Genomic DNA, 117,094 nt, shown 5'->3' on the forward strand with positions numbered 1-117,094 from the left:
TGGCTGACCCAGCTCGCTGGATACCTGGTATCGACAGATATACCCACCCTGGGGGAGCAGCAGGTAGACAGGGAGGCTGGTGGACCACCTGTGTGGAAAATGCAGCAGTCCAACAGATATGCTAAGAGCACTCCTAGCCCAGAGGAAAGGGTCATTTCCTGCCAAACTGGACTGAACAGAGGTGCTGTACTTCCATTCCTTAGTCTTTTCCTGCTGCCTGACATATCTTCCCGACCTTCCCCTATTCTGCCTATTTGATGACACACTTCCCATCCTTCAGGGCCCAGCTTGAATAACACCTCCTCCTTATCAGATCACCATAGTTAAACACCATTTCTCACTCTCCCGAACTCCTATGGCACTTGGCTTGAAGGTCTCTTACAGAAATTTTGATTTATATTCTAGTTGTTCGTGTGCATGCCATATCTACTCTACTAGGTTGCAATCCTCTTGAATACAGAAATGATAACTTGTGATCTATGCTACGGCTAGCCTGTATGGTTCCTAGTATGTTACTTAGCGCTTAGTGTGTGTTTTATGTAAATTTATTGTAGAAATTATTGAGTGATTCAGTCCACGCTGATTCCTGTCTCTGAGCTTTTGCTAATGCTGTTCTCCCTTTCTGGAAAATCTTTCCCACTTCAAGTGTTATTTCTCCCAAGGAGCATTCTCAAATCCCCAAGCTATTGGGCTCCTATAGCACTCGAGGCAATCTCCATCTTATCACTTACAACCACCACTGAATATTGAAACGAAATATTTATTACCTGTTTCACCTACTTAATCATAAGCTTCAAGAAGCCAAAGATTCCATCCTAGCCACCCTTATCTTAACACCACCTAGCACAGTGTTCCGTGCAGTATGCATTTCATAGATGTTTTTCAAACAGAATGATCTCTTTAAGAAGCTTCTGGAAACTCTTTAGTCCATGACACAGAGGGTCCGGTTTATTTAGTTCATGTTCCTATTAGAATGGCTAAAACTGTCCTGAAGTCTCATTCCCAGAGGAAATCAAGCATAAACAAACAGCCTTCCCAGCCTAAGTTTCCCCTTGGCTGAAGAAGTAGGACCAGATGTTGTCTGGGGTCTCTCAGAGTCCCATGACCCTCCTGTTCCAGGGGATTCCCCCAGCAGAATACAGGATTGCCGAGTACGCAAGAGGCAAGTGTGGCCTCTGCTCGAAAGGTCTTTAAGATGGACCCTCACCCCCTGGGATGACTGGACACAGGAAAAAGAACGCGTGACTTGTCAGACTTCCTCTTTTTCGTACATTTCTGTCTCCTTTCGCCATCCTATCCTGTTCTGCTTCCTCTTTCCTTATGTGCTTCTATTCTCCTCCCGGTCCCACCTCACTTCCACCTCGCCGGCTATCCCTTCTTGCCAGATTCATGTCATCCATCCCGGGCCCCCTCCGTTTATCCTGAGCCTCTACCCGCTCTCTCATTCGCCTCTCTCCGCCCCTGCCAGCCCTGCAGGAAGCCGAGACTCCTCACGAAGCCTGGAGGGCGTGGGAGGGGGAGGATGGGAGGGGGAAGGTGGGCCCGGGCGTCGCGGTCCCGCCCCCCGTGCGTGTGTGAATGTCGGTGTGGCGGTGACGCGGCGCCGGCGGCGGGAGGGAGGCGAGCGGACCGCCGGGGCTGCTGGGCTCGTGCGCGCCCTCGCGCTCCCCGCCGCCCGCCGAGGCGCAGGCAGGGCGCAGGCGGCGGCGGGCGGCATGGAGAGCCTGCTGGAGAACCCGGTGCGCGCCGTGCTCTACCTCAAAGAGCTCACGGCCATCGTGCAGAACCAGCAGAGCCTCATCCACACCCAGCGCCAGCGCATCGACGAGCTGGAGCGGCGGCTGGACGAGCTGAGCGCCGAGAACCGCAGCCTGTGGGAGCACCAGCAGCTGCTGCAAGCCCAGCCTCCGCCCGGGCTCGTGCCCCCGTCGCTGGCCACCGCCGGGGCCCAGGAGCCGCTCCAGGACCACGGACAGCTGCCGACCGCCGCGCCACAGCCCGCTCCCGAGCAGCCCCCGCTTCAGCACCACGGACAGCTCCTGGCTCAGCCCCAGCCGGGCCCCAGCGGCAGGGCTCACGCACCCCAGTCGCCCCACCAGCACCCGGTGGCGCCCGGGGCCGTGGCTGACAAGGAGAAGGAGCGTCCCCCGAGTTGTTGCGCTGCTGCTGGAACCCTCCTTCAGCACAAATCCCCCGCCGCCCTCGGCAAGGGCGTCCTGAGCAGGAGACCCGAGTGAGTGGGGAAGAAGGCATGGGAACCGTTGTGGGAGGGAGAGAAGCTAACGGACGTGAGTGGGGGACGAGGGGGTAATCAGGTGCACCCGAGTCTGGAGGACTAGGGCAGTGTGAAGTGGAGGGGTGAGAAGATGCTTAGGGGCAGAAGTATGTCAAGGAGATTTGGGGGGAACGAGGGAACGACACCAGTGTTCGAGGGGTCTGGGGGATGTTGGAGCAAAAGAGGTCAGAGCAGGAAAGACATGGGGTGATTAGGGTTATTGAAAACTGGCAGATTTCAAAGGGGACAAGACTGGAGGCGAAGTTAGGGGAGAAGATTAAACTGAAGAAAAGAGAACAGTTGAAGAATCTTTTTAAGTTAGGGAAAATCTGGATGGGAGTTTGCGTACTAAAATTATTTGAATGGAGAGGAAGATATGAAAAAAAGATATGTTAAGAGCTTTAAAAAGGGCAGGGTCCAGGAAGAGTAGAACTGGGGTCTGAGGGGATTTGGGAGGCAGAACATAAGCCTGAGAGGCAAGATGATGTGAGAAGGAAAGGGGGCTGGATACAGAGGAAGAGGAGGGTGGGAGAAAGCATCTCCCAGGGGAACAAGCTAGCTCTTTAACCGATGCAGTGGGAGTCAAAGCCAGGAGTGGCTCATTTGGGGAAGCTTACTCTGCTCTGACCTGATTGGGCCCCTTTCTTCTGAATCCCCACAAATCTAGAGGGGTGCCAGGTAGCAGCCCACCAAGTCCATGGAGAATCCCTTTATAGTGTCAGGTCTGCCTGGTTACAGCTCTACCCTCTGACTCAAGGAGGATTTCTATGCAGGGTGTTAGCAATCGTGGAAAGGGAATAATGATGAGACAGTTGGCAAACAGAGTTGGCATTTGGATGTAATTCCTGTTATGGCTGGTGACCGCAAATCTTGTTTCCCCTTGGTTATTTGGTGATAAGTGGAATCTCATGTTAGGTCCAGAGAGAAATATGCTTATTAGCCCCTAACGAGAAACTCTAGAACTTCAAGCTCTTTTTCTTTACATCCAATATCCATGAACTAGGGATATGGGAAGAAGAGAAGAAGACTGGAATATTCTCTCCTCTGTGTTGGGAAGGCTGTGACCATGTCAGCTTCCTTTCTCTGAGGAGACAGGTGATGGAAGAACAGCTAAGGGGAAATCAGAAGCTAGTCAGCACCTGACCGTGACAATGGGGATGCCAAGGAAGTTGGGGCTCGGAAAGGAGGAGAACCAAGAGTCATCTTCAGCAGCCTTGGCATGCTTTAACCTACAGATACTTGTGAAGATTTGACATAGGCTCATTTTCTCCTCATATCTACTGCAGAGTTAGACAAGTTGGGTCAGGACACAGGGTAGATGTGACCAAAATCTTGGGTTCTTAAGAGAGGAAGATCCAGGATGACGCCACAGCGTTTGATTCAAACCCCAAGAAGATGCGGCTTTCTTTCCAAGCTCCTTCAATGGTCCATTGCTCTTCCTTCAGTGTCACGGTTTTCTTTCCTTATTTGGCAGAAAAAGCAGAAAGTCAGTTTTCCCTCACTGCCCATGGCTCAGCAAAAGGTGAAAAAAAATCTAAAACAAAAAAACCTACAAAATACCATGTGTTTCCCCCCACCCTAAATAGGGGGCAGAATTGTTCCATTCCATTTCCTAGGGCAGCCACAGCTCCCAGGGAATCGTGGTTCCTCTCCTCATGCTCCTCAGTGTCCTCCTACTTTTCCACCACATTCTCACTTTCTTTGCATCCCTTCGGGGACTGTGTGGGCAAGAAGGGTGGAGGAAAGCTCATTTCTCCTGAATAACGACTTTGCTGTGGTCCCCAAAGCAGCTTAAAGAGCCCAAACTCTCCTGCCCAGGGGCTCTTGTTGGGAACCCAGGGGTTTTAGGCATCATCTGGATTCCTATCCAGCCTCACATGTCACAACTGGAGAGAAACCATCATGTCCTCATCTTCCCCTCTCCCTTGTCCTGCTTTTCCTTCCCAAGGGAGTAGGACAAAAATAAGTAAATAAAATGGTGGAAGAGAGTGGAAGTTGTTGGAAATCTTTCAGGAAGTTTTGCCAGGTACCAAGAGGTTAACACTGCCAGCAACCCCTTCCTCTCTTCAGATCTGCCAGCTCACCCCTCCTGCTCCTCAAGCCTAGACACCCAGAGACTTAGAGAGCTCAGAAACAAATGCCTCACCTCCTCCCTTAGCTCCCTCCCCGCTTGGATGGGAAATCTTGGGCATCCAGGCGGACCAAATGCCTTTTGGACCACCCATGTCTCCCCACTTTTCTGCTTAACTTCAGCCGAAGTTTCCCCCCGCAGAACCTCAGGAAGGAATCATCTTTGCTGACTACACGTTTGGCCCCATCCTGCTCTCCACCCACGACCCCCATTTTGCATGTCTGTCCTTTTCTACCCAACCTCTCAGTACTGTTGGGTTAGATATGGGCAGCACTCCATGGACCAGATAAGACTGGGGGAGAGAGAGCCGAGCCAGCAGCCCTTTTCCTGGGGCCTCTCCTGGGAATCTCCCTGCTGAATCAGTTCCCTACTGGGCATGCTGACGTAGGAGGAAGAGCTGGCAGAGGGGTCTCTCCATCATAATTTTGCTGAAATCCTTTTTTGTTTCTTCCTTCCCCTTTTCTGGCCTCAGTAGGGTGAGAATGCGGCCCTGGTGAGGTTGCTGAGGCAGGGGTGAGGGTTACCAGGCACTGTGAGACTTGTGATCGCACCGCACAGCTTATCTCTTATCCCCAGAACTCATCTTCTTCCCTGAATCCAGGAGAGGCCAGAGCCCTGGGGACCCTGGGGCTGGGAAATAATCGATTGTTTAATCATCATCAGATCTCCATTAATATGCTGCCCAGCCTCTCCCTCCTCCAGCTAAGGGAGCTACGAAGCTGGTGGCCTTGGAGGTCAGGTCAAGGAAGCAACAATGTGGGACTGGGTGAGTGTAAAGACATCGGGAAGAATGACACCCAAGGGGTTAACATTCTTTCTCTGCTGCTTCCTGGCTCTTGCTAAGCTCCAGCCCCCACTGCTTTTGCCTCTTAATGAAAGCAGCAATCTAGCTTCCTCCTCTTTATTTTTTCAATCAAGGCTCACAGCCTCTACAGAATTGATTATCCCTTTCCTGGCTGGAGCCAGAGCTTCAGCCTGACCCAGCAAAGTCCCCTCCTCGCCATGGAAGCATATGACCCAGCCTGAAGCTCCAGGCTTCAGTGTGGCCACAGCTTCTCTGCTTGAGCACGTGTCCATCTGTCCACCCAGCCATGTGTTTAGAGCCAGTGGATCCCAGGGCTTGCCCAAGTCCCCATGTCCATGGGCAGAGGATTACTGGAGGCAGGCTAAGATTTTCTCATTACAATTCAAATTCAGCTCCTACCCTGGAGCTCCCCATCTCCATGGGGCTGTGAACTCCGAATGTGTCTCGGGAGCGCCTGTCCTCTCTGCTTCCTCCTTTGTCTTTTTAATATGTTCTCTCTTCCCCCTTTCATTCCTCCCCTCAAACACACCCTCTCCCCACATTTTCTTCCTTCCATCCTTTGCTTCCATGTAAGCTGTATAGAGAAGTCTCCCCCTCTCTGCTCCCATCCTAAGCATAAACTAAATCTTGGGTTCCCCAGAGTCGGGGGATGGCAGGAAGACTACTGGAAGTGACTTCTAGCCTGTTGTCTCAGACCCTGATTGGAGCAGGCATCTGTGCTCCTACTGAATCAAGGCTGCCTGCCTGGAGGTGGCAGATCTCCAAGACGAGCCCCTCATGGGAGCTCTTAAGAGTGTGTGAAAGTCAGCTCTACTGTATCTGTTCAAAATCCTGCACTCTCTGCTGCAAAAAGGCAGAAAAGACACAGCTAGTCCGTGCTCAATGCACTCTAGACAGGGGTCTAGAAACATCTTGGTAAGTGTTAAGCGGATTGCAGGTGGCCAGAGCCTGCCTCTATCAGAACAGAATGGGGTAAAAAAGAGAGCATACACAGCATATCCAGAGCCCGGAGAGAAGGTTTCTGAGGTTGGCGCCAAGGGTTTACGTGAGGAATAGTGAGAGGCAGGGACAGCTGGAGGGGGACAGAGCTGGGAGGAGTCGATCCAAGGAAATGTCCATGATGCACCTCGATTACCATTCCCCACTCTGACCTACAGCCCCTCCCCCATCACCCCCCCCCCCCCCCGCCCCAAGGCTAAACTCATCAACATAGGAAGAGCTCAGTACTGGTCCTTTCTTCCCAGTGGCCAAAACCTCTGCTAGCTGAGGAAGTCACACTACGCTCTTATTCCCCAGCCTCCCTGTCCTCCTCTTGCCCATCTCAATAAGGAGGGGACGACACCAGGCTGGCCAGCTGGCAAAGGGGCCTGAGTGAAGGCTCGCTGAGAAGGGGGCTTGGGCGTCTTCTGCTCACCCAGAAGCTGGCACGGGCAGACACTCGTGGCGCTCTGCCGTCCCCTGCCTCTCTGAGGGCCTGGGCCACTGCTCCTTCCTCACTCTCAGCCCAAAACAACAGGACTCCAGAGAAAAGCCACCTGCGTGCCTGCTCCACTGCCACCTCCTTCCTTCCCCAGCCCTTCTCGGAACCACATGGCCAACAGCAGAGGCCCTCGCAAGGCCATCCTGGCACATCTTCCTCTTGGCCCGAAATCCAGTGAGAGGAGCAGCAGTCGGTCCTGCTGATTCAGCAAATAACTATGCGGCCCGAGTTTCAGAGGTCACCTGTGAAAAAAGGCAGATAGGTCAGGTCTTGGGAGAGGGTGACATGAAAAATCGGGGAGAGCCAGACAACCAGCTGGACCTGGAAAGAGGCCTGAATCTTGGATTTAAACCCCACATAAGGAATTTTAGACACAGACGGCTCTGTTGTAGACCCTAAACGTTTTCTACTGGGGCCTGCAAGAACTCTCAGAGGGCCCAGGGTGGCAGTGGCTTAGCAAGGGGTATCTTAGGAACAGGTCCTGGGGACGCGCTCCTTGCACCTGGCAGACCCCCAAACGCAAGGCCATTTGGTGGGACCTCTGAGGCTGGGGCCGCCGTTGCACCTTCCTGCTCTGCTTCGTGAGAAGCGTGAAGTGTGGGTTCCCACACAAGTTGCAAAGGGCTTCTCATGTTCACACAGGAATGGAGGGTCCTGTCCACTTCAGGCAGCAAGGGCATTAACACACGAGTAGGAGGAGGAGGAGCGGGAGGGAGGAACTAGGTTGTTCAGGCTGAAAGGAACTTCAGGAAACCATGTTGCTGTTGTTCAATCACTCAGTGGTGTCTCTTTGCGACCCTGTGGACTGTAGCCTGCCAGGCTCCTCTGTCCAGGGGATTCTCCAGGCAAGAGTACTGGACTGGGTTGCCATTTCCTCCTCCAGGGGATCTTCCCAACCCAGGGATCGAACCTGCATCTCCTGCGTTGGCAGGTGGATTTTTTTACCGCTGAGCCACCTGGGAGTTTTCAAGATCCAGATGGTTCAGAACCTGGGCTTTGCAGGCAGGCATACCCGGGTATGAATCCTGCTCCACCAGCTACCAGCTGGAATGCCTTGCATTCATTTTTTCAGCTGTTACTGGAGTATAATTGTTCTACAATGTGTTAGTTTCTGCTGTACAGCAGAGTGAATCAGCTATGTGTATGCATATATTCCCTCTTTTCCGGGTTCCCATTTAGGTCACCACAGAGCACTGCGTTCCCTTATACCTTCTTTGAGCCTTGTTTTTTGTTTTCTCATTTATGAAATAAGGAATAATATCTACTTTAAAGGGTTGTTGTAAAACATTTTAAAATTAAATTATATATATTCTAAGCTGTTCTGGGCACGTAGTAAGTGCTCAATACGCTGTAATATTTCTACAGATAAAGAAGCCAGGGCCCAAGTTTCATCCAGAGTGAGACCATAGCTATCGAGGAGAATCCAGGTTCAGGACTCCTTCAGGAAGTCTTCCAGGCCACATTTCTATGTGTGACCTTTCTTCAACCACCACTCAACCTCTGGACAGTGTGTACCAGATATATGAATGGGAGCCTGCCTTGAAATGCAGCTGGGCAGGACAAACCCGTCATCCCTTAGTGACCTGTGGTGAGGTCTCACAACTGAATAGCTGGGAACTGCTTCCTTAAGCCCAAGCTGAATTTCTTCAGCTGCATTTTCAGATTGTTTGCACTTTTCTTATGGACACTGAGGGGACCTGAGTCGCCGCCACTCAACACCCCACAGTGGTAACAATGACCTCGTCCATCTTCTAAATGGGGAAACCACAGTGTCATCTCATATGTGACCTTGTCAAGGACAACAGGGGAGGGTGGGGGATGGAGTCTGAACCAGGAGAATGCCTCCCGTTCACTGGAATGAAAGCTAAATCCATTTCTCCAAATTCTCCCATTCTGGGAATGGAAGGCAGACCCACTCTTCGCAGGACTCTGCAGTCAGAAAGGGAGACAGAGCAGGGAGGGGCTGAGAAAAGTGGGAGGCCTGACCCGACCTGGCGTTTTGGTGGAAGCTGGGCGGTCAGGGTGGCTGGGGGAGGACTCTGTTTCATTCTGGTCAAGCCCAGAGGGTAAAGGAGTTTCATCTTGTAAGGACTCTCTTAGCATAAATACCTTCTAGAAAAAAACAAGGGAAGACTGGTGTGCTGCAGTCCACGGGGTCACAAAGAGTCAGATACGGCTTAGCAACTGAACAGCAGCAGCAAGAAAACAAATTGAAAAGAGAAGATGGAAAGGTGGTTGTGGCTGTGAGGCATCACAGGCAAAGACCTGTGTGTGTGTGTGTGTGTGTGTGTGTGTGTGTGTGTGTGTGTGTGTGTGTGTGTCTGTGTGTCTGTGTGTGTTTAGGGGCACCGGGTGGGCCAGGGCAAAGGCTGCTGTGCTGTTGCTGTTTAGAACATCCCATTGGGAGGGTTATGTAACTGCCAGGCGGGGGCTGTGCTGAGCACTACCTTCCCTCCCCAGCAGGGGGCGGGCTGCTGTGGACAGGAGGCCTGCAGGCCAGTGAAAGTCCTGCCCAGAGAAGCACCCCACCCCTGCCCCTACCAGAAAGGTGTCTACAGCCCCAGGGGCTGGTCGGCCTTGGGAGCTGTACCAGGGTCCCCCAGACCCTCCGAATGTCAGGCAAATGTCAGAGCTGAAAAGGTTCTGGAAGGTCATTTGCACCGAACTTCTCATTTGGCAAATGAGAAAACTATGGCCTGAGAGAGAAAGGGCTGGTGTTTCCAAACTGATTAGAGGCCTAACTAGGTACAACTCAGCTTCTCCACACTCTTCATCCCGTGCTCTTGTCAGTATGCAGTGAGGGACTGAGAGAACCAGTCCGGGCTGCCCTGTGGGTGTGCAGGGCCAAACTTACCTCCAGTTACAGGGGATGAGGGCACCCAGGGAGGTCTCTCTGCCTTCCAGAACATCTTGCCAAGGCCAGCAATTCCACAGTTAGAGACTCCTTTGGGGACTTCAGGTTATCCCCCTTGTTAAAATGCAAATTCTCCTAGGACAGGAGAAAAACAACACGTTTGGCTCTAAAAGCATGGGAATTTGTCTGAGCAGTGTCTGAGGACGAGCTTGACAAGGGAAGAGGATGTCTAACAGCTGGGGCAGGAGGTTCAGAAGGTGTTGAAGGGCTCACGAGGGAGGCTGATGAAGCCTCAGTGGTCTTCACGTCCACTGTATTTTGCAAGGAATTAGCACTGCCTGGCAAGCAAAGGGGAGGGACCCAGGGCACTCACTCCCACACTGGCTAGTCTTGAAATTATCTGCGCTGGAGAAGGAATACTTCCCCAATGAGCCCCATGTGTAAAATTCACAAGGCAGGAATCTAAGGAGCATCCTGGTGCTTGGATAAGCAATTTTGATCCTTTCTAGCCCCTTAAAATAATATGTTAGATGGCAAAAATCTCACACAACTCTAATGGGGTCTGTCGTGGTGGGGGGAGATGTTGGCAGGCAGTAGGTGGATGTTACATGAGCTTGAGAAGGGTGGGGGATGGAGGCGAACCCAACACCCAGCAGTGTGTGATGAACAACATGAGAAGGAATAAGCTCTCAGTGTGTAGGGCACAGGCAGTCTCATCCATCCTTAAGTGGAGGGAGGGGGTACGGCGTCAGGGCTGAAGAAAGTCTCAGCTGGAGGGAGGTCCGTGAGGGGGTGGGCGGTGCCCACACTCATGGGCACAGTTTCCGCAGCTGAGCATCTGGGAAACACTGGATCAGAGGCTCAGGTCTGAAGGCCAACAGGGGAGCGTAGATCCCACCCCAATTCTACCCATGAGGATGGAGAGCTCCCTCCTCCTTTGACCCAAGCCTCTGAGCAGTCCAGTCCTCAGCCTGGGAAGCTTTAGGAAGAATGAAGCATAAGAAAGCCCTGGAGTGTTCCAACAGACACACACACACACACACACACACACACACACACACACACATACAGACAGACACACTCTTTCTCTCTCTCTTTGCACATGCACACACTCGCACACAGCCCATCAGCAGGCTCAACTAGAAATGGAAAACAGGTCTAAGAGGACGGGAGGGAAGGGGAACCTGAGTTGCTGCCATGTCACCAGGCAGAAAAGAGACAAAGGAGAAAGGGTTGGATTCTGGGGTCACCGCCTGGCCTGGGAGCAGCCATGGGAAGCAGCAGCCAGGCTCCAGGCCTCTCCCATTTCTCCACCAGGCGGTGGTGTGAGCTCTGGTCAGGGAGCCGCTAGGACGCTGCTGGGAGGGAGAGTGGGTGTGAGTCTGGTGTGGCTGCGTCTGGGGGACGGAGAAGGTGCGTCTGTGCTAGGGTGGGCCTGTTCCTGACTCCGGGCTGGAGGAGGGGGTGATGACCCCACCCCACAGCACAGGCCTCCTCGCTGCCTTCTCACCGCCCAGACTGCGCACGCTGTCCCAACTCTGGCTTCCTTCTTTCTCTGTGTGCTTGCTTCTCTCTGCTGCCCAGCCAGCTCCTCCTGGTCCCCCAATGGGGCAAGTCTACAGCACCTCCACTTTCTCCCCCTCACTTTGCCTGGAGCGTGGAGGAGATTCGGCCTCTGGAGGCTGTGAGCTCCAGGAAGAAGCAGGTGGGCGGTACAGGGGCGAGGTATTTGGGACTCTGCAGAGGTGCTGTGTTTGGACACTCAGGTGCTGGCAGCAGCAAGATGCTGGCCAAACCGCAGTGATCTGCTCTGAACTGGCCCGGTGTGGCCAGGGCCTGGCGCCCATGACCTCTCCAAGTTTGGGTGCAGCAGGTCAAACCAGCTGCCTCCCTGTTTCCAATCAGGAACGCACTCCCCATCCCAGCGGAGAGGCAAGGGAATTCCACAATTTCCTCCATGATAAATGATTCCAATCTACCACGATTTTCATTCAACACATCACTTCAACACAATGATTATTTAAAACAGCAACAAAAACTCAGCAGAGCAATTGGGAATCTCCTGGCTGTGTCTAACGTTTCCGGTGCACAGACTGGTCTTTAGGAACAGAGATGCCCTGGTGCTTCCAAACCGGTTTGCTGGGCATCCTGGATATTCTTGGAGCTACGCAACTCCTAAGGACCCGTGGGAGAGGGCCAAAGGGAATTCCAGAGGCACGCGAAGGCACCCTGAGGCAGCAGTGGAAGGGGTGGGTAGAGGACAGTTTCTTGGAGCAGCTTGACTGAACCCAGAAGCCAGGACTCCGGGGTCCTGTTCGCTGTGCCCACCCTCACTGACCCCAAGTGTGAACTGCTGCAAATCCACTCCCCTCTCTTCAGTGGGCCTTGGTGTCCCCTCTGCCCAGTGGGGACAATCGGTCTTTGCCCACCTCTGGGCCCCTCTCTGCCTACCGGTCACCGAGGCTGGGGCAAAGCTAAGCCGTTCAGAGGTCGCTGCAACAGGACCAACTTGCCTTGGATGAGAAAACTGACTTCCAAATGCTGAGAGCCTCAAGAAGGGAGCTCTGAATCCGCTGGGGTGTGTTTTTTTTTTTTTTTTGCGAGAAACCAAGGAGACAGACCTTGGGCCCCGTGCAGGGCGGCCAGGGCCCGCAGGTCGGGGAGGGCGGGGTGCCTTCCACGGGGTCTTCCCGCTCCAGATTCTCAGGATTTGCAGGTTCCCGCCCCTCGGACACTGGAGCGTAAACCCCGGAGCAACCGGAGGGGAGCGCTCGGAGCTTGGGGAAGCCCTTCCGCGGGCGGCGCGTCCCGGGGGCTCCGCGGGGGCGGGCGCGCCGGGCCGGGCTCGGGGCTGCGTGGGCGGCTTGGCGAGCGGCCGCTGCGGAACATCCCGGCCCACGCGCCCCTCGGCGCTTCCCGCGGGGGCGGCGGGGCGGCCCCCTCCTACCCAACCCCCGCCCCCGCGTCGGGAAGCTGTGTGCCCCGCGCCCCTCCTGGCGAGGCGGCTGCTGAGTCACGCGCCCGGGGAGCGTGGCCGCTACCCTAACCTGCGCGCCCGGCGCCGCAGGGTGGGGAGGGGCGCATCTCGCGGGTCGGCTGCTCCCCCGCAGCGCTCCTCCTCCCCCCGACCCCGACCGCGCGCCGCCCGCCCACGGTGTCTGGGAGCATCCCAGCCGCGGCTTCCGGGCAGCGGGCCCTCCCCAGACCCGACCCGCTGCCCTCCTCCGGGGGCTGGAGGCTGGGGTTCTGGTGGGGGGCGGGGGAAGTGGCGCTGCCCTAGGGTGCGGATGATCCAAGCTGGATGTCTCAGCCGGGACCGTGGAAAAGGCCATTGCCTTTCTGGGAGAAGCCGCAGGGGCAGCGAAGAGGATCGGGGATCAGGGAGGTGTCAGGGAGGTCGAGTTCTACTCAGCATCCACCTCTCTAGCCTTCCTTGTACCCGAGTCACTTTGGCAGAGGATCCCAGCCCTGCCTTAGCTTGCCATAGCTAGATCAACCTAAAGGAAATCAACCCTGAATATTCACTGGAAGAGCTGAAGCTGAAGCTCCAATATTTTAGCCACCTGATGTGAAGAGCCAACTCATTGGAAAAGACCCTGATGCTGGGAAAGATGGAGGGCAGGAGGAGAAGGGGGCGCCAGAGGGTGAGATGGTTGGATGGCATCACCAACTCAATGGACATGACTTCAAGCAAACTCTTAGAGATAGTGAAGGACAGGGGAGCCTGGGCTGCTGCAGTCCTTGGGGTTGGGAAGAGTTGGACATGACTGAGCAACTGAACAGCAACAGAATCACATGGCCTTCGAGTTCTGGCCCAACCTGTGATGACTGTAGTAGTTCAGAGTGTGGCCTCCGGTTTGAGCCCTGACTCCATCACGTACTGATGTGACCCTCAGCAGTGACAGCCTCGATTTTCTTGTCTCTAAAATGAGAGTGGGAACAGTGAACTCCCCGAGGACCACCGTGATAATTTAGAGTCGGTGCCAATAAAGTACCCAGCAACCTGGGCGCCTGGCCCAGTGGGGCCTCAAGGACAGCTGTTATCTGGGGCCCCCTCTGGCAAGAACTGGGTGGAAAAGTGTTTTTGGAAGAGAGAGTCTTCCAGAGGGCTCAGAACAGGTCTCCTCATTCTCTGGCAGCCCCTCAAGTATTTGGAGACAGTCAGTTCTCCTTGGCCTTCCTGACCACTCTCTCTAGTTGCCTCCTTTGCTTTTAGAGGAGCACACCGAGGCCTGTAATTTCTGCTCCAGGTGGGTCTGTGGGTGGCTCGGTCCCCTCAATCTGGCTTCTAGCTCCTAGAACATTGGAGCTGCAATGAACCCTGTGGCTCAGGAGTCAGATGTGGCCCGGCCAGCTGGGGAAGTGGAGTCCTTCCCTCAGCCCTGCCCCATCCGTGCAGGTTCTGGTTGCTGCCTGGCTCTGCGTGGCACCTAGGAACTCACTGGCTTTCTCAGCCCCGGGCCATAGATGGAGAAGCCACTGTTAGAGAAGCTCATTCTCTGGTCTGCTGGAAGCAGTCTGTCCTTCTGCTCTGGCCCCCTGTCCTTCTGCAGGTGGCTTTCATTTTAAAACCCTACGTGCTGAACTTTTCACGTTTGGCTTTCATTTTGTCAGTCTGGTTGTGTTCTTTTTAAAGTTGAATTTGCTCTTTTCAAATAGGTAGTATCAAAACAGGAAAAGTGTTTCCTCACCTCTATTTTGCACCCACTCACCCCCAGCCCCTGTTCCCAGCAGCTACTGTTAGCAATTTCTTGTATATCCTTCCAGGGATAGTCTGTGTGTGTGTGTGTGTGTGTGTATAGGCTTCCCAGATGGCGTTAGTGGTAAAGAATCCAACTTCTAATGCAGGAGACACAGAAGATGTGGATTTGATCCCTGGGTTGGAAAGATCCCTTGGAGGAGGAAATGGCAACCCACTCCAGTATCCTTGCCTGGGAAATTCCATGGGCAGAGGAGCCTGGGGGGCTGTTGTCCATGGGGCCTGCAAAGAGTCGGACACAACTGAGCATGCATACATTTGTATGTATATATATTTGTTTAGATATGTATATATTTCATTTTGTACAAATGGTAGTATACTATACACTTCACATCTTGCATTCTTCCCCCCTAATAATGTCTCTGGGTGATGCTTCCATATTCAGTATAAAAAGAGCTGTCTCATTCTTTTCAATAGCAATAAAGTATTCCATTGTGTGAGTGTGAATCTAGGTCCTTTCTTTTCGTTCACTGAGTGCGCGGAAGGCAAGCTCTGGGCAGCTGCCTCTGTGTAATCATTTGGGTGGGCTTTTCTGAGGGTGGGGATGGGTCGTGTGCAGGTAGGCAGGCATTATCCAGGGGCTCTGTTTGAACTTGGCCTTCCAGCGGGGGAACCTGCTGATGGAGCTTTCTACAGACACTGGTAAATTGTGATAGAAATAGATTCAGGAAGTGGCTTCCCTACCTAAAAACACTCCACTGCTCTTCCAGCTGGGCTCACTGTGTCGGCTGCACTCATCAGTATTGGAGAAGCTGCCAGGATGTTATAACCTGGTTCAAAATGAGCTGAGAGTGAGTTCTGCAGCCCACCTTCTCCAGGAAGTCTTCCTGAACTGATCCGAGAAATAAACTGAGCTTTTTATCATCTCTTCCCCTACTTGCCACTCCAGGCTGAACACACTCCAGTCCTTGCTGAGGGTGAAATTAATTCTTTATTCCTGTGGCTTAAAAGTGCTTATTTTCTTCTCTCTGTAAGTAAACATCTACGGCATCTGCATTCGTTCTTTCACTTAACAAATATTTATCGATTGTCTGCTGTGTGCCAGGTACTCGGATGTAGCAGCGAGCAAAATACCCCACATCACTTCATGAAGCTTAGAGGCAAAAAATAAATAAATAAACAATGTTAAGAATTAAAACATATGTTTAATGGGATAAGTGCTCTGGGGAGAAAGAGAGCAAGGAGGCCTGGGAATAAAGAGGTTTGCAATTTCAGAAGGGGTGCCCTGGGAAGGCTGGGAGCTAAGATGGTGCCTGAGTGTGCCCTGGAGAAAGCGTTCTGTGTGGTCTGGGGGAGGAGGGCTCCTGGCAGGGTCCGCAGCAGCAAGGGAGCGAGGGAGGTGGGGGGCTGATGGAGCACAAGGAGAGTGGTCTGAGGGGAGTCAGCGACCTTGGAGGGGTGGCAGTTGCGGGGCTGGGGGGGCGTGCAAGGCTGCAGCAAACCTTGTAAGAGTCTAGCCTGGGATTTCCAGACCCACCAGGCAGTGTTTGGAAGTGCATGGGGACATTTTAGTTGTCACAGTGGCTGGCAAGGGTGGGAAGGGATCCTTTGCCGGCATTTAATGAGGAAGGGCTATGGCTAACATCCTCTACTGCTCAGGACCATCCCCACCAGGAAGAGTTTCCCTGCCCACAATGCCAGCGTTGCTTGATGAGAAACACTGATGGAGCCTTGGAACCTGTTGTGAAGAGTCTGGCTTTTACTTTGAGAAAAACTGGGAGCTGGTGAATGGTTTTGAGCAGAGAATGCTTCAAAGGGACCTCAGCTGCTGGGTTGAGCCTGGGTTGAAGATAGACTGAGGAGGAAGAAAGCTGGTGGCAGGGAAAGAAGGTGGGATGTTGTTGCAAGGTCCAGTTAAGAGACGGAAGTAGCTTGGACCAGGGGTTGTGGCAGTCAGTGGTGATAAGCAGGCAAACCCACAGGGCTCCCTGAGGGATTAACGTGGGTATGAGAGAAAGAGGAGGTGAGGATGAGTCCAAGTGTTAGGGCCAAAGTTACTGCAAGGATGAGATGAGGATGTCTGTAGGGGTTGAGTTTTAGCCATGCTAAGTTGGAGATGCTTGTTAGACATTCAGGTGGAGATGGCCTTTGGATGGGCTAGAGATAAAATCTGGGGAGGGTGACACCAGCAAGGAATAAGAAAAGAAAACCAAAGAGGGCCAGTATGGCGCCTCGGAGCACACTGGTATCAAGAGGTGGGGAAGGGAGTGGAGAAGGAGCAGCCAAAGAGGGACAGAAGAGCTGGAGACCCACGTGGTGCCCCAGCAGAGAGGGGTCTCAGTGTGGAGGATGGGAGCAGAGCCACCCCCGTGACAGGGTGAGCAGGGAAGGCAGCCCACTGAGCAGCGTGCAGGTCACTGGTGACCCCAAAAAGCCCAACTTGGGTAGAGCAAGGGGTAGGGCAGAAGCTTGATGGGTGTGTAGAAGGGAAAAGAGACACACTGACCCAGTGTGAAGTCTGGGCCTTACCTAGGTCCTGATTCAGATGAAAGTGAAGTGAAAGTGAAAGTTGCTCAGTCGTGTCCGACTCTTTGCGACCCCATGGACTAAACAGTCCATGGAATTCTCCAGGCCAGAATCCTGGGGCGGGTAGCCTTTCCCTTCTCCAGGGGATCTTCCCAACCTAGGGATCGAACCCAGGTCTCTCGTGTTGTAGGCGGATTCTTTATCAGCTGAGCCACAAGGAAAGCCCTGATGAAGCAACTGTAAAAAGACTTTTTTTTTTTTTTAAATGTTTTTAGCTGTCCCACGAGGCACTTGGGAGCTTCCCTGACCAGGGATCAAACCCACACACCTTGCATTGGAAGCAGGGAGTTTTAACCACTGGACTGCCAGGGAAGTCGTAAAACAGCATTTTTAAGGCAATCAGGGACATTTGAACACAATATTAGGGCTTCCTAGGTGACACAGTGGTAAAGAACCTGCCTGCCAATGCAGGAGACTCAAGAGATGCGGGTTCAATCCCTGGGTTGGGAAGATTCCCTGGAGTAGGAAATGGCAACCCACTCCAGTATTCTTGCCTGGGAAATCCCGTGGGCAGGGAGCCTGGTGGGCTATAGTCCATGGAATCGAAAAGGGTTGGACACGGCTGAGCAACTAAGCACACAGCACAAACGTCGGGGATAGCAGACTGGCAAAGTTCATGTTTGAAATTACCCTAAAAGGAAGTTTAGAAGATGACAGAATGCAAGGATCTATAGAAAGTGAGTATAGAAAACTCTTTGATGAATTTTTCTAGAAGGAAGAATAAAGAAATGGGGTGATACCTGCAGGGGATGAGGGTTCAGGACAGAAAGTTGTTCTTGAAGGTGGGAGTGACGGGGGCGTGCTTGTCTCAGCCAGCTGCAGGGACAGCCATCCACAGGAGCAGCCCTTCAGTGAGCACTGCAGGAGATTGAGGACACGGCCTCATTGCCTGGAGGAAAGTAATAAAAATTTAATAGAGGCTAATATTTTATCCTGCACTCACTGTGGCCTGGGCATTCTCTTAAGTGCCTTACAACCTAACTTTATCTCAATATATGTCTCAGTAACTTCTATAGTTGGTGGGGGGTGAGGCACAACAGGGTCAGGAACCCCTCCTCGGTCAAGCAACCATGAGGCCAACCCAGGGGGGATGTGACTCTGAAGTCAGTGCTCTCAGTCTCTGTGCTCTGAAGCCTTCCTGCAGACGATTGCAGGAACCAGGAATGGGCATGCACGTGGCCTTCACCCTGGAGACTGTCGTTGAGGGGGAGGTTGTGAGGAAAGGGGAGTACCTGCATGTACTTTATTTGTTTATTTAGTTTTTTAAAAAGCAGCTTTATTGAGAGATACGATTCATATCCCATCCAATTCACCCATTTAAAGAATACAATTCCTGGGACTTCCTTGGTAGTCCAGTGGCTAAGACTCAGAGTCCCCAGTGCAGGGGACATGGGTGCAGTCCCTGGTCCCATGTGTGTGTGTATATATATATATATATATATATATATATATATATAACCTCTTTATTCATTCATCTGTTGATTTACACTTTAGTTTGCTTCCATATCTCGGCAACTGTACATAGTGTTGCTATAAACACTGAGGTTCGCGTATCTTTTTGACCTAACCTTTTCATTTTTTCTAGTACTATTTCTTGGAGTAGTTTGTATCCCAAGATCCCTCATGCCATGGCAAGGACTGAGGATCCCACGAGCCCCAGCTAAGACTCAGAACAGCCAAATAAATAAATGTTAAGAAAAAGTGAAGTATGCAATCGATGGTTTTTTAGCATCACCTTAATTTTAGTGCATTTTCATCACCTCAGAAAAGAAATCCTGTACCCCTTGTCACTAGTCTAATCTTCCAACCCTTCTCAATCTCAAGCAAACACTCACCTCTTCTCTGACTCGAGAGAGATCCCCGGGCTGGATGTGCCGTGGGAACAGAGTCGTGGAAGAAGTGGTCCTGTGTGCCTGGCATCTTCATAATGTCTTCAAGGTTCATACACACACACTGTAGCTTGTATCAACACTTGGTTCTTTTTCTTGGTAGAATATTATTCCATGGCACGGACAGACCACACTTTGTTCATCCCTTTGTCAGTGGATGGGCATCTAGGTTGCTCCCACATTTCGGCCAAGTCTACTTTAAAGGAAGTTTTCAGGATTCCCATGCAGCTCCCTTCCCAAGAACTATTAGAGGGACTTCCTTGGTGGTCCTGTGGTTAGGAATCTGCCTTGTAATTCAGAGGATGCAGGTTCGATCCCACAAAAGGCAATGAAGATACTGCATGCTGCAACTAAGACCCAACGCAGCCAATTTAAAAAAAAGAGAGAGAGCCGTTAGAATAGATCAGCTGAATCAGCTAGCTGGGGGCTGGGAAAAAATTAAAATATATTGAACTAATGAGCTGAGCTGTGCAGGAGAGGGAGTGTGGAGAGAGGGGAACTGAGCATATTATTGTTGCTTAGGGATGGAAGTTTTATTTGGGCTCCTCAAGAGCAGAGTTCTAGCTGTCCATCCATTTAACAAGTGAACATCTACTGCTTGTCTAGCGCCCTGCTGTAGGTGCAGGGGACTCAAAGTGAACAAGCCAGACAAAGACTCAGCCACCAGGGAACTCACATTTGAGAGGAGAAGACAGGTGTTCAACAAGAAAAGTAACTCATGTTTATACACACTCATTGTCCCTGGAGGCTCAGAGGTTAAAGCGTCTGCCTGCAATGTGGGAGACCTGGGTTCGATCCCTGGGTTGGGAAGATCCCCTGGAGAAGGAAATGGCAACCCACTCCAGTATTCTTGCCTGGAGAATCCCATGGACGGAAGAGCCTGGTGGGTTACTGTCCACGGGGTCGCAAAGAGTTGGACACAACTGAGCGACTTCACTTCACTATTGTGACTGTGAAGAAAAATCAGGGAGAGATGGGAGGAGGGCAGTTTACAGGCAAAAGCTCATGTAGGAGGTGACATTGACCAGGGTTTAAATAAAGTGAGGGATGGAACCACAGCAAGACCTGAGGGGAAAATATTCTGTGCAAAGGCCCTGGGGCTGGAAGAAACACATGTGTTCAGGGAATAGAAGGGCAAGGTGGAGAGAGACAGAGACGTTGTGGCGCTGCAGGGCCCCTCCAGAGGAGTGTGTAGGGTGGATGCTGGGGCAATTTGAGCAGGGAGCAAAGTCTCCACTCAGACAGGAAATACTCAGGGGGCTCAAGGGGCACAGGAAGGAGAGCAGCTTGCAGTGAGAGCCCTGCAATGCAACTGAGAACCATCTGATCTCCATCTCATTCATTCAATCTTTCAGCATCCACATACTAATTTCTACTATGCACACAGCGTTTATGTGTGTCTTTAAATCTCATTTTATCTATACAGTCCTAATGGGAAGGTATGATTATCCCCATTTCACAGATGTGGTAACTGTGGCCCAGAGAGGTTAAGTTGACCCACTAAGGTCACACAGCAACAGTGGTGTCTTCAGGATTCACACGCAAGCTTTAGCCTCGTGCTCCCTAATGTAGTTATCCCCACTCTAGAGGAATATAGGGGACTTTCCTGTTGCGGGGAAGTGCTTATTGAGTCAAGGTCTGATCAGGAACTTTGCCCAGGGTTCACGGTCAAAAAGCCTGGTGGTCCCACGTGCCCTGCATGTGACACACTCTTATGCTGCTGAACTTGGCCTTTGGCCCACTCATCTCCGTTGTGCCCTGAGGACTGGGCTTGAGGACGGGCAGAGTGTCACGTGCAGTCATGGATGGATGATTTACAAGGTCCCCATGGGACACTGTGGGCTTCCCAGGCGGTTCAGACAATAAAGAATCCACCTGTAATGCAGGAGACCTAGGTTCGATCCCTGGGTCGGGAAGATCTCCTGGAGAAGGAAATGGCAATCCACTCCAGTATTCTTGCCTGGAGAATCCTCTGGACAGAGGAGCCTGGCGAGCTACAGTGGGTCGCAGAGGAGTCAGACACAACTGAAGTGATTTAGCCTGCATGGGACATTGTAGCCTTCCATGGCCACGTGGTCAGCAGGGTTCATGTAAGGGATGAAACATCCTTGGTCTCAGGCCCTTGTGTGCCCATCTGCACATGCAGGGTTGCACGTGAAAATATGTGTGTGCATATGTGTGTCTACACAGCCAAGTGCATGTGCATCCATGACATGTGCAGGATTGCGTGTGCGTAGGTTTGGGGTGTCCATAGCCTCACCGGGGCGGGAGGCAAGGACTGAACAAAGCTCCTCCCAAATCTGCAGCTCGTAGGGTCTCCAGGAACTAAGCGGCCTCCTGCAGTTGGAGAAGGGGTCCCAATGGAATTCCTCCCTAGGGCATGTGTGGCTCCCTGGCTGCTCCATGGGGCGCTCGCCTAGGATGAGAGGAACTCAGCCCAGTGCTGGCTCCACCCGTTACCAGCTGTGCAACCTCGGGAAAACCAGGTCACCTCTCTGTTCCTCACCTGCCAGCGGGAATAACTAGATCTAACCCAAAGATGAAAAGGTGTGTGAGAAGATGCTGTAGAAGCTGCGAGGGGCTGGAGTGAAGCGAAGAGACAGCAACCTGGGTGCCCAGCAAGGTGCTGGTACCGAATGTGACAAGCGCCACATTGGCAACAAAAGCAGAAAGAAGCAAGTGTGATGGCATCAGACTGAAAAGCTTTCTCACAGCACGGAAACCATCAACAAAACAAAAAGGCAGCATACCGAACGGGAGGAAATATTTCCAAATCATGCTGTGATAAGCGGTGAATATTCAAAATGTATAAAGAACTCATACAACTAAGTAGCAAAAAACAAACCAGTTAAAAAATGGGCAGAGGGGACTCCCCAGGTGGCTCAATGGTAAAGGGGACTTCCCAGGTGGCTCAGTGGTAAAGAATCCGCCTGCCAAAGTAGGAGACATGGGTTGAATTCCCAGTCCGGGAAGATCCCACCAAGGGATCTAGGTGGGAGGAAAAGCCAAGGAAAAGCTAGGCCCATGCACCACAACTACTGAGCCTGTGCTCTAGGACCTGGGAAATAACAACTGCTGAAGCCCTCGTTCCCAGAGCCCAAGCTCTGCAACAGGAGAGGACACCACAATAAGAAGCCCATGTACTGCAACTATAGAGTAGCCCTCATTTGAGACAACTGGAGAAAGCCTGTGTGAAGCAACAAAGACCCAGTGCAGCGCAAAATAAAAATAAAAAACAAAAAACCACCATGAGACACCATATCACCCCTGTTATTAAGCTGGTTGTAATCAAAAGGACAAGAAATAACAAATGTCGGAGAGGGTGTGGAGGAAAGGGAGCCCTCGTGCACTGTTGTGGGAATGTAAATTCATGCAGCTGCTATGGAAGACAGTATGGTTCTTCAAAAAAATTAAAAATACAGCTACCATATGATCCAGTAATTCCACTTCTGGGTATTGATCCGAAGGAAATTAAAACAGGATCTGGAAGAGATAGCTACACTCCCATTTATTGCAGCATTATTTACAATCGCCTAGAGATGGGAACAACCTGCATGTCCATCAATGGACGAATGGGTAAAGAAGATGGATCCACATATGTACATATACACACACATATATAATGGAATATTATCTTCCAGCCATGAGAGAAGGAAATCTTGCCTTTGTGACACCATGGATAGACCTTGAGGGTGTGATCCTAAAGCCAGACAGAGAAAAACAAATACTGCATGATATTACTTACATGTGGAATCTTAAAAAGAAAAAAAAATGTCAAATTCATAGAAACAGAATGGAGAAAACTGGTTGCCAGGGGCTGGGTGTGTGGTGGAGGAAATAGGGAGAAGCTAGTAACGGGGTGTACAAACCTCACCTGTGAGATGAATAGTCTGAGGAGTGAGTATAAAACAGAACTGATAGCACCGTGTTGCATAACTGAAAAGAAAACACGAGAACACCTAGGCGGACCCCCCGGCCAGCAAACATCGAGCAGCTAGTGGGTGGCCAGCAAGGGATGGGGGTATGGAGCCACAAGACGTGGTGTTTGCTGTTTGGGAAATAGAGCAGCTCATTCAAGAATGAAGCCTGACCCCAAAGGCTCACGTTCAGGATGGTCACAAGCGCTGGCCAGGCCAGTTGGTGGTATTGGACGTTGGCTCCCTCCTTTTCCATGGACTTCTCCCCCGACGGGGATGGGTTCCTCCCATCACCATGGAAACAACCCAGCAGACCACTTCTCAGGAAGCCAGGGCCAGGGTGTTTCAAGAAGGAGGGTTTGGCCAATGAATCTGTGGAAGAGTCAAGTCAATGAATCTCACTGGGGGCTCCCTAGGGGAAGCTCTGTTAGGGCCCCAGGGAGGAGCTACATTCCAGTGAGTTCCAAGAGATCAAGGTGAGAGGAAGCGCCTGTAGCAGCCGGCTCTTTCTGGGGGGCTGTAGAGGAGAGGGGAGGGTGTAGCCTGTGAAATGGGACAGCGTTGAAGACCATCGAGGAGGAGAAAGCCTTAAGAGGGGGCTTGGAGAGAAGGGATCACCCTCCCTGAGATGGAAGGGTGGCAGAAGCAGGGGCTTTAATAACAGCTGACAGTTATTAAGCAGCTGAATATGAAGTGTTAGTCGCTCAGTTGTGTCCGATTCTTTGTGACCCCATGGACTGTAGCCCACCAGGCTCCTCTGTCCATAGGATTCTCCAGGCAAGAATACTGGAGTGGGTTGCCATTCCCTTCTCAAGGGATCTTCTTAACCCAGGGATTGAACTCAGGTTTCCTGCATTGCAGGCAGAGTCTTTACCATCTGAGCCACCAGGCAAGCATCTATTGTGCACCAATTTCTATTGTAAGTGCGTGTGTTTTAACTCATCTCACCCTCAGAACAATGCTGTAGAGAAGTTCTATCATTAACCTCATATGCAGATGAGGAGACCAAGACAAGGCGGGTACCGAGGAGTGAGGCAGAAGTAAGGAAGGAGGCTTCCTCCAGGCAGTGAGACCAGGAGGGTGGGGGTGAGCTCCTCTCCAACACCAAGGAGACTGGAAAGATTGGAGATTGGAACAGGCTTAATCACCTCAGGAGGAGAGCATCCAGTTAGAATAGTTTCCCAGTTGTTTTTTAAAACAAGGAAACTTTTCCCCCTACCCTCCACATCAGATCTGATGGCATCCTAACATAGAATTAGACCAGATCAGAGCTCCATTTGGAGTGTAAATTCCATGCCCAGCCTTCTCCACTTGCCTCCTGACTCCAGGGTGGCCCTAGGGGTGCCTGATGGGGCCCTGAGGCTCCTCAGAACCCAGGAGAGAAACACAGGGTTTCTGCAGGACCAGACTTCTTCACATGAGCATCTAAGCCAGCAGCCTGTTTTCAGGGGAATCCTCTCTGAGAGGGAGACACAGGTAGCTCTTCCCCCAGGCTCTGTAACCCCTATTCCTTGGCAGCAGGGGGGACACGAGGTATCGAGGGTCCTCAGCCTCCGGGGTCTAATGCCTGATAATCTGAATGGAGCTGATGTAATAAGAACAGAAAAGTGCACAATAAATGTAATGCACTTGAATCATCCCAAAACCATCCCCCCACCCCAGTCCATGGAAAAGTTGTCTTCCACGAAGCTGGTCCCTGGTGCCACAAAGGTTGGGGACCGCTGGACTAGATGACCTTTAAAGCTCCTCCAAAGGAGACTGGGCAGAGAGTGAGAGGGAAACAGAGGCTGGAGAGAGGGAGGCCCACCTGATCGTGCAGCCCTGGTCTGACTTGGGGTGGAACACAGAGCTACGGGCCCCCTAGACCAGGGTGACATTTCTGTAGCTTTCTGCCCCTGGCTGCTGAGACATCTGTCATCACTTGCCTTGTTATTAAGACCTTTTCAAAGCTTTCTGAGGAGGAGGTACAGTTGGCAGACTGCACTGAGGAGCAAAGGAAGTCCACCCTTTCCTTCTTGCCCTTGGCCTGCAGGAGGGGCGGGGGCTGGGAGGAGGAAGTAGGGAAGGCACCTGGCAGTCTCTGCTGGCCATGACCTGGGGCCGCTGAGTCCCTCAGTTTCCCAGACCAATAGCAGTAATAGACTTCCAAGGCGGCGCGAGTGGTAAAGAACCTGCCTGCCAAGCAGGAGACGTAAGAGACGCTGGTTCAATCCTTAGGTCAGGAAGATCCCCTGGAGGAGGGCACAGCAACCCATTCCAGAGTTCTTGCCTGGAGAACCCCATGGACAGAGGAGCCTGGTGAGCTACAGTCCATGGGGTCCCAAAGGGTTGACAGGACTGAGCGTCTTAGCACAGCACAGTCATGTTTGTGCGTCTATGCTGGGTTTATTAGGTTTCTTCCAGTGCAGTTTTGCATTTAAGTCTTATTGAATCCCCACAAGTCAGTGAGATGCGCAGGGCAGGGATAAGAGCCTGGTTTACAGTGCTCTGACAGGTTTACAAGGTGAGCCTGGCTTACAGTGCTGGCCCAGGGCCAGCGTGTGGAAAGGGGCCTGGGTCTCCATCACCAGATCCTGCGCTGTTGCAGCTGCACTTCTTGGAACATCCCCCCAACCCCCACTGCAGGGCCCCGGGCAGCATTTTCCCAGCTCAATCACCCCCACCCCCAACTTTCTCATTGTCCTGCTTTCTGGCCCCCTGGCCTCCTTTGGCTCAGTTGCAAGCCATCTGGTCTCTGAAAATCCAATCTAACAGTTGAAGAGAATGAAAAAGTTGGTGTTTTTTCCTGCTGCGTGAGGGCAGGGGGATGGTTAATAATTAGGTGACCCGGGGGCAATGGGAGGAGTGAACTTAGAAATTATTCTCAAGACCCCTGATGAAGTATCAGGAACTGAGAAGGGGAAGAAAATATTTTGGTCTTGAAAAAATCAGCCATATTAAGATAGTTACATAAAATAAAATCCTCCCATATTTAAACGTGTAGGTTGTGATTTTTGACAAATGTCTACTGCTATGTAGCTACTTCTCAAGTGATGGAATAGCTCCACCACCCCATGACCTCTTGTTCCCTTCAGCTTGAATCTCCCGGCTTTCGTGTCACTGAAACTGGTCTGCTTCCTGTCATGATGGATTTGCATTTTCTAGAACCTCATTCGCATGGAATCATGCAGTGTGTGGACTTTTGTGTCTGCTGTCCTTCACTTACTGTAAGGCTTTTTTGAAATTCATCCACTTGTTGTCTACATGAGTAAGCTTATTCCTTTTTACTGCTGAATAGTATTCCTTTGTATAGATATGCTACAATCTGCTTATCCATTTACCAATTCATGGACGTTTAGGGTTGCAGGGTTTTCTTTTCTTTAACACGAGTCTCTCTCCCTTTTTTCTAAAAATACTGCCTCTACATACATTTAGAACACATGGTCCATATGTGTGCAGGGTACATCATTTACTCAACTTACTAAGGCTTGGTGTGCACATGTGTTTACTCTCCTTGGATTAACTCTGAGCCAACTCCATCCCACTCCTACTCCTCTGACCAGGGCACAGGGGCTCACAAAGCAGAAATCACTTTTTTATTTTATTTGGTTGCACAGCATTTGGGATGTTAGTTCCCCGACCAGGGATCAGACCTGTGCCCCCTACATTGAGATCTCCAAGTCTTAACCACCAGAGTGCCAGGGAAGTCCCTGGAAACCCTCCTATTAGTCACACAACTCAAAAAATGAATATTTGAACCCAAACACTTATGTAGATATTTAACCTTTTTACGTATTTTATTTGATTGTAGTACAAACACACAATGCAAGATCCACTTGCTTAACAGATTCCTGGCTGTACATTGTAGCTACTGGCGCAATGCTGCACAGCAGCCCTCTAGGAAAAATTCATCTTGCATGAGTAAAACTTTATGTCTGTTGATCAGCAATTTCCCTTTTGTCCCCTCCCCTCCCCCATCCCTGGCAACCACTCTTCTAGTCTCTAATTCTGTGAGTTTGACTATTTTAGGATCCTCATTCATAGAAGTGGGATCATGCAGTATTTGTCTTTCTGTGACTGGCTTATTTTGCTTAGCATGTCTTTAAGGTTCATCCACGTTGTCAGATACGGCAGCGTTTCCTTCTTTTTTGTTGTTCCCATTTTTTTAAATTTATTTTTCTTTCAGCCGCAGCACATTTGTGGGCTCTTAGTTTCCCAACCAAAGATTGACCCTGAATCCGCGGCAGTGAGAGTGTGGAGTCCTAACGAATGGATCGCCAGGGAATTCCCAGAATTTCCTTCTTTCTAAAGGCTGAATAGATTCCACTCGTATAGAAGGCATTGTCTCTATTTGTTCGTCCATCTTTCGGGCTGTTTGTGAATCTTGGCTTTTGTGACTAGCGCTGCACTGAATGACGTGCTGTGCTGTGCTCCGTCCTGTCTGACTCTTTGCGACCCCATGGACTGTAGCCCACCAGGCCCCTCTGTCCATGGAACTCTCCAGGCAAGAGTACTGGAGTGGGTTGCCGTTTCCTCCTCCAGGGCTGCGCTGAATATTGGAGGGCTAATATCTCTTCGAGATCCTGATTTCAATTCTTTTGGATAAATACCCAGAAGGGAGATTTCTGGATCATGTGGTAGTTCTATTTTTAATATTTTGAGAAACCTCCATACTGTTTTTCATAGCACCATTTTTTTCATTCCTACCAACTGTGTATAAGGATTTTAATTTCTCCACATTTTCCCCAATGTTTGTAGTCTTTGTCGTTATTTTTTTTTTTTTTAAGAATAAATATCCTACCATGTGTGAGGCAACAGCCCTTTGTGGTTTTGATTTGCATTTTCCTGATAGTTACCTCGAGCATCTTTTGATATACCTGTGGGCCATTTGCATGTCTTCTCTGGAAAAATGTTTGTTCAAGTTTTTAGCCCACTTTTAATTGAGTTACTAGGTTTTGTTGCTATTGAGTTGTAGGAGTTCTTTCTGTATTTTGGAAATTAACTGCTTATCAGACATATGGTTTGCAACTATTTTCTCCTGTTCTGTAGGCTGCCTTTTCACTCTGTTGATTTTTTTTTTTTTTTTTTTTTTGCAGTGCGGGAGTTTTTTTGGTTTAATGTAGTCCCACTTGCCTATTTTTACTTTTGTTGCCTGTGGTTTTGGTGTCATATCCATGAAGTCATTGCCAAGACCAATGTCATAAAGCTTTCCCCCTAGGTCTTATGCTTAAGTCTCTCATCCATTTTGAGCTGATTTTGTGTACAGTGTAAGATATGGGTCCAAATTAATTATTCTGCATGAGGGTGTTAAACTTTCCTGATACCGTTTGTTGAAGAGATGATCTTTTCCCTGTTGTGCCTTCTTGGTAACCTGGTCCAAGGTCAACTGGCAGTGTCTGTGTAGAGTCGACAGCTGCTTGCTTCTGGGAATATTTGCAGCTGTGAACAGTTTCATGTCAATATGTGTTTTTATTTATTTGGGGTGAATACCTAAGCATGCAATTAGTGTTAGTCATTCAGTTGTGTCCGACCCCTTTGCGGCTCTTCACTCTGTAACCCGCCAGGCTCCTCTGTCCGTGGAGTTTTCCAGACAAGAATACTGGAGTGGGTACCCATTCCCTTCTCTAGGGGATATTCCTGACCCAGGGATCAAACCGGGGTCTCCTGCAATTGCAGAAACGTCCTTTACTGTCTGAGTCACCAGGGAAGCCCCAGGCATGCAGTTACAGGAGCAAACGGTGTGTGTTTTAACTTTATGAGGAACGGCCAGAGTCCTTTCCCAAGAGCTGTGCCGTTTTACGTCTCCACCAGGAGTGTGAGAGTCCCAGGGGCTCCACACTCTCCTCAACTCTTGGTGTTGTCAGACTTTTGAACTTAGTCCTCGCGGGCGTGCAGTAGTGTCTCATTTTGATTTTCTTTTGCATCTCCCTGATGACTAGTGAGGAGAAGGCAATGGCACCCCACTCCAGTACTCTTGCCTGGAAAATCCCATGGGCAGAGGAGCCTGGCGGGTTGCAGTCCATGGGGTCGCGAAGAGTTGGACACGACTAAGCGACTTCACTTTCACTTCTCACTTTCATACATTGGAGAAGGAAATGGCAACCCACTCCAGTGTTCTTGCCTGGAGAATCCCAGGGACGGGGGAGCCTGGTGGGCTGCCGTCTATGGGGTCGCACAGAATTGGACATGACTGAAGCGACTTAGCAGCAGCAGCAGCAGCAGCAATGACTAGTGATGTCAGTATATTTTCTTTGGAGAAGTATCTATTCAAATCTTTAGTACAGTTTTCTATAAAGTTGTTTGTCTTATTTTTTAAATTAATTAATTAATTAATTTCTGGCTACGCTGGGTCTTCATTTCTTGTCTCCAGTTGTGATGAGCAGGGCTACTTTCCAATTGCAGTGAGTGGGTTTCTCCTGCTGCGGTTTCTGGGCTCCAGAGCACAGGCTCAGTTGCTGCGGTGCACGGGCTTAGTTGCCCCGAGGCGTATAGAATCATCTCGGACTAGGAACCAACCCCTTGTCTCCTGCATCGACAGGCAGATTCTTTACCACTGAACCACCAGGGAAGCCCCTAATTACTGAGTTATAAGAATTCACTTTTCTTAACAGTGTCTTTCAAAACAGAAAATTTCTTTTTATTTCAATGAAGTCTAATTTATCAACTTATTTCCTCCATGGTTTGTGCTTTTTGTATCCTATATAGGAGATCTCTGTGTCCTCTAAGTCACAGATTTTTTCCTATGTTTTCTTTGAAACATTTTATAATTTTATTTATAAAATCATTCAGTTCAGTTCAATTCAGTCGCTCAGTCGTGTCCCACTCTTCGTGACCCCAAGGACTGCAGCACGCCAGGTCTCCCTGTCCATCACCAACTCCCAGAGTTTACTCAAACTCATGTCCATCGAGTCAGTGATGCCATCCAACCATCTCATCCTCTGTCGTCCCCTTCTCCTCCTGCCTTCAATCTTTCCCAGCATCAGGGTACTTTTCAATGAGTCAGTTCTTCGCATCAGGTGGCCAAAGTATTGGAGTTTCAGCATCAGTCCTTCCAATAATCTCCTGTAGGATAGACTGGTTGGATCTCCTTGCAGTCCAAGGGACTCTCAAGAGTCTTCTCCAACACCACAGTTCAAAAGCATCAATTCTTCAGTGCTTAGCTTTCTTTATGGTCCAACTCTCTCATCCATACATGACTACTGGAAAAATAAAATCACTAGGTCTGTTTATAAAATTATTACATCTGTTACTTTAGGTCTGTGATCCAGTTAGTATTAATTCATGTATCTATGATGTAAGATATGGATTGAAGTCCATTTTCCTGCATATTGATGTTCAACTGTTTCAGCACCATCTGTTAGAAAAGTTATTATCCCTTACTGAATTATCTTGGTACTTTTACTACAAATCAATGTACCAAGAATCAGTTGAAGTTTGAATCTATTTCTAGCCTCTGCATTTGGTACAACCAATCTGTATGTCTGTCCTTATGCCAACACCAAATTCTCTTAATTTGAGCAGCTTTAAGTCTAGAAAACACGCAGTGGAAGTCCTATAACTCGTCTATTTACTTATTTATTTGTGGCTTCACTGGGTCTCCGTTGCTCTGCGGGCTTTTCTCTAGTTGCAGTGAGCAGGGGCTGCCCTCCAGTTGCGGTTCGCGGGCTTCCCATTGTGGTGGCTTCTCTTGGTGTGGAGCCTCGGGCATGGTCTCTAGGGCTCTCGGGATTCTGTAGTTGTGGCACGTGGGCTCAGTAATGATGGTTTGCAGGCTCTAGAACACAGTCCCAGTAGTTCTGGTTCACGGGCTTAGTTGCTTCACGGGCTTAGTTGCTCCATGGCATGCAGAATCTTCCCGGACCAGGGATTGAACCCGTGTTCCCTGCACTGGCAGGCGGATACTCAATCACTGGACCACCAGGAAGTCCCTATAACTTGCTCTTATTTCTCAAAGTTGTTGGCTTTTCTTTCTCGGTTCTCCTGCTGGGTGTCCCCTCGTCTGTCCGTCTGCTGCCGCTTCACCCGCTGCAGGACCACACGTCTCATCAGTCCCCTCAGTGACTCAGCTGTGTTTATGGCCGAGCCGTGGAGTCCTGAGTCTGAATACAGATGTGGGAGGTCGTGGCTGGGCAGCCTCTCCTGGTTCGGGGCCTGGCCGGGCGACGGCCTCATTAGCTCTTGGCATTTGGGGCTTCCTCTCCCTCCGGCCAGCTGGCCTCTCTGGTCTCTGACTTTCCCCTGGCAGTACTGCCTCTCTCTTCTCCACTTCCCAGCTCTTTTGAAATAAGAAATGGGGTCCTCTTCCAGATGAATCCCAGCTTCCCCTCTTCTTTCAGGCCACGCTGCCTCCTTTTTAAATTTTTCTGAATTTCCTCTGTGCTGAGAGACACACACAAAACAGCCTCAGTAAATCAAGACAGCGTCTGCGTGCTCAGTTGCTCAGTCGTGTCCGCCTCTGTGCGACCCCGTGGACTGTAGCCTACCAGGCTCCTGTGGCCGTGGGATTCTCCAGGCAAGGACACTGGAGTGGGTTTCCACTTCCTCCTCCAGGGGATCTTCCTGACCCCGGAATCAAACCCAGGCCTCCCACATTGCAGGTAGATTCTTTACCATCTGAGCCTCTATGAGCACTTTGCATCTTTGCATATGATTAGCCAGAAATGTTCACTGCATGCAATTCTGTGCATCTTGGATGAATGGAGCTAGTTCTGCCTTGCTAGCCAGACCTCAGTGGGCGGCAGGGCCGTGGAGGACTAACTGTGATCGTGACAAAAGTCAGAGCTGAAGAGATGGTACATCCACGTGGAGGCTTCTGCTGCGGGGACCGGGGTGCCGAGGCAGAAGAGGTGGGAGGGCTGCGAGCAGGAGATGGTGTCTGTAGCGGCGCACGTCCTCTCCGGGCAGCGTCTGGGACCTCGGCGTTCCCCGGGGGCAGGACGCCGCGCGGAGGCGCCTTGCGGCCGAGGGCGCTGACCTTCTCCCTCTGCTCTGCCCTCAGGAATGAGACCGTGCTGCACCAGTTCTGCTGCCCAGCCGCTGACGCCGAGCAGAAGCCCGCCTGCTCCGACCTGGGCCCCCACAGGTGGGAAGAGCCGCTGCGCGTCCTCCCCTCCCCCCTCACCGTCCTCCACCCCCAGCAGAGCACACACCAGGGCCCCGCTCTGCTTCCTCCTCCCTAGTCTCGCGTCTTGTTTATTTGTTTTTACCTCCTTCCTCATGTTTCCATCTCTCCTTCCTTCTTCCAGACGCCAGATGAGCCATTGCTGACGTTTAGATCGTTATAACACTCCTGTTCAAATCCCAGATCTGTACTCGCCCCTACTAAACAGCCTATGAAAGGTTTACCTGCTTAAACATCAGGGGAAATTAACTTGATTCTGTCTACATGTCTTAGTGGTGGGTTGTCCTGCACCAAAATGTCCCCAACCAATAAAAGGACCCATACTGCCTTTCTTACTCAAGACTTGCATTTTTCTTCATAATTTTTCTCCTTCCACGAAGGAGCCAAGATAGCTTTTGATTTTTAGGCTTGTCCACCTCCGCTGGGTTGGCCGACCACCTGGGAAGGGGGGGAGGCACTGAGAAGTCAGGGTCCTGTCCAGACTCTCCTCCTCGCCTGTCCTGGGTCCTTCAGGACTCGCCCTCTCTCCCCCCATCCTGCCCTGCTCTCCAGCATCCTCCCCTCACTGTCCTCCCCCAAGCCCTCCGTCTCTCCTCCTCCCCCCATCAATATTCTCTCCCTCCCTCTCCACCTGGAGCCGCCCCCTCTGTGCTGCTCACACTTTGTCCTCTTCTCTTTCCCCCAAGATTTCTGTCTCAGTTCAGGACCTTTCTCTTTCCTTTGCTCAGCCTTTACTTCCCTGGGGGTCAGGACACTCAGACTCTGGCGTGGAGTTGACCCCATCTGCTGTCTCCTCTTGTTGGAGTGGACTTGGGCCAGTTCCTTAACTCCTCTGGGCCCCAGTTGCCCCATCTGTATGAAGAAGGGCTGTTCTATGTAGAGAACAGCATGATGTACCATCTCTCTGAGCCTCTGGGCTGCTCACAGCCCAGATGGGCTTTAGGTCTGTGTGGGAGGGCAGCAGAAGGTTCTGGGCTGTGAGCACCCAGGCCTAGACCTGCACTAAGGGCCACTTCCCGGTTTAAGCCTCAGTGACCCCATGATCCTTCCGCCTTTATTCCTAGGAAAATAATGGGTAGCCATCAGAGGTGGTAGCTGGTGAGCTTGGCGATGGAAAACCTTCCCTGAAAGGTGTTATTGCTTGTTTTCCCTTTGTAGGAGTTGGGGGGTTTGGGAAAGGCAGGACTCTGGAGGGGGTGCAGGAATGGAAGTGGCGGGGGGTTGGGTTGGGTTAAATCAGGGGCCCACCTTGGGGTGCTCACCTCCAGGGCTGTAGGAGGCACGGTTCTTCCCGGAGGTGACCGCACTGGGGATGGAAGCAAGGGGAGGACGAGGTGCTGTGCTGATGCCCAGGGGACTGGGGGCCGGGCTCTGCGCCCAGGACCGCGGGAGAGGGCGGCCCCCTGGATCCCCAGGGGCTCCCTGTCCAGGGGGACGTGTGAGCCCCCACATTGGAAATGACCCTCCTGGAAACTGGAAGGAAGATGAGAAACGAGAGAATGAGACAGTGGGAGAGGACAGGAAAGAGGGCAGAGAGTTAGTGACCTGGAGGAAGGACGGGCAGGACCGTGCCCTGCCCCATGAGCGACCACTGCTCAGACACACGGCCGAGGGGTCCTCCTTGGCGGGGAGAAGAGAGGAGCTGTCTGGTCTGCCCGCCCTGCCTGTCGGTCCCTATCAGTCCAGTCCGCGTCTCTTATTGCCCCTCGAGCCCTGGCGCCAGTGAGGGTAGATGACCCAGAGCCCCCATGACGCTGGCGCCTGGGAGGTACCCAAGGATAGAAGTCATTTCTTGGGTCTTCCACGCCCCTTCCCTCAGCCCTGACTCCTGGTGGGAGCGGGTGGGAGACTGGGTCAGGGGGCGGGGCGGGAGAGGGCAGGGGGAAAGGCTTCTTTTCCAAGATGGTAGGAAATCTCTTATCTCAGAATCCCTGGGAGGGAGGTGGGAGGTTCTCTAAGTCCCCCAGGGCCTGTAAGCTCTGCCCGCTGCTGCCTCCCTGCCTGCCACTCGGCGCAGGGCCCGGGGAGGGGCCCCCAGGTGTGTCCCGATTGTCAACCACCGTCACTTCCTGCTCCCAGTTGTTCCAGTTGTCCTGTCTGTCTGGTTTGTAGTTTCCTGGAGTGTGTTTCTGTTTGTCTGTCCGTCAGTCTGTCTGATGTCAGTGCCTCGGCTTCTCTGGGAGGAGCCCCCGGATGTTCAGTAGTTATGTGTCAGTCTGTCTGTCTGTTCTTGGCTTCCTGGGGAAGTCCAGCCCAGATAAGTTTCCTCCCATCAGACACCCAACATGCCTGTTCCCAGCTCTGCCCGGGACCTTCCCGACCCTTCCCTTCCGTTTAGCCTCCAGAGGGGGTAGCCGACCACCACCCCTGAGCCTCCCTAAGGAGGTGCTGAGGTCAGAGACGGGGCTGAGGCGAGGATACAGGTCACAAGGCCCCTTGAGCCACCCTCAGGAGACCCCAGTTTGGGCTCCAAGACAGGCCAGGCTGCCCCCACCGCTCAGCCTGGGTTTTCACCGGCTCAGCAAGATTCCAGTACTTTGGCTGCCTGATGTGAAGAGCCGACTCATTGGAAAAGAGCCTGATGCTGGGACAGACTGAGGGAAAAAGGAGCAGAGGGAGACAGAGGATGAGATGCTTGCAAGGTATCACCGACTTAACAGACACGAACTTGAGCAAACTCAGGGGGGTAGTGGAGGACAGGGAAGCCTGCTGTGTTGCAGTCCACGGGGTTGCTAAGTACTGGACTTGACTGAGCGACTGGACTTCGATGGAACAGCAGCAAGGCTTCGGCCGGTGGGCCTCCTCTGGGGTCTCCAGGGAGAAGCTGGATGGGCCTTATAGGAGGCCCAATGAAGACTTCACACCATCAGTCACAGCTCAGGGTCAGGGTCTCCGGTATGTGAGTGCAGGGCTGGCCACGAGGCCCCTTACCTCCCTCCTCCAAATATGGCTCAAGCCAGCAGTGATCCGGGTCAGCAGAGTGAGGTGCTGTTCCCCCCACCACCAACCATCCCCCCAGCAACCATCCCTACCCAAGCTGTAGGACTGAGCAGGAGTCCTTTTCTGGAGCTGATGGGCGCATCCTGGGGACGGGGGTGGTGGTAGGGCAGATGATGGCCCATAGCCCCTTTGATCAGATGTACAGAAAAGAGCTGCTGGAGCCTGAGGTAAACCCTTGGTCCAGGGGAGACCCTTGCCCCCTCCCAAAGCCCCAGTCCTGGGGGTGCAGGGGTGCGAGCTCAGCCTTGTCCAGCTACCCCGGGGGCAGCTTTGGGGTTGAAATCAGGGAACCTCTCTCTTGGAACCCAGAGCCTGCCCGAGAGTGATGCTCCCAGAAGTGGGAAGATTGGGAGGCTGTGGGTGGGGTGCCCTGGGGTGGTTACGGGGGCCACAAGGCCTCTGAGGCTGGACCACCCATCCCCATGCCTAGGTTCATGCAGCCTCGAGCGTGCATCCCACGCTTCCCAGGTGGGAAGCAGGGCGATCAGCCTCCAGGGCAGCGAGTGGCGTGCGAGCTGGCTCTGCCCCTCTTCCTCATGTCCCCCCACTGCCAGTAATGACAGGGCTTTATTCTGGGCGACTGAACGGGACAGTGATTGCGGGCCCTGCCCTTCTTCCCACAGGCTCCCCTCCCTTTGGGGTGCTCAGTAACCTGGGGAACAGGCAGCCTCCGCCATCTAGAGAGAGAAATAGCAGCCCATTTGTCTCTGTGGGTGGCAGGGAGTGCCCCCCCCCAAGAGGAGGAAGACTGACTTCTGTTAGAGTGATGACAGGAGGTGGGGGCGCTCAGGAGGGGGTCCCTGGGCAGGAAGCAGAACCACCCCCTGCCCTGGGGGAGGGGCCGGGGTACTCTGGGCTTTGGTTCTCCAGCCAGGATGGAAGAGGCACTTAGTGTTACCTAATGAGCCAGGCCCCGGCACTAAGCAGCCCTGGTATTTTGTCTCCGTTCCCTGTGGCCACCTGCAGATGACAGCTTGGGGTGGAGAGAAGTTCCGGGTCTCAGCAGAGGGACCCCTGCCCACCAGTTCTGAGGCTGGAAGGTCAGCCCAGGCTGAGCTCCCGCAGGCGGCCGCGTTGCTCAGAACTGCCACTGGGGTTTTCTTCAGGAGTATGGGAGGGATCCTTCCAGCCACTGCATTCGACCCTGAATAACATCTATTTTCTCTGATTATAAGTTATACTTGCTAGTTGTTGGAAATGTGGAAAAAACAGAAATATAAAGAAGAAAATAATGGAACCTGGTCGTATAGAATTAACTGCTGTTAATGTATTAGCGTGCAACCTGCCAGGGTTTATTTTTCTAGGCTGGAATTTATATCTCCCTCCACGAAAGAAAAAACGATTCTGTAGTCTACCTTTTCTGCTCAGGGCACCATGGCCACAAGAGAGCCTGCCCTCCCCCAGCCAGTCCCTCCCTGTACCCCTCACTCCCATCACCTGCCAATCAGCCAGGCTGGGGGCCCTGCTGGGGACCCCTGAGGAGGAGACACCGGCCAGCAGTGGTGTTGCAGGGGGAGCCCCATGTTAGCATCCGCCACAGTGGCCAGAGGCCTGATCAGTGGACCAGCCAGAGTTTACTCAGCGATTACGGAGTGATTGAATTCTCAGTCGATACAGTTTAGGCTTCAAACAGGTGGGCTCAGGGGCCCCGGGTCCTATGCCTGCTCCACCCATCACACATCAGGCTCCCAGGCTGCCAGGAACACTGCCCCCAACCCCTCCGCATTCTGGGACTTCAGAATTGCTTGCTCTTCCCCAAAGAAGCACAGAAAGGCTTCAGCTTCTGTCACTGCACGGGTGGGGGTGGGCCCACCCGGGGTGGGCCCACCCCACCCAGCTCCCAAGCTCCAAGGTCTCCACATCTTTAGGCCAGGGTGGCAGTGGGCAGCGGCAAGGCCAAGGGGAGATTGTCTGATGTCCTCAGAGTCCAGAGATTCGATTCCAGAGGCCTTTGCAGGGGTTGGGGTCTGGCACCCTGAGCCAGGGCTGTGAAGACTGCCCCCTGCAATGTGCTATCCTGGAGCGGAGCCTGGGTGGGAGTCCTGGGGGTCGAAGACCACTGTCTGCTGTGGGTGCAGCAAACTGCACATGGTGCAGAGCAGCGGGCGTGGGGAGGGGCTGCTCATCCTTATTTGAGCTCCTGTCTTCTGAGGGTTCCCAGCTTGTCACAGGAGAGCCCATCTTGGCTGACTCCATCCCCGAAGGTGGCCTCAATGGAGAGGGCAGAGAATTTGGTCCCAGAGCCAGAGACGGTGGTCTTCCACCCCCAGACCCCCTGTCATTTTACCCCTCTGTGCGCTCAGTGCCCCTGAGTCTTCCCTGCCGGAATCCGGGGGCACAAGAGACGGAACAGATGCCGTCTGGGGGGGAGTGGTTCGCTGGGTGGGGGCGGTGCCCCTAACTCCAGTGGGCATCAGGAAAGTTCTGTCCTATGCTGGTGTCTGCCTTCTGCACGGACTTGTGTCTGGAGCAATCTCCCGTGTGCTTCCCGCTCAGGCCTGGCTGTCCTCTAAGATGGTCTCTCCTGCGACCTGGGTAGTCACGACGGATGCTCAGCCCCGGGGCTGCTTCCCTGGGAACCAGGCCAGGCTGGGCCACCTCCAGACAGGCTGCTGGATGTTGGAGCTGGTTAGAGAGCCCCTGCTCCCTCTGTGACTCTGTTTTGTGTTCCCCACTCACTAGAGGGAAGGAGAATGCTAGCTGTCCTGTGCTGAGAGCCTGCTGTGTGCAATAGATACAGGTATGATTTAATTCTCATGGAAAGCTTATAAAATATTGTTGTTCCATGTTACTTATACACGAGGCTCAGAGATGATGAGTGACTGGTCCCTGGACCGGTCGATAGCACAGTTGGGATTTGAACCACGTCCGTTGTGGCTTCTACCACTGGCGTCAGAAGACAAAGGAAGGAAGAGATTCGTTGGTGCAGGAAGTGAAGTGTGGTCCCCTGAAACTTTGTCCACCTGAGCGCCTGGCCTATGGTCCAGGGAGTGAGAAGGTAGGGCCCTTCCCAGCCTCCTGCTTCCCCTGACCCTTGAGCAGGAGGTTCGTGCAACCAGACTGAAGAGGGAAACGTCCAAGGGATACTTTTAGAGGATAAAAGCTCTAAGCTTTATTATTTTTTTTCTTTTTTTAATTTTATATTTTTACAATACTGTATTGGTTTTGCCATACATTGACATGAATCCACCACAGGTGTACATGAGTTCCCAACCCTGAACCCCCCTCCCACCACCCTCCCCATATCATCTCTCTGGGTCATCCCAGTGCACCAGCCCCAAGCATCCTGTATCCTGTATCAAACCTAGACTAGCGATTCGTTTCTTACATGATAGTATACATGTTTCAATGCCATTCTCCCAAATCATGATTTAAGCTTTATTATTTAAAGAAATGAACATGGGAGTTCCCTGGTGGTTAGGGTTCTGAACTTTCACACCATGGCCCAGGGTTTAATCCCTGGTCAAGGAACTGAGATCCCACAAGCCATATGGCATGGCCGAAAAAAAAAAAAAGAAAAGAAATAAACATAGCTAAGATAATACTTTCAGAACAACAAAATGAAAGCTACCACGAGGACCAGCTTTTATTCATGCAGAGCTTTGTCCAGTTTTAGAGGAAGAAACAAATTGTTGCTCCATTTGCTGAAAACTTCTTTTTTGAATATTATAGAGGTTCTCTTTTCACTTCCAGGAAGGGAAGGCCTAGAGATTTCTCTAACTTCACCACTTCCCATGCTATTGTTTTCTCCTCTGAAAGGTCATCTTTACCTATTCATATATCTTTTAACCCATAACGTGACCATGAAAATGACTTATCATTCCAGTAAGTGTTTCTGATGGATAACAAAAAGGGTTTCAAATCCATTTAATCGGACTCCAAACGAGGAAACGATCTTAATCTATGTAGTGAGAGGAACTGCATCCGATCAGGCGTTCTTAAAGAATTTACTGCCTTTGAGAGGCCGTAAGACAGATTTTTACAGATTACATTTGCGGTGATTAAGAAGCAAAGCAAGGGACTTCCCTGGTGGTCCAGCTGCTGAGACTCTGTGCTCCCAAAGCAGGGGGCCCAAGTTCCATCCCTGGTCAGGGGACTAGATCCCACATGCTGCAACTAAGACCCAGCACAGCCAAATAAGTAAATGTATATATATATTTAAAAAACAAGGAAGCCAGCTGTCTGTGAAGGACGATGTTTTTCGGTCTGGAACCGAGAGAAGGAGGGGAAGACAGAGAAAGGGGTCTGTGGACGTCAAGGTGGTGGACACACAGGGTGTAGGCTTCTACTGTCTGCAGACGGGAGATGGAGGAGACCAAAGTGCCTTGTCCTCTGGACTCAAGCCGCCTGATGGTGCTGGTGCTGACCTCCCCCAGAATAAGACAAGCCACCCCCTTCTCCAGGCCTCAATGTCCTTAGCTATCACACACGGGGGTGGGAGCGGGCAGTATGAACACTCTAGTCCCCAAGGCTCCTCCCCTAGAGAGATTCTACCTGAAGGTAAGGCGCTGCCTTGGCTGGAGGAGGCATCCATATGGAGGGACCAGGAGCATTTACAAAGCAGAACAGATCAGGGTGGTGTGACCCAAACAGGAGACCCCGGGTCAGGGTTGGGAGGTGGAGGGAGCACTTATATCAGAGGAGCCTCAGCAGGCTGACGGTGGGATTTCTCTCTCCATCTCACTTATTGAAATTGTTAGTCACTCAGTTGTGTCCCACTCTTTGCAACGCCATGGACTGCAGCCCACCAGGCTACTGGAGTGGGTGAAGTGAAGTGAAGTCACTCAGTCGTATCCGACTCTTTGAGACCCCATGGACTGTAGCCTACCAGTCTCCTCCGTCCATGGGATTTTCCGGGCCAGAGTGCTGGAGTGGATTGCCATTTCCTTCTCCAGGGGATCTTCCTGATCCAGGAATCAAACCCAGGTCTCCGACACTGCAGGCAGACGCTTTACCGTCTGAGCCACCAGGGAAGCTGGGTAGCCATTCCCTTCTCCAGATGGTCTTCCCAGTGCAGGGATCGAACCCGGGTGTCCCGCACTACAGGTAGACTCTTTACCGTCTGAGTCACCAGGGAAGCCTCATCTCATTTATTGTGAAAATACAAAGGGAGGTTTTAAAGGAGACCTACTGAGAGCACACACAGTTCAGTTCAGTTCAGTTCAGTCACTCAGTCGTGTCCGACTCTGCGACCCCATGAATCGCAGCACGCCAGGCCTCCCTGTCCATCACCAACTCGGTGATGCCATCCAGCCATCTCATCCTCTGTCATCCCCTTTTCCTTCTGCCCCCAATTCCTCCCAGCATCAGAGTTTTTCCAGTGAGTGAACTCTTCGCATGAGGTGGCCAAAGCATTGGAGTGTCAGCTTTAGCATCAGTCCTTCCAATGAACACCCAGGACTGATCTCCTTTAGGATGGACTGGTTGGATCTCCTTGCAGTCCAAGGGACTCTCAAGAATCTTCTCCAACACCACAGTTCAAAAGCATCAATTCTTCGGTGCTCAGCTTTCTTCACAGTCTGACTCTCACATCCATACGTGACCACTGGAAAAACCGTAGCCTTGACTAGATGGACCTTTGTTGGCAAAGCAATATCTCTGCTTTTCAATATACTATCTAGGTTGGTCATAACTTTCCTTCCAAGGAATAAACCTCTTTTAATTTCATGGCTGCAGTCACCATCTGCAGTGATTTGGGAGCCCCAAAAAATAAAGTCTGACACTGTTTCCACTGTTTCCCCATCTATTTCCTTTCATGGGACCAAATGCCATGATCTTCGTTTTCTGAATGTTGAGCTTTAAGCCAACTTTTTCACTCTCCTGTTTCACTTTCATCAAGAGGCTTTTTAGTTCCTCTTCACTTTCTGCCATAAGGGTGGTGTCATCTGCATATCTGAGGTTATTGATATTTCTCCTGGCAATCTTGATTCCAGCTTGTGCTTCTTCCAGCCCAGTGTTTCTCATGATGTACTCTGCATATAAGTTAAATAAGCAGGGTGACAATATACAGCCTTGCCGTACTCCTTTTCCTATTTGGAACCAGTCTGTTGTTCCATGTCCAGTTCTAACTGTGGCTTCCTGACCTGCATACAGGTTTCTCAAGAGGCAGGTCAGGTGGTCTGGTATTCCCATCTCTTTCAGAGTTTTCCACAGTTTATTGTGATCCACACAGTCAAAGGCTTTGGCATAGAGAGCACACACAGAGCTGAGCCACAAGGGAAGTCCCTTAGGGTGGTTGGGAGGATTCAATGACGTCATGTGTGCAAAGGTATCTGGTTTATAGTAGGCACTCAATAAATGCTAGCTTTTTTTTTTTTTTTAGCATGAGGTATGTGCCATAGAGGGCTTCCTTAGTGGCTCAGATGGTAAAGAATCCACCTGCAATGCAGGAGACTCTGGTTTGATTCCTGGATTGGGAAGATACCCTGGAGAAGGGAATGGCTACCCACTCCAGTATTCTGGCCTGGAGAATTCCATGGACAGAGGACTCTGGTGAGCTGTAGTCCATCCATGGTGTCACGAAGAGTCAGACACAACTGAGCAACTAACACACACACACACACGTGCCATGGCCCAGAGCTGTCTTTCTTTTAAAAAAAAAAAAAATTAAAAAAAAATTAAAATTTTATTTGGCCATGCCACAAAGCACGTGGTATCTTAGTTCCCCAAGCAGGGAACAAACCTGTGTCCCCTGTACTGGGAGCTCAGAGTCATGTTCATTGGGAATTCCTGATGCTAGCTGTTATAAAACTGGATTTTTTAAGAGCAGAAAGGGAGAAATCAGCTGAGATCTAGGAGTTCCACGAGAAGGCTCAGGCATGACTGGGAAGTACTTAGAATGGGCCAACGCTTTCAGCAGATGAGGTCCCTGCAGCAGAGACTCTAGTACAGCAAGAGGAGACACACAACTCTGGGTCTTGCTCTCGGGTGCTGAGCTGTTCCCTCCAGGGAGGGGGCCCAGCTCCTCCTCTGGACGGCAGGCAACTGGCAGGGAGGAGGGGGCCATGTTCAGATGTTTCTACTCCAGCCTGGCCCATGATACATGGAGACTGGAGAGAGAGAGCAAGGGTGAGGGACTCAGAACTGAGAGACCAGCTGGGGGAAGAGATCAAAGGAGCTAAAAGCCCTGATGAATGCCGATCAAGCAGGACCAGCGGGCCCTGAGAGCGGAGTTTCTAGATGTCAGGGCAGGAGAGGAAATGATTTAACCGAGCACCGGGCTGTCACAGTGCAGTGAGGCTGTGATTAAGCGTACAGGCATTTTATCAGGGAAATCACACCAGCTGACAGTCTGGCCTCCTTCTGTCCTAAGAGCAGGAGACACTTTAGCCCCCGCAAGGACAGGTTTGTGGCCTGGGGCTGACCCCTGCCCTGCTTGGAGTGCGGGGCTGGCTTCCCACAGTGGGAGCTCTGGGGCTTCCTCCCAAAGCTTTTGTGTCCTGCTTCCCTTTTCACCCAAACAGCTTTGGAGATGACCCAGGAAATCCACGGGCTTCCCTATAGCTCAGATGGTAAAGAACCTGCCTGCAATACAGGAGACCGGGGTTCCATCCCTGGGTCAGGAAGATCCCCTGGAGAAGGAAATGGCTACCCACTCCAGTGTTCTTGCCTAGAGAATCCCATGGACAGAGGAGCCTGGCGGGCTACAGTCCATGGGGCCACAAAGAGTCGGACACAAATGAGAGACTAAACAGAACTACTCAGTGCAGCCGTCAGGTGACGGTGGGGTATGTCAGGACAGACTGCAGGCCATGTTTCTGGAGCATCATCCTCGGGGCAGGGAACTAGCTTCTGGGAGGGGGTTGGGCAGACACAGGAGAAAGCCCAAGGTGTGTCCTCGGGCTCAGAGAAGGCCAGGCTTGTGACTGTGTGCAGTGTGTCAGGCAGTGAGCTTGGAGGGTGTCCTGAGAGCTTGATTTTGCTACCGGATCCACACCTACTGGGGAGGAAATAAAACACTCAAAAATATTAGGCTTCCAGTGGCAATAAGATCGCATCACTGGTGTGGCCCAGCCTGTGAGTCTGTGTGGAAGATCCTGAGGAAACTTCTAGATGTAGACCTCCTCCCCAGTGGGCACCAGGTGCTGGCATCTCACCGTGAGGGGCTATGTTGCAGAGACAGTTTCCACACTGGACTCAGGGGCCCACCCTGAGTGGCACCCTGGGCTTGGTTCTGTGGAGGACATAGGCCCAGAGGACTGTGATGCCTTCAACAAGAAACCCCTCCAGACAAACCAGCCCTTCCAGACCCTTCTGGAACAGTCGTGCAGCCAAATCCTGGAGTCTCCACTGAGCAGACAGGAGAGGGAGTAACTTACTCTCTCGGGGGTCCGTTGGAGGAAGGGCGGCCTCTGCAAGTGGACAGCAGGGAAGACCCAGCCGCCCTCCTCCAGGGCCTCCTCCTGCAGGCCCCGGCTTCCAGCGTGGATGACGGTGGTCAGGGCAGAGAGGAAGGCAGGGAGGCCTTCACCATGTCCCTGGGTATGGAGGCCAGGGGGGTGTGGACGTGAACAGGAAGGTGCAGGGTGTGGGCCCGGGCCCTGTGGAGGGAAAGGGAGAGGGAGGAAGCTGGCCTCTCCTTCCTTCCTGTTGTCAGAGCCTTTTGCTCAAACTGTCCATCTTATGATGAGCAGTCCAAGGTGCAGGGAAGCCATGTGCCTACGGTTACAGCTAGCGCGGCTGGCAGAAGCAGTCAGACCCTGCCTGGGGCCCAGGGCTCTCCATCACCACGGGCGGCATTTTCCAGCCTGTGCTTGGAATCAGCACAGGGTGAATTTGTTTCAGACGCTGGCCCTCTATTCACTGCAACCCCTCCCCAGCACCATCTGGGACCCTCCCCCACCAAGGACACTTGACTTTGGTCAGACTTGCTCAGCCTTTATTCTAACCATCGAAGATCACTTTATCGATTCAGGCAAGAGAGAGAAAGGAGTGTTTTAGTAAAGGCTGAAAAATCTTGAGATGTGAGGCGTTTTGTTAGCTTTTGTCTGGAAAATGCCTGGTTTCTTTGTCCCAGAAGGGCTTTCAGAAAGGCTGGCGGAGCCAGGATAATCTAGTGCAATTGGCCAGGTCCTCTGGGGGAACCTTGCCACCCAAGGAGTCCTCCAGCCTTCAAAACACTTCTGCCTGGGTCTCAGGAACTGCTGCTCTGGCCACTGCTTGGAGGGGAAAGTGGCCCTCCGTCCCTCCCTCCCCGCCCTGTCCCCAAACCCCCCATCAACATGCCTCAGGCTTCCCCTCATCCCTTTCTCTGTCTTTGTGCCAGGACCACATCCCAAGCCAATCTCTAGCAGACCAGACAAGCATGGGCCTGGTGCTCCCTCCCCTGAAGTCCTCCCTGGCCCCCTCACAGGGCTCTTTTATTAATGCGGGGGCTTCGCTTGTGGAGCGCAGGCTCTAGGGCTCAGGGGCTTCAGTAGCTGTGATGCATGGGCTTAGCTGCTCCAGGGCACGTGGGATCTTCCTGGACTAGGGATCAAACCCATGTCCCCTGCATTGGCAGGTGGATTCAGGGAAGCCTTCACACGGCTCTTCGGCAGCTCCCGGGCCCTGAGCTTCTGGTGGCGGGCAGGGTCTGCCTGGGAGCCCAGGGGGGACACCACCGCCGGGACTAGCTCCTGGCAGGGGCTGCACGGCCGCCCTCTCTACCCCCTCATCCTTCTCAGGGATGCATTTTCCCAGCACACCAATATAGGAGGTCAACCTCATCTTCATCACTCTCCTGGAAAGGAGATATTCATACCCCCATTTTGCAAATGAGAAAACTGAGGTGCAGAATAAATATATTTTGCTTGAAATCAGTGAGTCAGAGGAACAGGGGCTCCCTCCACTCAAGCCTGCTGACCCGTGAGCAAGGACCCATCAGTGTTGAGGGAACAGTGGCCGGCGTCTGAAAGCCCGGTGGCGTGTGAACCCTGACATTTTCTTTCTGTATGACCAGAGCTGAGCTGCCTACAGCTCTTGGCACCAGCCCTCAGTGCTTGGCGCAGTCCTCAGCACATGGATGAAACCCATGACCATCCCCCCCAGAATAGTGCTTTCAGCTTGATCCACGGAGTCTGTAAAGCCTATGAGTGTGGAGGTAGGACTCGGCACGTATGAAAGCATGCCCGTTTTCTGGGAAGAGAGCCCAGAGTCTTTATCAAAGGTGTCTGGAGCCCGGAAAAGTTTTACAGACCTGGGAGCGGGGAGACCAGGGTAATTGTGGCTGACAAGAAAAAGGAAGGAAAAAGAGAAGCTGGGTGCCCATTGCTGGTTGGGTGCTCATCGTTCATTGGTGTCTCTGGGAAACAGACTCTGAGTCTAGTGTGCTGGATGTTGACTAGAGGATGCTTATGGTCAACACACCTGGGGGGAGGGCAGGAGCATAGCGCGGGGCAGGGAGAGGTTAACCTGTAACAGATGTCCACTAGGAGCCTGGGCTAATCCCATAGCGAGCTCTGCAGGGAGCATGACCTTTCAGATCCAGACTGGATCACATGGCTGAACCTTTATAACCACTGTCGGCCACTGGATGTAAACTGCCCTGGGGAAAACATGACTTTGGGCCCAGGAGCTCACTGCAGCTCAGATAGTCCCAGAAGGAGCTGGGGGAGCTGACAGCTGAAGGCAAGCTTCAATAGCAGCCCCAGGGCTGGACAGGAAATCAGTCCTTGAAGAAGGGTCTGGGGCTGTGTCACCAACCTCACCACAGTATCTCTGCTCTTGGGAAAGGGTGAGAGATTAAATGCTATCCATTCACCCATCCATTTACCTCCATCCATCCATCCATCCACCCATCCACCCCTCCATCCCTCTATCCATTTAACATTTCCTAAACATGTCTTATAAGCCAGCCTAGGTGATAAGCACCTATGATAAAAAGCTGTACATGGCACTGTCTGGTGGAGGAGAGAGACACATCAGTGAATCAGGCACAGAGTGGTCAGTTATGAAATAGAGGCAAGTGCCAAGAACCACTGGAGCACATTGGAGGGTGGACTCTTCCTGGAACAATGAATGAGTTCTGAAAGAGTTGTCAAGGCAGAGAAAGGATAAGGCATTTTAGGCAGGAGGAAATGATGGTACAGGCATGGTGGTCTGAGGGGGTGCAGCAGATTTGAGGAAAGTTTCCAGGTGGCTTAGATGGTAAAGAATCTGCCTGCAATGCAGGAGACTTGGGTTATCCCTGGGTTGGGAAGATCCGCTGGAGAAGGGAATGGCTACCCACTCTAGTATTCTTGCCTGGAGAATCTCATAGACAGAGGAGCCTGGCAGGCTATAGTTCACAGGGTTGCGAAGAGTCAGACTAACACTGAGCGACTAACACTCAGCAGATAGAGTGGTCAGGTCACTCCCGGAGATGAGTCTGGGCAAGGAGATTCGGGTGAAATCATGAACGCCCTTGAACTATATCTGGCAGTACCAGGAAGTCACTGCTGGGTTTTGAGCATCTGCACTTTAGGAAGTCAACTCTGGTAGCTGAGATGATGGACAGCTGGGTGGTTGCTGGAACCTCGAAGAATCCAAGATGTGCCAGGACCTGGCATGCGCAGTGGGCACCTAGAAGCCCTCTAAGCACAAGCCAGTGCCCCACATGAGTGACCTTTCCCTGATGCAATGCAGAGCTTCAACACATAGATCATTCTGGTCCTCTGGGCATGGAGTGTTCCTCCAAGCAGCTGCTTGGTCCCCCAAGTTCTCAAAGACTTTCACATCCCATACTCAAATCTTATGATCTCCTGTGTGGAAAAACCTCCATGGGTGGCCTTGGCCCCTGGATGCGTATAGGCCTAATGTCATGCGTCTTGAAAACCTGGGGTGAAGAAGCCTTGGGCATCATCACCAAGGACAGTCCAGAGTCCAGGGTGAGAGCGCATTCTGCCCCCTGGAGGCAGGTTGTGCTAGGGAGGAAAGTGACCCTGGGGCTTTTCCATGTGACCCTGGGGCTTCCCTAGTAGCTCAGTTGGTAAAGAATCCGCCTGCAATGCAGGAGACCCTGGTTTGATTCCTGGGTGGGGAAGATCCCCTGGAGGAGAGCATGGCAACTCACTCCGGTATTCTTGCCTGGAGAATCCCATGGAGAGAGGAGCCTGGCGGGCTACAGTCCTTGGGGTCGCAAAGAGTCTGACACGACTGAGCGACAGAGCACAGCAGAGCACATGTGACCATTCGGGAAGAACGGGTGTGTTCTATCTCAAGAAAAGTTAGACCTTACAGAGAACTTCCTGGTGATACCAGTGAAAAAACCCAGTACTTAGCGCTCATCCAGCTATACAGCTTGATTGGTGGCCACAGGAAAAATGACGAAGCAAAGAATTATGCAGAGGCAGGGAGTCAGGCTCCTGGTTGCTAGGGCGGCCAGTGAACTTTTCTTTATCTGTGTTTGAGGGCGGGGATGGGGTGCAGGGGAGTGCTGGGAGGACTTGAACGAAGACAGACTTTTCACCCTTGGTTATTTTAGCACTAGGAGGCTTCAAAGTTAGGCAGACGCAAAAGGAAGCAGTCCCTCTGGCACGATTTGGGGCATCTTATGTGGGAAAAAGCCTTGGAAGAAATAAATCCCAAGGTTGCCTGGCCCTCCAACCAGAGCCAGCCTACCTCCCTGGGCCCCCACTCCTCATCTGTGAAAAAAGGAGATGAGAAAGATGGGCTAGATAACCTTAGGGTACCTGTCTATTGCAGAGGTTGTGTCAGGGGTCTTGGGTTCTCTTCAATTCATCCTTCAAGTTTCTGCAGAGCCCTCATTGTTTGCTCAGCACCAACTGGGGGGAAGGGGATCAAACAGAATACAAGCCTCAGGCTTGTGGGAAATGGGGGGTGGGGTGGAGAGATGGGGAAAGAGAAGTTAACGTTTCTGGAGCACTCAGTCTGTGCCAGGTACTGCACGAACCCCTCAACGTGCTGACTCCTTCCCACCTCCCAGGGACCCTGTAGGGCAGGTACCAGTGCCTCCCATGTACTGATGGGGAAACCAAGGCTCAGAGAAAAAAGCAACTTGACCAAAGCCACAAGGGAGGGGGCTGCACTGGAGCCCTCACCGTGAGCTGAGATGCTCCTCTGTGAGGCAGGTGGTGACCCTCTGGGGTTCTCGCAGATGGAGCCTGGAAGCTGGAACCACCAGGAAGGCTTCATGCTGGAGAGGGCTCTCCATGCACGGGGCCTGGGGGAGGGGCAGAACTCGGAGTCTGGCCAGGGAGAGGAGCAGCCTGAGTGTCGTCTCAGACGGTGGCATGTGGGCAGCAGCTGTGGCTCCTGTCCATGGTTCCACCAGAGAGAGAGGGGCTGGGGAGGGGCAGCGAATTCATCTAGAAGCATCACTCCTCCCCCAGCCTCATGTCTGCCATCTAAAAGATGGAGCTGGTTCAGCGGGGGTCAGCTTCTTCTCAGCTACTTAAGCCACTGGCCAGAAAGCAGACCACTGATAACTATGGTAGTTAACACACACTTAGCAGGCAGCAGGAGCCAGACCCTGCCTTAAGAACTCTCTAACTCACTTAAGCCTTCCAACATCCCAGTGAGGTAGGTTCCATTATTATTCCCATTTTATACCTGATGCGAAGAGCAGACTCATTGGAAAAGACCTCGATGCTGGGAAAGATGGAAGGCAAGAGAAGGGGACGACAGAGGGTGAGATGGTTGGATGGCATCACCGACTCAATGGACTTGTGTTTGAGTAAGCTCCGGGAGATAGTGGAGAACAGGGAAGCCGGGCGGGCTGCAGTCCATGGGGTCGCAAAGAGTGGGACACGACTGGGTGACTAAACAACATTTTATAGATGGGGAAACAGGAAGTGAGGTTAAGTAACCCGCTTAGCTGTTAAGTAACAGCTAATAAGAGACAGGACCCAGATTGGAACCGGGTAGCCTACCCTTGGGCTTCCCTGGTGGCTCAGACAGTAAAGAATCTGCCTGCAATGTGGGAGACCTGGGTTCAATCCCTGGGTTGGGAAGATCCCCTGGAGGAGGGCATGGCAACCCACTCCAGTCTTCTTGCCTGGAGAATCCCCAAGGACAGAGGAGCCTGGCCAGTACGTCTGTGGGTCACAAAGAGTCGGACATGACTGAGCAACTAAGCACAACACAGCACACATATTACGTCTAAGCAAGTTCCCGAGCCCCTCTCTCTGCCCCTCGGGGACCCTCCCCAAGCCCAGGCTCTCCTCCTGGCCTGGAGTTCTTGCACACCCAGAGAGCCCCACCCTAATGAAGACTGCCGGAGGCCCCCACCAGCCGCTCCACAGGCCCACAGCTGCCCGAGGGCCCCAGCCCCCCTCCCCTTACCCACATGCACTCCGCCCCCTCCCCCCAACCGAGCACCGTTGCCTTTCGTTCACAGTGACGGCGCCTGCGCCCAGGCCGGTGGGGGCACGGAGGACTCCGTGGCGGCGGCGGCGGTGGCCGGCAGACCCAGTGCCCATGCCCCGAAGGCTCAAGCCCAGCAGCTGCAGGAGGAGGAGGAGCGGCCGGGGGCGGGGGGCGCCTCCCCGCGGGCTGGCCCCCACCGCGCGGCCTCCCCTGGCCGGCAGCAGCCTGCCCTGGCGACGGCGCTCTGCTCCCGCGCCCCTGCCGCCTCCGATTACGAAATCTCCCTTGACCTAAAGAATAAACAGGTACCCAGGGCCTCCGAGGCGGGGCGGGAAGGGTGGTGAAGGGCCCTGACTTGGGCGCTGTCCAGGGTCCCAGGGATGTCCCTGTCTGGGCCGCCTGTGCTGCAGGCCCACCTCTTGGCCGCTAGTTCTCCCAGCTGAAAGGGGTAACTGCCCCTCCCTACAGCCAGCTCTTCTTGCAACCAGCCTTGCCAGCGGCAGGGGTCACCCGTGCAGTGCCTAGCCCACAGGCAGTGTGTCCAGGGCTCTGCCCCTCTTACCACTGCAGGAAGCCCAGTGGCCCACACACTTCCAGGCAGGTGAAGCCCCCACCCCCAACCCTGCTCCAAAGAGATGCCCAGCCTACCTGCCCACTCAAGGGGCGAGCTCCTTGCTCAGGCACACACAGGCTCAAATGAGGTTTGAAGACAGTGGTGTCCTCCAGGTAGACTAAAGATTCCCGGGATTAGCCCAGATTGGGAGAGTCCAAGTGAAGGACCAGGGAGCCCTGGAACGCTGCAGTTTGTGGGGTCGCAGAGTCGGACAAGACTTAGCAACTAAACAACGAAAGCCTCCCTGTTGGAAAACAAACTTCACTGAGGGGTTCTGGGTCTCCATCTTCCATTCTGTGAAGCAGTAAGAAAAATAGTCAGTCATGGGGTCCCCGTTGACACCCCCCAAATGACAATGGCACAGTTGTTTTGGTGGAAAATTAAGAGAACTGAAAGGAAATGTGTGTGTGTGTGTGTGTGTGTGTGTGTGTGTGTGTGTGAACACGCTTAGACACAGACTTTATGACAGCATTTTTGAGGAAGAGTGTTGAGCTTGGAGCCACACGTGTGGGATTCACTGTGTGTTCTTGTTCCAATTCCTCTGTGACTTTGGGAGACACCAGTTAAGCACTCTGGGTGTTGGTTTCCTCATCAGCAAAACTGGGAATTATACCTTGAATCATCACTGACGTCCCTTCTAGCTCTAAAATGTGTAGGTTCTAAAGAACCATTCCTTAACCTGATGGACAGTTTTGGAAGCGAAGCTAGTAGAGAAGTCACTAAGACTGGGTTGAGCCCAGTTGAGCCCAGCCAGACACATCCCTTCCTTTGAGCATGGATGCCAAGCTGTTACCCTGGGTCAGGGACCAGCTGCCCATAGGGCTTTTAGTAAGGTATTTACAAAATCTCCTGTGATATCTATGTGGATGGGACAGGAAGTGGGTTAGTTGACAATATAGTCAGGTGGGTGTTCTCAAATGGAATTATAAAAAACAATGTGTTTTTTTTTTTTTTTATCAGCACCAATTCCAAGGTGATTGAGTAGGGACTGTCCTTGTTCCTGCCCTATTCAACCATTCTGAAAAGGGACTGATGCAGAGCCTAATGGGGACAGCTAATACCTTGATAACAGAATCCCAGATTTTAAAAAAATCTAATTAGGACAGAAATGTGGTTAAACGGAAAATGTAAAGTGAAAGAGGGAAAAATCTCAAGTTCTGTTCTTAGCTTAGAAAATTCCACAGCACTATTACAAAACGAGCAAGCTTGGTCCTGGGCAAGAGGCCTTAGGGCTTGAGTTGACTTCAAGCTCAAGATAAATCAACAGCCAGTGAAGCCGCTGCCAGAGAAGTGGGCCCAGAGGCCTTCACAGACATGTAGATAAAACCCCCAGTGAGAGGAGCCTGGCGTGCTGCAGTCCATGTGGCCGCTGAGAGTCAGACACGACCGAGCAACTGAACAGCAACAGAAAGGAGGCAGCTGCCTGGAGCTGCACTGGGTACCGGCCAGGCTGTCTGGTTCTAGGGGCTTCTTTTAAGAGGCAACGAGAGAACCCTGAGGTGCTGAGGTTCTTCCAAAACAGAAAACAAATTGGCTGGGGTCATATGATGGAGAAAGACATGGCAACTCACTCTAGTATTCTTGCCTGGAGAATCCGAAGGACAGAGGACCTGGGGGCTACAGTCCATGGGGCTACAGTCGCAAAGAGTCGGACACGACTGAAGTGACTTAGCACACACCCATCCACAGGGTTACATGGGGAAATTGTAGACATGAAGACTAGTTTTAAACATGGAAGAGCTGAATGTGAATTAGCTGGATCAGATTATTTTCTATCATTCCAGGTAAAAATAGTGATACTTGTCTGGCAGTCCAGCCTTTAAGTCTCCCTGCGTCCAATGTAGGGGGCATGGGTTTGATCCCTGGGGAACAGTGATCCCACATGCCGGGACCAAAAAATAAAATATTTTCTAAAAAACAAAATAAAAATAGTGGTACTAGTGCATTAAACTTAAAGGAGAGGAAGGTTTTATTTTCTTTTTTTATTGCCTTTTTTTTTTTAGCTTAACTAATAATAAGAGCCGCTAAAAATGTAGCAGGTCCTGCTTCGGGGGTAGGGAATGCCCAAGCAGGGGCCGGGAGGCAGCCTGTCTGGAGAGGCACGGTGTGATGGGGTGGTCAGCTGGCCAGATGAGAGTGTCCTCTCCGTTCCCTGAGGACAGAGACCATCTCCTGTTCATCTGTGCACCCATCGCCCAGCATCCAGCAGAGGGTCTTGGACAGAGTAAGAGCTCATCGAGTGAATATATTTTAAATAACTCTGATGAGCAAAGCAATGAGGAAGTGGGATACCCAAAAGAAAAAAACATGGTCCCTCCCTGCTCCCCGAAAAGATTACCATTCAATTGAAGGAGTGGCCTGTTAGTAACACCAAAAGAAACGTGCCTTGGCCTGGGCAGGGAATTAGTTTACTTCTCACTGACTAGGGGCTGTGGAGAGTCGTGTGGGGTTCTAGCAGGCACCGTGGACCTTTTCACGTGGGTGCAGTTCTAGTAGATGGGCTTGCATGTCAGGAGGGCAGAAGTGGGGCAGGAAAGATGAGGGCTGGTAGGGGTGCAGCCGGGTCCTCCTGTCCTGGGGAATGGCCCCCCTCCTCTGGCCCAGGGAACCCTCCAGGCCAAGCACAGGCTAGGGGTGGGAGTGTTAGTTGCTCAGTTGCGTCTGGCTATTTGCAACCCCATGGACTGTAGCCTGCCAGGCTCCTCTGTCCATGGGATTCTCCAGGCAAGAATACTGGCAAAAAGTGATCGAGGAGTTGGGGCAGAGTGACTGAAAACACGGCATATGTTTACAAAAGATGGAACTCCACAGCTCTCTCTTGTGCAGATGAACTGCGTGACCTTAGACAGGTTCCTTCCCTTCCCCGGGCCTTGGTTGCCGCCTATAGCCCTTTGCCTCAGTTGCTAGCATTTCTATGCCCTGCCCCCCGCTCCTGCACTGGTCCACACGCACTCCTTCTCTTGCTTCAGGACTTGCCTGTGCCTTCCTTCTCCACCGCAGCTCTCCCAAGGCTATGGTGGAGGCCCCTTCTCAGTGTCCCCAAGGCACTCCGGTGCTCCCTGACATGGCCCTCCAGCCCTGGATCACCAGTCCTGTTTGCTTGGCTTCTCCCTGAAGGCAGGGCCAAGATGTCCGTCACTATATCCCTGATGCCCACACAGCACCTGGCGTGAGAAGATGCTCAAAAGGTGAAGAGAGGGAGGTAACAGCTCAGTGACCTGAAGGGGATGGAGAGGGGCATGAAGCCTGGGTCAGGGCCTGACTCCATCTCAGGTTTTTTTGAGATCTGGGATTTAGTATTCTGCTCCTGTGGTCCTCACGAGTCACTCACATCCTGTAGTTTTGGGGCTGGAAGGGATCCTGGACAGTGCTTATTCTCCCAGTTCACCAACCTGCCTGGCCTGCTCCATCAGCCAGTCCAGAATTCCAGGCGAGAGGGCCTGGCTGGGGCACTGCTGCTGACAACGGGCACTGTAGTGTCCCCCAGGCCTGTGGGTATGGGGAAGGGGAACACACATGGGGCGGGGGCTGGAGTGGTGCAGACTTTGGCTCCAAGCCCAGATCTAGAAGACAGCCTGCACAGCACTCCCCTGGTTGAGTTTAGTTCAGGGTGCAAACGTTGATGAAGCCCTAGTCACAGGGCAGGATGGCGGTGGCCACAGAGAATGATGTCCTGCCTGTGGGGCCGGGGGGCCGGGGGCGGGTAGCAGGCATGAGGCTGGCATGAGGGGAAGCCAGCTATATGACATGATGGGAACAAAAGGTGATGATTTCAGGACTGAATTCAGAGGCCATCAGGAGCAGTGGCTCCGGGCCAGGCTCTGGGCTGAGGCCACCAGTGGAGGGGACAGTGAGGACACATCAGGGCCTCCAGGAGTTTCTGCTCTAGGAGGGGTCTGGGGGAGGGAGGGAGGAGCCTGAGTTAGACGGGCACCACCAAGATTAGCGGGGAAACTGAGTGTCAGAGAAGCAGGAGGCAGCCTTCTCCAGGGACTCAGGGCGGGGAGACCCGTTCTGGTTGGGGGACTGGGAGGCTTCCTGGGGGAGGGACACTGAAAGAAAGGGAGAAAGTTTTTGCCTGGAGGAGAGGGTGAGGTGGGAGCTGAGGGTGGAGAGGGGGTGACAGTGTGGGAAGGGGTGTGGGGGGTTGGGGGTTGTAGGGAGCTGTGGAGGTGGGGAGGCTGAGCAAGTGCTGGGGCAGGAAAGCCCAGTATATGGGGGTGCGGGCAAGGGCAGGAGGTGGGGCTGGCATGTGAGCAGTGGACCTCCTGTAGTAGGAGGGGCCGGGGTGGGCAGGGCCAGGCTGCTGAGCCCCAGACCTGCTAGGACAGGGTGTTTATATTTATTTAGGGCAAGGATCTCCAGCGACTGAAAGACCTGTGTTTACCCTGCTCTCTGGGTACACTGCTCAGGGGGATGTAACGCAAGGTGGATGGTGCTGGAGGAGGAAGCAGGGAAGCAACCGGGCGCCGCCAGAGTGTCCAAGGGGGGCGTCCGGGGCGCCCCACGTGGTGACAGTCTGGTGGAAAGTTCAGAGTGATGGCAGAAGGTATGGAGGGGCTGCGCTATAGGACTTTGCGCTTGACAGATGCACAGAATAAGGCAAAGGAGGACCCAGGGACAAGTGCCAGGTCCCCAGACTGGACAGCCTTGGAGCTGGGGTGCTGTGACGTGACTAAGGGTATCACTGAGAGCCGGTTCCTTTCGGGGAAAGGGAGCAATGGACGGTTGGAAATGTAGGTCTTGAGTTGAGTCTAGGCATGGAGATTTGAAAGTCACAGAATCAACACTTCACCATCAGATTGCCACCACTTATTGAGCTTTGACCTACTGTGTGTCAGGTACCATATGAAATAAGAATTCTCACCACAGAATGAAATCACAGAGTCAGCAGGATTATCTCCATTTAACAGACAAGAAAACAGATTCAGAGATGTTAAGAAACATGTCCAAGGTCAGCCAGCAGGGAAGAGGTGGGTCTGGGCTGGGTGTTTCCCCATGGGCTTGCTGTTCACCTATCACAGTGCAGTGAAGTTACGATGGAAGAAGACAAGGTTCTCAAACAAGAGGTGAGAGGATATTAGCCCCAGAGACATCTATATAGAGTTGCCATGGGGGCTCTGCCCAAGACAGTTCCCTTTTCATTAGCTGCTAATTATCAGCTACCAGGGCTGCTCTAAAGACTTCCCACATGGAAGTCAGGAAGATGTCCAGCATAGGAAAATCATGAAGATGTGCCTGGAGAATGGAAGAGGGCACGCATATGACTCATCACTAGCATGGTTAGGGACCCTGTGGTCAGAATACAGGATCTGGGAGCTATAGGGAGATAGGAAAATCAAGATAGACTGGGTCAGGAAGGCTGAGGACAGAGTTTAAGGGATAAAGTATCAAAGCTGCAGAAAAATTGGGGAGCGAGGGAGTTGAGGATGGGACTTAGTGATTAAAGTTCACTTTGAGGTGATCCTTTGGAGAGTCAGAAATCTGGTGGGAGCAAAAGGCAGTTGCAAGGAGCTGGGGCACACGGGGCTGGCCAGTGGTTCGGCATTCGCTTGCATGTTGAGGCACAGGAGGTAGGGGAGTCTGCCTGTAGGTTTAGTAGAAAATAGAGAGTGGGCTAGTGCCCCAGAACGAGGGAGTCAAGCAGGGTCATGATCCAGTCTGGGTGACTTAGGAGGGTCTGTAGGCTGGTGGAAAGGGCCCAAAGCTAGGCTGGAGGCTGGAAATGCAAGTAGAAGGGACTAGCGGATGAAGAAAGCTTACAAAGAAGGCAAGAGATGGTGAGATCATCAGACTGAGGAACGCTATGGTGAGATTAGGAAGCAGGTCGAAGGGTTCCATGTACTGGGGGATGGAATTTGGCCTTGCTGTCTGTACCCTACCTCTCTGTGATCCTGGGGGAAGTTGGAGGGCTAATGGTCTTGCCTTGAGCTGTCGATCCCAGCCACCAGTCCTGATTGTTAGTTCAGGAATGTCACTCTGTAAGTGGAGTGTAGGGCGCGTGACTAGCAACAGGACACAGTTTCAGAGCCCAGGAATACTTTCTCACTTTCTAAGCTTCCCTAAGGACTGATGGAACCCACCACAGTGCTACCATTTTGTCCATCCCCTTCATCCAGTCTTTGTCTGTTGTTTAAATGCAAAAAAAATGTCCAGGAAGAACCACTGCTAACCCCTCTTGGTCATTCACACCTCAAAGAGAATGTTCTTCTAGTCCTTTCCCCAGAGAGATTTTTGGTAAGGGAGAAAAAGTGAGTGCTTAGGCACCCAAGGAGAGACAAGACCACGGAGTGGGGAGAGAGCTGAGGTGAGAGGAGGAAGGCAGACTGGCCGGTGCCTGAAGTTTTCCTGGGTTCAGACCCACCAGATGAGGCAGCATCCCCTACCTCACCTCCCCATCAGCCCCACCAAGCCCTGCCCCGATCGGAACAGCTCCCATTGTTGGGAACCGAGGTGAGTTGAATTGAAGAACATGGTAGCTGGAGGATCTCCCACTGTTGAAATATCCCTCCATCACCCATCTGTCTTTTTACTAAATTCACATTTACTGAGCTCTATCATGTGCCAGCCCTTGGGCTCAGTACTGGGAACACAGAGATACTCAAACCCCAATCCCAACTCTTATGCGGCTCCCAGAAACAGGGAACGACCCCAATTTGTGACATGAATACTGAGAAAGAAAGCAGGTGAACAGGAGTAGCAGCAATGTTTTTTTACCCTTTCTATTTAATCTTCATTTTTCTATTATTTAAAATATACACAAAAGTAGAAAGAATAGTATAATAAACTCCCATTTAACCATCACCCAGTTTCAATTAATATTGTTTCATCTAACCCTTCTGCTTCTTTTTGATGAAATATTTTAATACAAATTCAAGATACCACGCATTTCAGAGATAAATACTTCCATATATGAATATATGGAAATAATCACCTACTACCATTGCCCCACCCTTGCATGGATGGGTATCCCCAACCCCAGAATCCAATCCTACACCCCACACCTTTAGGAGTCTTGGCAGCATTTGAGACCACCGCACAGAGTATCCAGACTCTGGCCCCTCAGTGCCGGCCTAGTTGTGCCCTCCCAGACCCCCGCCAAGGGTCAGCCAGGTCACGCCCTGCCCTGGTCTCCGAAAGCGCTGTCCCATCCTTTCCCTAACCGCGCTCCCACGCCTCTCCTCACTGCAGATTGAAATGCTAGAACACAAGTACGGGGGCCACCTGGTGTCCCGGCGCGCCGCTTGCACCATCCAAACCGCCTTCCGCCAGTACCAGCTCAGCAAGAACTTTGAGAAGATCCGCAACTCTCTGCTGGAGAGCCGCCTGCCACGGCGCATCTCCCTGCGCAAGGCGCGCGTGCCCACGGCGGAGAGCCTGGCGGCCGAGAGGGCGCTCCTGGAGGGCTGCGGCCTCGCGGGGCTGCCGCTTGTGCGCTCGCCCTCCCTGCCGCCCACCTTTGCGGGCACGCTCACCGAGCTGGAGGACTCCTTCACCGAGCAGGTGCAATCCCTGGCCAAGTCCATCGACGACGCCCTCAGCACCTGGAGCCTCAAGACCATGTGCTCCCTGCAGGAGAGCGGCGCTTACCAGATCCACCGGGCCCTGCACGCGGGCGCGGGACCGCCAAGCCTGGAGGGCGAGGCGCAGGAGTCCGAGGGCGCCTCCCTGGGGGCCGGGGCCGAGCCCACTGAGCCCCCCAGTCCGCCCCAGGGCCACGGCAGCACCCTCATGATGGCCTTCCGGGACGTCACAGTGCAGATCGCCAGCCAGAACATCTCTGTCTCCTCCTCCACGGCCCTGTCGGTGGCCAACTGCCTGGGCGCGCAGACGGCCCCGGTCCCCACAGATTCCACGGTGGTTAAGGCCGAGGAGGGCGAGGCTGGAGCACAGGAGGCCCCGGAGGGCCCCGAGGCCCCCAGTGCCAGCCAGGGGGCCGCGCCCGCTGAGGACCCGAGCGCAGAGGGGGAGGCCGGCGGGGCCCTGCGCGCCAGCTCGCCTGTGGCTGCGGGGCCTGTGATGGAGGAGGAGGAGGAAGAGGAGACCGAGGAGGCGGCGAAAGGGACCGAGGCCGAACTCGAGGCCGGGGACAACTCAGAGCAGCTGAGCAGCAGCAGCACGTCCACCAAATCAGCCAAGTCGGGCTCCGAAGCGTCGGCCTCTGCCTCCAAGGAAGCCCTGCAGGCCATGATCCTGAGCTTGCCACGCTACCACTGCGAGAACCCGGCGAGCTGCAAGTCACCCACGCTGTCCACCGACACCCTGCGTAAGCGGCTGTACCGCATTGGCCTCAACCTCTTCAACATGTAAGTCGGGGTGGGGGGTGGAGGGAAGGGGGCACCTGCACTTACCGATGAGCGAGGTTCCTGGGAATGGACCGCATGGACCCAGGGGCCTCCCCTGGGGCCTGGGGGCCACACCTGCTCCTTGAGATACTGTGGGGGACACACACTTTATTTTTAATTGGTATGAATTTACTTTAAGGACTAGGGCTAAAACACCTCAAACCTATGCTTTAACCACTAGTACTGCTGGAAGAAGCAAGGCTTTGAAAAGTGAGATATTTACAAGAAAATGCAGCATTAGGTAAATATGTAAGGATGGAGCAGGAATCCCTCAGGTGGGACATGAAGTTGGGGAAACGGGGAACATGAGCCCCATGGGGTTGATGATGGGAGAAGAAAAACAGTGATGAAAAGAGGAAAGGTCAGGGGAGCAGAGACCTAGTGCAAGGAACAGGAGAGGGGTCGGGGGGTGGGAGACAGGTGGGGAGGATGATGCAAGTGGAAGTGGAGCAGAAGAGAGCAGGGGTATCTACACAGAGATATGAATGGCCGCTGTAGCTCAGAGCCTCCAGCCAGACTTTCCTCGCTACCAAGAGATATACAGCTGGTGGCAAGCAGAGGAAACACACATACCCTTCCTAGGGAGATTTCAAGTACACCTACTCATCTCCACCCTCCACTCACCCCTTCCTTCATAGACCTGAACCAGAAAACACAGCATCTCTCCCACCTATCAGTGAAGACTAAGCAGAAACCATTCACCTGTGTGTTCGTTTGCTCATTCCGCAACAATTTTTGGAGTGCTCAGTCCAGAAACCACATAGATGAGCAACACACATCCTCTGGCCTCAAGCTTATATTCAGTAGCTTGCCTGAGATAAAATGTTTGCAAACTTCAAATTTTTAGAGAGAGCATTATTATTGCCATTTTATAGAACAGGAATCGGGCTCACACAGTGAGGTGAGCTGAGCACTGTGAAGCAGCTAGTAAGCAGCATAGCTGGGTGAAGTCATAGCTGCCTGCCTCCCAGCCCAGTGCTCTTTCTTCTATATCAGGCAGCCACTGGGACGAGTGTAGCCTAAGCCCTGCTTCCCCAGGCCCACACAGATGCCTGGACCCCACAAGGCAGTGCTTCTCAAATGATGTGTACTGAAGGATCAGCTTGGGTTTTTACTCAGTGTATCGTGGGCTGATACTTTTGTGAAATTCAATAAACGTGAGTTGCTAGAAAAACAGTCACATGCTTGGTTGTCCTGAAAATGTCAGCCTGCTATAAACGGGTCTAAAGGCTTACCCTCTATTTCTGTCCTTATCTTCTCCTGGACCAGTAAGACCCAGCTCAGGGAGCAGCAGGGATTTGCAGACCAGGCTGGGAACACATTTACCTTAAATCCCAGCACCCACACCCACACCCACACCCACGCACAGAGACTCCAGCCTGGGAAAGTAATCCCTGGGGAGCAGGGCCTTTCTTGTGTCTACAATGCACAGGGAAGAGGGATGTGGTAAGAGATCCCACCTCTGTGTCCCAATCCACCCTCCTCCTGGTTTCAGCGTGGATCCTGAGTAGAGAAAGCAGGATACAGGTGGGAGGAGGGCTTGGGGGCCTGAAGATCAGATCCAGTGGGACTGAGGCTTGAAGACAGAAAGGATGCCCCTCTACCTGCTCTGGAACCCACTCTGACCAGCTCTCCCCAGCCCGGCACCATCCTCTGTCCTGGGTGGGGAGGTTCAGAAGCATGCTCGGAGAGAGCCTTCAGAAAGGGAGGCCCTCTGCAGCAGAAGGAATAGTGGCATTTCCTGGGAATTCCACCTGGTTACCTCCGGGCACTTCTGGGTTCCCTGGGCTGGAAGAAAGGGAGGAAAGGAGTCATGGACTGTCTTGCCTCACTCTCTACTTCTTTTCCCCACCCCACCCCAGAAACCCAGACAAGGGCATCCAGTTCTTGATCTCTCGAGGCTTCATCCCCGACACCCCCATTGGAGTGGCCCATTTCCTGCTCCAGCGTAAGGGCCTGAGCCGCCAGATGATCGGCGAGTTCCTGGGCAACAGCAAGAAGCAGTTCAACCGCGATGTGCTCGAGTGAGTGCCCGCCTCCGGGCTCCGCCCCGCCCTCCTAGCCCACTCTACACTCCAGGATCTCCTAGATGGCCTGGGACCTCAGCTAGGGAAGAACACAGAGCAAGACAGGACCTCTTTAGTCTGGGTGGATTCCCAGAAGTCCTGGCGCCAGTCCTAGGGGCTTCCTGATTGGTCAAAGGAGCCAGGAGCCGCATGATCCTTAGCCAATCACTTGCTTCATCTCCAGTTATCCTGCAGCTTACTGAGCCAGGGTGCTCCTCCCACAGGCTCTGGGGATGAGGATGGGGCTGGGGGTGGGGCTAGCACAGAAATAGTCCAGGGAGACCAAAAGGCAAGAGAGTGAAACTGGAAGAGGGCTGTGTCAGTGCCGGAGCCATCTCCTCCTGGGGGACTGACCCCTCAGCATCGCCTGCTGCCTGTCCAGCCCCCAGCCCCTAAGCGTCCGCTTCATATCGTGGAGGAACCATGGGGCAGAAAAGGAAGGGGTTAGGGTTTTTAGAGCCAGAAAGTACGTTTGATGTTGTGTAAGTCATGTCACTAAGTCATGTCCGACTCCTTTGAGATCCTACAGACTGTAGCCTGCCAGACTCCTCTGCCCATGGGATTTTCCAGGCAAGAATAGTGGAGTGGGTTGCCATTTCCTTCTCCAGGGGATCTTCCCAACCCAGGAATCGAACCCCCATCTTCTGCTTGGCAGGCAGATTCTTTACCACTGAGCCACCAGAAACTAACATTGCGTAAAGATAGATTGACCACCAAGATCACACAATCAAAAAATTGTTTTAAAGTCCAATAGATGAGGTATTTGGTGGGGAGCGAGGGGGCTGACTTGGTTCAAGCTCAACTTCGTGTGTATGATGCTGTGGGTAAGTAGGTGAGCCTCACAGCAGGGGCAGATTTCCTGGGGCTCAGGAGCAGGGCCTTGGAGCCACCTCGCCTCTCCAAAGAGGGGGTGAGGCCCTGTGAAGTCTGCCCTGGACCCCTACCTCCCCTCCTGACTCTCTCCATGCTCCTCCTCTCTTCTGCTGGCTCCCTGAACTCACTTTCTCTCCAAAGTCACCCCTCTGTAGTCACCCACTTCTCTCCCACCCCCTTGTCCTTGGGCACACTCAGCAGAAGTGTTTCCCCAGGGGTCCTGGGAGAACCCCCTCCTCCTATACTTGTTCTTGGAGCAGCAAAGGCTCACCACAGAGGGCTAGGGCTCCTGCTCCAAGTTTAGAAGCAAGAGGGTCACTGTCAGTATCCCTGGGGTGGGAGCTAGAGACCTGGCTTCTTTTTTTTTTTTAAAGAAACATTTATTTATTTGGCTGTGCTGGATCTTAGTCATGACATGCAAGATCTTTAGTTTTGGCATGCGAACTCTTGGGCTTCCCTGGTGGCTCAGCTGGTAAAGAATCCGCCTGCAATGCAGTAGGCCTGGGTTCAGTCCTTGGCTTGGGAAGATCCCCTGGAGAAGGGAAAAGCTATCCACTCCAGTATTCTGGCCTGGAGAATTCTATGGACTGTATGTATAGTCCATGGGGTTGCAAAGAGTTGGACATGACTGAGCGAATTTCACTTCACTTCATTTCCTGTGAACTCTTAGTTGCAGCATATGGAATCTAGTTCCCTGACTAGGGATCGAACCCTGGCTCTCTGCACTGGGGGCTCCGAGTCAGCCACTGGACCCCCAGGGAAGTCCCGACTTGGCTTCTGTTTGTGGAGCAGCCTTGGTGCTGTGTCTTGGGACAGCCCCTGCCCTCCGGCCATGGCCTGTGTTTCCATACCCAGAGAGTGGAGGCGTTGGGCTACGAGGGGAGGTCAGCTGGCCTTAGGAATGCCGTTCACCTTCCTAAATCCACGATGGGGTAGATGTGACCTGAGTGCAGTCAGAAGAGAGGGAGGGGGGACCCATCCGAGGGACGCTGAGATCCCTGATGGCCCTCTCCTCTCTCTGACTCGGTGGCTCTGGACCGTTGGTTGTCCCTCCTGGTGCCCAAACCCACAGATGCACTTGCTTCCCTTCCCCCTCAGGGGACGCTTTGAGGAACTGCGCAAGAGGAGAAAGAGCCAGTTTCCTGTCTCTTTCCTCTCCTGTTTTCCTTCTGGTTCATCTCTCCGGCCTTTTCATTTGCCTTTGTCCCCTTTCCACTGACGAGCAAGTGGAGCTGCTACATCCGATGGCTTCATTCTTTCCAGCTGCCCCACGACCTGGGGGGAAACCCGGTTTTGTGCCTCTACTCTGGGGCAGCGCTGGCAGCTTCACTTCCAGGCCCTGACTGCCTCGTCTGTTCTCTTCCACCGTTCCAGTTCTCGTGTGGCCTGGCCCCAGAATTCTAACCTGCTTCCCATCCCCCTACCCACCCCCTCTCAGCTCCCCCCAACCCCCAGCCTGCACTTCAGGGAACACATGGTTTTTCTCCAGCCCAGGTTGTGCTGAGCAGCACATGGAAGACTTAATTGCCCATCCTCCCCGGGAGACTGAGCGTGTGGGCTGGAGACTCAGACCAGCTGCTATGCGGGAGGGGCACAGGGATGGGGACTGCGCTGGCTGCTGGATGGGCTCAGGCTTAGATGATGGGGCAGTGGGGAGAGAGGAGAAATGGCTGGACCTGAGAGGCCAGCTCTGACTCCTGCTCTGCTTCTAACAGGCTCTAGAGCTTTTGCACGTCACTTATGCTCCAGGCCTCAGCTTCCTCACCTGCAAAGAGAGTGGGCTGGGCTGTGTGAGCTTGGATCCCTCCAAGGACCGCCGGTGAATCTATCATCTTTCCCAATCCTTAGTGCGCTTTTAACACCTTGGCATCATGCAAAATCTTCTGCCCTAAAGTGTGCTTTGTCACCATGCCAGAGCCACCCAGAGGGGCACTCAGGGGAACAGGATGGCCATTCACCACTCATTCACCAAATATTGAGTGCCTACTGTATGTAGGGAACCAAGGCTGAGCTGGGTATCCAGTGTGTGTGTATGTGTGTGTGTGTGTGTGTGTATAGAAAGGGGAAGAACAGGAATGGCTTCAGGGAAGATACAGACCCAGGTGTCAACAGGAAGAGACGAGAGGAGGAATGTGGAAAGAGAGGCGAAGGGCCCAGGAGCCTCCAGTGGGCACTGTGGGCTTGGGGAGGGTGGAGAGCAGAGCCGAGCCCAGATTCTGCCCCAGTGAATGGCCCCCGCCCCAGTGAATGCCCCCCACCCCACGTGCTTCGTTCTGCAGCCATGCAGACCCTGGGCTCCGAGGCCCTGGCACACTCAGCCAGCACGTGGCAGCTCCTCCCCCAAGTCTGCATCACCCGGATGCCTGGTTTGTCCCCTGCAAGGTGCCCGGAGAGGACAAGAGGATGGAGAGGCAGGAAGAGGCAGGCACTGGCGGGGCAGCCAGGCACGGGGAGTTCTGGCATCTCCCTGCTGCTCAAGCCAGCATCCCCTGCCCCTTCCCCCCACAAGAGGAAACACATAAGCGACAGTCACCCAGTGCCGTTTTGGTTTTGTCCTGGCTGGGAAGGCTTCATTGGGATTCTGCACTGCTCCCTGCCCCAACCCGTGACATTCAGCCCATTGCATCCATTCCGTACAAAGCTGTTTGCTGAATAAAAGACATAAATCACCCCTCCCCTTGGAGACTGAGACAGCCCAAGCCACCGCACTCTCCAAGATACAGCCAGACAGGAAGGGGAGAGGCGGGGAGGGAGAGGGCCTGGGGGGAGGGCGGACAGGGTGAGAGGAGGGGCCCCGCACCAGATAGAATCTGCCCCTGATGCTGATCTGCATTTGAGCATCACAGAGGTGCTGATATTTGCCTCCAGAATCAGGCCCTCGGTGCTATTAAAAGCTGACCTCTCTTTACATCCCTTTCTGTGCTAGTCCATGGAAGCCCCATTCCAAGAAGGGATGTGTCCAACCAGGCTTTACTGAATAATAATAGAAGACATTCTGAGCTCAAAGGGCCATGTCCATTCCCGTGTTTACCTGGGAAGGTTTTGGGTTTTGGCTCTCTCTTTTTTTTTAGGAGAAACCAGCCTCAAGTTTGTCGTTTGTCAAATGGGGATAATAGAACCAGTCATATGAATTAAATTTTAAAATGGATATGAAGTGCTTAACTCGGTGCCTGATGCTTAGTAAATTCTTTTAAAATGTCAGCTATTTCTGTTACTGTATTTTCTATTTAAAACCACAGGGCATAAAAAGAACCCCAGGGCATTAGACCTCCTCTCTCCTCACTCCCCCATGGCCCCTCCCCTAACACAGGGAAACCTCAGACTCCTCAGGGCAGGTCTCAGTCCCACTGCTGGGGAAGGGAGGAGCCACCCTGAGCCTGGAGGAAGCCCCCAGCTGGTCTTGAGAAGGAAGGGCAGTGGGAGCCGGAGGGCAGTGGGGGTCGGAATTCTTGGGGGGCTGAAAGTGCTTCCCTCTCTGTTTTCACATGGCTGGGAAATTTGGCTCTGCTCTATTTCCTTCCTGAAGTGTTCGCTTCAGCAGGTTTGAAGGCCAGTGGATGGGGGGGGCTGTTGCATGTGGGTTTTCAGCGGCCACCCTCCTGGCTGGTGTGATCGCCGCGCACGTGGATGGCATCTGTCCGTTCCATGGAGATGCAGAGGGGGCGGTTTGGGGGTTGAGCGGTCCCGGGGGGCAGGGTGGGAGAGAAAGTTTCCCTGGGGGATTCCTTCTTGCACTGCGTCTGCTCCATTCTCTGTTAGATACTGGAGTAGGACGTTTCAGTCGGATTTCATTATTTCATTTCCCTGGAAATGTGTTGGCCAGCGTGTAACAGATTTGTTCTTCTTCGGGGACACTCAGAAATGAAGACAGATTGTCTGTCAAACTCAACAGGCTGGAAGGCGCTGGCCTCTCTTCGCTGGGAAGGGCCGACTCCAGAAGGTCCTGGGCGTTGTCTGTGTGTAGCTTCTGATGGGTTGTCTTGCTGCTTAGGAGATCCACAGGCAAGGGGAGAGCAGGCTGGCACCCGTGCCCACCCTGGTGGGTCTGGAGGGGGATGGAGAGAGGCTGGGGCAGACATGGATAGGTGGCTTTGTGTGGCTCTGAAAACTTGATGCTGTTCCCACTCAGAGGGATGGAAGGAGAAGGTCTCTTCTAACAGGGGTGTCAGGGTTTTATGACCTTGAGCCCTCACCTCTCCAGTGCCCTTTTCTCCACCCTTGCCTATACACACACACAAACACACATGCACACACACACACACACGGATGAGAGAGTCTCCTTAACAGTTAACAGTCACTGGCATTTCAGAATCACTCACTCCTGTACATGGAGACCCTGGAACTCCAAGTTCAAGAGTGGAATGAACTCCAAGTCCAGAGTTGAGACTGCCTTTGGCTTGGTCACGGGTACATGGAGATTGGGCTTTTATAAAAAAATGAATAAACCCAGCGCCCACTCCTTTCCTGAGCCCTCCAGTCCTAGCTCCAGAGGGGTCTCTCTCAATCCTGTGTGATAACTCAGGGGTGGCTGACACTGGCTACTCAGTGCAAGGGGACTTCCTGGAGGGGCATCCTGGGTGTCACACCCGCCCTGGGGCTTCTCAGGAGGGCCATCTGTGAGAGAGTGGGCAGCTCACGTGTGTCAAATGTATATCGTGTGCCAGCAGGCATGGTTCCAAGAACCTAATGTGCAGAGCCACATTTTTTCTTCCCAGCAGTGCTGTGAGGCGAATGCTGGAGTCTGCACCCAGTCAAGGAACTGAGTACCAGAGAAGGTGGGTTGCTTGCCCACAGAGCTGAGCAGCCGCTGAGATCTGAAGCCGGGCAGAATGGTCCACAGCCTGAGCCCTTAGCTCTGCACCTTCCTGCCTTCTGCTCCATCCCAACAGGCGTCTGGTCCAGATGTCTCTACTGTGCATGTCAGACCCCAGTTTTGAATGGTGGTGCTGAGAAGCGCCTTGGACGATCAGTTAGTTCAGCCCCCTCATTTTCCCCGGGCAGGGACTGAGGCCTGAGAGAAGATAAAAGTATACACGTGTGTGTATGTGCTTAGTTGCTCAGTCGTGTCCCACTCTTTGTGCCCCTGTGGACTGTAGCCTGCCAGTCTTCTCTGTCCATGGGATTTCCCAGGCGAGAATACTAGAGTGGGTTGCCACATCCTCCTCCAGGGGATCTTCCCAACCCAGGGGTCGAACCCAGGTCTCCCACATAGCAGGCAGTTTCTTTACCATCTGAGCCACCAGGGAAACCTATATATATATATATATCTGGTGACTCAGACGGTCACCAGTGCCCTGGCCAAAATCAGGTGCTCTTCCCATGTATGTGCTAAGTCACTCAGTCTGTTCGTCTCTATGTGACCCCATGGACTGTAGCCTGCCAGATCCTCCGTCCGTGGTGTTCTCCAGGCAAGAACGCTGGAGTGGGTTGCCATGCTCTCCTCCAGGGGATCTTCCCAACCCAGGGCTCAAACCCACGTCTCTTGTGTCTCCTGCATTGGCAGGTGGGTTCTTTACCACTAGCGCCCCCCGAGAAGCCCCTCCCGTCCCTGATGCACCTTTATTTGCTGGCCCTGGCCCTCTCATCTAGGAAGAAAGCAGAGCTGAGGAACTGGTCCACAAACCTCCATCGGTCTGAGCCGACTCGGTTTCCTCTGTCTGACGGACTATGTTGTAAACAGTTGATGGACTGTTGTAAACTGGTGATGGACTTTCAGGCAGAGTTAATTGGTGATGATGGCAAGGGTGTTTATAGCTCTGCTAGCAGAAACTCCAGGTCTGCTTAACCACCAGGCACGCCAGCTCTGATTTGGCCCCTAACGAGAACTCTCATTTCCTTTTCAAAAATGTATTTGTGTATATATACATAGACCGTCTGAGTCACCAGATATAGATATATATATAGGTGTCCCTGGTGGCTCAGATGGTAAAGAAACTGCCTGCTATGTGGGAGACCTGGGTTCGACCCCTGGGTTGGGAAGATCCCCTGGAGGAGGATGTGGCAACCCACTCTAGTATTCTCGCCTGGGAAATCCCATGGACAGAGAAGACTGGCAGGCTACAGTCCACAGGGGCACAAAGAGTGGGACACGACTGAGCAACTAAGCACATACACACACGTGTATACTTTTATTCAAGTACAGTTGATTTACAATGTTGTGCCAATCTTTGCTGTACAGCAAGGTGACTCAGTTATATAGACATTCTTTTATATATTCTTTTCCATTATGGTTTGTCACGGGATATTGAGTATAATTCCCTGTGCTATACAGTAGGACCTTGTTGGTTATCAATTCTAAATGTAATAGTTGTGACTACCAACCCTAAACTCCCAGTCTATCCCTCCCTCCCCCACCCCTTGGCAACTGCAAGTCGGAAACTCTTTGTTTCTTATACTCTGTTATAAACTGAGAGCTTTACATACATCGTCTATTCTAAAACCCATAACCCCACCTGCCCACTGGTAGGTTACAGGGATTACCTGTAACTAGGTGTTACAGGGTTAGCTCCATTCTAGAGATGAGAAAAGTGAGGCCCAGTGAGGCTAAGTGACTAGAACCTAATAGTCATATGGTGGAAGTGAAGTGAAGTGAAATTTGCTCAGTAGTATCCAACTCTTTGTGACCCCTTGGACTATAGCCCACCAGGCTCCTCTATCCATGGGGATTCTCCAGGCAAGAATACTGGACTGGGTTGCTGTTGCCATGCCCTCCTCCAGGGGATCTTCCCGACTAAGGGACTGAACCCAGGTCTTCCGCATTGCAGGCAGATTCTTTACCAGCTGAGCCACAAGGGAAGCCCAGGAAGACCGAAGTGGGTAGCGTATCCCTTCTCCAGGGGATCTTCCCGACTGAGGAATTGAACTGGGGTCTCCAGCATTGCAGATGGGTTCTTTACCAAATGAGCTACCAGGGAAGCCTAAGATTCAAACCCAAGGGTGCCTGACATCAAGAGCCTGACCTCTTCCCTACCCACCCCTGTCATCAGCACTGAGCATGAGTCTCAAACAGCAGCAGCCCCTGAGAACTTGTTAGCAATGTCAGTTCTCATACTCTAGCCCAGAGCCCCGGAATCAGAAACCCTGGGTTGGTGCCCAGCCTCCTGCTTGCTGATCAGCCTGCCAGGTGGTTCTGGTGAGCCCTCCAGTTTGAGAACCACCAGGTGGGGCTGCCAGCCAAGCAAAAGGAAAGTGGCCTCAGCCTCCTCACCGACTCCCGATTTGTGGGGCAGGTTCAAGGTGCGTCGGCCGCCATCCCCTCTGAGGCCCTCAAACGGGATTTTCGTTCTTGCTGTGTCGTCACCAGGGACCCTGGCAGGCCCTCCTGTGTCAGCCTCCTCCAGCTTTGTTTTGTTGGCCACATCACCCTTTTGCGGAAGGCCCTGACCTTCGTTAGGCATGTTATGAGTTCCGACTAACGAAAATAACTCTGTGGCGGATGGGGATATTTTTAATTGAATTGTATGAGACAAGAACTGCAGAAATAACACCCGGGTTCCTCCAGCTCGTGGTGGTGGGTGGTTTCGTTTTCCATCCTAATCTTGAAACTGGCCCGGCTCTGCCTGGAGCAGAGTCCCATGTGGGCAGCACACACCTCTCCCAGCCTCAGCCCAGCCTCAGCTTCCAGGGCTTCAGTCTCTTCTGACCAATTAAACATCCCTGCTGCCATCATCACCTATTCTCAGCTCTCATCCAGTGCCTTTGTCTGCCAGACACTGTCTTGCTGTCGTTAAAAAAAAAAAATAGTGGAGATGACAACATTCATTTTGATCACAGTTGTGTACGACGCTTCGTTTTCCTGCAACGCAGACTGACGCCATGCATGGATCAGTGCTAACGAGCAATTTTATGCGAGGTTGTACCTGTTTATACAGATGCAGGGAGCATCTGTGTTTATGCTTCCCCAGCCCCTGCAAGGGGCTTGCCGCATCTCTGCAGAAACTCACAGGAAGGAGGGCACCTCCCCCGCTTTCCCCGACCCAAGTGGGAGCACCACCAGGATTACCCCCTGTTAGCAGCACCTTGCCAGGCAGGTCCAGACATCTCCCTGGGAGCAGCCTCATCAGGGCCAGCTGGCCAGGTTCTCATCACTCCCTGGCCTGCAAAGGCAGCCGAACAATGGGAAGTGTGTGCATTCCACGCTGCTTCACTGCCCACGGTCTGGAATCCACCAGCCCTTCCCTTGGCAGCTGTGTCCAGAGGTCAGGTCCAGCTGATCTGGGCCACCAGGTCAAGGCCCCAGCCACAGGGCTCCTTCTCCAGCTGACCTCTTCTCCAGCTCATGGCCCCAGTCGTTCTCCAGGTTGGTCCTGTCACTCACTCATTCAGCCACCCCAGGAATGTTTATTGAGTTCAGATATCCGCTAGGAATGCAGAAATCGACTCTGGAGATCTGGGAGCGTGTGGCCTGGTGGGAGACCCAGCAGAGGAACCACGGAGGTCGAGGAAGACTCTCTGAGAGATGGACATCTAGACGCAGACCTGGAGGTCGGGGGTGGGCTGCAGGACGAAGGAGCAGCCTGGGTGAATGAACACGCAATGATTGGAGAGCGAGGCTGCAGGACAGAGCCAGGATACCGCAGGGGCAGGGGCGACTGGGAGTCACCAGGGCTGTGCTTTGCCGGGGAACTCGGGTTTCACACAGGGGGTGTGAGAAGTCTTGGAAAAGCTATAAGCAGAGGAGTGAGTGACAGGGCCGTGGATGTCCTAGAAGTGTTCTTCCGGAAGATGGTTTGGAGGCATGGAGGCTGGTCCAGAGGCTGCTGAAGTCACAGTTGTGGTGAGATGCTGAGGCCCTGAACCTCAGCAGAGGCCATGGGGAGGGGAGAGGTGGGCGGAGCCCTGAGGCAGGGAGAGGCAGCTGACCAGAGTGGGCGGGAACAGAGGCGGCCGATCTCAGGAAGAGCCTCCTGGGCTACTGAGAAATCAGGATGCGTGGTCTTTGCTTCAGACCCACTGGAGTACTTTGTCCAAGTTATACTAAATAAACACGTTTATACTTTCAGCTTTGAGAAAAGAGAGATGCTGGGTGTGGGGACACTTTATCTGAAGAATTCCTCAAACCAGACATTATCAAATATTTACTCAGGCCAACTTAAAATATTAAATACTTGGTAAAACATAGAAGATGTACACCCTGACTTTCCTGCAAGAGTTGCTAACACAGCCTGTGGCCTGGTGAAGGCTGCCCAGGGACTGACTCCCGCCCTCAGCAGCCTCCTCTGTGCGTAGTGCACCGTTATTTAACGTGGCCTCTTATGAACCCTGTAGATCAACCAAATGAATCCTTGTCCCCCCCCACCCCAGTTATTCCTTTAGGATGTCTCTCAGATTCTGAGCTGGCCTGGTCCGTTCAGGTCCATTCGATTTGTTCCGGTTTAGCCCCATCTCTCGCCTGGCCCTCTGCAGGTGCATCCTGACAGCCCCTGCTTCTCTATTGCTCCTGCCCTTCCCTGTACATTCATTCTCCCCCAACACCAGAGAAACCATCATCAAACAAACTGGATTTGTCAATCCTCTGATAGTACCCTTCTATTTCTTTCCCCTGTGTTCAGGAAACCCCCTCCTCTCTCTGCATCCTATGGGAACTAAGACAGGGCAACATGGGGCGGGTGTGGGGTGACCAGGACGGAGAAAAGCTGAGTGGCACGTGTGTGCGGGAAAGGACACGTCAGCTCCACGCGGGAGCCTCTGCGGCCCTCGGGGGCGTCAGGCCTGCTGCTTAGTTGGGCCCAGATTCCTGCCCTGATGCTCATGATCCTAAGGACAGGGTGCCCCAGGAGGGCAAGGCCGGATGCGCTGGGGGCCAGGAGGTTAAGCTGACTTGTCACTTGTTTGGGGGTGGGCAGTCTGCTCGGCTACAAATGCTCAGATACTGGAGGGGTGGTGTAAGAGGAGACGGAAAGCAGGGAGAAAGCCAGGCCCCTGACAGGCCTTGGAGAGGACAGGAGAGGAAACTGTTCACCTTTTAAACCTCTGACTTCTGGATGCTCAGGGGCTGAGAGAAGAGGCCCTGGGATTTGGAGGCGCGAGGTCTGGACTCAGCATCCTCTTAGCCGGAGGCCTTGGACTGCTGGCCGCCGCCCTGGGCCCCAGGTTCTGGCAGTGGGAGGAGGACCCTCGGCCAGCACCTTGCAGGGCTGTCTGGGAGGGGAGGCAGGGGTGAGGAGGTCCTCCTGGGCTATGGCAGGAGACCCTGGCATGGGTAAGTCCCTCCTGGTTGGTTTCAGACCCCCAAATCTCGCCTTTCCTTCAGGGAGGGGTTGTCTAGCCAGCAGGGGGGCTTTGTGCCCCTCCCCAGCTCTGGCTGGTGGAGGGAGGTGTGCCCCACCGCCCTCATAGCCCTCTCCCCTCCTGGCCTCAGCTGCGTGGTAGACGAGATGGACTTCTCTGCCATGGAGCTGGACGAGGCCTTGCGCAAGTTCCAGGCCCATATCCGCGTGCAGGGCGAGGCCCAGAAGGTGGAGCGGCTCATAGAGGCCTTCAGGTGGGTCCTCCCCACATACGCTGGGCGTTGGGGAAGTAGGGGGCTGCCAGCCGGGGGCAGGAGTCCCCCACACATCCAGGGAATGGAGGAAGCAGCCCGGGCTCTGAGCTGAGGACCGGAGTCCCTAGAGGGCTGTTTGGGCTTTGGGTCGGGGAGGGAGGGAGGGTGGCAGAAGGGGAGCAAAGAAGCAGGCAGACCTCTGGGGCTCTCTGAGCTGGACCAGCATCTGGCCTCCAGGTGGCCTAGTGACACTTCGTGTGTCCCCATCAACCAGCGGGTTTTTACTGAGCATCAGTCTGAGGCTGGTACTGGTGGGGGGGTGGTGCCTAGGGTCTTTGGGTGCGTGACACCTGCCCTGTCCCCTCAGTGGGAATGGGGGCCAAAGTGTGGGGATGGGGAGCCACCCGGGCCTAAGCACACACTCAGAAAATCGGACATGCTCCCGAGTGCCCCCCTCTCCAGAGTGTGGGGAAGGCAGGGCCCTCACGCCCCTCGCGTGCCCCCACCGCAGCCAGCGTTACTGCATGTGCAACCCCGAGGTGGTGCAGCAGTTCCACAACCCGGACACCATCTTCATCCTGGCCTTCGCCATCATCCTACTCAACACCGACATGTACAGCCCCAACATCAAGCCGGACCGCAAGATGATGCTGGAGGACTTCATCCGGAACCTGCGAGGTAGGGGGGCAGTGGGGCGGGAGCACTGCTCAGAGTCGTTCCGGGAGTCTCAGACGCCCACGGAAGGCTGTCACCCCGGTGGTCAAGGGCACTGGAACTGCTGTCTGGGCCCAGGAGGTTGCTAGCATGCCGGGCATCGGGGGAGTCCTTCCTGCTCTGAGTTTCATTATCGTGTGCCTTCTTTGGCTCTTTCTTCACCCATTATGCTGGGAACTAGTTTCTTCCTTTTATTAATAGTCCAGAAACACATGCCTCCGAAATATTGCATCTAAGCATTTCCCCTCTCCTTTTTCTCTGGACTCTGTTCCTGGAACTCCTGTTTTCAGATGTTAGACCTCCCCGTCTGAGCCTCTGACGGCAACTTTCTGTCTGCCATCCTTGTCTTCTTGTTTGACTTTCTTGAAGATGGCCCTCAGCTTTCTCTTTCAGATCTCCTGCTTAACTTTCCATTCCTGCTGTCATCTTTTTCATTCTCAAGAACTCTTTTCTGCTAAGTGTTGCTCTTCAGAGCATTTTGTTCCTGTTTTGTAGAAGCAATATCTTATGTTTTCACTTGTTTGTTTGTTTCGGTTTCTCCTTGCTTTCTTCTAAGTTCCTTTTTCAGTTTTTCCCGTACTTTTCCTCTCTCGTGTTGGAGACTTTCCATACACAGTTGATGAAACTTGGTTGTCCATCCACATTTCGCAGTGAGCCACTAAAAGGCTGATTAAAACTCCAAGTGTGCGTGAGGTTGCCAACTGGTGGGCCTTCTCATGTCGACATTTCATTAAGCTGTTTCACGGGGAGAAGTGACTGCAATATCTGAAGATAGTTTCCCCTGTGCTGCTCAATCCCTCAGAAGAGAAATGTCCGATCTGTGGCCCAGAGGGGGTGAGTCTCTCTGCCAACCCTGAGAGCTTTGTGGGAAGGGGGCTCATGGGGGTCTCCTAATACACAGACACCAGCTCCATCCCCCAGTTTTCAGCACAGACTCTCACTCTTGGTTGCGCTTAGTGTCAGTCGCTCAGTCGTGTCCGACTCTTCGCAGTCCCATGGACTGTAGCCCCCACGGCTCCGCTGTCCGTAGGATTTCCCAGGTAAGAATACTGGAGTGGCTTGCCATTTCCTTCTCCAACTGGTTGTGCTTGGGGTGCACCAGCCCAGAGCTCCTGGTTCATCCCTTCCAAAGAGTGAAGGCTTGGAGTGGAGGAAGGGGCGGGGATGTCTAACTGCCTTTTATTCTAATTTTCAACTGATCTTCCTATTTCGAGCCCTCCTTCACCTCCAGGGCTCTGCCAGCTCCAGAGCCCTTGGTGGTTCTGAGCCTTCACATCCCTCTGCTGGTTTCCGTTTCCACTTTCCCAGGTTTGCGGATCCATGTGCTCATTCACCCACTTTCAGGTCCCCTGGTGCCCCTGCCTCTTCTTCCGTCTCTGCCGATTCCTTTCTCCGGGGCATTCGGAAGAAGCAGAGGTGTGCAACCTGCCATCTCTACCTGGGAGCCCCGTGTGCTCAGTCCCTGCCCTGCTCCTCTTGGCCGCAGCCTGGTTTCTTTCAGGGGCCCTGGGGGGTGCTTCTTGGTTCATCAGCCCAACTCAGAACCAAGCTCAGATGTGGAAGACACAGGGTCAATCCAGAGAGTCGCTCATAGACGGTGTAATGTCCTCTCGACACTTAAGAAAACTGCTTGGGGAGCACTTGCCCAAGATGTTTCAGTTTTCATTTTCCCCCCTTGAAAAGAGGAGTGTATTATCGTTAAAAGAAGATTTAGAAAAAGTAGAAAGAAGATTTTGTTTATTGCTTCTGTTTCTACCTCCCGGGGAAAGTTGTTTTCATGTTGATGTACTTCCTGCTGGTGCTTTTTGTCACCAGAGTCTGATCATTACCATGAAGTGGGAGATGGGTGGTGGTCTTGTTACCGCATCACTGCGGGAGCTGCCCTGCTCTCCTTCACTTAATGTCCCACCCCTCCCTGTGCTCCCAGCAAGGAGGGGATCTTCTCACCATCTGACAACTAATCCCTGAGCTCCCTGTGGAGGGGAGGGGAGGGCCTGAAGGAGACAAGACAGCAGACGGGCAGTGCCCTCATGGCGGGGCCGGAGCGGGAGATGCTAGGAGGAGCAAAGGCGGGAGCCTGGAGGCTGTGATCAGAGATGAGGAGGAGGCGTGGGAGGTAGGAGCCAAGACTGGCTGTGGGGCACCTGGAGGTGGGGCTGGGACACGTGCTGAGCCCTCGTACAGTGGGCACTCTGGCCAGGGAGGCCATCTCTGATTTAGCAGGGATGTGGAGCCAACCACTGAAGGCTTTGGAGCAGGGACAGGGCCCAATCAAGGCCACCCTTGGGGAGCATCACTCAGGTAGCGGGCTTCCCCTCTCTGGCTCCAGCCCCTGACACCCTGACCCCATCTCTTCTCCACTCCTCATCCCTAGGTGTGGATGACGGTGCTGACATCCCCAGGGAGCTGGTGGTCGGCATCTACGAGAGGATTCAGCAGAAGGAGCTCAAGTCCAATGAGGACCACGTCACGTACGTCACCAAAGTGGAGAAGTCCATCGTGGGCATGAAGACTGTAAGTGCCCACTGTAGGGTCACAGTGCTCAGCTGGCAGGGGGCTGGAGGGGTGGAAGTGGAAGGGGTGAGGGATCATTTGCCCCCAACCTCGGGCCACAGAGCCCATGTCTCCAGCTCCTTCCCTTTCTTCCTTTCTTTCTTGCACCCTCTTCCTTCCACCTGCCTATCTCCTCATCGCTTGACCAGCTCCTGCAGTGGGAGGGGTGGAAGTGAGGTGCTGGGAAAGACTGTCCAGGCTCTTGCGTTGAAGCCTCTGGAAGGCCAGATAAGGAGGTTGGGGTGGAACAGACCCTGGGCATCCTAGATGATCTACTGAAGAGAAGGAAGGACATGGGCTAAAGCAGACTCTCGATGTGGGGTCTCAAACCCTTGGGGTGCCCCTGAGCTGTGGCCCTGGGTCACAGTTTGCTCCAAGATTGCAGTGGTTTTTAAGGGCAGTCCTCTCGAGGTGTCCACAGAAGCTCCGTATACCACAGACATAAAGGTCTGGCCTCCATCTCTAACCCTGATCTCTCTGGTTCCTCCTCCCGAGTGGCTTGCTCAGGGGGCAGTTTGGGGACCTTTCTGGGGGCTCTGTGCTGGGCCCCTCCACCCACTCATGCGAGGTCAGCCTTTCCTGGCTAGAACCCTTCATGCTGAAGTCACAGCCTCTGTCAGGCTTGCGGATGCCCCCCAGGAGCTGGTTCACACACTAGAGCAGGTTCCAAGTGTCCCTGGGACCCCCTCCCCGCCTTGCACACTTGTGTCTGGGTGTGCAGTAGAGAGAAGCGCAGCCCAGAATGTGGGGGTGCCCTCGAGGAGGCCTCAGAAGGAGAGGGGTGCACAGTGATGGGACTTGAATGATCCAGAGGCTCTTCTTTTTTTAATGTTTATTTCTTTGTTTTTGGCCGTGCTGGGTCTTTGGTGCTGCGGGGGCTTTTCTCTAGTTGTGGGGAGCAGGGCTGCTCTTTGTCGTGGAGCCTGGATTCTAGGGTGTGCGGGCTTTGGTAGGTTCAGTGCATGAGCTTAATTGCTCCACAACCTGTGGGATCTTCCCAGACCAGGGATCAAACCTGTGTCCTCTGAGTTGGCAGGTGGATTCTTTACCACTGACCCACCAAGGAAGCCCAGAGACTCTATTCAATGTCCTTTCTCTGCCTTTTATCCTCTTACTTCCTCCCAGCATCATGAACCCCTCTTGCCCAGCCCTGATCCCCAAGGAGCGTGAAGAAGGGGAGAGAGCCCTGGGGGAGGAGAGGGGAGGTTCAGGGTCAAACCGGGCCTGCATCTGCTCCTCTGGAAGCTGGTGCTGGGGGGTGATGGCCGCGGCCATGGGCCGCCCCCCAGCTGAGCACTATGTGCCCCCGCCCAGGTTCTCTCTGTGCCGCACCGCCGCCTGGTCTGCTGCAGCCGACTCTTCGAGGTGACAGACGTGAACAAACTGCAGAAGCAGGCTGCACACCAGAGGGAGGTGTTCCTCTTCAACGACCTGCTGGTGGTGAGCCAGGAGCTGAGCAGGGAGGGGCTCAGGGACCGCCCCCCCCGACCCCGGCCACAGGGTGCTGCACACCCAGTGGCCGATTTCCACAGCCTGGGGCGCGAGGTGGCCAGGGCAGACAGGATCATTCCTACTCTGTAGATTATGAAGCCAATGCACAGAGAGCTTATCTGCTCGGGATTCCTGGTCCTGGTGGGAATGGAGTATGTCCCAGAGCGTCTGCCTCCCCGTCATGATGAGAAACCTGGGGCTGCAGGGTACAGGGCTGCACGTCCGTCTGTCCCACAGCCTGGGAGGTGTCCCACAGTCTGAGAGCGGCCGGTACTGTCCCCGGGTCCAGGGGAATGCTGGCGTGTGTGTGTGTGTGCGCACCCACACGTGCGTGTGCATGTCTATACATCTATGGGGCATTCAACCTTTGCTCTTCGAACACAGAGCATGTGTGCCAAGTCTCTTCAGTTATGTCTGACTCTCTGCGACCCTGTGGACTGTAGCCCAGCAGGCTTCTCTGACCATGGGATTCTCCAGGCAAGAATACTGGAGTGGGTTGCCATGCCCTCCTTCAGGGGTCTTCCTGATCCAGGGATCGAACCCGAGTCTCTTATGTCTCCTGTGTTGGTAGGTGGGTTCTTTACCACTAGCGCTACCTGGGAGGCCCTTTGAACACAGGCATCCATACAATGACTAGTGAGTGTCAGTTGTGTCCCAGGCATTGTTCTAAGTGCTAGAAAGCAGGGGTGAACAGGATCTGATCTGTCTCCTCTCCATCCCCCACCACCCTCTCCATCCATGACTCATCCCGGCACTGCCTCTAACCTTGTCCCACATCTGATGATCACACCCGAGGTCCACCTCCAAAGAGCAGCGGAGTCGACCCACCCACCCATGGGACTCATCTCGCTCCACGCCTCACCTCCATCCCCACCCCCTGACCCACCAGCTGTCTCCCGAGGCCGGGTTCCTTCTGTCTCAGACCCTGACTTTGCTGCTCATTGTCTGGTTGAAAAGCTCCCAGACCTTGCATGACCCCCCCGCTCCCCTCATTCAGTGCAGAGGTCCCTCACCTCAGAGGTGGCCTGCCCACTCACTGTCCAGTCCTTACACTACTTCATCCTCCAAACACATACCGGGGACTTCCCGGGCGGTCCAGTGGTTGAGACGCTGCCCCGTTAAGAAAAAAAAGTGCCAGTTTCTGCCGTCACCTGTGTATGCGTTTCTTCACTGCCTTTCGGCTTGTAATGCGTTAATGGGCTGACCCGTTGATTGACTTATGGATCCCGAGGGTCCTCCTCCCGCAACCCCGGCATCCTGAGGCCGAGATGTTTCTTCTTTCATTTTGTTTTCGTTTGTTAGAAATGGTGGTCAGGAAGGGGTCTCTACGGAGGCCGTATTTGAGTCAAGCTCTAAGTGAGGAGGGGCTTCCCAGGTGGCGCTAGTGGTAAAGAACCCGCCTGCCAACACAGGAGACTTAAGAGAGCCAAGTGCCATCCCTGGGATGGGAAGATTCCCCTGGGTAAGGGCATGGCATGGTAAGGACTCTTGCCTGGAGACGTCCGTGGACAGAGGAGCCTGGCAGGCCTCAGTCCGTGGGTTCGCAAAGAGTCAGATGCGACTGAAAGAGCTTAGCACAGCACTAAGTGAGGAGAGTAGCCGACCGCGCTGGAAGCTGCAAGGAAATGGTGCAGAGACCCACAGTGGGACCCACCCGCCCTGTTCAAGCCACAGAAAGGACGGCTTGGCCTGAGCAGAGCAGGGAGCAGACGAGGTGGGGGTTACAGACCAGGCCGGGAGTCCAGGCTGGCTGTTAGATGCCGTGGGAAGGGTTGCTGGACGGTTTCATGCAGTATATCGTGTGTATACGTATGTGTGCATGCATATGTGTATACGTGTGTGTCAATGTGTCCTGAGTGTGTAAGTCTGTGTCGCGTGTGTATGTGTGTGTGAATGTATCCTAAGTGTATAAGTCTGCCTGGGCGTGCTTGTCCTTTTCTGTGTATTCACTTGTGTTCACCAGGGCCCCTGGGTGTCTGCCCATCCAGGTGTGTGAGGCATGTTTATCACACGAGTGCACACCCGTCAGTGCACGTCTATCTCCCTCTCTTGGACAGATTCTCAAACTCTGCCCCAAGAAGAAGAGCTCCTCCACGTACACCTTCTGCAGGTCCGTGGGCCTGCTGGGCATGCAGTTCCACCTCTTTGAGAACGAGTGTAAGTCTGTCGCCTGTGGATGTGGCTGGGGCTGGGGGAGGGCCCAGGCCTCCGCTGCGACTGCTCAAGGCCCGTGGCGGCTGGGGTCTGGCTTCCAGATTACTCTCATGGCATCACCCTGGTGACCCCGCTCTCGGGCTCCGAGAAGAAGCAGGTGCTGCATTTCTGCGCCCTGGGCTTGGACGAGATGCAGAAGTTTGTGGAAGACCTGAAGGAGTCCATCGCCGAGGTGACAGAGCTGGAGCAGATCCGGATAGAGTGTAAGGACACGTCACCCCAGGCCCCTGGGTGGCCTGGCTCCGGGAGCAGGGTTGCTCGTAGACAGACACCCCTCTGTGGAGTGAGTGTGGGTGAGCAAGGCCCCTCTGCCTTCCCAAGCCCTCCCCGCCCCCTGCCCCGCCGCGCCATCACGGCTGATGGAGGCTTCACAGTTAAACCGAGGTACGCAAGGGTGTGTGCACGTGTAGCCAGGCTGTGGGGCTCCCTGTGGGCCCCTCGGCCACAGAACTTCACTGGGTTTGAGCCGGACCAGGGAGCGAGCCGGCCCTAAAGACAGGCATGCACACCAAGGCGTCCCAGGCAGATTCTGACTCAGTCTCCCTGGACAGCCTCCTCCCTGATCCAGTTCAGATCCCCACATCACAGCTGGTTGTTTCTCATCTTTCATGCCTTTTAACCTGTAAGGGTCCCCACACTTAATTTTGCCATAACGTCGTCTTCCTGAAGAGTCCCGGCTGGCTTCCTGGCCGTCCGTCGCCTTGGAGCCATCTTTCCGTCCTCCGAGGAGGGCCTATTCTCAGTTGCTCTCACTGCTGTCGCTCAGGCCTTGTAGACTATCTCAGAGCTGCTTCATCTATCCGGGTGGTTTACCGGTGGCTTATGGATTCAAGACAAGAGCAGTGACAACCTGCGGTCTCTGCCCACATGCACGCTTTCCTGTCAAGAAGCATTGCGGCAGCTTCAGAGAGCCTTTGAAGGAAAATTAAATAAGAATGGATTCAGAAACTCCAACAGAAAATAAAAAGAGACTCCAGGTCTGCCTTGCATGGCCACTTAGTTGAAAAGTAGTTCTAAATTGGTTTAAACCCCTTAGGCAGGAGGAGAGGCAGTGGGAGCTTTGAGCAGGGTGCCAGTGCGCCAGGCGATGATGTCTCACGAGCATCCTTGGAGCACCTACTGTGTGCCTGGCAGCTTGTTTAGGTGTGCCCAGAGGGAGGCTGTAAGGACTCATGGCTTTACGGAAAACGAGACAGAGCAGTTAAGGGATGTGTCTAAAGTGCATATTAGAAGCAGACGACCCGACAGTTGCACTGGAGTCTGATTCTGAGGTTCACGTAATTTCCTGTCTGAAAATGAGAGGCTAGTTTCTGTCTCTAATTTCCTAAGACAGCAATGAAATCAGGTTAAAACAAAAAACTCTCCCAACCAGCGCATATAACTTAACTCATTAATGCCTGGTGCAGGGAGGGTGTAAATTCCCTTTCTGCTGTAGGTGGGCAGTGTGACTTCAGGGGCATAACAGACTCTTTCCAATGCCATCTTAGCTGTTGGTCTAGAACATTCTCAAGGACACACCCTCACCTTGTCAGAATGTCAGAATGTCCCAGATGCAGCTGGAGAGCCCAGCACCCAAGGAAGGCACCAGCCTGGCTGTGCATGGCCACTTTCCCCATCAGCCTGGGAGGAGTGTATCTGCCCCTCTGAGAACAAAGGGGTCAATATCGCCAGGATCTGGGTGCTAAGGGTGAATATCCTCTCCTGCTGTCCAGAGGTTGAGGGAAGTGGGGGAGGGCTCACATCTGCTCCTGCTCTTCTGACAGAGAGTAAGGGAAGAAAGCTGAGCAAAGAGGAGGGGTTGCTCAGGAAGGCCGGGAGGAAAAAAAAAGAAAAAGGAAAACCATCGCCAGCATTCTGTTTATCAAGCCCTTACTACGTGCCTGGCCCCGGGCTGAATGCTGCGCCTGTTGAATGATTTAATTCTTGCCACATCTTTCCAGTAGTTGAGTAGTATAATCTTCATTTTGCAAATAAGGAAACTGGTCAACAGAACTTAAGCAAGTGGTCCCAAATTCACGCCGTCCGTGACAAAACAAGACTGGCACCCAGGTTTCTTGGGCTCCTTGCTGATTTCTCCAAAGCCAAGGCGGCCCCTCTGGGGAGAGAGGAGCAACTCTCGGTTCAGTAAAATTATTGAGTATTGATTGATGGTGTGGTTCAGGCACAAATGGTCCTGGTTTGGGGTTTGCAAGCCGGTGTCCCCAAATTACAGACGACTAGTTGCTAGAATGCGTGCATGTTCAGTTGTGTCTGACTCTTTGCGACTCCCTGAACTGTAGACTGCAAGGCTCCTCTGTCCATGGGATTCTTCAGGCAAGAATACTGGAGTAGGTTGCCATTCCCTTCTCCGGGAGAAGTCCCAACCCTGGGATTGAACCCATGTCTCCTTCTTCGGCAGACGGATTCTTTACCACTGGCACCACCTGGGAAGCCCCCTAGAGAGGCAGAAAATGGAACCCAAGAGAGTAGCTTTAACACAGGGAACTTTAGTGATGTCTCCTGGGAAAGAGGAACTGAGGAGGGATGTAATAACAGCTGTCAAATCCCCAAGCAGGGTAACTGGCCTTTCTCCAGCACCACTGAGGACGGACAGGAAGGAATCAGTTTTTAGTCTAGAGAGAGGAATTAAAGCTGAGTAGCAGGCAGACCAACTCAATGGACATGAGTCTGAGCAAACTCCGGGAGATGGTGAAGGACAGGGAAGCCTGGTGTGCTGCAGTCCATGGGGTGGCAAAGAGTTGGACACCACTGAGCGACTGAACAGCAAAGGGGCAAAGCAGACAGACATCCACCAGGGCCTCGGCGGCTGGGTACTCCCTTCTCAGGGGAGCTCAGGCGGCTGACACGGTGGGCAGACAGGACGGCTCCAGTGGTGGTGAGGCACTAGCTACACCATATGCGCCTTCCACGTCGTCCTAGGAGCTGATGTGTGTTAAGCTCCTGACAAGCCTGAGTACCTTGATGTCTTTTCTCTTGCAACCCTCTTAATGATCCTATGAAGCAGACGCTGTTGTCCCCGTAAGAGAGGCACAGAGAGGTTAAGTAATCCGCCTGAAGCCACGCAGTCGGGCAGCATTGGAGCCAAGATGCAGACCCGGGTGGTCACCCCCTGTTGTCCACCTCGTCCCCCTCCTCTCGGGCTGTCAGAGCAGGGGCTGGCATCCCTGCCTCTGGAGGGGGAACTGAGGCTCCAGCGGGCACTGAACCTGCCATGAAGTGGGGATGTGGGTGCCGTGTGTTCAGGAGCCCCTTCCCCACTCCCCCCACTCTCCCCCATCCCTTCTCACCCCTCTGAGTCCAGGTTTCTCTCTGTTCATGGGCTTTCCCATTTCCCAGGGGAGCTGGAGAAGCAGCAAGGAACAAAGACTCTCTCCTTCAAGGCCGGGGGAGCCCAGGGAGACCCGCAGTCCAAGCAAGGGTCGCCCACAGGTGAGTTCCAGACCTGGGGCCCTGCCTGCGTGGAGGCCCCGCCCACACCCCAGCCTTGGGGTCCTGGGGGATTCAGGTGAGGAAGGTGCTGCTTTACATGGCCCAGCCTCCTGGGTCCTCAGCAGTGGGAGTGGGTGGAAGGTGAGAGAGAAATGTGTCTACTGACAAAGGCCACTGTCCTTCTGGAGGTGTTGGGACCCTGGGCCCCTCGCTCTCTGCAGACTACTGGTGCACGGGGTGGGGGCATCTGCGGTCGGGAGCAGGTAAGAAAGGTGGCCAGAAGGGTGTGGAAATCTTGGTCTGCCTCCTCCAGACCTTTCCCTAAGGGGCCACCAGCACTCTCTCATCCCAGGCCTGAGTCAGCCTGAAACCCACATGAACCCTCAAACCCAGTGTCTCAAATGGTTTCTCCAGGTTGAATTATTCACTCCGGATGAATTCAGTCAGCTTCGGGTTTTCCGTCACCTGTGGCCATGTTCTGTAGACCTCTTCCTCCCTTCCCTTGGCCCCCCTCCTACTTTTCTGTCCCCGGCCCCTTCCCTTCCCCCACCCTGCAGGGAGAAGACGTGCCTCCAAAGAAAAAAGAATCAGAAGGAGTGGTGGCATGAGAATTAAATCCCAGCCCAACAAACCCTAGCAAACCATCCGGGACTCTTCACTAGTTAATTCAGTCATTCATCCTTATAGTAATGAACTCTTATTGAGTGCCTGCTGTGTGCCTCATGCCAAGCCCTGGGAAACCAGGGTCCCAGCAGGACGTCAGTTTGAGCTGAGTCTCCAGTGGGCTCCATGCTGGTCCCAAACCCCGCCCGTTACAGCCACGGCGCCGAGGTGCTGTGACAGCATCACAGGACGGGTCTCACCAGCTGGGAGATGAGATTGGTTTTCCAAGCACGGTTTTTGCTCACGGAGACCCTCACTGTGATGTCTCCTCTGTGTGTGGGTCTGACCCGCCACCGTGAGTTCCTAATCACCTGCCCTGTTGTCAGCCAGCCCCTTTATGTCTACGGTCATAGCACACGCATGTTTTCACAGCTATTTAAACCCCAGAGTCAAACCTCAGCGGTGGCTGATTCCTGAACACCCCGCCCCACTCTCTGCAGCACGGCCTGCAGCTCCCGGCCTCTCCCCACCGCAATGTGCGTCTCCAGGGTCTCATCCATTAGCTCCCTCCCCAGCAGGGTCCTTGGTTCCAAACATTAGCCCAGCTTCCTCTTGTGTTACAGAAAGCAGAGGGGTGGGCATTGCAGGGAGTGGGCGCCCTCCCAGGGATGTGAGAAATCAGAGGGCCCTGGCAGAGGGCTCTAGGATGTTGCTGGGGGTGGGGGAGGGAGTCAGGGGTGACTGAGTTGGAAGAAGTCCTCAAGCTGTCCCTGGGGGTACACAGGGTGTGCCAGGCCCATCAGAGAGCCCTCATATATATTAACGCACATATGTGAAATCCGAAAAAAAAAAAAAATGGTATAGATGATCTTATTTGCAAAGCAGAAATAGAGACACAGACGTAGAGAACAAATGTATGGATACCAAGGCAGGAAGGAGGGGTGGGATGAATTGGAAGACTGAGATTGACATATATACACTTCTCTGTATAATAGAGATAACTAATGAGAACCTACTCTACAACCCAGGGAACTCTACTCAGGGCTCTGTTGTGACCTGAGTGGGAAGGAAATCCAAAAAAAGAGGAGATGTATATATATGTATGGGGCTTTCCAGGTGGCTCAGTGGTGAAGAATTCACCTGCCAATATAGGAGACACAAGAGATGCAGGTTCGATCCCTGGGTCGGGAAGATCCCCTGGAGGAGGAAATGGCAACCCACTCCAGTATTCTTGCCTGGAGGATCCCATGGACAGAGGAGCCTGGCAGGCTACAGTCCAAGGGGTCGCAGAGAGTTGGACACAGCTGAGCGATTGAGCAGCAGTGTGTATATGTCTGGGTGATTCACTTTGCTGCAGAAACTAACACAGCATTGTAAAGCTGTACTCCAGTAAAAATTAATGGAAAAGAAAAGCAAGCCCTCATAGATAGGAATTCTTTGGTGGTCCAGTGGTCCACACTTCCAATGCAGGGGTCACAGGTCGTTCCCTGGGTCAGGGAACTAAGAACCTACATGCTACGGGACTTGGCCAAAAAATTAAATGTTTTTTAAAAAGAAATCCCTGGTAGCAATCACAGACTGCTCTTACCTGCACCAGGCTCTGCCTGGGGTGCGTGCAGCTCACTGACTCCTCAGCACTCAGCTCGGTAACAGGAACAAGAAAGGAATGGGGACCCCTCCCTCACGGAGTCTGTGCCACAGACACTCAGGAGCCCCTGGGAGCCGAGAACCAAGGCCTCCTCACAGCCACTCTGCACAATCCATCCGGGGCTCTGATAAGGGTAAAGGAGATTCGACAATATCCAGCAAGGAAAAAATGGGCTCAAAGAGGTGTAGCATCTTGCCCAAGGTCACACAGCTGCTCAGTGGCAGAGCTGGGCTCAGGCACCAAGTCCACTGCCCACACAGTTGTGGGGCCCCTGGAGGATCCAGAAGGATGCCAGGTTGGGAGGTGTGGGGTGGGGTGGGGGGGTGGGTAGGCAGGGCTTTGTGCAGGAATAGGGCGGTGGAGAGTGAGCCCTGTGCTCTTTGCATTCAAAGCCAAAAGGGAAGCAGCGGCCGCGGGGGAGAAGGCTACGGAGAGCTCGGTGGAGGTGAGTGGAGGCCTGGTCGCCCAGGTGAGTACGACTGCGTGCCCCACCCTCTTCTCACTGTCTCTGTTGTTTCTCTTCTCAGGTTTTAATCAATGCCTCCCCAGCCCGACTCACCATATTACCAATTTCAAGAGATACAATTAAAAGTTACTGCTAGCATGGGTAATGCCACTCTTCCAGCACCTAATTAAGCCACAGTGCCCCCTCCAGTTCCCCGGATGCCCAGGCCACTGAGCCCCCCAGGCTGAGCTCCCAGACTAACACGTGCAGATGAAGCCCCCAGCAGGCCCACAGCATCCCTCCACGGTCCCCTAAACCCACCGCCCCGCATATGCTATGGTCCTGATGCTCCATGTCCCCTGTCCCACGTCCTGCCAGCCTCTGTGGAGGGAGCCTGGCCCCTCCAAGAATCACCCCTCAGGTCCAGTCCCCGAGTCGACGCTTCTGGGGAAAGTGGGGGCGGCTGGGAGGATACAGTGTCTGCTCAACACAGCTGAGCCACCCGGAAAGCTGGCCATGGGGTGGGATGTGCTGGAGGAAGTGAGGCAAGGTGGGACTGGGGTTGTCTTAGGGCTTCTCCTGGCGGGGGGCGGTGGGCACTGCTGTGTCTGAAGACCCTCCAAGTTGGAGGGAAGGGACTGGTGGAGTGGCAGGAGCAGCTGGTCCCTGCCAGTCCCAGAGCACCGCCTGGGAGGGGGCGTGTAGTCGCCCTGCAAGCCTGGGGACCCCAGCCCTCCCCAATGACTCCCCTTGGACCCCCGTGGGCCCCTCACTCATTTCTGCCAGGCCTCCAGGGCCCCTCATGGTCACACAGAGACCCCACTCCAAGCTGGAGGAGCCCCCTCTTAGGGCTCTGAGAGAGGAGCCCTGCCCCAGCCCGACTAAGCTCGGGGAAGCCCCAGGAAACCCTCACTCTCCCCGTAGCCCCCCACCCCCCACACACCTGTGTCTGGAGGAGGCACCTTCACACGGAGGAGCTTCCTGCCCCAGCAGCTGGCAAGCCCCCAGGGTGGGTATTCCATCCTCCGCGACCACCACCCCCCTGCCCATCTTCCTGAAGCTGCCCGTTCTCCAGCCTTGCAGATAAACACCGCAAGTTACCAGCCCTGCCCATGCCTTCGAGCCCCTGCCCAGGGAGGACCACAGTCTGTGGGCCCTTCGCCCCCTCCTCCTCTGGTCCAGAGGGCCACGTGGCTATCTGCAAGGCTAGCCCCAGGGCCCCCGGCAGCCTCCGCTCCCCTGCACCGAGGGTAGCCTCGCCGCCTCTCTGCTGGACCCCAAGCTCTTGCGTCCCCCGCCCCCCACCCCGTCACTGCCTGGCCGCCTGCTGGCAGGCGCTTCTCCAGCTTGTCTGAGCTGTCAGGCTTGCTACTCATGTTCCATCCCTTCCCCTCTCTCTTCTTTCTTTCATCAGCAGGGAGTCGGGGGGGGGGGCGGTCAGAATGAGAGAATGTTCTGCTGTCACTTCCTGCTTTTCACTTACTAACTATTGAAGATAAGGATGGGCCAGCTTGGGTGGGGCAGAGGGAGGTACAAACAGCAGAGCGGGGATCAGGGACAGCGAGCCGAGGAGGAGGCGCAGGGCGAGACCAGAGCTGCAGCCAGGGCGGGGGTGGGGGGCTCGAGGGTCTGAACCGAGGCAGTCAGTTGTTTGCCCCGAGAGGGGCTGCGGTAAAGTCTGGGAGCAGTGAGCAGAAACCTTGACCCCACAGTCTCAGGCCACTTCCTCCCGGGGAATAACTCAGAATAGAGCAGAATAGAGCGGGGAATAACTCAGAATAACTCAAAGCAGGTGGGGAAAAAGCCGCCCCCCACCCCCCAGAGGATGGAAGGAAGCCTCCTGTCCCAGTGAGGGCCACAGAGGACTCCCCAAGAGGGAGGGGGCGCAGCCCTGCTCTGCCCTGTCTGGGCACTGAGGGGCTTGGGGACTCCTTTGTTGGAATAGGGCAGGGAGTAGCAGGGGGAAGAAGCTCAGGCCTAGAAAACGCTGCCAAGGTAAAGGTTGAGAATGGAGAGTAGAGCCCATGGCCTGCAGACCCTGGCAGTGGGGCTTGTGAAAACCAAAGAAGCGGGGCTGGAGTTGGGGGATGAGGAGCAGGACTGGAGAGCCAAGTGACACGTCAGGGCAGCACCCGGACCCAGGAAGGGGGAATTCTTGACATTGCACCTTTTGCCAGTAAATAATAGGGTCAGGACCTGCTGGTTTAGGGCTCTGAGATAGTGTAGGGCAGGGCCATCATGGTTTAGCCTGGCTATAGGGTCCCCTCCTTTGCAGCCTTAGTATTCCCCCATCCTGACCCTGAGAGGTGATGCCCCCAGGACAGTCGGAAGCAACCCCAGAGATAAGGGTCTCAGCCACCCCTGGAAAGGTCCAAGAGTCCAGAAAGGCTTGTGTGTTACATCTACAGGCTGGGGCACTGGAGGGATGAGGAATTAATTAAACTCTCCTCCTTCCAGAATCCTGCTATTTCTTCCACTATCCCTGCTAGCAAGAAAAGGACAGGCTAGTCCCCAGTGTCCTCCATGGGCTGAGGGAGGGACCACCCCCTCACACTCCAACCCAGGGGGAAAAATAGGGGTCCTTTCTGGGTTCCCCCTCTGGCAGCAGGGCAGATTTCTCCAGGACCCAAGTTGGGGCAGAAAGGCAGCTGAGGACCTGACTGTGGCTGGACTCTGCTCTCAAATGTGTGGGCATGGCCCTGGGGAGTCTGGGAGGATGGGGCAGGTCTCTGGACCGCCCCTCGGGGTCCCTGGAATTCTGGGGTTTAGACATCTTTGTGATTCTACAGTGATGATGAGGCCTCGCTCTAACAAAGCTGGTGGGAGGGGAGGGGCTTGCAAGGCTGAAAGCCACCTGCCTCCTGACCCTGTCCCCGTGTCCCCAACATACCCCTGGGAGACAGGGAAGCGGTAGAGCTACTCCTGCTTTTCCAGCTTGAGGCCAGTGGGGAGGCTGGTGGGCGCTGCCGCGTGGCCCAGGGCCGCCCAGCAGGTCTGTGAGATCACACTGCATAACCTGAGTGCATTGGTCCAACTGCCCACCCCGCAGACAGGAGCCAGGAGGCTCAGCCGGAGCAGAGCATAGCAGTCTCTGGGCTCTGCTCGAGCCCAGCGCCTCTGTCTGGCAGCCAGGTGCCCTCTAGGTGGCGAAGAAATGGGGAGTGGGGCCGGCGAACCCCTCGTGGGCACAGGAGCTGGGAAAGGGTGGGGGGGGTGGGCAGGGAGGGAGGCCAGTCCCAGCAGCTGGGAATTAGTCTTGTAACATTTCATACTTCTCTGGCTGTTTCTAAACTAGGTGTCAATTCACAACAGGCTTCAGGTGTCCCCACACAGCTCCGGGCCGGGGGCCGAGAGGGGAGCGCCGTTGCCAGACCTGCAGCCTAGCCCCTCGAGGGAGCAGCCGCCGCCGCCGCCCACGCCCCCTGGGACCCTGGTGCAGTGCCAGCAGATAGTCAAGGTCATTGTTCTGGACAAGCCCTGCCTGGCCCGTATGGAGCCCCTCCTGAGCCAGGCCCTCTCCTGCTATGCCCCAGCCTCCTCCGACTCCTGCGGCTCCACGCCCCTGGGCGGCCCAGGCTCCCCGGTCAAGGTGGTCCACCGGCCCCCGCTGCCCCCGCCCCCACCCCCCTACAACCACCCACACCAGTTCTGCCCGCCTGGCTCCCTGCTGCACCAACGTCGCTGCTCCAGCGGCTCCAGGAGCCTGGTGTAGACACGCCCCCCCTTCCCCACACTGCTGTCGCAGAGGGAGGGGGCCACGCCAGGGCCCCCACTGCCCCTCCGCCCGCTGCTCCCCACGCCCGGCACGCTGTGTTCCTGGTCACCCATCACTGTCATTTTGGAGAGAGAATTCCTGTCCCTGGCACCTGGTTTGCTCGGCCCAAGCTTCCGTTCCTCAGTTGAGCAGCCCTCCCCTCCAATCTGCCAGCCTCCCTGGCTCTCTAGGGCCCCACCCAGCCTGGCACAGCTAGGCCTCTTCTACCCTGACCACCCCTCCAGCCTCTTGGACCAGGGATTGAGGGCGACAGGAACTGAGGGCCTAACCAGCTTCCTGGGCCGGGTCTGCCAGGCCCTGGCCCTCAGGCAGGGCAGGCAGGTGTGACAGCTATGGGCTGGCACCTGAGCCTCGCACGGAAGGTGGTCTGGCTCCTGCCCCAGCACTGGGCACGCCACACTGGGTAGGGGCCAGTTGGCACTGGATCCCTGGAGCAGCCAGATCAAGGGGAGGCCTGGGGAAAGGGGTCGGTCTCTCTGATGCCCCTCCCCTCCCCTCAGCCCAGCCGTCTCAGGAGGCCCCTCCTCTGTGCCCCGGGAGGTTGACCCATCTGGCCCTGGGCGGGGCGGGGGTGGGGGGGATTCTCCTGCTTCCTCAGGGGCTGGGGCACTGCCTGCCCCGAGGCTTCTGAGATTTCAGGAAACGGGGGAGGGAAGGGGCGCCCCTCAGCTCTCTCTCAGTCAGGTCCACAGAGCCAAGGAATCGTGAGGTCACGTAGCTACAAAATGCACCTTTTATAGAGTTTCTTGTTCTCTAAGCCCCAAAGAGTGTCAAGTGTGTGCCCGGGGCATAAACGTGCACACACATAGGAAAACTGGGTCCTCCTTATGTAGAAGCAGAAAGAGGAAGAAGCCGGGTTTGCCCAGGGGCAGACACAACCAGCAGAGCGAGGACTCCCACCCAGGTCAGGCCGGGCCCTACCTCCCCGCTCCGACCCCGGAATGACTTCTGTGGCTTCCACGAGGGCCGTGGACACAGAGTGGGCGAGAAGTGCCCACGCAGAAGCACCCAAGCAAAAGCAGGTGCTCAGAGGCTCAGCATCTCCCCTCTGCGTCATCACCCTCAACTAGCCCTCTTAACTCCCGCCCCCACCCCAGAAGGCAGCAGGCCCGCTTCCAGTAGGGGTGGCTGCAAGTGTCCCTACACCCTCGAAACCGCGAAGGAGCGCCACGCAGGGCTCGCTGATCTCCCCAGCACCTGGCAGAGCCAGAGCCAGCCTCTGTGCAACCCCTCTGTGCGCAGGCCGGCCCACCCCAGTCACGGCCCTTCCAGGGATGGTCTGTCCCCCACCAGGCTGGACCCTCCTCTGGTCCTGAGCTGACAGCGCACTGCCATCCTCCATTAAGTGTCCTGCCGCTCGGAGCCCCAGTTCATCCCGAGAGATGGCAGTTGAACACAGGACCTAGAGTGAATTCACTTCTCCCCAGCCCCACCCCATGCCCCAGTCGCAGGCCCAAGGCCGCAAGGAGGCACGACTCCTCCCTCTCTCAGAGATCCCAGGTGACCTAGTTTCGTGTGTACGTGTGTGAGCACAGGCGTCACTGTGATGTCACCCAGTGAGTGTATTTCTGGCTCTTTGTCAGCCCGTGTCCATAACATGTGACCAATTTACCGCCTGAGCCTGTCTGTGCCCCCCGTTGCCCCCCCCCACCGAGTCCTTGTTGTCCTGGCCCCCCTCCCGTGTCTTTTCTGTAAGAGGGTCGCTCCAATCAGAGCCTTTCCAAATGGAGCGGCCAACCAATGGGGAGGCACGGTTCAGGTTCACGTGCCCAGTGCCCGAGGCCTGGGAGCAGGGGTGTGGGCTCAGAAGGAAAAGGATGTGTCTGCGGGGTGGGGGTCCTGGGGCCCCTCGTCATCTGCTCACACAGCTGACGAAGTGCCCCCTCCCACTCTGCTGATGCCCAGACTTTCCAGGTCGGGACCAGCGGGGGGGCTCAGGGCAGGCGCACGCGTGGGCCTCTCCACTGAGGATGCGAAGCTCAGGTGTCTCAGTGGCCTTCCCCAGGTAGGGCTGCACCCCTAGCGCTGCCCCCCACCGCCGCCCCTTCCCCCTGCCCCCACCCCAGTCACTGCTGTGGCTGCCCTGGGCCCCAGTGGTGCCCTGGGGATGCTGGCCCCAGGAAGCAGACCAGGCTGGAGTCAGCAGCATGTGGAGCCGACCCTGAGCTGTGAGGGGCTTTAACCCCCACAGGCCTGGGACAGGGGGCAGCAGGGCCTCCTCACAGTTGGGGGCGCAGGATTCCCAGCCTCTGAACCTCCCTTCTCTGATGGGCCAAACGGCTAGGCTTGGGGCCCGCCTCTGTGCCGGGCCCCAGAGCCGACCCCCAGACAACTGGGACAAGCCTCAGGCCCTCTGCACAGCTGTGGCCACGTCAGGGACCCCACCCTCTGGGAGGGCCCAGTGGAGGTGCTCTTGGTCTCCTGCCCCCCAGCCCCTACCGAGGGGCCCGTGGAGTGCTCCTCAAGCCCCTAAGACACAGCCTCCTAGGCAGATGCACACTGACCCCAAGGTGGCCCTGCTCTGTCCATGCTCCAGGCCTTACTTTGGGGACCTGGGCCCTTCCCGGTTTCACCCATTTGTCAGAATCAGGAGCCGGAGATGAAGATGAACCTAGCTTCCCCCACCCTGCGGGGCCAGCCCACCTCCGAGCTGGAGCTGGTGTGCACAGGCACCCACTCTCGTGCTCAGCCCTGACCCCGCCCCCTGGCCCCCACAGCCTGCCAGACGTCAGTGTGCCAGTAGGCTTCCCCGCCAACCACCGGTCTGTCTGTCCCTGTGTCCTGCTGTACATACACCCTCGCTGCACCCCTGCTGTCGCCGCGTACGCCTCCTTACCCGTCAAGAGCAGCCTCTCAAGGGAAAGAAAAGCAAGGTGGCTGCACCCAGCGACAAATCCAGATGGCAAATATTTTGTAACAAAATAGCCCAGAGGTATTTTATCTGTTCAATTCATAGAGTTTTAGAGATTATATTGAAATATGTCACTTGAGCAAACTGTGTCGGTTCTGTTTCTTTCGTACCCCAAGACGGGGGTCTACCGCAAATCAGATCTCGGTGAGACCGCAGAGGCTGAGGGCGCCAGCTGGCCGCCTCTGGCCATGGGGGTGTCCCCCTGTGACACAGTCAGGGAGCCCCTTCATGCACAAATGGGGCAGACTTCTCTGGTGGTGCAGAGGTTAAGAATCTGCCTGCCAGTGTGGCCTGGGAGGATCCTGCGTGTTGCAGGGCGACTAAGCCCGAGTGCCGCAACTGCAGAAGCCCCTAGAACCCCTGCTCCACAGTAAGAAGAGCCCCACTCATCTCAAGAAAAAGCCTGTGTGCAGCAAGATCCACTGCAGCCAAAATGCAAAACAAAACAGTACAAATGGGTCGAGGAACTATCAGGAACCATCTGATGGGCAGGCACTCGGTCAGAGCTCCAGGTGCAGGGCCAGGGAATGGCCCCTCACCAACATACACACGCACACGGAACAACCCTCATCAACACACACACACAGAATGACCCTCACCAACACACACACACACACAGGGAATAACCCCCACCAACACACACACACACACAGGAAATGACCTCCATCGACACACACATGGAATGACCCCCACCAACACACACACACACGGAATGACCCCCCCACCAACACACACACACACACACACACACACACACACACACATGGACTGACCTCCACCAATACATACACACATAGGGAATGACCCCCACCAACACACACACACATGGAATGACCCCCATCAACACATACACACACGGAATGACCCCCACCAACACACACACACACAGAATGACCCCCACCAATACATACACACACGGAATGACCCCCACCAACACACACACACACAGAATGACCCCCACCAACACACACACACAGAATGACCCCCACCAATACATACACACACGGAATGACCCCCACCAACACACACACACACAGAATGACCCCCACCAACACATACACACACACAGGAAATGACCTCCACCAACACATACACACACAGGGAATAACCCCCACCAACACACACACACAGAATGACCCCCACCAACACAAACACACACAGAATGACCCCCACCAACACACACACACATGGAGTGACCCCCACCAACACACACACACACACCCCTAGCCAGTTAAAGCAGGTTTCGGTGGCGACTAGGACAGCTAGGAGACTAGGACGTGACAGCCAGTGAGCACCCCGGCAGAGTGGGGGTCCAGGGGTTTAGGACTTGGTGCTCCGCGATGGAGGCCCTGCTTGGTTTCCTGGACTTGGTGTTCCGCCATAGAGGCCCTGCTTGGTTTCCTGGACTTGGTGCTCCGCGATGGAGGCCCTGCTTGGTTTTCTGGACTTGGTGTTCCACAATAGAGGCTGGGGGTAGGTCGGGTGTCAGGGTCCCACCGACCGCGTTTGGTCCTCAGCCTCAGGTGATTTTCTCCAGATGTCAACTCCGAAGCCTGACTTTCTCATCACTAGGTCTGGGTTGACAAGCCCCAGGTGTACCCTCTTGAAGTGGAGGGGGACAGGCCCAGGTGAAAGGGTTGGGAGAAAACTGTCAGGAAAAGTGGCGGAGCCACAGACTGTAGTGGAGCAAACATCTACTGAGCCCATGGCAGGCTGCTGGAGCTGGAAGGGGAGCCAGAGCCCTGCACAGGCCTGAGTTGCTGAGATGTGGGAGGCAAGACTGAAATCCCAGCTGGAGGGCCTGGGGCTGGCGTCACACTGCATGCAAGGCCCTTGCCTGCCATCACCATGAGGCAGGGGCTTGCCCAGAGCCATGTCTCCCAGGAGAGCAGACAGGAGAAGCCTTCCGGCAGAGCTGAGGCCTGAGGGAGATAAGCAACTGGCCCGAATGGCTGGTCTAGGGACACCTGCTAAGAGGGTATCCGGCTCCCCTGGTGACCAGATCACTGAGCACCCAAAATTCCAGACAGCACCCCAGGCTGGGCCCCTTTATCCCATGGAGATGCAAAGGAACAGGCCCTCTCCCTCCTTCCAGGAAACGGGAAATTCCAGGAGAAGCCTGGGGCCACCTCTGACCTGGCCCATCCTGAGAACTTTCTGACCCAGAAAGCTGAGGACTGGTCCCTTGGGAGCACCCCTGAGGAGACCCAGCTCAGCCCAAGCCTGGGAGAGGGCCCAGAGCCAAGTGGGATCCTGCCTGCTGTCCCTGTGGGGACTTGGGAGGGGGCACCATCCTGCAAGTCTTCTGGCCTCTGAGGTCGTCTAGGAGGAGATGGGCAGCCCTCCGGTAGCAAAGGAGACAGCCACAGGGGCCCCAGACGCTCTGGGTCACCCACTTAACCACTGGACATGGGGACAGATAGAGCTCTATGGCCTGTGCCTCTCGCTGTGGGACCCTTCAGACGTGGAAACAAACTCATCAACTGGACTTAGAATGCTTCTGACGGGGTGCCCCCCAGGTGTTACAGGTTTCTGGCTGAGAGCAAGGGGCCAGGTGCCAGAGAGAGAAGACGGAAAATCCAACAAGAACACCTGGTGCCTGGTGTGCTCCTGGTGAGAGCCCAGGGGTGAGAGATGTGTGGTGATGGGCCGAGCAAAGTGCCTGCTCTCCAGGGGTTCATGTTGGGTGGTGCCGTCGAAAATACACAAAGAGGGACATCCCTGGTGGTCCAGTGACTAAGACTCCATGCTTCCGGTGCAGGGGGCACAGGTTTGATCCCTGGCTGGGGAAATAAGATCACATATGCCACGTGGCATGGCCCAAAAAATAAATAACAATTTAAAATAATAATAAAAATACACAATTGGACCAGTGTTTTCACACAGCAGACGGTGGTATGATAGAGGTGATGGCCTCAAGGGGCTGAGGCCTCTCTGAGGAGACAAATTCAGCAAGGTCTAGGTTGTGTCTGAGGGCAGGTGAGCCGTTCAAGAGACCACCTCTAGGCATGGAATGAGGTGGAAACCAGGCTAGTCTGCCACGTATTTCCCTTTTATGGGCATCCCTCGTGGGTCAGATGATAGAGAATCAGCCTGCAATACAGGACACCTGGTTTGATCCTTGTGTGCGCACGATTCCCTGGAGGAGAGCATGGCAACCCTCTCCAGTATTCATGCCTGCAGAATCCCATGGACAGAGGAGACTGCGGGGCTATGGTCCGTGGGGCTGTGAGGAGGTGGACATGCTGCTGCTGCTAAGTCACACCAGTCGTGTCCGACTCTGTGCAACCCCACAGACGGCAGCCCACCAGGCTCCTCTGTCCCTGAGATTCTCCAGGCAAGAATACTAGAGTGGGTTGCCATTTCCTTCTCCAATGCATGAAAGTGAAAAGTGAAAGTGAGGTCGCTCAGTTGTGTCCGACTCTTCACGATCCCATGGACTGTAGCCTACCAGACTCCTCCATCCATGGGATTTTCCAGGCAAGAGTACTGGAGTGGGTCACCATTGCCTTCTCCAGAGTTGGACATGACTGAACAATTAACAATGTCACTTTCATATAAGCTTACTTATATGAAAATTCCTACCAAATCTTAAATGCATTTAAAAATCACTTTTATTCAGGAAATAATAAAACAGGCCTCTCTTAGAAAACCCAGAGAGTCACCATCCTTTTGGGATAGGAAGTGAGTGGGGAGCAGGCAGTCAGGCAGCTCCTGAAGCCTGAGGGGTGGGTGGGGGCAGTGCTAAGGGCTGGGTCGCTGCAGGAGGACCCCAGAAGTCTAGCCCAGTAGCGAGGAAAAGTGCCCTGGCACTGGCCGCTGCTGTCCAGAACACCTCCGGTGGGGAGGAGCCCTGCCCCGGGCCTGGTCAGCGTGAAGGCTGCATTGCCCCCCTCCTCCTCATCACCCCGGCCCAAGAGGACTCAAGTTTGCCATTTAGAACAATAACAGGATGGACCCCATGGCCTTTAGCTCCAGGTTCTTGGGTTGATGACCTGTCACACCTCAGCATGGAGCAGATAAAGTTGTCACAGTTTGATTCTCTTACAGCAGGGCTGGCAGACGCGCTCCCCCCGCAACCCCATCTCAGCCTCCACGGACGTGATGACTGATCCTCGCTTTCTGGGAGTTCCCACCAAGCACCATATGTGGACATGCAGAAATTAACATGGCGCCACCTAGAAGGAAGGTGGGGGTGGTTTAGGGCAGGAGGTGAGGACTCAGGCCTGGGCTGAGATGGGAGTGGGGAGAAAGGCCCTTTGAGGGGTCACCCAGGGCTGCTCATGTGGCCCACCAGTCCCTGACTGCTCCGGGGGACGCCTGCCCTGTCCCCTGGCCCCCCACTGCTCAGCCCCTCCCATGCATCCTCCTGGAGCTGCTTCCTTCTAGGGCTCCACGTGCCCCTGGCCACTCGGCAGCTGCCTCACAGCAGGTCCCCTCACCTGCTCCTCTCACCTCCCACCAACTCCATGTCCTTTGACCCCAGGGTGAGCCACTGAGGAGGACATGGCAGCTGGGCCAGGTGCAGGAGGTGCTCAGAAGAGCACCCGTCCCAGGGGGAAGCCCAGCCTACAAGGGCCTAGGCTGACACTGCTGGCCTTGGGAGAGACCCTGCACCAGGACGGGTCAGGAGGGCACTCCCCCTATGGGGAGGCAAGGCCCAGCTGGAGCCCAGCAGTCTGGAATTGCAGGCTGCATTCTTATCCTTACCCCTCCCCTCGTCAAGAACCATGGGCTTCCCTAGTGGCTCAGATGGTAAAGAACCTACCTTCAGTATGGAATACCTGGGTTTGATCCCTGGGTCAAGAAGATCCCCTAGAGAGGAGAATGTACCCACTCCAGCATTCTTGTCTGGGAAATCTCATGGGCAGGGGAGCCTGGGGGGCTACAGTCCACGGAGTTGCATAGGATCGGACATGAATGAGCGACTAGCACTTTCACTGATTTACTCCCAAGAAGGCTGTCCAGCTCAAGATCAGCTCCAAGACCCAGCCTGGAGTCAGAACTGGTCCTACCAGGAAAATTCCACTCTCGGGGTGGCAAGAGGATGAGGGATCTGGGCTCGGCAGATGGGGAGGAGGGATGGGAACTCTTTCCTCGCCCCTCCTCCCATCCCCCCTGCAGGTCTGGTGGCTTCTTTCCCAGGGGAACCAGGAGCCCTCACCCCACTGGCTGCTCCTAGCACCTCAGCGCTTCCTGCTCCCACGACCCTGAAACCTCAAGGCAAACTCTGGAAAAATTGTGGGAACTGGCCACAGGGATGGAGACCACCAGGAGGGCCGGCTCTTGTTCCCACATTCCCAACACCACTGGAGAGGCCTAGTGCCTGCCCCCCCCCCCCAGCCGAAACTCCCCAATCCCCTTTCCTCCCAAGACATCTGGGTGGGAAGCAGCTTCCCCACTCCACTGCACCCCAACCCCACAAGGAATGAATGTACAGCAGGCATGAGGGAGACTTGTCCACCATCACAAGGGGCCACAGAGTCCCCAGATGTCAGACCTGGAAGCAAGCAGGTTATGAGACAGGCAGGGACTGGGGACCTGGGACCCTTTACTGCAGTACGTGAACCTGGACAGGTGTCCCCTCATCTCTTCAAGCAACAGATACAAAGAAACTGTAAGGAACTGAAACTAGCCGCACACCTGCACAGCTGGGGCAAGTCATGAACCATAAGATGCAAAAGCCAAAACCCAACTGCTATGATCCCTGTCCACCACTAAGGGGCTGGGCAGACCCCTCAAGCCACCCTCGCACCTGACCCACCATATCCTCACCCCAGCTCCTGCCCCACCCCCCAGGAAAGGAGCTGGAGAGAGCCCATGCCCTGCCCCTCTGTGTGCAGAGTTGCCTGCCGCCCAGAGCAAGGGTCTCCAGGCTGAGGACCAGGCTGCACAGCTCAGCGCACTCGGGGCAGGTGGCCGGCCGCTGAGAAGCCTGCTGGCCTCCACCTCACGCCCCTGGCAGCAGGGCTGTCCCAAAGCCAGTGGACTCTTGTGGGAACACCCACTGGGGCTGTGAGGAGGAGGGTGTGGGAGGTTTTCATTTCCAGAGGGCGCTAACTTGCACAGGGAAGGGGAAATGCTCAGCCAGTCCACATGCCCAGCGAGGGCAGGGGTGAGGGGGCCTCAGGAGGTGGGAGGCCAGACCAGGGAGGTGGCCCTGCTCCTATCCACCACCAGGTGGCAGCAGAGAGCACCATGCTTGCCCCTCTGAGGTCCCCAGTCCAGGAAAAGAGGAATCCTGGGGCAGAGTTCCTCTCCATCCCTGGACGGTCTTCTTCACCCACCAACTAGCCAGTTAACTGCCACGGTGCACAAGCGGTCCAGAGGGAGGCATAAGGGGCCATCCAGAACCCAGGAGTCTGGACATCTGCTTGTGCCTGGCGTGCCAGCATCCTTGTTCTCACAAGCTGAGAAGTCCTCAAAGTTCTGAGCAAAAGATAGCGGATGCTCTGAGGATGCTGGGCAGTGGGGATGGAGCTCACCCTGGCTGGACCACAGACTTTTACTCCAGCCACCAGGTGGTGACTTCTACCTACACATCACTGCAGATGGCTTCCCTTCTTCCAGCCCCCAGGTCCTCCCCAGGACACTGTCCCCAAGTGGCCCACCCCATCCCCACTCCCCCTCCCCCCTTCCCTTTGGAACAAGACCTCACAGCTTATCCAAGCCCTGTCTTCTTCCTCCAGGAAGCCTTCCTCCTCCAAGAAGCCTCCCCCAGCCAGGGAAGGGTCTGGCATGGTTTGGCAGGGGCCTGGGGAAAGGGGTACCCCCACATCTCTGTGGGAGACTGGGAGTCTCTCACAGATCCAAGGCATCCTCTGGTGGAGAGGATGGAAAGTGGGGAGAAGACAAAAGTCTAGGGAGCAAATCTGGTCAGAGGGGTGTGGGCTGGTGGAGGAACTGCCAAAGGAGGGCTGCCAATCTGGGGGGCTGCTCACCCCCACAGAGGGGGCTCTCTCTCTCCCACCCCAAGAACCACAATGGACAGAAAAAAGGTTGGCACATGCAGCAAGCGCTCCATGGGGCTTGTTAACAAGGCAGGAGAGGGAGGTAAGGGGGGACACTGGCCTGAGTGCAGGAGGCTTTAGTCGTGTCTCTGGCCCTGAGCAGCTGTGTGAACTGCAAAAGTCACTTTGTCTCTCAGGTCCTCAGTTTCCTCATCCATGACGTCAGGGTTGGGACAAAGGCAGGATGGCAAACAGAGCTGCCAGGAGCTCTGTCTTCAGAAGGTCATGAGCTGGGGAATGTCTGTGCAGGGTGCAGGCTGTGCCACCCTGAGCCCCTGCCACCCCAGCGCTCTGTGCATTGAGGACAACACTGAAAGGCGGGCTGGAACTGGGGACGCCTTGAGAGCCTGTCTCCGGGAAAATGCCAGACAACAGTGGCTGTGTCTTTCTCTGGTTCCTCCCTGTGGACTCCAGGATGCTGAGCCAGGTGAGGGGTCCCCTCCAGCAGAACATCGGGATCCAGCGAGGGTGTCAGTGGTCACGTCTGACATGGCACTACCCTCTCCAAGCCCAGTGATGGTAAGAGGAAGCCCCCCACAGAGGGCACTCCCCCCGTATACACTGCAGTTGTCGTAATCAAACAGCAGGCTTCAGAAGGACCGCCTCCTGCTCAGATAAGATGCTGAGTTCCAACAGGCACGGCATGCTCCAGCCCCAGGAGGGGCTGCCCATGGACAGCACAGTTTCTCGGCAAGGCTGTGGGAGGGGGCAGAGGTGAAGCTGTCCGCTGGGGACACAAGAGCCACCTGGCTTCTGGGCACATCCTACAAGTGCGTCTCCTTCTCCCCAGCCATGAGGCCCTCCTTAAGTGGGGCGGGCCCGCAGTCCCGGCTGCTGCCACCATCCAGACACAGGTGTCTCTTGGGCTGCGGCAGGCTGGGATCAGGGGCAACGAGCTGCCGCAGGCGCTGTGGGGAGAAGAGGGCATCAGTGGTGTTGTGGGCGAGAGAGGCAAAGACAATATGTCCTCCTGTCTGTGTCCCCAGGGCCCAGCTCGGAGCCCGCCCATGGGGAAGCTCAGTGCGGTGCGACTGAGTGAGTGAGCACAGATCTCGAGGAGAGAAGGCAGTGGCGTGGGGACAGCGTAGGAGCCACCTGGTTCCAGTCCTGACATCTGTGCAGCCATAGGCAACCCACTGAACCATCCACACCTCAGCACAGTGCCTGGCACAGGATCAGTGTTCAGTGTCTATTTTGTTCTTGTTATAACTATTCTTATTGCTACTGCTAGCAAATACTTGGTAAATGTTATCGTTTTTCTTCCTAGTAGTATTACTACTATTACTATTGTTATTGATGCCATCTCCTTGCCTTGAATGCAGATGTGATGACTGGAATCATGACCACCTTCTTGTGACCATGAGGTGATAAGTATGATGATGAAAGGACACCATGAGCAGGATGAAAGTGCAGGAACAGAGGAAGCGTCTGGTCCCTAATGGCTTCTTTAGGCAGCTGAAACAAATGCCAGAAGCCCTAACTCTGATCTTCTTCATGCGTAGGAAGACACTAAGCCTGTTTGTTTATTGCAGTTGGGTTTTCTGTGACTTGTAGGTGAGACAGATTCCCACATATGTAGCGTCTTTGTGGGACACTGGCTCTATGTCTTCCAGGAAGGCATGTCCTACCCCCTAAGCAGGGAGCCTTTTGCAAAGGGTTCGCACAGGGATAAGAGAAGGAGAGAAGCTGGGAAGCTGTGTGGATGAACCGTGGCTGCTGGTGACCAATTTCCAGGAGCAGGAACCTGTGCTCTGTGACCTCCTGTGTCTGGCACCTTTGAGGTCTTGTTTATAACTTAGTTTCCTAGTGGTGCTAGTGGTAAAGAACCCGCCTGCTAATGCAGATCGATGTAAGAGACGCAGGTTCGATCCCTAGGAAGACCCCCTGGAGGAGGAAATGGCAACCCCCTCCAGTATTCTTGCCCAGAGAATCCCCATGGACAGAGGAGCCTGGTGGGCTACAGTTCATAGGGTCACAAAGAGTCAGACACAACTGGAGCGACTTAACATGCACACACACCCCTTAACCCTTTGACAGGTGCTCTTGGTCAGCCTGCTCAGATGATCTGGAGGTCAGATTCTGAAGGTCTAGGACACTAGGACTCTTGACCATTTCTGAAAATGAAGCCACGGGTCTTCAAAGACCCTTCTCCTTAAGATTCTCTTAGACAGAAGGGCTCCCTGGCCTCAGAGCTGCCCCAGCCATGATACCCTGCCCATCATCCAACCTCTTCAGTGCCACTTTCCCAGCCCCTACCTTCTTGAAGGAACCCCGGGTCTTCAAGAGGGTGACGATGATGAAGAGAGGGACACAGCCCATGGAGGAACCAGCCAGGAACCAGCCGATGAAGTATCCCCAGGCCGGGTACACATAGACATTGTTGTATTTGAGAGGTGTGTACTTGCTCAAGGAGAAGAAAAAAGTGGCCTAGAGAGACAGAGGGAGGGCAGACGCAGATGCAGGAGGGGCCGCGAGCCCTCCCCTCGGGGACGGAGCACAGTTAGATACACTGGTGCTTCTGGAGGTGGAGCACAGAAGCCACAGCAGACCGTGGGCCAAGGCGTCAGGCACATCGAGAAGAAAGGCAGGGGAGACGGAGATGCTCCAAGCAGACAGGCAGAAGCAGACCAGCAGCTGGAACATCCGGCAGACCGGCAGACCGACAGGGTTGCCAAAGGAAGGGATGGGGCAGGAACCAGCCCGGATGGTAGTGCTCCCAACAGGGTTGCCAAAGGAAGGGATGGGGCAGGAACCAGGCCGGATGGTAGTGCTCCCGACAGGGTTGCCAAAGGAAGGGATGGGGCAGGAACCAGGCCGGATGGTAGTGCTCGTGACACCAAGAGACAGTGAGAAAGGAGGGGCAGGGGAACCAGCACACGAGAGAGGGCACGGACCTGCCCCCCAAGGAGCCCCAGAGCTCAGCCCCCTGCCCCTCATCTCCCAGAATCGACTGGAGAGGCAGAAGGGGATACAGGGGGCACTGACGGGCACATACCAGGCAGAGGCCAGGGGTCAGGAAGAGCCAGGAGATCTTCACCAGGGGCCACGGCCGGTAGCCAATCATGTCTTCCACGTTGTCATAGAAACGGTCGGCCCCTGCCCAGGTGGGTGTCGGGAGAGTGTGAGGAAGGGGGCGGGGGCGGGGGTCAGCGCATGGGTTTGGCGAAGGACTCAGCTGCCCCATCCTCCCCACCCCCTGCCGTGTGGGGGAAACTGGATCAGCACACAGGAGTGACACTCAGGGAAGGGGAGGCTGCCCCCAACAGGGAGCCCCCTCACCCCCCAGGGCGTCTCTGGCCTCCCGTCTAGGGTTGAGGACCCACGTCCTAACACGCAGGAGGGTGTGAGCCAGAGCGGGCTCAGTGGCCACGCAGATGCTTATTGCATCACAGAGACAGATTCAGTTTCAAGTAAAAGCAGCAGAACCCCAAAGGGCCCTCTGAGCCACGCGGGGCACTGGGCAGGGGCGGTGTATGCATCCCAGACTCCAGGTATTCATAATTATTCTCACTATTCAAGGAACCCAGGGTTGTCCCAAGCCCAGCTCCGCCTGCCATAATGAGAAATGCCTGGGTTCCCAGCGATGGATAAACCTCAAGTAAAAAGAACCAGTCAGGGCAGAGACTTCCCTGAGGGGCCAGTGGCTAAGACTCTTGTGCTCCTGGGGCAGGGCACCTGGGTTTTGATCCCTGGTCAGGGAGCTAGATCCCACATGCCACAACTAAGAGTTCTCATGCCACAACTAAGACCCAGAGCAGGCAAATAAATAAATACAAAATAAATATTAAAAAAATTAAGAACCAGGACAGCAGCTCAAAGAGCCACAAAGACCAGAAGGCCAGCGTGCTGGTCCTTACCTGGGGCAGATCCAGCCCTTGCAGGGACCCCAAGGCTCCCCCCACCACTTACCATACACCCAGCCGACACAGATCACCTCAAACACGGAAAGGAAGAGCAGGCATGTGCCGCTGCAGGCGTAGTAATCAAACAGCTGAAAGAGGTACATCCCGCCCTGCAGGCAGGGGATGGAGCTGAGGCTTTAACCTTCTCCTGGAGCGGTGGTGGGTGGCAGGGGACACACCCTGCCCCCCCAGATAAGACAGATGCCCACCTTGTGGGGTGCCACCCTGCTTGGCCCAATGAAGCCCTCCCTTGCAGCTAGAGTTTGCCCTGCCTGTCCCTGCCTCCCAGGCCTCACCTGACAACCATCTCTGACCTCAGCGAGGACCCTGGGGACTGCGGTGTAGATCAACTGTGTTGTCTGCCCAGAATCCCACCTTCCGCAAGGTGCTGTGTTGTGGCCATCTCACTGTGAGTTTGTGTGCCCCACTCCCCTGTTTCAGGCCTGAAGAGGAGCCACGGCTAACTCTCAGGAAAAGGGCCCTGTGTCCCCAGGGTTGGCCGGTGGCACAAGAGAAGCCCAAAGCTGCCCCAGCCATCTGTTACATCCCAGGAGGAAAATCTGCCCAAGAATGACATCACCAGAGGAAAGCAGGGGACCATCTCTGATGATGTCTTTGGGGCTGCTGGATCCAACCGTGCCTGAAACCAAACCTCTAGACTTATCCATTCCCTGACTCAGAAAGTTCATTCTCCTGCTTAAGCCAGCTTGTGTTTGGTTTCTGTCACCTGAAACCAAAGGAGAGGAAACCACCCCAAGAAGGCTCCACCGTGTGGTCCCCCCAATCCGGCGGGGAGGCTCCGCCCCTGGCGCTCACCTCAGTGACCAGGAAGAGCCCGATCAGGCAGCATGTGACTGCGATGGCAAGGATCAGGAGCTCCCGCCGCCCGCTCCTCCGGAGCTGCCTGGGGAACATGTCCATGGAGGCCGTCACCAGGCACTCCAAACAGACAAACTGTGGGCCGGAGGGGGCTGGTGAGAGGGGTCACTGCCCACGCCTGCTCCCTGCCCCCCACGCTGACCCGCAGAGTCAGGGGCACAGGGGTCAGAGCTGGGGTGAGGCCAGCCCACATCTCCACCATAGAGGGTCCCAGCTGGGAGGTGGAGGGGAAGGCTGGGTGGCCTGAGGGCACAGGAGGGATGTTTGGGAGGGCATGTCCATGTCTGCAAAGGGTCAGGCCTGGGGATGGGGGGAGCGGGGGTGGACAAAGGAGGCGGCCCCTCACAGAAGAGGGTCCCTAGGCCAGGGGTACCCGCCTCCCGCCAACCTCAAGGACAGGTCCTGGACGTGGGATGGAGGGGGAGCGACCTTGGGCTGGGGCCAGGGAGCTGGGGAAAGTCCTGGCAGGGAGCACAGAAGCTGGGAAGGGGCTGCAGGGCGGGGCGGGGTGGGGGCGGGGCAAACCTGGCTGTCCAGCCCGAGGAAGATAAGCATGATGAAGAAGAGGCAGGACCACAGCTGGGACAGGGGCATCATGGTCACGGCCTTGGGGAAGGCGATGAAGGCCAGGCCGGGGCCTGCCGGGCACACACAGCCTCAGGGAGGCCTGTCCACACACGCGTGCACACGCGTGTGCACACGTGTGTCTGCCTGCGTGTGCTGGCTGAGCCCATCCGCTTCTCTAGGGAGCACACTTTCCACCCGTCCGCTCGCCTTTCCCTCTGCCCTCCCCTGGTTTTGGGGTCCTGCTCTGTGCCAAGCACTGCCCCCCAACGCTGAAAGTTTCCTATAATCCGGTTTCTGGGACACCCACCCCGACCCCACCCTCTGTCCCCTGCCCATCCTTCCCTCCAGGTCCCAGACAGCCAGGCAGCACCCACCTGACTCAGCCACTTCAGAGATGGGCACCCCCTGCTCCCGGGACATGAAGCCTAGGATGGAGAAGACCACAAACCCGGCCACGAAGCTGGTGCCGCTGTTGAGGAAGCAGAGCGCGATGCTGTCCCTGCGGGAAACGGGGAGGAAGAGGGAGAAAGAAGCCCAGCATGCAAGGAGATCCAGAGACAGTGAGCGGGGAAGGGCAGGGAGAAAAGGAGGTGGGGGACGGAGATCGAGGCCAGGTATCGGGAGAAGAGCCCAGTCTGGAAAGCGGACCACCGGGTCGGATTTGTGCAGCTTGGGCCCCCACACCCACCCCTCCGTCTCCGATCACAAAGGAGGGAGGCCGCCCTCCACCCCCCGCCCCCGCCCCCGCTCACCTGTAGCAGTTGTTGTGGTACTTGTTGTAGCTGCCCAGGGCTGTCAGGCACCCCTGGCAGATGGCGAAGGAGAAGAAGATCTGGGTGCCCGCGTCCATCCACACCTAAGGGAGAGAGACCCCGAGGAAGTAGTGAAAAGTTAGGGGGAGCCTGCAGGGAGCCTGGCGTGCGTGACCACACAGCCCGCCATGAAGAGCGGCCCCTCCGCCTCCCCTCAGAGCACCCCACGTCCACCAGCGCGTCCTCCTCCTCCTCTCCTGGGCGCGCGGCGGGTCTCACGTGTGTGCGTGCTGTCCAGCTCCCGGGCAGCTAGTGTGGACCATGGACTTCTGGAAGCATGGTCCATCCTGGCTGGACGAGGGAGCGGAGGGATGGTGGACGGAGGAAACGTTATGCAAGTGGTGAGATGACATTCACAAATGGATGTAATAACACGGAAGATGCTTTCACTGTTGTTTACCTGAAAATATATTTGCCTCCACATCACAACTATGTGAACACACACACACCCCCCCCAGCCAGAAAAAAATGTTGCAAGAAAATGGACTAAAATGCTAACAGAGGTTATAACTGAGTGGTGGGATTAAAAGAGGTGTTTACTCCACTTTTTGTAGCTTTCTTTATATTATCTCTCTTTCCTGTGGTGGGCATATTTGGCCTCTACACCAAGGGGAAAGCAATCCGAGGTTTTTAGAAGTCCGGATCTGGTTTGGGGCGGGAGACGCCTAGGATAAGGGTCCCCAGCAAGGTTCCTACCTGGGGGTCCTTGAGCCGAAGCAAATCTGGTTTCAGGTAGTAGATGATGCCCTCGTAGGCTCCAGGCAGGGTGACGCCTCGAACCAACAGGATGACCAGCATCAGGTAGGGAAATGTGGCTGTGAAGTAGACAACCTGCAGGGGGGAGGCCAAGGTCACCCCTCTCCAGCACGAGCCTCCTGCGGAGGGGTGAGCGCAGGAAGCTTGCCACCCCTCCCTCACACGTTCCAGGGGGTCTGGGGCTCCCCAGCACAGAGTGAGACACACATCAGCAGGCCAAATTGGGGCGGGCTTATCTCACCCTGCAGGTTGCTTGCTTATGTATACATGCCTTTGACAGTCATATCAAAAAAGAAAGACTTTCCCAGTGTTGAGCTAAACCCCTTTCCCGGGACGTCCCCTGTACTTAGCATGCCCTTCCCTTCACTACTTTCTCTTTCAGGCCTCCAGGGGGATGCCATGGTGGTGGTAGCGGGCGGCAGTCCCTCTCTGGGAGCCACAGAGAGCGTGCCCAGAGCCCAAGCCCCTGACCTCACCTTGCCCGTGATCTTGACGCCCTTCCAAATGCAGAAGTAGCAGATGATCCAGGCGAGCAGGAGACACAGGGCCAGCTCCCAGCGCACGCCACCCAGGTGCTGGATGCCGGGGCTGATGCTGAGAACACGTCGCCTGCAGACGGGGGCGGGGGGCACACCGCCAGGTGAGGCCGAGGAGATAGCAGGCCGCCTCCTCCGTCATCATCAGCTGTCCTGATCCTCAGAGCTGACCCCACGGATCTCAGCGTCCAGGCCACCCCACCCCCTACCCCGCCCCTGCCCCATGGACAGCACGTTCCCATCTGTGGTCTGTAAGCCCTTGGCCATCAGGAGACCAACTCACGTAATGCCACAGGTATGTCTGTCTAACTCATCCAGCTTTCTCTGTTGCTCAGAGAGAGACAGAGACAGGGAGAGCGGCACGTGCCTGAGGGGCCCGTGGTGGGGCACAGCTGATGAGCAGGTGGGTGAGCAGATGCCTGGAGCAGAGGGACTGGTGTGCACTGGGGTTGGCAGGTGACGGGTGATAGGAATGTGTGAGCCAAGGGCTGGAGGGCGTGAGGGTGAGTCAGGGCTGGGCGGGTGCCCTTGGGAGAGTATTGGCAGCTACGTGTGTGCCAAGGTGAGTGTGTGTGTCGGGTGGTGGGGTAGACTCTGTAAGCGCAAAGATGGACATGTGTGGATGTGGGGGAGGGTATAAGTGCTCAAGTGGAGGCTGCAGATGTGAGTGTGGATGAGTGTAGAAATTTGCCAATTTGTAAATACTCCCACTTCGGCCAAGTTCAAGCTACCGCCAGGACGTCAGGGCACCCAAAGCTGGAAAGGTGCATAGAGCTGGTCTCCTGAGCTGCGAGGTGCAGGTGGATGAGTGGGTGCGGGTCGGCGAGGGCGAGCAGACTTGGGTGGGATGGGAGTCACATGGATACTCACATGGAGTCACTCATACAGTCACATGGGAGTCACTCACACCCATGTGAGTCTAGGAGGACACGGGGGTGGAGGGGTGAGCGTGAGGGCGTGGGCGGTAGGTATGCGAGGGTCCCTCATCTCTTGGTGATGGGAGGTGAGTGCCGGAAAGGTGTACACCTGCACCACACATCCCAGGCCCTGGACACCCAAATTCCCTCCCCTGGCCCCGCCGGAGGCACATCCAGGCCTGCTACCTACTCCCAGAGGCACATCCAGGCCTGCTACCTACTCCCAGAATTCCATAACGGGGGATGTGACATTCTCGGACGGGCCCGTTGTGCTGGCTGCGGAGTGGTTCAGGAAGTCCATGCAGTGCTCTGTGGGGGACGAGGGGGCATCCGCAGTGGGCCAAGTGGGCAGAGATGCCCTCACATCCTGTCCCCCACCCTCTGGCCTGCTTGCCCCATCATTCCCAGCCCTCGGGAGCCCCCGCTTTGCAGCGTCAGGAGTTCCCCCTCGGGAAGCCCAGGGAACCAGCCCCCTCTCCCAACCCCGCCACGTGCGCTGGTCCCGCCGAATCTGACTGCTCCTCTGGACCCCCTGGTCCGCCTCTGCCCCTCTGGTCTCTGGGGTCTGGCGCACGGTAGGCCCACAGTAAACACTGGCTCAATGGGTGGACGGTGGGAGCAGTTAGCGCCTGGCAGCCCGTTATCACCCACAGTCCCACGGGGCTGTGGGCTGTCAGGGCAGTTGGCTGAGTGACCCACAGGGGGCTGGCCCGCAGAGTGGCCCCAGCAGCCCCCACAGCTCGGCTTGGGGTGGGTTTGGCTGGGCGCCTGGTCACTGTTGGCCCCTCGCCCAACCTGACAGGTACCTGTGTTCCAGGAGTGGGCGCAGGTGGTCCAGGGCAGCTCGGAGGTGAAGGAGCTGAACAGGTAGAAGAGGGCCCAGGCCAGGATGATGATGTAGTAGACGTTCAGATAGGCCTCGATGACTACAGACGCCAGCCCGATGCCTTGGGGACAGGGCAGGGGGTGGGGGTGGGGAACAGGAAGGTCTGAGAGATCAGAGTTCGCCCGGAACCCATAGGAGCTGTCAGTGGCGCTGGAAGGACGCAGGGCCACGGAGACGCTGCCAGGCGCACTCCAGGCCTGAGAACCCTTCACTCCTTATTTTTCTAAATAAGAAGAGCAGGTGACACCACAACACAACACGGCCTCAGGCCTTCTCCCGTCACCACGGTCACTGCGCTCACACCATCGGACGCACATGGGGGGCCCATCCGTTTGCTTGGGAGCACATTTTTCCGAGAAGCTGTGAAGACTCAGCTCCAGGGTTCCTCACTTGCAAGCACCCCTCCTAAGACTGCACCTAGTTTCATGCCTGCATATGATTTTGTATTGTCCTTCCCTGAAGACCGCCTCCCCCAAGTTTTATAAACTTTATAATCGGGTCCTACAAAGCCGGATTATACTTCCTGCTGCCCCTGCAACCCTGAGCAAAGGGTGGATGAGGGAAGCGGGGGTGGGAATGGGGCTCCTGGGGGCCTGCAGAGGAGTCGGGGGAGGACACTCACCCTGGAGGAGGGGGCAGATCTTCCGCCAGGCTGTGACGCTGCCCTGGCTGGTGTACTGGCCCAGCGCCACCTCCAGGAAGAACACCGGGATGCCACAGGAGAAGAAGAAGATGAAGTAGGGGATGAAGAAGGCTCCTGCAGAGAAAGGGGAGGTGGGCTGAGCCTGCAGCCGCCCCTCAATGTCCCTCCCACTCCCCCAGCCCCCAGAGGCCCAAGGCAGCTTCTTGCTGTTTTGAGCAGGGCGGGTGGAAAGTTTCTGGTCTGCACCCACCCAGGATAGGAAAGACCTTCAAAGGGAAATGAATGAAAAGGTAGGTGGAGATCCTAATAGACATACTATTTACTTTCTCAGTGTGCTTCACAAATCTGATTCAGTTTATTATTTTTGGAACCAAAAACATGTGTTCTGTATAATTTGATATGCTTATTAAATTATCAAGTAGGTTACTTTTTAGAGGAAAACTAACAAACAAAAATATCTTGGAAAAATTACTTTCCTTCTCATTCAGAGGGTTTTTCCCCCTCATATCCGGAGGGTTCTCCCTTCTCTCAGGCTCTGGTCTGAAGTGGGCTCTCTGACGAGGCCACTCTTCTGCTGGGGGGCTATTCTCAGGATGCGGTTTCAGCGTTGGAGGCGCTGACCCGCAGGCCGTGGTGGGAGGCCAGGCCTAAAGACACCCTGGAAATGACAGCCCAGGGTGTCCACCTCCATCATCTCAGAAGTGTGTGCCTGGGGGAACACACTGCATAGTAATGCATAGTCACTGCAGAGTTCATTGCACAGTAATAACACTTGGCACTTGGGCTTCTGTCTGTAAAGCCTGCTTCTAAATGCTTAACCGACATCAAAACCCTCACAAAACAACCTCCCAGGTACTGATGTTATCCCCATTTTACAGATGAGGAAAGTGAAGCACAAACTCAGGTGGTTTGGCCCTGAGCCTGGGCTTATAACCACAGTGTTACAGTGCTTCTCAAGCGTGTTACTGGGTAGAAAAAATAGAAAGTATAATGGGAAGGAAAGAGAAAAGCATTTTATCAGTGAAAAGTGAAAGTGAAAGTCTCTCAATCATGTCTGACTCTTTGCGACCCCATGGACTATACAGTCCATGGAATTCTTCAGGCCAGAATACTGGAGTGGGTAGCCTTTCCCTTCTCCAGGGGATCTTCCCAAGCCAGGGATCAAACCCAGGTCTCCCGAATGGCAGGCAGATTCTTTACCAGCTGAGCCAAAAGGGGAAGCCCTTGTATCACTATATCCTTCCAATTTTCTTATAAACATATCCACATATATTTCTTTTTTTGCAAAAATAATAACCTACTATGCATGACTTGATAACAATTTAAAAATGTACAGACTTCCCCAGTTGGTCCAGTGGTTAAAATTCCGTGCTCCCAATGCAGGGGGCCTGGGTTCAATCCCTGGTCGGGGAACTAGATCCCACATGCCACAGCTAAAGATTGGTTTCAGTCAAATAAATAAATATTAAAAAAAGAAAATTAATCATGGATGCTTAAAAAGGAGAGCAGGATACATAGTAAATGTTCAATAAATATTTGTCAACTTGCTATTTTTAAACAGGACTGTTCCTTCTTTTTCACCTTTCTGGAATATTTCTCATATTCACATACATCATTTCCACAAAAGAATAATGGTATTTTCAAAAGGCAAAAATGAATCTGGCCACTCACAAACAAACTCATGTAAATGAATTATTCCACTGATGTGAAATATTCCAAGCTGGTAAAGCCGCAGCCACAGGAAGCAGATTTGTGGTTGCTGAGGGCGGGCTGGGAGAGGGCTAGGGAGTGACTTCTGATGGGTACAGGGCTTCTTTTGGGGGTGATGGAAAGATTCTAGAATCAGTTGTGGGGTTGGTTGTACAGTTCTCTGAATACACTAAAACCACACTTAAAAAGGTGACTCTGGCCCCTCCCCATTACATCCTTGCTCATTTTTACCACTGGTGCTAAAACGTGTATAATTGCTTCTTTAATTTAAAAAAAAATCCTAGACAGGGCTCATGTCTCTTATTTGATCAACATTCCGCAGTGGCCCCTGTCTCACTCAGATCCAAACCTCAGGGTCCAGGCCCATGACCTCTGCTCTCTCCCCCACTCCCCCACCCCATCACTCCCCTCCTCGTTCCTCCTCAGACAGGCCAGCTGCTCTTCACTTGACCTTGGCCCTTGCTGTCCCCTGAGTTTGGAGGATTCTTCACCTGAACTCCACCCTTGGCACTCGCTCCTTCACCTCCTTCAGTTCTCAGCTCAAAGGCCACCTCCTGCACAGACCCTCTCCTGGTCCCCTCGCCTCCCATGTCTCGTCCCTCCCTTCCCTATCCAGTATCTCCCCACCCCGTCCCTCCACCCTGCTCTGCCTCTAGCCCGTCCACGCTTCACCATGCGACAGACTGCGGCGGACGTGTTTGTCTGTGACCTGCTGCCCTTCGCTGCAACGTAACCCAGAGTGTGTTCTGTTTTGTATCTAGCACAGAGCCTGGCACAGGGTGGCCCACTGTAGGGGCTGAGTGAGGGACTGAGTCCTTCAATGACTGACGTCCCCCTGGAGGGGAGCTAGTTCTGAGGAATCAAGCCCATTTCACGGCGGGGGATGATGAGGCCAGTGGTGGAAATGGAGCTCCACAGCTCTCCCCCACCGCACCCAGCTCAAGTGAACTCACCTCCCCCGTTTTTGTAGCAGAGGTAGGGGAACCTCCAGACGTTGCCCAGCCCGATGATCTCCCCAGCCACGGACAGCACGAACTCCATCTTGTTGTTCCACTGGCCTCGATCCTTCACCTGGTCCTGGGCTTCCTGGTCCGGCCTCGGGCCCTCCTCGGGGGCCCAGGGGACCATCGGAAGCCCCTCCTTGGGAGCTGCCACTTTTCTGTCGTATGCAGCCATGGATGGGCTGGGAGGCTGCAGATGGGCGTGGGCAGGACAGTGGGAGAGGCCAGCCTGCAGGGATGAGAGGAATGAGCAGGGCAACCCCAGGGGTACTGTCACCCCTGCTCTCTCCATTCTAACCCTTCAGCGTTGCCGGGAGGTTTTCTAATAATGTTGGACCAGATTTTTTTCTCAAATTCTCAGTGACGTTTGCACCTCAAGTTACCCTTTGCTCTCATGGCTCCAATAATAAATAGAGAGCAGTTTGCTCTTGTTTAAAATGTACATATGTATTTTTTTATGGCTTTTAAAAATTGTATTGGCGTAGGGTTGATTTATAAAGTTGTGTTAGTTTCTGCTGTACGCAAAGCGACTCAGTTATACATGTACATACACCACTCTTTTTTAGATTCTTTTCCCATATAGCTCATGACAGAGTATCAAAAAGAATTCCCTGTAATGTACAGAAGGACCTTATGAATGCAAGCATATTTTTTAAAATGGGAACTGCATCTGGATTTATTTATTTATTTTATTATTTTTTACTGGAGTATAGTGGTTTTGGGCTTCCCTGGTGGCTCAGCAGAAAAGAATCCACCTGCCAGTGCAGGAGATGTGGGTTTGATCCCTGGGTCAGGTAGATCTCCTGGAGTAGGAAATGGCAACCCACTCCAGTATTCTTGCCTTCGGAAATCCTATGAACGGAGGAGCCAGTGGGGTACAGTCCATGGGGTCACGAAAGAGTTGGACACAACTTAACAACTAAACAGCAAATACAGTAGTTTCTTTACAATGGGAGCAGTTTGTTCTTAGTCTGCCCATTTTGCAGATGGGAAAATCCAGGCCTCAGCAGGCGAAGTAATTTGCTTGAGACCACACTGGATGGGGATTAAAACCCAGGCTCAGGGACTGTTATCCCAAGTCTCTTTTGATCCTTGCAGCCAGCTGCCATCCCCACTGGCCCATCTGCCTTAGGTCCCTAGTGTCCAGTGAGTGGCACCATTCCAGCCATATGGGGTCAGAGGCTGCCGGGGGCGATGGGAGGTCAAAGGGCTGGTGTGGCCAGGTAACAGCACGGTCTTCCCTGGGCCAGCTGCATGCTCATCACTGTGCCAGGACGATCAATTGCCTCCGGGTAAACACGGGGCCAACTCGCTCTGGGCATCTGATTGGGAGGGCAGGGGAAGGTGGGGCCACCTCATGAGGCCAGATGGTGACAGGGTGGCCTTCAAGGGAGGCCTGGTTCTTCCCCCTCTCTTGGCTGAACCTCCGTCCTGAGAGCTGGCAAGGATCCTGGAGGCGGAGGAGGTCACCAGAGAGATCCTCGCTTGGGTGGTCACCTCCAATCTGAGTGGTCTCCTCAAGGGAGACCCAGAGTGAGTGCCCATCACAGGCAGGTCATTGTTCCTCCTGACTCCCTACCGTCCTGAAGGGCGGCCGCTGTCTGCTCTCCTCTGTCCTTCCCGTGGCCCATTTACCGGCTGCCAGGAGATAAATTGATGCCTGCTCTATCTGGAATCCTTGTTTGCCTCCCCTCCCCACACTCTGCCCAAGGCCACCTCTGATTCTGTTTCCAGGAGCTGCCAGGAAGAGGTGCCTAGGCTGCAGAGGGGGACACTCACCCACGCACCCCCTCCCCGCCCCCGCCTCCGAGGGGCGCTGGGGAACCAAAGTGACCAGGAGCTACCAAGGGCTCTGTTCCTCCAAGGCTCCAGAGAAACACAAGGGATTCTTTTTATTAAAAGAAGCGTCTGTTTACTTGTTGGTCCTTTTAACCCAGGCAACAGCCCAAGCCCAAGTCAGCTAGGAGGGCGTGGCAGGGCCATTTGAGGTTATGGAAATTTTTGAAGGTGACTTGGAGGGTGCAAATTGTCCCAGGAGTGGGGAAGCAGGTCGGGGGCAGAAATTCAAGTTCTGGGACCTGCGAGGAGGCTTCCCTGGCAAGCTCAGCCCTGAACGGAAGGTGAGGAGAGAGGCGCCTGGTGGAATCAAAGACCTCAGCCTCTGGGTTTGGGGGAGAAGGGAAGAAAAAACAAAGAGGCCAAACCCCAGGGCTTTGAGAACCAAGCCTCAGGTGGAAAGAACCGGGTGGTCTGGCCCCGGGGGACACCTGAACCAATGGTGGATGCTGGTACAGAATTGAGGCTGGGCGCCCTGAAGACTGGCCCCTGAATCCTTATCAAACGAATGAAAGGACTTGAAAACACAGACGGAGAAGCATCAGACAGGAACTCCAAGGGCTGGTCCAGACCTGGCTCAGAATAACGACAGAAGCGAACCTTTAGCACTATGCCCAAAACACACACGTTGTTTACATGCATTATAAAGTTTCATCTTCATAGAAACCTTTGTGCTAGGAATTACTATTAACTCTGTTATATGAATGATGAAATGAAGTTCAGAGAAATTCAGGAACAGGCCCTGACACCCCCAGTAACTATTTTTCAATGATTTGAAGAAACTGACCGGTACAGTAAGTGGGGAGCTGTGCCTCCCGTTTGCTCCGTCCTCTTCGGTAAGTCTCACCTCCTCTCTGGGCTTTAAGTCTCCCTGAAAGCGAGAATGATGTCTGCTCAACTGTGGTATTGGGAAGGGGGGGATACAAATGAGATCCACAAGAGCCAAGGAGAGATATTGCCTTTGCTTGCCACGCCATAGGATAGCCGAGCTCGGGGCCCGAACACAGGGTCACCAACTGGGCGGCCGGGAGACAAGGCTCACTGTCCCCAGACCAGAGGCAGTTATTTCAGGGCCAAGCTGGCCCCAGGAGCTGGAGATGGGGAGAGTCCCCCCCGCCCCCCCGCAACCCTGGGAAAGGAGGAAATGAAGGGAAAACTGGAGGAGAGTGCAGCATGCGGGGGAAACCTCAGAGCCCAGAGTGGGCACAGGATTTGGGAGAAGAGAACATGTACAAGCTGACCCTGATGTGAAAAGTTTTGCTGTTTTCTTAAAAATATATATATATTGAGAGGAGCATGATTTATGGGTTAAGGATGAAATACCGAACAGCAGGACGAAAGCAAGAACACATGAAAGGAAAAGCTGGCCCAGAGCCATGGCAAGGCAAGGGGAAACAGGCTGAAACTGCAGCAAGCAGATTTCGAGTTAGACTCAAGGAAGAACTTTCCAGGCGGATGTTAGACATAATAGCTGTCTGAGCTCTTCCTTGGAGGGTTACTTTTTAAAAGCCAGAGAGAGACTTCCCTGGTAGTGTAGTGGCCAAGACTCCACACTCCCAGTGCAGGGGTCCCAGGTTCAATCTCTGGTCAGGGAACTAGATTCTACATGTCACAAATAAGACCCAGTACAGCCAAATAAGTAAATATTAAAAAAAAAATTTTTGTTTAAGCTAAAAAGATAGCACCCTGCCCTCCTCACCCACACTATGCCTTTCCACCTCTGGCCCATTTGCAAGGAATACTTAAACAACAGTGTTACCCTCAGTCTCGATGACTTGCAGAGAACTCCCCCTTCCAAGGGCTCACCCCAGCTCTGTCACCTCGCCAGCTCCTCGCACCACCTGCCCAGGCTGCCGCCGGCTCTGCTCACTGAGGCAGGGAGTGAGGGTGCGACCTGGACCTCACCATTCTTCAGTGCCTCCAGAGGCAAGATACCCACACCCACGGCCGGCTCAGCCCTATCCAGGAAGGAACTCTTCAAGAGGCTGATAAGCCCCACAGTCTCCATTTTTAGGGGCTGGGCAGGTAGGTGGAGGCCTGCCCAGTGTCCAGCCGAGGAACAGACACTGGTGAAAACGCTGCTGCCCAACAGGCCCGGCGATGGGGGAGCGGCCCAGGCCCTAGACGCTCAGCCCCGGCTTCAGCCCACACCCACATACCAGCTCCTGTTCTGCACACACACTGGGGCCGCTCCCGTCATGTCCCCTTGCGCTCACATACCTGTGTGCACCACACCACAACCTGACCCCCACCCCCGTCCAGTCCTTCACACCCCATGGACTGCCTGGCTCAGCCCTCGTGGTTCCTGGGTGCACAAGCCCACAGCGTCCTCCTCCTCTGGGGAGCCTGCCTGGTGGGTAGTCTGATCAGGTCGTGGCCCTTCACCTGCCAGCCTTCCTCCCCACCTGCGGGCACCACCTGCCTGCCTCCCCTTCCTTCTCGAGCTGGTGATCACCTCTCTCTCACCCGCTCCCTGGAGCCACCCCCCAATCCAAGGACTTTCCTCCTGCTAGGCAGGCTTGTCCCTGAGCGGCTCAGATGCTGCTGATGGTGCAGGGAGCTGGGGGGTTGCCGTGTCCTAAGAGTCCCCAGCACCAGATTTCCCCTCCAGCCTCACTCATAGCCAGACACATGCTTCCACCCAGTCCTCCTCCTGGGGGTCCACTGAGCCCTCTGTGGCAGCTCTCAGTCCTCTTCATCCCACATCCCACTCACCTCATCCCTTTGTCCAGCTCCCGGGCTCCCGTGTCCCCAGCAGAGTTCCTGGGAAGACGCTAAGAGACCCAGCCTGAAAAGGAACTTGTCCCCCTCCTTCTCCTGTTCCTCCCAGCTCAGAATCCCATCCGACGTGGTCCTGGGACCGCCCCCCCCCCCCACACACACACAGGACAGAAAGTGACTGTGTGAGTGTCTGTGTGTGCCCACGTGCATATGAGCCAGTACGTTGGAAAAAGAAGGGGCAGAGATATGCCGCAAGCAGAAAGAGGGACAGAGGCCAAGAGTCTGTGAACCAGGATTACAACACCTAACCTCAGGAAGTCTCCTCCGTCCCCAGCCCCCTCCCCCACTGCCCTCCCTCCCAGGCAGGCTGCTGGCTGAGGCGCTGTCTCAGGACGACCCCCTAGAGACCCACCTCCCTCCCCTCCTTGGCCCTGTCCCTTCCCCTCCCCTCTCACCTCGCCCCTCTGGTGTGGCTTCTGGTCCTCCGGAGGGAAGCGGACGGGATGGACAGGGCTGAGCACAGCCCTCTCTCACTGGGCGGTAGGGTGGGTGCTACCAACCCCCAGGCTGCAGGCTGAGACCTGGGGAGGGCAGGGCAGGGAGGAGGTGAATCACCGCTGGACTTTTCCACCAGTACCTGCCCTCTGCGGTTTCACGGCTAGGCTCTGGACCTTCCCAGCCACAGCCCTTTTCCTTGGGATTTTCCTAGACACAGTGGCCAGAGCATGCCTCGGGAAGCAGCATCCGCAAAGGACATAGGTTTGCAGGCAGACAGCCCTGGGTCTGCCCTCTTCTCTGTCACCTCCTGGTCATGTCAGCCAGGCAGGCATCTGAGCCTCTTTTCTCACCTGATAGCCCCCAATTGCAGAGCTGCCGAGAGGGCTAAAGGGTGTTACTGGTGTCTGGAGCCACTTGCTAGTGTTTGCTGAGGGTCTTCCGGAAGCAGGGGCTGGGGTGCAGGAGTCCCGGGCAGCGACACGATGCTCTGGTGACCTGTGGGCAGTAAGCACACAGCCGGGACTTGTCTGACCGCCTGGCAGCCACCCGTGGTGAACTGGTGTCTGAGTTAGCATCTGTGTCCCCTCTGTGTGCCCGGGGAGCTGCTCTGGAACAGGGTCCTCATTGATGCTTTTGCAATGGCCTCACAGCAGTGGCACAGGGCTGCCCGTGATCTTTCACTCCGTACAGCCAGGATCTCCTTCTGGACAATGAAGACGTCTCTCTGGCCCCAGGTGGTTGCGGGGGAGGAGAAGTTGTGGGGAGAAGGGAAATTTCCCTCAGCCTGGACTTCCCCTTCGTGTTCTAGAACTTCCCCGCAGGGCCGGGGTGTGAAGCTCGAGTCTCAGTCTGTAGTTTTCCATCAGCACCCCACTCAGCCTCTCTCGGGCCCCTTTTGGCACTTCCCCCAGGCTCCCCGGACAGAATCCTCACTCCATGTCCCCTGCCCCCAGCAGGGATGGAGTGACTGCGCTGCTTGCCCCGGTGCCCGGCTGTTGTCCCCCGTCCCCACAGTGTGTCAGCCTATGGCAGAGGGGCCCCCAAAGTCCCTGTGATTGATTACCTGGCTGCAGCTGCTCAGAACCAACGACTCCGCCTCTCTGGGAAGCAGGGAACATGAGGGAAGAAAGCCAGGCTGGACAGAGGGTGAACTTCCCAGCTCAGGCATTCATTCAGAAATGTTTCTTGGTGCCAAGGGTGTCAGGCATCTCTGCAAGGACCTGGAGATACATGTG

General features: G+C 54.5%; 2 protein-coding genes across 2 annotated transcripts; one reads left to right on the plus strand and one right to left on the minus strand.

The window, feature by feature from the left end:
- The first annotated feature begins 1,715 nt into the window (after positions 1-1,715).
- On the plus strand, positions 1,716-88,211 carry IQSEC3 (IQ motif and Sec7 domain ArfGEF 3). Its single transcript, XM_052640472.1, has 14 exons — positions 1,716-2,233; positions 31,614-31,697; positions 49,054-49,327; positions 56,827-57,941; positions 59,843-60,004; positions 71,280-71,402; positions 71,914-72,080; positions 74,491-74,630; positions 75,984-76,109; positions 78,218-78,317; positions 78,416-78,577; positions 81,711-81,803; positions 84,447-84,523; positions 87,795-88,211. Exons 1-14 carry the CDS (start codon positions 1,716-1,718, stop codon positions 88,209-88,211), a joined length of 3,558 nt encoding a protein of 1,185 aa, XP_052496432.1.
- Positions 88,212-98,959: 10,748 nt separating this feature from the next.
- On the minus strand, positions 98,960-110,979 carry SLC6A12 (solute carrier family 6 member 12). The gene is made up of 14 exons (XM_052640708.1): positions 110,757-110,979; positions 108,073-108,207; positions 107,371-107,511; positions 106,786-106,873; positions 105,588-105,720; positions 105,052-105,186; positions 104,296-104,399; positions 103,918-104,042; positions 103,502-103,614; positions 102,914-103,051; positions 102,105-102,207; positions 101,191-101,291; positions 100,452-100,622; positions 98,960-99,103 (listed from the first exon to the last, which is right to left on the minus strand). Exons 1-14 carry the CDS (start codon positions 110,977-110,979, stop codon positions 98,960-98,962), a joined length of 1,854 nt encoding a protein of 617 aa, XP_052496668.1.
- Between the last annotated feature and the right edge of the window lie 6,115 nt (positions 110,980-117,094).

The sequence above is a fragment of the Budorcas taxicolor genome, chromosome 5 (assembly GCF_023091745.1).
Source record: "Budorcas taxicolor isolate Tak-1 chromosome 5, Takin1.1, whole genome shotgun sequence".
Lineage (NCBI taxonomy): Eukaryota > Metazoa > Chordata > Mammalia > Artiodactyla > Bovidae > Budorcas > Budorcas taxicolor.

Bases quoted from the DNA above. Each gene is read 5' to 3' on its own strand.
- IQSEC3 (XM_052640472.1), top strand. From the start codon at position 1,716: ATGGAGAGCCTGCTGGAGAACCCGGTGCGCGCCGTGCTCTACCTCAAA. The intron at 49,328-56,826 runs GTACCCAGGGCC...TCCTCACTGCAG, and splicing joins TTGACCTAAAGAATAAACAG to ATTGAAATGCTAGAACACAA. The intron at 72,081-74,490 runs GTAGGGGGGCAG...CCTCATCCCTAG, and splicing joins CTTCATCCGGAACCTGCGAG to GTGTGGATGACGGTGCTGAC.
- SLC6A12 (XM_052640708.1), bottom strand. From the start codon at position 110,979: ATGGCTGCATACGACAGAAAAGTGGCAGCTCCCAAGGAGGGGCTTCCG. The intron at 103,615-103,917 runs GTGGGTGCTGCC...TGTGCCCGGCAG, and splicing joins CTCTGAAGTGGCTGAGTCAG to GCCCCGGCCTGGCCTTCATC. The intron at 101,292-102,104 runs GTAAGTGGTGGG...CCACCTGGGCAG, and splicing joins CTGTGTCGGCTGGGTGTATG to GGGCCGACCGTTTCTATGAC.